The sequence below is a fragment of the Rhamphochromis longiceps genome, linkage group LG15 (genome assembly GCF_057381845.1).
Source record: "Rhamphochromis longiceps isolate RC_006_pf linkage group LG15, R_longiceps_female_GT1.1, whole genome shotgun sequence".
In the NCBI taxonomy this organism is placed as follows: Eukaryota; Metazoa; Chordata; class Actinopteri; order Cichliformes; family Cichlidae; genus Rhamphochromis; species Rhamphochromis longiceps.
Window position 1 is genome coordinate 36,479,673 of NC_140571.1, and position 127,483 is coordinate 36,607,155.

General features: G+C 42.7%; 9 protein-coding genes and 1 non-coding gene across 17 annotated transcripts in view; 3 read left to right on the forward strand and 7 right to left on the reverse strand.

The window, feature by feature from the left end:
* Positions 1 to 2,260: 2,260 nt before the first annotated feature.
* spx (spexin hormone) lies at positions 2,261 to 6,722 on the forward strand (the record flags this gene model as incomplete). Its single annotated transcript, XM_085381240.1, has 6 exons — positions 2,261 to 2,281; positions 4,751 to 4,834; positions 4,980 to 5,037; positions 5,164 to 5,226; positions 6,004 to 6,090; positions 6,658 to 6,722. Coding segments are annotated over 6 exons (378 nt in total), but the record flags the coding sequence as incomplete, so codon positions are not given.
* A 534-nt stretch (positions 6,723 to 7,256) lies between these two features.
* Positions 7,257 to 21,269, reverse strand: gys2 (glycogen synthase 2). 3 transcript variants are annotated; one of them, XR_014907658.1, is made up of 17 exons: positions 20,801 to 21,269; positions 18,066 to 18,247; positions 17,127 to 17,318; positions 16,805 to 16,990; positions 15,051 to 15,195; positions 14,583 to 14,700; positions 14,358 to 14,478; positions 14,168 to 14,274; positions 13,228 to 13,287; positions 13,049 to 13,127; positions 11,336 to 11,449; positions 10,955 to 11,081; positions 10,753 to 10,848; positions 10,489 to 10,652; positions 9,870 to 9,950; positions 8,765 to 8,862; positions 8,186 to 8,284 (listed from the first exon to the last, which is right to left on the reverse strand). XR_014907658.1 is itself a non-coding variant. In XM_085382819.1 (16 exons), the coding sequence occupies exons 1-16, from the start codon at positions 20,922 to 20,924 to the stop codon at positions 8,066 to 8,068; spliced, it is 2,115 nt and encodes a 704-aa protein (XP_085238945.1). In that variant the 5' UTR covers positions 20,925 to 21,269; the 3' UTR covers positions 7,257 to 8,065. The 3 variants fall into 3 exon arrangements, 1 of the variants encoding a protein (XP_085238945.1); XR_014907657.1 differs by having other exon boundaries at positions 8,225 to 8,284; positions 8,647 to 8,862; XM_085382819.1 differs by lacking the exon at positions 8,765 to 8,862 and having other exon boundaries at positions 7,257 to 8,284.
* Positions 21,270 to 27,366: 6,097 nt separating this feature from the next.
* kiss2 (kisspeptin 2) lies at positions 27,367 to 28,929 on the forward strand. Its single transcript, XM_085382166.1, has 2 exons — positions 27,367 to 27,487; positions 28,667 to 28,929. Exons 1-2 carry the CDS (start codon positions 27,376 to 27,378, stop codon positions 28,927 to 28,929), a joined length of 375 nt encoding a protein of 124 aa, XP_085238292.1. The 5' UTR covers positions 27,367 to 27,375.
* A 2,416-nt stretch (positions 28,930 to 31,345) lies between these two features.
* ldhba (lactate dehydrogenase Ba) lies at positions 31,346 to 41,420 on the reverse strand. The gene is made up of 8 exons (XM_085381503.1): positions 41,264 to 41,420; positions 37,230 to 37,366; positions 36,021 to 36,138; positions 35,751 to 35,924; positions 35,486 to 35,659; positions 35,280 to 35,397; positions 32,539 to 32,662; positions 31,346 to 32,216 (listed from the first exon to the last, which is right to left on the reverse strand). The coding sequence occupies exons 2-8, from the start codon at positions 37,356 to 37,358 to the stop codon at positions 32,049 to 32,051; spliced, it is 1,005 nt and encodes a 334-aa protein (XP_085237629.1). The 5' UTR covers positions 37,359 to 37,366; positions 41,264 to 41,420; the 3' UTR covers positions 31,346 to 32,048.
* An 18,669-nt stretch (positions 41,421 to 60,089) lies between these two features.
* Positions 60,090 to 65,510, reverse strand: slc25a3a (solute carrier family 25 member 3a). Of its 2 annotated transcripts, none has more exons than XM_085382106.1 (8): positions 65,361 to 65,510; positions 64,756 to 64,918; positions 63,881 to 64,005; positions 62,292 to 62,471; positions 61,852 to 62,033; positions 61,197 to 61,369; positions 60,918 to 61,028; positions 60,090 to 60,541 (listed from the first exon to the last, which is right to left on the reverse strand). In XM_085382106.1, the coding sequence occupies exons 2-8, from the start codon at positions 64,895 to 64,897 to the stop codon at positions 60,381 to 60,383; spliced, it is 1,074 nt and encodes a 357-aa protein (XP_085238232.1). In that variant the 5' UTR covers positions 64,898 to 64,918; positions 65,361 to 65,510; the 3' UTR covers positions 60,090 to 60,380. The 2 variants fall into 2 exon arrangements, with proteins under 2 accessions (XP_085238232.1, XP_085238231.1); XM_085382105.1 differs by lacking the exon at positions 63,881 to 64,005 and adding an exon at positions 62,910 to 63,034 and having other exon boundaries at positions 65,361 to 65,509.
* LOC146653070 (small nucleolar RNA SNORA53) lies at positions 61,583 to 61,782 on the reverse strand. Its single transcript, XR_014907788.1, has one exon. It is a non-coding gene; the product is annotated as a small nucleolar RNA SNORA53 (small nucleolar RNA).
* Positions 65,511 to 67,446: 1,936 nt separating the features above from the next.
* Positions 67,447 to 77,561, reverse strand: tmpoa (thymopoietin a). 2 transcript variants are annotated; one of them, XM_085381181.1, is made up of 6 exons: positions 77,153 to 77,561; positions 73,435 to 73,552; positions 72,985 to 73,110; positions 71,196 to 71,323; positions 68,751 to 68,851; positions 67,447 to 68,355 (listed from the first exon to the last, which is right to left on the reverse strand). In XM_085381181.1, exons 1-6 carry the CDS (start codon positions 77,390 to 77,392, stop codon positions 68,001 to 68,003), a joined length of 1,068 nt encoding a protein of 355 aa, XP_085237307.1. In that variant the 5' UTR covers positions 77,393 to 77,561; the 3' UTR covers positions 67,447 to 68,000. The 2 variants fall into 2 exon arrangements, with proteins under 2 accessions (XP_085237307.1, XP_085237308.1); XM_085381182.1 differs by lacking the exon at positions 72,985 to 73,110.
* A 566-nt stretch (positions 77,562 to 78,127) lies between these two features.
* strap (serine/threonine kinase receptor associated protein) lies at positions 78,128 to 86,826 on the reverse strand. 2 transcript variants are annotated; one of them, XM_085381183.1, is made up of 9 exons: positions 86,423 to 86,826; positions 85,257 to 85,392; positions 84,362 to 84,443; positions 81,614 to 81,686; positions 80,867 to 80,966; positions 80,643 to 80,780; positions 80,344 to 80,480; positions 79,294 to 79,485; positions 78,128 to 78,798 (listed from the first exon to the last, which is right to left on the reverse strand). In XM_085381183.1, exons 1-9 carry the CDS (start codon positions 86,532 to 86,534, stop codon positions 78,737 to 78,739), a joined length of 1,032 nt encoding a protein of 343 aa, XP_085237309.1. In that variant the 5' UTR covers positions 86,535 to 86,826; the 3' UTR covers positions 78,128 to 78,736. The 2 variants fall into 2 exon arrangements, with proteins under 2 accessions (XP_085237309.1, XP_085237310.1); XM_085381184.1 differs by having other exon boundaries at positions 79,294 to 79,443; positions 86,423 to 86,822.
* Positions 86,827 to 87,006: 180 nt separating this feature from the next.
* LOC146653073 (protein bicaudal D homolog 1-like) lies at positions 87,007 to 114,965 on the forward strand. Of its 2 annotated transcripts, none has more exons than XM_085381179.1 (11): positions 87,007 to 88,184; positions 95,612 to 95,824; positions 98,249 to 98,404; positions 100,890 to 101,194; positions 101,434 to 101,608; positions 103,259 to 103,753; positions 105,865 to 106,043; positions 106,314 to 106,692; positions 107,354 to 107,548; positions 109,124 to 109,275; positions 110,084 to 114,965. In XM_085381179.1, the coding sequence occupies exons 1-11, from the start codon at positions 87,966 to 87,968 to the stop codon at positions 111,087 to 111,089; spliced, it is 3,474 nt and encodes a 1,157-aa protein (XP_085237305.1). In that variant the 5' UTR covers positions 87,007 to 87,965; the 3' UTR covers positions 111,090 to 114,965. The 2 variants fall into 2 exon arrangements, with proteins under 2 accessions (XP_085237305.1, XP_085237306.1); XM_085381180.1 differs by having other exon boundaries at positions 98,252 to 98,404.
* Positions 114,966 to 122,386: 7,421 nt separating this feature from the next.
* Positions 122,387 to 127,483, reverse strand: part of large1 (LARGE xylosyl- and glucuronyltransferase 1) — a 72,013-nt gene continuing 66,916 nt past the window's right edge. For both annotated transcript variants that reach the window (XM_085381430.1, XM_085381429.1), the window contains exon 15: positions 122,387 to 125,507. In XM_085381430.1, the coding sequence (XP_085237556.1) occupies positions 125,310 to 125,507 (198 nt within the window). In that variant the 3' untranslated portion in view covers positions 122,387 to 125,309. The remainder of the gene's footprint in view (positions 125,508 to 127,483) is intronic.

Below are 127,483 nucleotides of genomic sequence, written 5' to 3' on the forward strand. Positions count from 1 at the left end.
TTCCATCTCTCTTGCCTATAATGTGCTATAACGTTCCACCTGGGGGCTTTTATTGTATTTGTTAAATCTTCTCCCTTTTCAGCACATTTTGAGCACCTTTAAGAACTTTTTTTTATCACTGATATGATGATGTTTCTCCAGTCTAGAAAAAAAAGTGCTATATTTAAAAAAAACCAACATTTTAACTTTGACACCGATGCAGCCCGAGCAGATCCCTGTGATCAGAGAACTAAAGCTTTTACCACAGTGACTCTGGAACTCTTTCCCACTGAGCCTGTGACCTGTGGACTCATCTGTGCTGTTTTTTTACAAAGCAGCTAAAAAACAAAAACTTTTGGGGGAAACCTTTTGTCCCTTTTTGTTTTTTACTGTTTTTGTTCTGAAGCTCTTTGTGATATTTATCTTGGAAAGAATTATATAAATAAAAATGTTCTTAACTAAATGAAAAAGCTGGTCTTGATTGTTCCATCCCTGCATGTGTAAAGTTTGGTTAAAAAGTCCTTGTTGTAATGCAGCTTTGCTAAACAAGGTTTGTCTATTCCCACTCTGCGTCAGTCAAGTTCTTGCATTTCTTGATTCAGATTGCAGTAAATAAATACTTAGAAGACTGGGGTTAGGCTAAATGGTGATTTTAAATTGCCCATAGGTTTGAATGTGAATTTGAATGGTGGTCTGTCTCTCTGTATTAGCCCTGCAGCAGACTGGCAACCTGTCTATGGGTGCACCCTGCCTCTCGCCCTGAGACAGCTTGGATAGACTAAAGATTTTATATATACAGTGGGGCAAAAAAGTATTTAGTCAGCCACCGATTGTGCAAGTTCCCCCACCTAAAATGATGACAGAGGTCAGTAATTTGCACCAGAGGTACACTGCAACTGTGAGAGACAGAATGTGAAAAAAAAATCCATGAATCCACATGGTAGGATTTGTAAAGAATTTATTCGTAAATCAGGGTGGAAAATAAGTATTTGGTCAATAACAAAAATACAACTCAATACTTTGTAACATAACCTTTGTTGGCAACAACAGAGGTCAAACGTTTACTATAGGTCTTTACCAGGTTTGCACACAGTAGCTGGTATTTTGGCCCATTCCTCCATGCAGATCTTCTCGAGAGCAGTGATGTTTTGGGGCTGTCGCCGAGCAACACGGACTTTCAACTCCCGCCACAGATTTTCTATGGGGTTGAGGTCTGGAGACTGGCTAGGCCACTCCAGGACTTTCAAATGCTTCTTACGGAGCCACTCCTTTGTTGCCTGGGCGGTGTGTTTTGGATCATTGTCATGTTGGAAGACCCAGCCTCGTTTCATCTTCAAAGTTCTCACTGATGGAAGGAGGTTTTGGCTCAAACTCTCACGATACATGGCCCCATTCATTCTGTCCTTAACACGGATCAGTCGTCCTGTCCCCTTGGCAGAAAAACAGCCCCATAGCATGATGTTTCCACCCCCATGCTTCACAGTAGGTATGGTGTTCTTGGGATGCAACTCAGTATTCTTCTTCCTCCAAACACGACGAGTTGAGTTTATACCAAAAAGTTCTACTTTGGTTTCATCTGACCACATGACATTCTCCCAATCCTCTGCTGTATCATCCATGTGCTCTCTGGCAAACTTCAGACGGGCCTGGACATGCACTGGCTTCAGCAGCGGAACACGTCTGGCACTGCGGGATTTGATTCCCTGCCGTTGTAGTGTGTTACTGATGGTGACCTTTGTTACTTTGGTCCCAGCTCTCTGCAGGTCATTCACCAGGTCCCCCCGTGTGGTTCTGGGATCTTTGCTCACCGTTCTCATGATCATTTTGACCCCACGGGATGAGATCTTGCGTGGAGCCCCAGATCGAGGGAGATTATCAGTGGTCTTGTATGTCTTCCATTTTCTGATGATTGCTCCCACAGTTGGTTTTTCACACCAAGCTGCTTGCCTATTGTAGATTCACTCTTCCCAGTCTGGTGCAGGTCTACAATACTTTTCCTGGTGTCCTTCGAATGCTCTTTGGTCTTGGCCATGGCGGCGTTTGGAGTCTGACTGTTTGAGGCTGTGGACAGGTGTCTTTTATACAGATGATGAGTTCAAACAGGTGCCATTCATACAGGTAACGAGTGGGGGACAGAAAAGCTTCTTACAGAAGATGTTACAGGTCTGTGAGAGCCAGAGATTTTCCTTGTTTGAGGTGACCAAATACTTATTTTCCACCCTAATTTACGAATAAATTCTTTACAAATCCTACCATGTGAATTCATGGATTTTTTTTTCACATTCTGTCTCTCACAGTTGAAGTGTACCTCTGGTGCAAATTACTGACCTCTGTCATCATTTTAAGTGGGGGAACTTGCACAATCGGTGGCTGACTAAATACTTTTTTGCCCCACTGTATCTCCTAAACACAAACACCAAATCATGCACACTGCTCATAAGTAGATGAAGATGAACACACGCACAAAAAAAACTACAAATAGGCAAATTAATTAAATGGCCTATTTTATTTTTAAAATGTCCACTAATTAATATTAAAATATGAGCAGTTTAGAAAAGAAAGAATTCAAAATGATGAGTACTAATGTCAAGATAAAAGCAACACTCCTGTACATCACAAGGTAAATGCAGTGTCAAATGAACACCAGTAAAACCAAAAACAACAAGGACAAACAAGGAACAAAAGAAAAGAATAGCCCTTTATTGTTGTTGTACATGTACAATGAAATTCTGGGTGTCCACACCAACTGTGCTGAAACAAAAAAGAAATAGTAGACAGCAGGAAGAAATATAAAACAGGAGAAATAAATACAATCAAGTGGGATATAAAGTATACAAAACAAGAGAATGTATCCAAAAATGAGAGAGAGAATAGGCCCACATTACAAAACAAGATGCAAAATGCTTGGAAGTGGTGCAAAGAGAAGACCGAATAGAGTGGCCTGTGTGTGATTGGCCTGAGTGATGGGGGCTACTCAAACCATGGCTCAGATTGGTGAGGTGGGTGGGGTAGTGTTGTTGACGATCTGAATGGACCAGAGGAAGAAGCTGTTTGTGAGTCTCACTGACTTGAGGAGCCGACCACACCACTGCTGTGTCATCTGCAAACTTCACTATGAGGTTATTGCTGAAATTGGCTTTGCAGTCATGTGTGAGCAGGGTTTAGAGAAATGAGCTGAGGACTCAGCCCTGAGGGGAGCCAGTGTTGTAGATAAAGGATGGATAAACATGTGATGGTGTTGATCCTAACAGATTGAGGTGTGTTAGTATTGAGTTTTTGCAGTATCATCCTTAACTCTGCTGATATCCCACTGAAAGATGAGTCATCCAGGGCCCATTTTCTGGGAAAATCATCACCTGCACCAACTCTCTGTGGCTTTGGAGTTTGCCCATTCTCTGACCCAGGCTAAGGAGACGCTCCAAGCCCTGTTCATCACCTCCACATTCCCAATTCCTCCACCTCGCAGCAGTAGCAGCAGGAAATCCTTTCCACATCACAGTAGCAGTGGACAAGCCTTCCCACGTTGCAGCAGCAGCAGCAGTGACCCAACTCCTTGAGTCCCTCCTCGTTCACATCACCGCCACAGCTAAATCTCACCTCCTGCAGTTCTCGGCCCAACCATTCTTATGGATTTAACCACCATCCTTCTGATCAGCAGATGACCTGCTGAGCTACAGCCACCCCATGAGTGTAACCGTATTAAAAAATGCACACAAATGCTTGGTGGCATCTTTGAGTAACCAGCTACAATGTGGGAAATAGGGCAGTTAGTGATATTCTTCTATTACTGACAGTGAACATCACTCATTCACTCCTGTAGGCTGTGGACTGTTCCTTTCATTAGTGGATATGTTGCCTTTTGATTCATTAAATGAACTCACATCTCTCCGTATACTGCTCCAGTAAGCAAGGTGCAAACATTAAAAATTACCACAGAGGAGAATATTGCTGTTGTTATGAACATCCAGGGTGCTCCACATTTCATATTAATGGCCTGCAGCTCCGACTAATTTTGAAAAACCACCCTGGGGAGCAGGAAGTGTTTAGAGAAGCTTGATTCAATTCACAGGTATTTTACAACAGACTTCAGCTGTCTGTGAAAGGAACTGGATCGATTAGTGGCACAATTCATTCACTCTCCTAACCGCCCCCTTTCCATCAAACTTGCATGACCTATTGCTGGCAGCATCTTGACAGAGCATAGAAGGTTCACAGAGGATATAAGTAGAGGCAGAGGAAACACCACCAGCAGCTACCCTGAACCTTCTACTCTCTCATCGTCTCTGCAGGCGCCAGGCTTACAGGACCTGTGATACCATGAAGGTAGGTGGAAGGCATGAAACGTTTGCAGTATTTTGGTGGAAGGAATTTATTTATTTATTTTTCTTTTAAAACAGGTTTCATTGGAAATTTTTTTTTAAATATCTGGGCTTTTTGCATCCTCAAAAAAGTGAAATGCATTCTTTCTTGAAAATGTCATTTAGGAAAATGTTATCTTAACTAAACATTTTAATATCTCACTTTCTAAAAGATGAATCAATCAGCAATATCAAAGTAATTTTGGAGATGTCCTCACTAAAAGTTCACTTTTTTCTTTGTATTCACAGATATATTGCATATACACATTTTTCACTGAGGCTTCACAGTTACTGAGTTAATTATTAAAAGATTTCTTCAAGTGAATATAAAGGCACATATCTGAGTGAGTCGGTCTGTGAGGAAGATGAAGGATGCTGATGACATGATTTGATCATTTCTTTTTTGCTGACAGGGTTTGAAGACTGTCACAATAGCGTATGTACTCACACTTTTATTACTGGCAACATTTATCTCCCAGTCACGGAGCACGCCAAAGGTACGGCTGGTTTGATTTAATTTTTTTCCCCTGTTGAACTGCTTTGTTACAAGATTACCAAAACAATTATTCATATTCTGACAGTATTCTAAAGTCATAAAAATATCTCCAGCTTTGAGCTTCAAATACTATTTCTTCTATAAAGGGCTCATTCCAGCGAAGAAACTGGACCCCGCAGGCTATGCTGTACCTCAAGGGCACCCGTATGTATCTAGCTACTGACATAATAGGAACAGGGTGACGATAAACATTTACTGTCACCATTTATCTATTTATTTAGTTAGTTATGTAAATAAACCATAAAGTTGTTTTTAAAAACATTTTTTCAGAGGGAAGAAGGTTCATCTCAGAGGACCGAAAAGAAGGAGATGTCTACGACACTCTTCACCTAGGTACAATAAAGTATCCTGTAAAATGTAATAACAAATCCATCCATCCATCCATTCGCTTCCGCTTGTCCTTTTCAGGGTCGCGGGGGGCGCTGGAGCCTATCCCAGCTGTCATAGGGCGAGAGGCAGGGTACACCCTGGACAGGTCGCCAGTCTGTCGCAGGGCTAACACACAGGGACAGACAACCATTCGCACTCACATTCATTCGCACATTCACACCTAGTGACAATTTGGATTATCCAATTAACCTATCCTCACAAGCTGCATGTCTTTGGACGGTGGGAGGAAGCCGGAGTACCCGGAGGGAACCCACGCAAACACGGGGAGAACATGCAAACTCCACACAGAAAGACCCCGGCCTGATGTTGGAATTGAACTCAGGACCTTCTTGCTGTGCGGCAACAGTGCTAACCACCGTGCCGCCCTTTGTATAATAAGTAATAACAAATGAATAATTTTTTTAAAAAAAAGTAAAGAACCTTTAGTCATCATTGGTGATAACCATAACTCTAATTTGAAAGCAAAATAGCCTCTTGAAAAAAATGAAAATGGTTTTGGATATGTGTGGGGGGGGGGGAACATTTTGATTGCACAGGGCTTATGGTAAACACTGATGGTGACTTAGACCTCACAGAGTTAACTTTCATTATTTAAAAGAATGACAAAAAAAAAACAAAAAAAAAAAACTTTCCATGTTTATACACAGTAAGTGGTTTTCATGGCGGACCTTGACCTGCAATCACCTTCAGGACTGTGTGTTGTGTTTTCTTGATTGTCAGAGACTCGTAGTCACAACACAGAGAAGCTGACTGTGGACCAGGCTGCTACTGTTCTGCTTAATTTCCTACAGCAAGCTAGAGAGGGAGGTGAGAGCAGAATCTGGACCTATGGGTTCTATATACACGTTTTTCAAATGTATGTTTTTCATGCTTTGAGCATCACAAGATGCCATGATGGCCACTTCAGCTGTTTTTGAGAGAAGGTAGATATTTCTAGAGCTGACTGGGTAACTCATATACTGTACACTGTCATAGTGCAACTCCGACCAAATATACAAAAAAAAATGATTAACTGTCCTTTAATATCTCTGTGAGAAAACAGATGATTTAGGTGTTAGAGTTCAAGTTGTGGGAACTATGGTACTATGGTAGTTGTCAGCATGGCTGTGTCATTGCAGTTTTATGAAGGTTTTTTGCAACACAAATTTGCCTTTATGCCCTAATAAAGAAAAGAGATTGAATTTTTTTTTTTAATTTGTTCCAGTTCGAATAAACTTCAGATTGTAGTGAAAAGGCAATAATAGAGAAAAAAAAAAAAAAAAAAAAAAAAAAAAAAAAGATCTCAAATCTTGTGGCATTTAGTTCAAAATGTGTGTTTTGTTCTTTTTGCTCAATTTCAATTCCATACTTTCTTTTACCGTTCCTCTCTTCTAGCTGATGAAAACGCAGATGAGGTGTATATCCAGGAGCTACCAGTGTGGAAGAGGGAATATTTCTAATGTTTGTATCATTGCCAGACAACCTCTGATTTGTTCTGTGTGGGGGAAAAGGAAGCTGTAAATATAAATTCTCTAAATATGAAATGTGATGTTTTAATAAAAAGAGTTTAATTGAAACTGTTTGGGGCAAATTTTCTACTTTTATGGGCAGTGTTATTTTTCAGGTATATAATCAATCCCTGTAAAACAAAATCAAGAAGCTCCAGATTTCAAAAATATGAATCAAGAATTTAAACAGAACTGAAATTAGGTTACTTGGAAATTCAAGGAAAGATAAGTGTAAACGTGATGATAAATAATAAAATAGAGTACATCAGAATTTTTGCAATATTAGACCACAAGATTACCTTGGAAAACTCAAAACATATACAAACCATTTCAGTCCAGAGTGAAGCAAAGCGTCTTTTGAATCAAATCACGTCATGTAGCTTGTTCCCTTATATTGCCATATTTAAACTACTGTGTAGAGGTGTGTGGTAACACCAAAGTGCACTGTAAAAATTGTGTACTTTAAAAAAAAAAAAAAAAAGGGCAATAAGTAGTCGTTAGATTTTGCCCATCACTTTCTTATGTGAAGTGGTAGTTGCATCATCCTAGTGATTCCAAATGTCACTTGTGCAACAAGTCCAATCACAAAAAGTCAGTGGATACTGAGACGCATAGTTTACAGATGTAACCAAATTTTTGCAAAGTCAAATGCTGCCGACCTTCCAACCTCAACTTTTCGGCCTTCAGATTAGCTCAGTGGTCCCTTTGTTCAGTGTAAAGTCCACGTCTGTGTTATACTTCCTGTTTTACTTTGACAGTCCCTCGTCTCATCTCATCGTTTTTGGTTTTGCTTTCTCTAATCTGAAAAATAGTCTTCTAAAATTAAAAGGCTACAGTGTCAAATTCATTGCTCATTCTAAATTGCTCCTAAAGCGCAACCCTCTATCGCTTCATGCAAACAAACAAACGAATGGAAAGCCTGTGACAGACACTTTGTTCTACTCAAGTTTATTTTAAATAACTGTAATGTTCAGTTAGCATTTTTCAGACTCTGCTTGACTAAAGTTATTTTGGCGAGCTAGCATTTGAAGACAGATGATAAACTTAGATTTAACCTTTCTACAAACTTTATAAAAAGTTTGTTATGCAGGGTGGACTTTATTGCCTGGCAGCAGAATAAGTGTAACAATTGTTAACAAAAGGTGATGATGTGGGGGGGGGGGGGGGGGGGGGGGGGGGTCGTCATTACTGTGGTGTAGACTGTGGGGCTAACCAGGCAGTGACCCCCCCCCCACCGCACACATTTGTCTGTCAAGTCCATCCAACTGTAAAGGCCATAGCTACTCTGGAGCATTTCAGTTTCTTGACTCTCCTTGTTGCTGCTTCTTCCCCTCTGGCACAGCATTGAGCACAAATGGAGATTTGATATTCATCCGGTCCCTCTCGGCCTCCTCATCTTCATCATAGGGTTCATCATCGTCATCCTCAACATCACTGTGGTGGGGCGTGGAATGGATAGAGGCAGAAGGAGAGGGTGGAACCGAGTAGGGCCGGGGATACCGGAAACCCTCCGTCTGTGGAGACAAATGAGCCCAGTCACTGTAAGTCAGTGATTCCTAAACAGATCTGTGAATTTTGCTACACTAATCTAAAGTTGAAGTAGATCGTTAATTATGATTAGTGTGTGAACTCTTACCAGGTGAGCAGAGGAGCCTAATAAAGTAAAAAGGAAGCTGGCAGGCTGGCCTAGAACCATGAAATGCTCATTTTTATCTGATAATCGCTTAGAAACATTGGATTTAAAAAGCACTCTTAAATACTTAGGAAATTCTTGTTACAGCAGTTGACTTCATCAAGAAAAGAAAACAAACAACAACAAAATGTATATAGTTGTAGTATTTCAGACTCCCAGTTTGCATCCAGTCACAGAACTAACCTTCCTAATCTGTTTATTCAGTCTGTTGGCATCACCAGCTCCACTCCGCTCTCCACAAGAAACTGACAGAAATTCTCCAGAAGTATCTCAGCTCCCTTAGGAAATAGAGGATGCTCACCCCCTTCTTGTATACAGCCTCTGTGTTGGTCTTCCAATTCAGCCTTTTAATGTAGAAGTATCTGGATGTCAACTCCTGCACCACAGCGGCATCTTGTCCTACGATAGACACGGGACGTGTAGCCACCATCTTCGTTTAGATATCCATCACCTTTCTGGTCTTTTCCCCACATTCAGAAGCAGAGGATTTCTCTGCTCCAAAAAAATGATCCACCAGTCCTGTGTACTCCTCTTGTTCCCAACATATCCAATCACTACAAAAATCAGTATTTCTGGCGATGTCATGAGCCAGATTTTTACGTCTGATTTTAAGTGGGATGTGTACAAGGACAACAAGAATGGACGCAGCAAGTTCCCCTTGGAGTTGCTGTATTGAACATTAGACAAACTATCTCACATACCGCAGTTTGTCAGTTAGACTGTGATACATGAGATCCTGAGATGTTTACTAACATTTCCTGTATGTCTCTCTTAATCTGACTGAATTGTGTTAAACTTGATAAATAAAACAAGATGACCCTCAGCAAGCATCTAGATGGAAGCAAGGCTTATGTAGAGACCAAATATGAGAGTCGACAATGCAATCAATCTACCTGCCACAATCTGAAGAGGGTCAAGTGATGTTTTCATGGACCATAACAAGTCTCTCAGACTTTCTCACATGTGATGTGAGGGCCGCTGATCATTAGGATCCGATGGCATCAACTTGTTTGGTACAAGAACCACACAGAATTTAGTAACGCCAGTACATTTCTCATGCTTTCAATTAGGTTGTAAATGTAACACAGGATCACAGCTAGCTAGCAAAGGTCCTAGCCTCATGAGAACTGAGGGGAAAGGAAGAATAAAAAAAAAAATGTAAAAAAATGAAGTTTTTCTGTTTAACATTTTTTTGTCATTTCCTGCCTCTTTGGGCAAAAAGAGGCCAGCCAAACACACGAGAAAGGCCAGGATGTCCTCTGAGCACAAAAGGGGATCAGACATAATCCCCACAAACAGTAAACTCTTTAAATCACTTCACAAAGCTCTACTTTCTCCTCAACACTTACTCTACATAAAGTTTTGTGCACAACTATGATCAAAATCCCTTGTAAAGGATTCCTTACCTTCAGAGGGGCCATGGGATCCATCTTGAACTTGTCTGGGAAAGCTCTACTAAGGGCCAGGTGACGTGCATGTATGTAGAACTGTCAAACAAGCCAGAAATACATTAAGAACTGAACAAACATTTCAATGAAAGATTTGCAATGTGGGCGTCTGAACTACCACCTCTAATTAATCTTGACCATAAGAATACATCCTTCAGTAACGACGAAAGTAGTTTTAAAGTTGGTGCATGCTTTGTTCTACATATGGACCAATTATGAAATCTTGTATGCTTGTTTTGCAATCATCTTGGAGGTCAGCACGTTATCCTGTTAAAGGAGAGGGTGAACTATATAGCAGATCAATACATGGCACATTGTACCACAGTTCACAGGAGCCACAGCATGGTAGCCCTATATTTGACTTGTGTAAGTGGAATAGCCTAGCACAACCAAAGTTGGCAGCTTGCTGTTCACTGTTGTATACCTGTATCTGGTAAACGGCAAAAGCAGTAATGAAATTGATTATTTATTGGCTGAACCAGAATATAGTTCAGTAGTAGACTCCCGTTTTCTCTGATTGTGTCCTGTTCTGACTTTAACCAAGTAACTATTCAGGGCTTCAGAATCAGAAACCGACCCGTCCCAGGTATCTCCAGTCCAGAAGGTCAGACAGCCTCTCAGTTCGGTTGCGCTGGATGATACGCTGCCGCCGAGACTGCTGGCAGAAACTGAACATGAACTGAGTTAGCTGGTTGCAGGACTCCTCAGCAGAACGGAAGCGTCGGTCCACTATATAGATACCTGACAGAGAGGAGGAGGGGGGAAAGAACATAATCCATAAGGATGAACACACATAATTCACAGTGTTTGTGCACCCATGAGTGTGAATGCACTCACACACCATATGCAGCAGGGTCCGACACGTGCTCCTCCATGAAGCAACCAAAACCTGACAAATTGGTGGTCACACTAGGAATGCCCATTACAGTACACTCACCTGGAGAACAGAAGACAGAAGCCCTAAACAATATGCACAGGGGAAGTATAAAGCATTTATGTAGAAACATGTATGCCTGGCTACAACATGAGGATGGTCAGTCTACCAGGTGTGTAGCCCCATGGTTCATAGTAGGAAGGGAACACTCCAAGGTTACAACCACGGACAAAATCCTCGTAGTCCATTGGCAGCAGAGGACTAGTCGAGGACAAGAACTCCGGGTGGAAAACAACCTGAGAGGGTGACACACAGATAAGAGTTGCCCATGTCCTTATTTGGCAGCATAGCACAAATTAAAACATAAAAGTTAAGCCAGTTTGTTTGTTTTTAATAACTACAAGTTAATAGATTAAAGACCAACTGTGTAGTCACAGTAGATCTCTCCACATTTTAGATATATATTTTAAAAATTTATATCTATCTCCATCAATAGAGAGATCGAGAGATCTTATCACACCTGACATGGCTGACATAATGTTTTGTTTACCTTGACACGGTCGTTCCTGGAGTTGAAGAGGCCAACACGTCTGATGTTGGACAGGATGGGATCTGCTGAGTCGTCCAGCATGTTGTGAGTGGTTACTGGAGGGAGGCTGTGCCTCTGCAAGCCAAGAGGTTAAAGTATGCGATTAGGATAGATAAACATAAAAGTGAGGAATTCAATTGACCCCTGAGTGATTTTAAAAAGTGCCTGGTGACCAGGCCCTTAGGCAATGGGGTCCAGTCAGATGCAGCCCAAAGAAGCTACACTGGCTTCCCTCCAGTAGGTCCACCACCTGCAGGTTAGGGTTAGAAGGCGCTATAGGCATTGGGTACATTGTGTGACAGGCGATGTTCAAAGGCAAAGGCTCTACAGGAGGGCGGTGGTCCAGTCTCCAGATACCAGGGCTGGCTATTAGGAAATAAAACATCACATCTCTGGTGGAATTGAAGCCTGAGCTTGTGAGAGGTTGAGAGATATCAACTAGATATAGTCAGGATCTGGAACCATCCTTGGCAGGAGCTGGACTCCGTTCTAGTCCAGAGCTGCCCTAAGATGTTAGGAGGAATCTGGTATCAGGCATCGAAACCAGAGGAGAAGATAAGGACCCATCATCTCATCATGTGGAATGTGAGATTTCTTCACAGTAACGTGGATGAATTGGTGGCCCTGGCATCAGTGGGCATCTTATCCGTCCAATTAACCACACTAACACCAAAAAGTAAGACAGTCCATGTTTATCTGCATCTAATCCAGGCTGACCAAGGAGAGCAGAAATAAGACAAGGGGGGGGCTGTGTTTCTGAATGATAAGTGTCCAGAGTTACACCATCTAACTATCAAAAAGACACTCTGCAGTAAGGACATTGAGCTGGTAAGCTAGTAGAATGAGGCCGTATTATCTACTGTGGGAGTGTACATATGTTATCGTGATAACATGTCTTCCTTCTCTCGCCCCAACCAGTTGCAGCAGATGGCCCCGCCCCTCCCTGAGCCTGGTTCTGCCGGAGGTTTCTTCCTGTTAAAAGGGAGTTTTTCCTTCCCACTGTCGCCAAAGTGCTCATAGGGGGTCATATGATTGTTGGGTTTTACTCTGCATGTATTATTGTAGGGTCTACCTTACAGCAACTGTTGTGATTTGGTGCTGTATGAACTTCAATTGAAGATTGAATAACTGCATGTGCCGCACTCTCTGCTAATACTGCGACAGCCTGCGATGTTATCCACACTGTTAACAGCAGACTACAAAAGGACCCACAAATTAAATGAACAGAGCAAGATGACAATTTAAAAAAATAAAATTGTATTATGTTATATGAAATTCAAAATAAAATATTCCAGCATAGCTTTAACATTTGAGTCAAAATGAAAGTTATATCTTTAATGTTGTTGAAATAAGTTATCCTGAAATTTGTATGTGCCTAAATGTAATAGTGGCGCAACCATAAACATGGCCCTTTATGTAGTAAAAAGGTCGTTTCTGTCTGGTTGAAAAGATCCCAATTTCCACATCATTTTACAGATATTAACATTTTCTTATCAAGAGTGTCACCTTAGGTGTAAAGATTTCAGCTGAACACAGTTTGTCTTGGGAAACAATACACTGGTACAATTTACTGATATTAATCTTTCTAAGTCATCATCAATAAGGACTAATGGTAGTCAGTTACTTGAAAGAGGGGAAGTAGAATTAAAGATTATTTCACGCACACACGCACACCTGTGTGGCGTAGATGGCTCTCTTCATAATGGTGAAGTCATCTCGGTCCAAAATGTTGTTGAGATCAGGGATCTGCCCTCTAATGAAAGAAGACATACATACATCATCATCATCGATCTGCAAATTTACACAACACTTTGATATCAACATCAAATACCTCAGCAAGTAGAAATACTTACTTTAACAGAGCATCATACAGCTTTTTACCAAATTTCTCCTTAACAGCATGAGCTGTATCCCTGTTAAAAGCAAAGGAAATCTATCACCACTGCAGTTGTTAGTTTGAAGCACCAACAGTAACAGAAAATCATTATTATTTAGAGTTTAAGAGTTAAAGCAGGGAAGGAGCAAAGTTCCTAAGTTGCATTTTTGCTGAACCATGCCCACCTTGGCAACCACTCATGAGGAAGTACACATTTTTTAAATCAATGTTGGATAATGACGAGTCTTTCAGTACAGCTTCCTAATGGAGGTAAACACTTTGTTCAGGCTGCAGTTAAATCAGGTTTGTGTTTCAAATCAGATCAATACCAGGCTGTCTCAAACTGTCTGCTATTTACAAGTGAAGATTGGATTTGTCTGATGTGTCGTGGCTGCCCAGAAAGGTCGATAAGCCCAAGCTTGAAGCAATAAATGTTGTGCAGGTGATCACCACAAACAGGTGGCGAACAGCTACACGAGAAGTTCAGGGAACTTGAGCATCAGTAGCGCCTAAAAATAAATTCTCCTAACAACACTCCTTTGTCTCATTCATTAGTGCACTTTCTTCCTTATTACCTGTTGGCATACAGCCTCTGCTTTTGCATGCAACAACAACATGGCAGAGACAACTTAGAAGGCCCTGCAATTCCCAGGCTCCATTTCAGATTTCATTCATGTGCCGTTCTTTATAGCCTTCTTCTAAATTGGGAGGCAGATGCACTACAACCTGTGGGATTTACAATTTTGCCAAAAACTGCAGCTCCCCAAGTGATCAGTGAGGGAGAAAAATCCCAACAGATTTCCAGATCCCCCCCCCGGGTATTGTTCATCACATTTAGAGTATATAATGAAAAAAAAAATGGATGTACTGTACAGAATTATTTAATTGCTACAAATAATCAGCAAAGCAGGACGTACCAAAGCTGTTTACGTACTGCCTGCCCCTTCAGTGACTCCACATTGAAGTTGTTAGTTTTCGCTGGCATGATGAAGAAAACTACGACCGTCACATCGTTTCGGTGGACCTGCAGAGACGGTGACGATAGGTTTCCATTAGATGTGTACAACACAACACTACCAAAAAGGCACAAAACAAACACGGCCTCACCCGCAGCAGATAGTTCAGTCTGGACAGTGATTCAAGGAAAATATCTGCTCCTTTGTTTGAGAACTCATAGCGCCCAGCAATGAAGAAGATGAGGGTTTTATCCAAGTTGAAGTCCAGGTGACTACCGAGATAATAAAGATTAATAAAATGAAATTTTCAATTCATTTTATGAAGTACAACAAACTTCGAGAGCTGCCAGGACTACTTTTTAATAAAGCAACAAACCCATAGAAGTGTCCCCTGATAAACTCCTGGATTTGGGCCTTGTTGGTGGAGTGCAGGTTTTGAAACTCATGCATGGCTGAGAACTTCTTCACATTCAGCCCATTTGGGGTGACCACATCTGTACCAACAAAGGAAAAGATGGTTTTATTCATTTTCCGTTGACAGCGGTATCAAAATTACTTTGTGTTTAGCTTCAACATTTTATTTCAAACTTGAAGGTATTTTTGCCATCAATCCCTGGAATACAGTTGTGTGACTGTGTGAACATCATACAGAAACTGATTACTTCAAGTTACTGTTGCTAGTTATCACTACAAATGAGTCAATCATGATATGTATTTATCTACAGGACTGTAGTGTGATTTGTAAAAACATTTCTTGCATGACTGTGTTGCATGGATCGTCAGAAAACCAATAGACAACGTAAAACTACGTTCTTGTGGAGATAGTATAGTGAAAAATTTCCACCTGGTTTCCTGTGCAGCATGTGGTTGGCCTCCACAGCAGTGATCTGAGAGACTGTCGTGAAGACGTGAGCACAGTGAACTGCTGCTCTCTCTAAGCAGTATCGGTGGTAGATCTGCCTCTCACCAGCCTCCTTGTCAATGTTAAACTGCCACACACAATTTTTAAAAACAGAAAAAACAAAAACATTCATTTTACTTTACAAAACCTGTTTAATTATCAAGCATTTTTTTTTTTTTAAACCTGCCCAGAGCAGCAGAATATTTTTCTGAATGCCTTTTTTTACCAAATATATTTGCTGTAACAAGAGGAGCCTACAGAGGGTCTACTTTTCTCATCTGAATGTTTTTGTTGCAATTATTTTAAAAAAGAAAATATTATTCATATTATCGCTTGTGGATATAATGCTGGAGTGGACAGAGGGTGAAGACTAGGCAAAAGACAGGAGAAGTGGAAGAATAGAAGGGACAAAAAAAAGAGGGAGAGATAGATGCAAACAGACGTGCTTCCTCTGTAACAAAGTACACCAACGATACAACACCTAAAAGACAAAACAGAGGGAGGTACACAAACAAATACAGAGTTATGCTGTGTGTGGATGCGAGCGTGCATACATGTTTAAATGAGCAAGAGAGGACACGAGTGTCCGAGTATGAGCGTTTGTCATGAAACATACTGGGAAAATGAGGATGAGACTGCACCAGTTTAGTTCACCGCATCCTCATTAATCCTACAAGGCAAGATCTCGACTACCCTCGTGGGACCACAAAAAGGTTTGGTTATAACAGCATGTATAATTATCAATTTCAGGCATAGTTGAGCATAAACAAGAGCATAATAAAATATTGCATTTCATTTATTCAATTAAATGAATTTAAAAAAAAATCTCTTTTAAAGTTCATTTACAGTTTGTAAGTCTGGAAATGATCCTGCTTTGTTTTACCACATTGGCTGCATTTTCTGACTCTCAGTTAACAAGATTCCATCGACAGAATAAGTGATGGTCCTAAGAATCATCTGTCAATTATCCATTCGGTCAAGGAGTAACCTTTAGCTCCACATTGACCTTTAGCTTGTGTGGCCAATTACAAACATTGCATTGACATCTCCAAATGTAGCTCAACATTACTAATGATGCTCTAAGTAGTCCTAAAAGAGCTAAACCTTTAAATATGAGCATAAATCTTATGGCTGGTCATTGTAGGCAGAGAGGCGCGAGTGTGAGTTGCACGCGTATTTTGTGATGGACGTGGGGTGCCAGGAGACAGACTCTTAAGAACTTTGCTTTTTGTTCTGTTTTCATAGGTACACTGCAATAGGCCTCAGCATGCTGTGGGCTTCTCTTCTTCGCTCACTTTTTGCATTTCATATTGTAGTGTAAAGGCCGTGCAATATGAAATATAAAAATGATTACTATTGTGATTTGATAATATAAATAACATGCCTACTGTAGTGCCCCTATGTTTACAAACACTGATGTTTTTCCCCTTCTATTAGGGTCAAAAGGATTTAAGTACTACCCAATTCAACTATCTGAAATTTATTTATAATGAATCTAATATGCACATTGTAGGCAACATATCAGCTGTAAAGATCAAGCTCTGATTCACAATAAAACATTGACAAATTTTCCTGCCTGTATTATTAACTAGAGTCATAAGAAGGGAATGGCTTGGTGTCCATGACAGTTATAGGCCAACTACAAACAGTGTTACTATGTGTCTGTTTGCTGTAAGGCAGTTCTCTTGTTCTCTCACCTTGTCCAGGTTGTTGTAAAAGTCAGTGTTCCCAGCACAAAGGTATCTTCCCAGCAGGGTGGCATGTGTTGTGAATACTGTCGCCATGGGAATTTTGCGTGAGCGAGAGAGAATAAGTCCAGGACCTGCCTGCCATTCATGGAAGTGACTGATGACATTAGGTTTGTCTCCAAGGTGGTCTGTCAACTAAAAACACAAAAGAAAGCTGCCATGTTTACTTATGCCAACCATCTCAGTGATGCATATTGAGATTTATTTATTTTTATAAATCCAAAACTCAGCATAGGAGCCAACAAGACAATTAGGTTCACTTATAATGCACCTCTTTGAAGAACCATGCAATAAGGGAGCCCAAAATGAGCGAGTCATTGGCTTCTCGGTCATGGAAGGGCAGACCAACGTTGCAGGTGTCCCAAAGGTCCCCTTTCCAGCGGTCCAGGTTCCAGGCTGCTGAGCCTATGTCAAACAGGATTACGTAGGGGCTGCCCTCAATCAGCCAGCGACCAAAATGAACCTGCATTAAAAACAAGTTCAGCTTTATTAGGGACACTTTCAGATTTAAGTGCCTCTGTGCTTCTATCCCAGGATATGCATTCAGTTTCATGGCAACAGTTTTAGCCTGAGGTTAGCCTAACCCTAACCCTACTTAGGGCGTAGGTGGTATGAAGATTCTGGTTATATCCACTTTGCTAAGAGAAATTTTGGATGCATGCATTTGAAGTATAAAGTGATCACTATATTGTGTTGTTTTTTTGCATGACAGCAATATACAGCCAAGTTGTGTTCTTACAAACACATTTTCTATCTGCTCTTAAAGTTAGACAATATAACTTAGGGATCATTTTAAACATCTCCAAGGAGCCTTGCAGCTTTAGTGTAGCTTTTTACTAAAGTCATGCTAATTGTTATTTCCTTAAATGTATTCTGACAGTCTGATCTGCAACTGTCTCATCAGCATATGTGCACCCTCTAGTGGTCAAACACGCATTTGGCATCTGAGCCTCCTGCGTAACTACCATTCAGTGACCATCCTCATCCAGCAATCACATCATTCCCATCATACACAGCGTACATCCAGGGCAGCCCAAACTGTATGACAGTGATATTCATCATTTCACAATGATGAATAACTAATTTCATGGGTGAGAACCCCCAGACCCACTAGTCCCCTTTATGGTTAAGCAAATTGTATGCCTGTCAACTCAGTAGGTTTTGGTGTGTCAACTGGTACACAGATAATCTTTCCTCTCCCATCCCTCACCTGGCAGCCGTTGTGGATGAGGGCATCCATGGCCTTCCTGATGGCAGGATTTGGTGGCTCACAGCTCTCCACCTGAGTCTTGAAGTTGTGCTCGAAGTATGGTCCCATCATGTAGTAGTTGTCTCCCCATTCATCCACAGTGATCTTAGCCTTGGTCTGGATGACTGTGTAGATTCCCCCAACTATAGTGACACACAGGGCAAGTGAAAAGACCTGAAGTCACTGCAAAAGGTTTCAAACTTTTGACTTGACTTGTCTTTTAAAAATTCTTGTAAAAAGTCCAATAGGAACCAGTCTGTATGTTCACAGACTCCTAACACATTACTACAGTAATCTGTGTGGGGGGGGGGGGGGGGGGGGGGGGGGGGGAAGACTGTCAGTGTTTGAAAGAAAAGGGTAAAAACTTTTAACTGTTGCAAGCCAATAGTGCTACAATTTGCCACTTTTCCTAACCAGTCTGGTTAAGAAATGGCGTTAAAGATCGCCGTTTAATTAGTCAGAAAAAAGGGGGTGGGGTGGGGGGCGCCTTCAACACCCCTTCTGAGTGGCGGAAAAAAGGGCAGTTTTCCCGGTCTTTGAACGCCGCTTTTTTCTGCCACCCACAAAAACTGCGTTCATTGCGCAGCTACGTGACGTAAAAAGCGATCTGTCGGAGTCAACGCCATTTTTACGTTAATTCTTAATCCAGTTATTTATTTTGAACTTTAACTATTTGATGCAGAACACCTGATTATTCTGTAAATAGTTTTAAATGGTTATATAAAAACGCCTGAGGCCTTGCTACATTTTTAGGAAAGTAGTTTCTATATAACTTTGTTTGCAAAACTTGTGCACAATTTCTTTTGCTTTTCAAGTTCTGAAAATGATTTGTCAAACATGTTTGTAGTTTTTGCAGTTAAAAAAAAAGAAAAAAGAAGTGTAACTTTTCCTAACCTCATATTATTTGTGTGTTGATTTTAGAGGTAATACAGTACGTCAAAATGAAAAGAAAAACCCCCCAAATCAAACAAGGAGTGCTGACAAGAATTATTTTAAACAAGGCAAGGTAAACAGTTTTAAAAATGTGAAATATACAAGGTAAAATCAAAAGTATTGAAAAAATGGCCAATTAAACCCCAGAGGGTTAAGTTTCTGAGTATCATTGGGGTGAATTTGCTGGAATGTCAACTGAAAGACTGAAAACTGTTTTGAGTGCTTTCTGACTTGCTAATGCCCTCTCTGCAGAATGACTGATTTCAAATTGCTCAAGAAGCAGCCTTATAACCGGTTACAGACTGATGGGCAACAAAAATTGCTTCCTCATAATTTTGATTTCCATCTTCATTGGCATTAGGTGAACAGACACCTGAATGATAATTAAACTACTGCTACTTCTATAGCTGTTCACATTTCCAGATCAGTTAATCAAATGCATTTAGTAGCAGCAACTGGCTGCTTTTCAGTCTCCTAATTCCTATGGAAGTATGAAAGATGTTCCTAGTTTTTCTATACAGTGTTTTTGCTTTTGGTTTACTTTTGTTAAATAACCTCTTATTATGTGCAGAGACATAATCCAGATTGTCATTTAAAAATACACAAAAATGGAAAGAAAGACACAAAACATACCTACATACATTATCATCAGCTGTTCAGTCATTTAGTCAAACACTAAATCACTGAAAATAGTCAGGGGCCATCAATTGCTTTAACAGATCTTTTATACAAACCCATTTTGACCAGGAGCTGATATTGCACTGGTGCCATTTGTAGCAGACACAAAATTTCTGGTTTGTAGGGGTCAAAGCACATGTGGTAATGTTTTTCAGTCTCACTAGGCAGCATAAAGACAAATACTGATATTATCATCAAAACATTCAGTGGAGAATGACGTCTGAGCTGCATCAGAGAGCAGGGATCATATAAACAGTAAAGCCAGAGAAAACAGCAGAGTGCCTGATAACCTCTGAACCTTAATGTTCAAATTAATATTTACATTTTTAGATTCATTAATTTGAAATTAAAGGTAATTAAACACAACATGAAATAATGTGCTATTGTCACATCTTTAAAAAAAAAAAAAAGTTGCAGTTTCCATATCCAACTTCAATCCAAACTGCCAGTAAGAGTGAATAAACAGGCAGCAGAAATCTTCACTATGCATAAAATGTTCTCAGTGATTCGAGGCAAAAGCCACAATTAGTACTGTAACACGACACCTGCTGTCCACATGCAAACCAATTCAATATTCAGTCATTTTATCTTTTTTGTGTTTAGGACACTACATGAGCATCAGCTTAATGTTTAACTCTTCAGAGGGAGCACACTCAGTGCAATATTTGCTCTTCAAGGGGCAAAGAGTGACTCTTTCATAAAATATTACTAATATTAACAGACAGAGGGGGTTTTTTTAAACAGGAAATTGTCACATGGCATGTATTAGAGATACAAATTAAAGTGATGTTTAAACTGAAATACTGATACTTTAAAGATACACATTTGTTACTGTTCATTATGGTTTCACAAGTTTTTTTTAATTCCTTTGATTCATAGATATTTATACATTCTGTATATTGTTTTTCTAGCCACAAGAGTAATTTAAAAAAAAACAAATATATACACACGCACACTGAAATATATTGACTCAAACACATTAATATGAGCTAACTGATTCAAATGAAATAAATACTACAATGATACATCCAGTGTTTTACTGTATAAAATGGAAATAGAAGTAATACAGTTCTGATGAAACTGACCTTTGTTGGTGACCTCCCAGGAGACTTCGAAGAGCAGCAGGTCCTCCACAGGCAGCTCGTCCTCCTCCCAGGCCGGCAGCACCCCGGTCAGGGATGTCATGGAAAGCGAACGGGACAGAGGCATCTTACAGTTTCTGGGGGTCCAACAAACGTCACTGTTGGGAAGAAGCTCCGCTTAATCTCAATGTAGGACCTTCGAACCTGTTGTGGCTAGAGGCCAGAAAGAGCTTTCCTCTCCGAAGGCAAAGATGAGACTTATTAAAAAAAGAAAAAAAAAAAAAAAAAAAAAAGTCACGAGGGCAAAGCACTTCCACCCCGCCTACCTTCCATAATCATGTCAGGGTGAAAGGTTTGGTTTTGGGGTTGTGTGTGATAAAAACAAACTGCAGCTGTGTGCTCAGTCTTACTATTTATTTATTTATTTATCTCTCTGAGGAGTGAAGGCCTAAAGTGATCAATCCGCTTTAGGCTGACTCCATGTTAGCTTAAAAGTGTTGTTTTTAGAGCAGATACTAAAAAACACCTTTACATTCCACTCAATACAACCAAATAAGGATTCTACAAACTACTGAACATCTACAGGGAAATTTCCTCGCTCACGCAAAAAACAGAATAAGGCCTGTTTTCGCCCCTTAGTAGTGTCAAACTCCAGAAAAGTCAGATATTATATCAGCGGAAGCTGTTCACTCCTGAGTCAACTATATTAGCTAGCATGCACATGTGCTCCGTGAGGAACCACCCTGCTGCTGCTTAACAAGGCAGAGTTGATTAGCAAAGGTGCAGCAGCTTGTACCAATCTGACACTTCTCTCCTTAAACCTTACCAAAAAAAACTCACCCCAACTACTTTTATCTAATTAAGACTATTTTTGTAATGGTTTGTACTAAGGAATGATTTTGTAATCTGAATTTCTAAAACCAATAAAAGCAAAAATCAAAATTTGCAAAATAATTTGTATCTAACTGAGACTCTTTGCAGGCCTCAATGAGCTCTTACACTGGCTGACTGATTTATGTAGCTTTTTTTCATCTTTGTGACCAGTCAAAGTGCTTTAGTCTACCAGCCACATCTAACCATACATCTATACGGACTTCCTGGTGAGAACATACCCCTAGGCAGCAGTTTTTGATATGGGCAACATGGGCGGTTCCCCAGGGCAGCATCATGGCATCTGCAAAAAAGAAAAAAAGAAAGTTGCTCGCCCTTCTGTTTGCAAGGTGCGCCTGCTGCTTACAGGAGGAGAGGGGCGGGCCGGCTGGAGCGGCATCTAACGACCAGCTTGCAAAATAAAACAAAATAAAAACAAACCAACAAACTAGGGCTTTCAATGTAAACGCCGTTGTCACGATTAATGCTATTAAAATTTTCAACGCAATTAATCCATTTGGAGCGCAGAATGACTCAAAATCCCTGAAATGTCTCTGTCAATGCATTTCGGGCACTTTGTCCAAAGTTTTGTCCATTCTGTGCTGCAGATGGTTTGATTGCGTTAAAATTTTTAATCTTGATGACGGCATTAACGCGTTAACGTTGGCAGCCCTACAACAAGGGGTCCTAGCACTAGGGTTTGATTAGAGCGTGGAATATTCTTCTTATGAGGGAAACTGATAATCACTGCACTGCAAAAAGCTATGTGCTTTACAGATAACTGGGAAACTTTCTGGGAAAAGTCTGGTGTTGTTAGGTGAGGCAGCATCCATCCCACTTTGAATGGAGTGCTTTCATTTCCACCCAATATGTAACTATCCAGAGTTGGGACCATGAAGCAGAGCTGCAGTCTTACACACCTCTGTGCAACTTCTTTCCTCTTCCATGTACAAAGATAGGCAGAGCCTTCGGCTTTTAGACGCCTCTGTATGGAAAAAAAATAAACTGTGACAAAGCACACAGTTGGGACTGGATCAGGTAACCCTGAATACTCTGTTAGTTAAGCTGTAATAGGCCTAGGCTGCTAGGGGCTTCCCATGATGCAGTTACTGTTTCCTTTTCACTCACCTCTGCATTTAATCATTAGTTATTATTCATCTCTGGCTCTCTTCTGGCTGTCCCTCCCCGAGCGTTGTTCTGCTGGAGGTTTCTTCCTGTTAAAATTGAGTTTTTCCTTCCCACTGTCGCCAAAGTGCTTGTTCATAGGGGTTCATCTGATTGTTTTTCTCAATATTATTATAGGTCTTTACCCTACAATATAGAGCACCTTGAGGCTATATAAGCAAAACTGAATTGAAAATTGAATTCTATTGCACACACTGTAGTTGATTGCATAGAACTGGTTCAGTGACAACTCATGACTTTATATTGACTAAGTAAATGTTGCGGAAACTTTTACCTGGTCTCATTTCAGTAAAAATATAAATCTGATGCATGGGGCACTACCGCCACCAACTGGTGTGGAGTGTATATACAATTTTTGATGTGATAATTAGGTATTAAACATGTTACTGTCATGGTCCGTGTGAGTGGCTGTGTGTTTTTCCGCAGAGCTGGAGTTCCCACCTCTGGGCGCAGCTTCCTCATTCCAATCATGATCTGCGCCTGTTGGCAATTTGGGGCTGCCTGCATATAAGACCAGCGCTCTCAACACACACTCAAACACATCCTGCTATAGCAACACCCTTTTAACACATGTTCTTCGTTCTTATTCAGATATTTATTAGTAAGTGAGTTATGTGTATGTATATATTGTATATATTGTGCTATTTCTTACTTCTTGTATTGTCTGTTTTTGTTACTGTTTGGACTGGAGCACTGTAACCAACATAATTTCCCCTAGGGATCAATTCAATAAGTCTTCGCCAGACCAACAAGTTATTCCTGTGCATCATCGTATTTGGTGTATGCTTCCCTGGTGTTTGTCTGTGGTTTTCAGGAATCGTCTGGTACATCTTTTCACTCTCAACATTACTCACCACTTCTGAACGCTTGTCTGCTCAGTAATCATGATCACAGCCCAAGCTCTGTTAGATATCCATTTACCCGCCTGCCTTCCTCCCTGCTCCTTCTCAAAGGATTCACGATAAACACTCCCTCTGGACACTCGGATTCTGGACACCTGGATCACTTCGACTGCCTTCCTCTCACGCCAGCCTCCACCTACAAAATCTGTAAGACACTTCCAGGTTACTTACTCTTCTTACCTGACCAATCGCTGCCATCTCTGTGTGTTCAAGCGCCACTGACCCTCACCTGAGCCACAATCCTCTCCCTGAGTTGTCTCTCTAGCTCCTGCTATGATGATTTACAGCCCCTTTGGTTTTCACAGCTCATAGTTCACGTTTCTACTTCATAGTTCACAGCTCATTTTCAGATGTTTTGTTCAAAATGATCTTGTTCAGATGTTATTTACTGTCAAGATTCAAGAAGATTATTGTCATATACACCACAAAACACAAGTGGTTATGCAGAGCAATGAAATTCTTACTTTGCAGGTTCCCTTCACACAACTAAATAACAACTAACTAAAATAAAGAATAAGTTTAAGTCTGAGCATACAAAATAATAAAGTAAAACAAGTGCTTATGTAGCTTATGTGTGGGTGTAGTCAGAATCTAAAGTGCCAGTAGTTGCAACACTGTCACAGTGGTAATATATACAGAATGTGCTATATTAAAATGTTTAGACTGTATGAAGTTGTGTTATGTTGGATATAGATGTAAAAAATTACAATTTAACAGGTCAAAGATAATCACAGTTCAAGCGTAAGTCAGTGATTCAGTAGCCTGATAGCCTGTGGATTGTCCTTGCTTTCACACACCTGTAGCAGGCAGATGACAGGAGTGTGAACAGTGTGTGCTGTGGGTGTGTGTGGTCCTTGATGATGTTACGTGCGCTTTTTCTGACCCGAGTGTTGCAAATGTCCCTCATACATTTTATTTTATTTATTGTTTATTTATTGTTATTATTATTATTATTATTATTATTATTATTATTATTATTATTATTATTATTATTATTATTATTTATTTATTTATTTATTTATTTATTTATTTATTTATTGGGGGGGTCCCCCTCTCTTTTCTGGTATTGTAAATAATGAAAAAAAAATTATTTATTTATTTATTTAAAAGAATGTAGGTGGGTGATGATAAAGACAGTACTTCTTGGAGTATGCATGGAATGGATTCACCTCAAACCCAGGCCCTACGACTTGAGAAAGGGGGGGTGACCTATCCTGCAGCCAGACACCAGGGGGCGATAGAGATGTTTTGGCTTCATTTTGGGGGAGCTGTTAGGTCGTCCCTATTTTCTACAGTCATCCATACAGTTATGTGTGGGTTTTTTTATGTTTAAATGACTCGGGTCCCTGTTAAGTGTTTAACAAAAAATAAAAGAAAGAAAGAAGGATGACATACAAGAGCTGGACAAAAAAATGAGTAAGATAAGATAAGATAAGATAAGATAGAACTTTATTAATCCCTCGGGTGGGTTCCTCTGGGAAATTCGACTTCCAAAAAGCACAGCAACGACCGAAGTTACAGTTACAGAATTGTTATATATATATATATACACACACACACACACACACACACACACACACACACACACACACACACACACACACACACACACACACACACACACACACATATAAATACAGAGACAAATATAAATAAAATATACAAAGGGGATAAATAGAATAAATAGGAATAAAAAATAAAAAATAAAAATACAAGTGAATTGCACATTTCAAGTATTGAGTCTATTGCACTGTTGACTATTTACAAAAAGTATTGCACAAGGTATTGTACAGTGAGGTGAAGAGGCACTACAGCTTAGTTGTTCCCCACTCCTTTGTCCTCCTGTTTCCCCTCCCTCTCCCCTCCAGAGAGGAGTTAAACAGTCTGATGGCGTGTGGGACAAAGGAGTTTTTAAGTCTGTTAGTTCTTGTCTTTGGGAGAAGCAACCTGTCACTGAACAGACTCTTCTGATTGTTTATGGCCGTGTGCAGAGGATGCCCAGCATTGTTCATAATGTCCATCAGTTTCTTTAATGTCCTTTTCTCTGCCACTGTCACCAGAGTGTCCAGCTTCATGCCGACCACAGAGCTAGCCTTCCTGATCAGTTTCTCCAGCCTGGATGAGTCCCTCTTTGCTGTGCTGCTCCCCCAGCACACCACAGCATAGAAAAGTACTCCAGCAACCACTGACTGGTAAAACATCCTCAGGAGCTTCCTGCAGATGTTAAAAGACCTCAGCCTCCTGAGGAAGTACAGTCGGCTTTGGGCTTTTTTATACAGGTGCTCTGTGTTGCATGACCAGTCCAGTTTATTGTCCACCCACAGCCCGAGGTACTTGTACTTGTTGACCACCTCCACCTCCTCCCCCTCTATCTGAACCGGCAGTGGACCTTCTCTGGACCTCCCGAAGTCCACAACCAGTTCCTTAGTCTTTGAGGTGTTGAGTTGCAGGTGGTTTGTGTGACTCCATGCGACAAAGTTCCTCACCAGACTTCTGTACTCCTCTTCCTGATCATCCCAGATACACCCCATGATGGCTGTGTCATCTGCAAACTTCTGAATATGACATAATTCAGAGTTGTAGCAGAAGTCAGAGGTGTACAGGGTGAAGAGAAGAGGGGACAGCACAGTTCCCTGTGGTGCTCCTGTGCTGCTGACCACAGTGTCAGACGTGATGTCCTTCAGCCTGACGTACTGTGGTCTGTCGGTGAGGTAGTCGGAGATCCAAGCCACCAGGCAGGGGTCCACCTCCATCCTGTTCAGTTTTTCCTGAAGCATACAGGGCCGGATGGTATTAAAGGCACTGGAAAAGTCAAGAAACAGTATCCTGACCATGCCTTTTCCCCCATCCAGGTGTGAGTGGGCTCTGTGTAGGAGGTACAGGATGGCATCCTCCACTCCGACACCCGCCTTGTATGCAAACTGTAGTGGGTCCTGGGCATGTTGTACCTGTGGTCGGAGGAAGTTGAGGAAGAGCCGCTCTAGAGTCTTCATAAGATGTGACGTCAGTGCCACCGGTCGGAAGTCATTCAGCTCATTGGGCCGGTTCTTTTTGGGGACCGGGACGATGCAGGATGCAGGAGTAGCAAAGTAGCAAATACACACTTTGAAACCCCTTCACGAAGCTGCTAGTGATCAAGATCACTTTAAAAAAATTACAAAAGACTCACTTGAAGCAAAATATAAAGAAATTATGGGTGTCTAAAGACTTTTGCACTGTACTAGTTGTACAGCATTCAACACGGAGAATGAAAAAACTAGAATATTTTTATAGCGACGACTCATTCCACATTCCCGCTCCAGCTTTTTGATTGACTGCAGATGGGATTAAAAACTGAACTGCAACATTACTCAACAGCTTCATCGCTTTTTTGATTTAAGTGTTTGGTTTTTTTATGCAGCATAGTGATTTGTACTGAATGATGTTCTCAGCATTTCGTAGAAGCGCTGATAAATGACTTAAGCAGCATCAATCAGCTCTACAATTTACAGGACAGAGATGCACGCACTGTGATTGGCTGGCAGCCAAGCGGCGCAGGCGGTCACCTGGTGGAGACATAAAACAGGTTTGAATGGAGGGAAGGCTCAGTAGACAAACAATTTTTGGATCTGGTGTTGAAAGATGAGACTACTGGCTTTGGCTGTGGTTTGCGCTCTCATTGCTATCCAGGATGGACGGAGTGTGGGAGCAGCTCTGCAAGGAGTCGACCCTGCACAGAGAACACATGCAACAGGTGGCTACTGAAGTCTAATATTTTTTATTTGTTATTTATTACAGCATTATGCTATTCATTTAGCACTATTAGTACAGACAGGAAACGTGTCGCCTCAAGAGTTGCAGCCAGTTAGGTTTTTATAGGCTTTGTGAATTTGGAATTTACACTAAAAATAAAGGGTTTGAAAAAATGTAGTTTCACGTCTCAGAATACAGGCTAGAGGGGTGCAAAAAATCATGAAATTCTCAGCCCTAAATTGAATCAAAATGTTTGAATCATTCAGAAGCTGAGCCTGCTATAGGTATACGGATTCTAATGTATATACTTTTTGTTCCTACTAATCTGCTGCACTTTTAGGTTGTCTTGCATTCAGTTTTCTGTCTACTTCATGCCAAAGCAGCTTGATGGGGTTTATGTCTGCAGTTTGTGCCTGTTTCCTTCTCGTAATACTTTGGCACACTATCTTGTTGTAATACAGTTCTTCTCAGTGTTGCAGGCCCCACTGCACCGATGACCAGAACAATGTGGAGTAAAACTAAATCAAATGAATCTGACTTTTGCAGACAAAATAGACTTAAAGGAAAATGTTGAGGCTTGTTCAAAATGCTGATATTAAAATTGTGAGATCTGAACTGTTTCCATCTTTTGAAGTGGGGCAGAAAAGTTTGAGTAACTGTAGCTGTAGGATGAAGCGCTGAGCCTCCTGTTCTCATCATTATGAAAGCAATATACAGTCTTACTATCATTAGGACTGTATTTTCCTTATGATTCATGGATTAGCAGAGGATTTGGACATAATCAGTAATAGACAGGGTATCCATATGAAATATTTGCATCAACCATGAAGGCTTTGTTGACTCCTGTGGCTGTTTTAAGTGAAAATTATGATGTCGTAATTGACTGTCTTAATTTTGATATGAAGCTAAAAAACAAACAAACAATAAACCCATAATTTGGTATAAAAATAATTGACACATAGATATTTCATGGTCATAAAATCCTCTTTTTAAAAACAAAAGTACATGTCAAACTAAAATAATCTAAAAAAGAAAAAAAAATACATGAGTTACCTCATCAAACACTGTGTGTGTGGTGATGACTGATTCAATAGATTGTGTAGCAGGTTGCAGCTGCACGTACTCTGCTGTGTTTGTGTATTTGCAGTTGTGGACTGATGTGTCTGGGGTTTGCCTTCAGGAGCAGTGTCCTCTGCATTCAGGAGAACAGCAGGCGACTTCCTGGCAGAGGATCCGAGCCTCTGCTTTTCCCTGAGAGAGAACGAGGACCAGAGGCAGCTCCTTTGCAATGATCGCAGAAGTAATTTCAACTACAACCCTCTCAGCCTTCGCTTTGGAAAACGCTACAACGGCTACATTTACAGAAGAGCTGTTAAAAGAGCCAGAACGAAAAAGGTTTCACCCTTCTCTCTGTTCTTGCGAGAACTGGAGGTGCCCACCTGAAACAGAGGACATGAACTGGGGAAGTATGTTATTTGTGGTGGAAAGTCAAACGGCGACAGCAGTGTTCTTAAAACTCTTTATTTAAAAAAGGTTTCCCTGATTAAAACTTTTGCACCTATCTTTAATGTAAAATTATTTTCAGATGCTACAATGGAGAGGAGAACTATGTAAATAAAATACTTTTAGAGAGCATGTCTTGTCCTGTGTCTCGTCTTAATAATCTGATGAGTTATACGAGGAGATCCTTAGTAGTAATGAAGTGATTTAATTGACTGCAGTCACAAGAGGGCACTGCAAACTAAATAACAGGGAAAATAGTCAAATGTGTTTAGTAGAATTGTAAAAAAATAAAATAAAAATGCTGAATCAATCCAGATCAAAGCGCTTCTTATTACCGGGACATATGTAGAAATAACCTTTGAAAACATCTATCTTTGACCCTTGAGATTCTCTATGACTCCGGTTTTAGGTATGTTCATTTAGCGTCTATTGGGAATCAGAATCAGAATATTTTATTTATAGCAGAGCAAATTAGGTGATCACAGTCACTCCAAGACGCTAAGAACAATAACAAACATGGAAAGGTACCAATATTAAATAATACCTTTAAAAAACAAAACAAAAAAAGCATTAAAAAAAAAAAAAAAAAAAAAGTTGACATTGAGGTAACCCTCTTGTCATTTGTTCCATGGTTATATACTTGTTTTTTCTTTATTGCATTTCAAGTCAATAATTGACAGTTTGAGTTCTAGTTTCAAGTTACTTTTTATTTTTAGTTCCTTTTTTAAAAACAAATTCATTCAGTTTGGTTCCATTTAGGTTCCAGAGGGAGTTTAATTGTTTCAGTTTAGTTTTTTTAATGTTTGAGCAGTTTTAGTTTAGTTTCTCTTGGCTTCAGTGGTAGTTTGTTTTTATTAATTATTTCCTCTTACCAATAACAATAATAAAATTTTGCAATGTTGTAATTGTCCACTATAGCACTACAGAACATGAGACCATTTTTTGGCAGAATACTGGTTATTGTTATTACAGCTTATTTCCTTTATTTGATTCACAAGAGTTATCCTTACACTATTTAACAATGTAAATAAAACACATTGTTAAAGGGATTCTCTACATGTGCTTAAAACCTACTTAATAACTATAAAAACACATCCCCATAAAGTCATTGGTTCAGGTATGTGGATGACACCTGGGCGAAAATCAAATCTCAGGATGTACCACAATTCACAGATGGTGTGGTTGTGTTCCAGGGTAGGATAACATGGCCCTCTTTTTCATTTCTTCCATGTACAAGTCAGCCACAGTGGGTGAAACTGGAGAACCCATGGCACACCCATGTGTAGTTCTTGTTCATTCAGTGGTGCTAGTTTCAGTTATTGTGCAAATGTACTGTGTATGTGTGGTAGTACAATTTTAGACACACTGAAACTTTTAGTCATACTAAATATTTCAGATTTAACTCAACAAATTTAGGCTACCTTTCCAAGTCTTTAAAGTAAAGTTTTATCAGTACAGATAAACAAGTCATTGGAATGCCTAAGATTTTATAGATCTACATGTTGATCAGCTCGATTTGAGATATTGCAGTATTATTTTTAGGTTATCATTCCAAATGATAAACTATTTTGAAGAAGGAACACATCAAATATCTTACTCTGCTGGAACTGCAGCTAATAAAACAGAACACACACCAAAAATAGATGTACAAGCAATCGCATTAACTAAACAGCAACACTGAGAGGACACCCAGTAATTACAAAAAATTATCTTGAATTAAGATGTTTCTTTTCCCCCCTCTGTTTGACAAATCATCAGATGAACCCGTTTCTGCAGCATTTGTCTCATACTTGTGACAGTATTGTCCTTTGCTGTATTTTCTTTGCAGATCGTCTGATAATATCTCTGCAGTGCAGAAAAATCACGACCTATGAAACCCCTCTTTTTAAGTCAGCGCACACAGTCTAAAGCAGAGAGCCATGGTTAACAGAGAAAGTGGTTATGATGTCCGTCATCTCCAAAAGGAGATTTAGGGATTTTTTTCCCCCCGAGCCAGCTAAGACAAAGAAAGCTGGCTGTGTTGAACTTTGTTCATAGTAAACTTTTTGTGTCTCCTTGGAGCTAAATGAACAGGTAATACAAAACTGCTCCCCTGCCAACTTTTTTGAAATGTGCTCCTGACACAAGATTTAGAATGAATATTTCAGAAAATGAAAATTATTTCACTTTTAACTTTGATATGTTGTCTTCATCACATTTTGCCAAGAAAGCCTTCAAATGACTTCTAAATTATTGCATTTTGTCTTTTACATCAAACACAATCAAAAGTTATTTGTACTTTTCCACCAGATGATAGAACAGATTCATTATTTTGCTACAGGCTGTAACATTAACATGAACAAACATCAAAGACACATTCAGGAGGTGTAGTTTTATTAAGTCACACACTGCTGTTTACAACACAAGGCCAGAAAAATCACACCTCGTATCCATAAATCAGTCCTAGCTGGATACCCACATGCTTCCACTGCTACTGCACCTCGCTTCGACAGCACAGAGAAAGAAAGATTTCCCATCTAGACCCAAGTATGTGATGATTTGTCTGCTTCAAAGAAGCAACTTCAGAGGAAGGCTGTCCTTTGGCTTTGTTGATTATTTTGCTCAGTGACTCCCTGCTCTAAATTAAAACAACACGTGAAAATGCAGTTGAAGCAGTCAGTGACACTTTGTGTGTTTTTCTTGGGGGTTTTGTGTGGACTTCTAAGTGCATATGTTGGCTGACACTCTGGATCCAAAGACAGTACAGGAACAAAGGGCATAGATGTGCTAACACAATCACCGCGACAGTAACTTAGGCCTAGCGCACGACGGAAAGCAAATGTGCCCTTTTTAAAAAAAAAGCATACCAGTGTTTTTTTAGACCTACAAATAATCTGGTGATTGGCATGGAGTGAGCAGAAACATGATGTAAAACTGAAAAGTTCCCTGACAGTCTTAAAAACACTGGTACTGTTCTTCAAAATAAGGCAACACAAAGCTAGAAGAATGGGCAAGATTATGAAAGGACTGCGTGTGCGAGGACAGGCCTCACTGCATCATGGGAGTGGTACGTGGTGTGTTCACAGGTCCTTGAGGTCTTTCTGGATCCCCCACAGTGTGTCAGCGCTCTTCTTCAGCTGGGCAACCTCGTCATCAGTGAGGGTCATGTTGACCACACTGTTCACACCGTTGCTGTTCAGAATGCAGGGCAGGGACAGGAAGACCTCCTCAGCGATACCGTACATGTCCTGGAAAAGACACAAACACAAAATGAAGAAACACACCAGATGCCCTTTCTAATTCAAAACCCCAAAGGGGATTCATAAATCATGACTAATGTTGAGAATTAACTACAGAATTAACTGGTGATTTACAGCAAATGTAGCTTTGGCTTAAAGAGCCAACATGCTGTTCTGTGTAACAGCCGCCACGTGAAAAATGGTTTTCATGGGGTGACGGTGGCTCAAGAGGCAGAGCAGGTCAGAAGGCTGGTGGTTTGATGCACGCTGCATGCCAAAGTAAGACAATATACCCCAATTGTACGAGACAGAGTCTGTGTGCGTGTCTGACCTTGACCATGGTGGAGACGGGATGGACACGGCTCAGATTCTTGACAATGCTCTCGGTGAGGTCAGCAACGCTCAGGCCGATGGCCCAGTTGGTGTATCCCTTCAGCCTGATCACCTCATAGGCACTGAGATACAAAACATCATTATTAGCATCTGTCTGCAATTAGATATTAAATGTGTTACAGGAAGCTCGATTAGTTTACCCAGGCACACTGACAGGAAGGCTTTTATTATGGGGAAAAAGTTACAGGATTGTAAATCATTCTGAGCAACATGTATAAAGCCTTCGATCTTCTTATAGCAAGTCGAACATATGTTTATTTTTTGAAGCGATATGATGCTGGATGCATATAAAAAAAAAAAAAAGTACTTTGAATGAATGACATTCTTTGCCTGTTGTAATAAATCACATTATAGTACACAGTAACAGTTGCTGCTTCTGATAAACAGTAGCAGCTTCATGTATAATTTGATAACATCTCTCTGGTCTTAAATGCACAATTATTAACAGAACCCACACCTTGAAGCGAGTCCTTGCACACTTACATTAGCTTCAGCTCTGAAACTAACTAAATACAACGACTGAGGTTAGAGGTTCTATTCCCACTGGAGCCACCTTCTGTATAACTGTAATTACTTGTGGCCTTGAATAACTGCAGACATTCCCAGAATGACACACATATTTAATTACAGAAGGATACTGGCTTCAAAAACAGAACATCTGTTAGTTTGATTTGTCAGATCACCATGCGCCTTCCTTTACCATTTTCTGTTTTAACTTCTAGCGGTCAGTTTAAGTGTCCCAGCAGCATTTTTCTGATTGTATGCTTGTGATGCAGATAATTACCGATTACTGAATGCTGAAGAGGATTTCATTTACTTATATACTGATGGCACACACATATTTGCATTAGGTAGTAAGATTATGTTTGAAAAAGTTTGACTTTAAAATAAAAGGTATTTGTAGCAGGGCGCATAAATACAATTAAGTGTGTCCCTGTATTTATCCCAATTTCCTTTTTTGTTAAATTAGACAAGTTTCTCTCTGGGTACATTTGGAACAAAAAAAAAAAAAAAAAAGACAAAAAAGAGAAAGTGGTACTGGCTGGTCTCAGGTACTGGCTACAGGTGGAGGGCATGAAAATTCCCCCTGCGTGGCTGAGCTTGGAGATTTCTTCTTGTGCCTTATCCTCTTTACCAGCCCTGATTTATGCCCAAAAGCAGCCTCTGAGTGGAGGTTTTTATAATAACTCTATTGTCAAAGTTACCTTGAAAATATGGTATCAATTTCGTCGTTATTTTAAGTTGCCCTTTTTTCCCCTTCAGTCACCCATTTTGAAAAATCCCTCTTTTCAGCCTTCGTTAGTTGATGGTGCTTTTTATTTGTGGGCCTCCTTGGGTATCAGGTCTTTTTCTGATCTGTATATTCAGAATACACTTGCCTCCTTTGAACAGCTCTCATTGAAATTTGGCCTTCCAAAAAGTCACTTTTTTCGCTACTTACAAATCCGGAGTTTTGTTAAAGAGAAATCTTCCCAGTTCCCATCTAGACCTCCTTGTCATGACTTTGATAACCTTCTATCGCCTCCCCCTTCATCACAGGGCCTGATCTCTTGTCTGTATGGGAGAATATGTTCCTTTGGCAACTCCTCAACCTCGGCTATTAAAATGGCATGGGAGCAGGATTTGGGGTGTGTGATTCAGGATGACTTTTGGGATAAAATTCTGTACCGGGTCCATGGCTCCTCATTATGTGCCAAACACGGGTTGATTCAATGTAAGATTTTGCACCGCGTACACTGGACTAAAGCCAAACTAGCTCAACTATACCCCAACCTTAGCCTTGATTGCGACCATTGTCATCAAACACCAGCCTCTCTAATACATGTGTTTTGGTCATGTCCATCCCTCAAACAATACTGGATTAATATTTTATCAAAGATCATCCAGCTAACTCTCCAACCTGTGCCCTTAACTGCTTTGTTTGGGGTTCTTCCTGATACAGTTGTCTTGCCGACGCCCCAAGCGGATCTGGTAGCATTTCTCACCTTATTGGCAAGACGCAGAATATTGTTATATTGGAAGTCCCCTTCTCCCCCATCCTGGGAAATCTGGATCAGAGATTCTTTGCATTTTAGCAAACTTGAAAAGATTAAATCCACCCTGCGTGGGTCTATGGCCAAATTTCTTAAGATCTGGCAACCCTTTTTTGACCATGTTCAGACTTTGCGGTCCCGCAACGCTCCCAATTAGCCAGCTCAGACTTTATTCTATTTTATTTTATCTTATGTTTAACTATACGGACTCTATTGTGCCTGCGCTTTATGATGGTATTTATTTACCTACTTTATACATATTTCTTTTCTCTTACCGATCTGACTTATCTCTACAACTAAGCTGACCACTCATTATGTTTTTGGTTTTTTTTGTTTTTTCTGTGTATGTGTGGGGGTTCTGAAACTCTCCACATCTCTCTTGTACACTCAGGAACTGCTATTTTGTACTCCAGGGTTTACTATTCGTATTATTAGATTGGATCCTTTCTTTTTTCTTTTTGTACACCCACTGGTACTCCTATAATTATGAGGTGGGAGTGTATGTTTCATATTGTTTTATGTTCTTCAAAAAGAAAACGGCATATTGTTTAATTTGTCTTTTGTAAAAATGGATGCAGAAAACTTAATACAAATATCTGAGAAAAAAAAAAGAAAAAAAAAAAGGGTATAGAGTTCAAAGTACAACCTGTCCACCACTGCCTTGTGTGTGGCCTTCCACTGCTCCTTATCGGCATCAGTGCCGATATCAGGGTTCAGCTTCTGCAGGTTGACTCCGGCCACATTTGCTCCGCTCCACACGGGCACTGAAGCAGGAATTCATGGAGATTTTACATGCAGATATGATTTTATAATGCTGTTATTAGACAGAAGCTAATTCGGGTGTGGACTCACCGCTGGTGTCTCCGTGCTCACCCAGCACCCAGCCGTTGAAAGAGCTGGCGTGGATGCCGAGTCGCTCAGCCATCAGGTAACGGAAGCGGGCTGAATCCAGATTGGTGCCGCTGCCAATGACACGGTGCTTCGGCAGACCGCTCAGCTTCCAGGTCACATATGTCAGCACATCAACTGCATTTAAACACAAACACACAATGCCAAAAACCAAATGAATATAAATAAATAGTATTCCTAAGGGTCTTTATGAAACTCTTGCACTTACCAGGGTTGGAGACCACAATGATTGTGCAGTTGGGGCTGTACTTGGTAATCTGAGGGACGATGGACTTGAAGACATTAACATTCCTCTGCACCAGGTTGAGGCGGCTCTCTCCCTCCTGCTGGCGAACACCAGCAGTCAACACGACTAGGCGAGAGTTGGCTGTCACTGCGTAGTCTGAAGGAGGAAGGAAAGAGTAACACATGATCTGCTCAGGCATGTATTCAGACATCTTTCTGTAGCATGGGGGTCAGTGCAGGTCCAGCTCCTGACCTTTGTCTGCCGTTATCTTGGAGGTTTTAAGGAAAAGGCTGCCGTGCTGGAGGTCCATCATCTCTCCTTTAAGACGGTCCTCCATCACATCGACCAGAGCCAGCTCATCACACAGGTCCTGACCACAGGAGAAAATTCACTACTGTATTTCCACACATTTCTCCACATCTCCGCCATATTCCAGGAGACTCTGGAGCTCCCCAAGACTCCAAAGATGGGGGGGAGAAAAAAAAAAAAAACCAAAAAAAAAAACTTGTCAATTTGTTAATTCTATTCCATTTATATAGTGCCAACTCACAACAGTTACCTCCAGGCTAGAGCATTGCAAGGTAAAGACACTACAATAATACAGAGAAACCTCAACAAACATTTGACCCCCTATGAGGAAGCACTTTGGCAACAGAGGAAAGGAAAAACTCCCTTTTAGCAGGAAGAAACCTCTGGCAGAACCAGGCTCAAAGAGGGGCGGCCGTCTGGCGTGACTGGTTGTGGTGAGGGGAGGAAGACAGAACAAAAGACATACTGTGGAACAGAGCCAGAGATTAATAATAACTAATGATTCAATGCAGAGAGGTGTATGAGGATGTGTCCTTATAGGAGATCTGTTCAGGTTTCCTGTGGGCTTTTTAACATGCAATATGAAGCAAATGTGACTGTGGATTGTTGCTATGAAAACATATATATAGTTTCGCACTAAACATGAAACTCTCAGATGGGACTGATCATAAATGAGACACAGATTTCTGCTTATTATAGAAATATGGCTGGTTCCAGAAGTTTTTTAATTAGACAGCAGTGAGTTTGTGGAAGTTTCTTCACCAGTTTGGTGAAAATAAAAATCATGACGTCTGAAAAAAAAAAAAATCAGTGAAAAACTGTCAAACGGCCAGAATTTCCATAAATCACAGAGGATGAGTTAAGACTGTCAGAGAAACTGACTCCAAACTTCAAAGACATGACAGTAGAGCATGGGTCTGCACAGACGAGACACACTGAACGGTACTTTGTGTTACCACATCTCAGGTTTAACCAATGAGAAACAATGTTTTGGTGGTGACAACTCATCTCTTTTTCTAGACACAGCAGCCTCCCAGGGAGTGCTCACTTCTTTAGATCAAATGGTGGAAACAGGAGGTCATTTTATAATTAAATTTCATCACAGCTTTATGTTTTCCTTCACACACTGGCTGAAGGCGGAGTTTGTCTTACCCGCAGCAGGATGCTGACAGCACAGGCCATGCCCACTTGGCCCACCCCGACCACCGTCACCTTGTTCCTGGGAGGCTCAGCAGCGCTGCCGGCCTGAGGGCTGATAAGCTTTTGGAGCACTGAGGACATGATTGCACCTGCAGGGAGACAGAGAGAAACAGGAAATTCAGTCAACTTGTCAAATGACAAAATAAAACAAAGGGAAAAAAAAAATTTAAACAGATTGTGTTGACTGCTGCTGCTGAAGATGGGCCAGCACGGTGGTAGAGTAGAGGGCACTGAAGGCTCCTGGCTCAAACCACATGAACTTTGGGTTAAATGCTCACTCTAAATTGGGCATGTGCAGGAAAAAATTTTTTTTTGATGCATACAGAATAAAAAAACTCCATGAATGTGACTTACGTATCCTAACGTTCTCCAAGTGGTAAGTGTGACTAGAAAAGCACAATATTAACTGCAAATATTACTGACCAAAACTATCTGTGAAAAGTTCTTCTAAACTGTTTTAAGCACCAGAAGAGAAAAAACAAAAAAAACAAGTGCTCCTATTCCAGTTAGCTCCAGTCTTAATTCCAAAACTCAGCCAAAAACTTCCAGAAAGACTACAAAAGCTCAGGTTTGTGGGTTTGCTCAAATGTTCACCTGAGCTAAAACTGTCCCATTTCCAGTTTACTTCCTCCCAGTCCTCTTTAAACATTCTGGGCCTATTACTGGGTGAGGGTTCTTATATTTTATCAGTCAAACTGTCCTTGTAGGAAAAACCCTGAAAAACTAGTTAAGCCACATAAACACATACTCTGGCACATTCATAACAACAACCAAAGGAACCAGCTACACAATGAACGGAGGGTGGTCCTTAGGCACAGAGGTGCTGGAGCCCCTTTTATGCATGTGCTAAACTCAGAGTTGACTGAACCACCTGTGATCAGCTGTTCGGGAACACCTCGGAGTTTTATTTTAAACTGTGATTGTTGACCATGCTTCCTGGTACAGGGCCCCAGGTGCTCCTTGTTCTCACACCGTTTTAAACCACAAACACCAGTGGAAACAGTTTGGAAGGTTCTGGCTTTCTCCTCAGACACTACACCAACTGGTGTAGGGTTTATTCTTTCAACACTGATACTGCTCTCTCCACTTCACCTACAGGTAAAATGTTTCCTTATGGACTGGTTCTTATATAGCGCTTTTCTACTCTTCTGAGCACTCAAAGCGCTTTACACAGGGGTGTGGCCGTATTCAGACTGCAGGCAGTAAGAAGGAGCCAGTCTCAGAATGACTGATTCACTGGAGGTTAAAACAAAATAATCTTGTCTTTTGTGTATTCTATTATTATAATAATTATAATGATTGTAATTTTTAAAACTGGGTAAGACCATTTCTATGCAAATATTAGCCATTTTCTACAAGTGAGAACAAAAATTCTATTGTATACACAAAAAGGAGATTTTTTGTTGTTATGTTTGTTTGGTACGAGTTGTAAACTTAAAAAAAAACCCATCTAAATCGGTATGAAACACTTACAAACCATAATAACATATGTAAATGTGATTTGGGGCTGAAATGTCTCAGTAACCTGCAGAGGGTCTACTGTGAAATGACCTACATTGGGTCCAATGGTTGGTTTTATAAACGCCATCAAAAAGTCAAACAAAGTGAGTTTTGGACACAAGCTGTTCATTTCATTAGTTAATCATTATTAAGTTAAAATGATTAAACACTACCACACTCAAGGTTGACTTTGGCTAATATGTTTGATCACAAATGATGTGACATCACCATTAAAAAAGAAAACAAAAAAAAACAAAAAAAAAACACCATAAACACAAAAGATGTAAGTATTTGGGTTTTGGAGTGTTGAGGTCAGAGACAGCTTTGAGGAAACAGCATGACTGTGATGGAGTTAAATCTGCTACATTGTAACTGCAAACTCTTCTGAAACCTTACACTGTAACCTATAAACTGCTCCTCCCCACAAATAGAACTATGTGCTACTGTTGACACAGACCACACGGGTATAAATTTTGGCAACAGTGTCAGCCGTTTGCCAAGGTTACTCCATAAAGCACATTACATTGACTGATGAACATCATCATGGGACAGATCATTAGTCCCCAAAGCAATGTGGCTCAGGCCTATACCACATTTTACCACTAAACAATAAAATCATTTTTATTACAAGTATTTTCTTTATATCAACTAACATTTTTATTTTTTTCCAAATTATGTGACATCAGTCCGTCATTGTAAAAAACAAAAGAATATTTGTTAAGCTGAATAATCAAATAAGATCATCTCCACGAGTCAACTACTGTTTTATTTCCGTTCTCTTTTCTTTCATTTTCACATTGGAGCACAAGTTTCTGCCTGAAAAGACAAAAAATATCAGGAGACTCGGAAATAAAAATGTAGTTGATGACAGAAATGGTTTCGGAGAAATTTTGCAGGTCTTTCCGTCCAACTGCTGTCAGACTCTACAACATGGTCTCTCCAGATGACCACACACGTACGTGCAGACACACACACACACACGTACACACACACGTACGTGCAGACACACACACACACGTACACACACACACACACGTACACACACACGTACACACACACACACGTACACACACACACACAAAATACACAATGATAACTTTCGCCATGTCTGCTTGATGTGCAATAGTACCGAGTGCAATTTCCCAATATAACAAAGTATGTTATTCTATTCTTTTCTAATTCTTACTGCTTTTAAATTGTACCTTCTGTGCCATGACCAAAAAAATCCCCACATGTGGAACTAATATAGGTTTATCTTATCTGTTATCTTCAGCTGAAAGCCATAAAAGTATTTCCTTTTTCCAAATACTACACTGCTTACTTTCTTAACAGCCAGTGAGGCTCAATAAGAACAGGAAATTATTCTTTCAAAATAACAGTTAAATGACAGTTAGTTGTATTTTGGGGCTGAGGCCTTAGTCCTGACCTGTGCAGCTGTAAATATGGTGGCTCACACATCAAGGTCAAAAAAGTCAAAGACAAAAATAAAATAAACCAGACCTTACCAAAATATTACGTCCAATCTGCAGAAACTGCCAAATCTGATGTATTAACAGTGTAACATTTCAGTGCAACAAAATGACTAATATAATAAAATGACTGTGTGAACTGTAGATACAGTTATACAGCACATGATTTGAACGAAAACTGCTAGGCGAGGATCCAAAAAGAGATCTCTGAAGTTCACAGGGCCTGTGTTTGGAAGCCACTGACCTTAGCTGCCAGTCAGTGGTAAGAACAAAGCCAGCGAGGTCACCTTGTGTCATATTTAGCCTACCAACAAGCTCCAACCTCTCGGCTATACCAAGGTCAAAGAAATTTGTGAACAGGCCGTGGGGGAGGGGTGCTTTGTCTCCATAAAGGATCACCTTCTGTGCACACTTACACAGGATGTAGCTGCTGAACAGCACGTCTTTTCCTACCCTCTTAAAAATTACCATTGCACAATCCAGCCGTCAGCCACGTACATCACGTCTTCAACACGCCCCGAGTTCGTTTTTCCAGTTTGTGCTATGCCTCAAGGGTCTTGCATTGTAATTTAGTTACGTAAGAGTCCAGGCCCGAGTCCTGCCGTCCGCTTTCACGCAGAGAAAACTATTTCAAAGTCACGCGCACAGCGGGAAAAACGATTACTTGTAGATAACGATAAGTCGACACGGATGTGGTGGAACGCACATAAAAGGGAAGGACGACGACATTCGCGTTGCATCACGGCTCTAGCTTCCTGAGTGGGCCTCTCCAATTGAAATAATTTTTTTATATCATTTTTAAAAAGCTAATATTAAACAGTGTTTAAAGCTGTGCAAAACAAGCGTGAAATCGCCCCAATTTTAACGATGCTGCAAAGATTGCGCAGACACTAGTGGAACTTCCTATTCACTGAAAATGGTTTCCTTTAGCTGCCGTTTTAACTCGGAGCATCCATTTCTGATGCGAACACGACGCCGCTTCAGAAAACAGCCACAACAACAAGAACATGGACTTACAGGTTTATAGAAAGCCTGATATTCGTTATCTGGTCCCGGAGGAGGAACAAGGTGATGTTCGGTGGCTGGTGAAGGATGAACAGAAATGTGGTGTGGAGCTGAAAGGGCTGCTGTGAGGAGGGGGAGGGTATAGAGGGAGGTGGATGTGAATAGGCTGGCTATGAGAAAGAGGTGGTGCGGGTCCGCCTGCTTGCCTGAATTCACACCTGTTTAATCAGACTCCTTTCTAGCATTAGTGGTGGTCAATGCGCTGTTTATAGGTGAAGATGAAGACTTTCGTTCAGTGATTCAGATCAGCTGCAGTTTTGCCATCTGTAGCAATAAAGACGTCCAGTCATAAACATCATTGTACTCACAAGCACTTTACTTTGGATCATTTAAATATATGAACGTCAAACGATATCTAAAGTGTAAGACTTTTAATTTCCACATCAGTGTGCTGTGAAATTATGTTCCCTTGGTTCCAAGTTTCGTTCTCCGCTTGCTGCCATTAAAGACTGGTAAACTACATGTGGACTACTTTTAATAAAAATGATTATGGAAACTGCTCATTGTCGGTAAATACAACAATGCATAAGGCAAATGCAATATTTAAACTGGCATCTTTGTTTTCCCACTATGGACCATACCAACCTAGACTCTCTTTGTATTGTTCCTTGGTGATTGTAACAAATAAACTATCAAGCACGAGTTCCCCCAATGCAGACTGTTAATTAATGCCTGACCGAAAGAGTAAACGACTCTGGAAAATCATTACACTACAGTTAGCAATGTATCTACAATTTCCACCTTCACTTCCTCATTTAACTCCTTCACTTCCTCATTCTGGCCATGTCATGACCCAGTTTATTCCTGCATACAGGCAGAAACTAAAAATCTCTGAAATTGTCGTGAGGAAATCCAAAAAGTGGTCCAGTGAGGTAAAATAATATCTTCAGGCTACTTGGTCTGTGCCAACTGGGATGTGTTCAGGACTGTTACCAGTAGTTTGGACGAGTGCACAAAGTTCAATTTAAATTTAAGTCATTTCCCTTTATATAATGCCAAATCATAACAACAGTTGCCTGAAGGAGCTTTAAGGTGTGAATAATACTAAGAAAACAGAGAAAACCCCAACAATCAAATGACTCTCTATGATAAAACAGGAAGACCAGGTGCAGGCTGTGCAAAGATGCCCCTGAGACAATCCAGCACATACCAGCAGGGTGCAAGATGCTAGCAGGCAGTGCATACATGTAACTCCATAACGAAGTGGCTGGCATAGTTTACATCTGTGCCGAATATGGCCTGGAAGTCCCAAGGTCAAAATAGGACACACCCCCGAGGGTGACTGAGAATGACTGAGCTAAGATCCTCTGGAACTTCCCGATACAAACAGATAAACTGGTGATGGCGAACCAACCGGACAGTGATAGCTGTAGCTATGCCAAATAATAGCAACATCAGGAACATGAAAAGCTGAAGAAATACAAAGGACTGAGAGAGGAACTCGAAAACAATAGGATGTTGCAGCCTTGCCCTCTTCATCCAGCAACACATTCATACCTTAAGGCACCCAGTCAGACACACTGAAAATCAGTATGTGAACAGAAAGGGAAGTAAGAAAGGGAATATTGGGGAAAGTGCAAGAAGACATGCAGAGTCAAAAGTCTGTCACAAAACACCCCACCCCCATCATAGTAGCTGCATTCTTGCCTTATCAGTATTCCTCATTCTCTTTATCTCTAACACTTCAACGGCTTCCAATATTTCTCCCAGCCATCATTATAAACAGTCATCAGTTTGTCTCCATGAGGAAGAAATACGCAAAAAAAACAATCCCAAAAAACAGTAATCAAATATTCAGGTCCTAGTTTGAAACAAACAAAATTAAATATATTGATGCATGCTCAATCACCTGGGTAAGAAAATCTCAGAAAGTTGATTCTGTTCATCTGGACATTGCATTTTCAGCAGTACGCTACATTTAGGTCAAAGTCAAATTCAGCTTTATTGTCAAAATTTGTATGTGCAGATCAAACAGGGGAATTTGAAATTGCATTGCTCCAAAGGCCCTCAGTGTTACACTTAAACAATATAAAAGATAAAAAGATAAAAATCATATGCGCAATACAGTACAATGAGGGCTGGAATGGCCATCGGGCATACCGGGCATTTGCCCGGTGGGCCGCTCGTGATTTTTCGTTTTTATCGGCCGACGGGGTTTTATTTCTTTTCTTCTTCCTTTTTTTAATGGTATAAATGAATGGTGGTGGATTGGCCAGTTGGTCATGATCGACTCTGGGCTGGACCAATTACAGAAGGAGGTCGAACTTTAAAGTTGAGGTGAAAAGGAACGCGATTTGTCCCGTACTACTTCAGCTAGAAAGTTGCTAATTCAGTCATGAAACTGATCAATGAAGTTTCATGACTGAAAGAGGAAACCAGCGGAGGTCGCGCTAAACAACAGCAGCACGTTTAAGCTTGATCAGCTGTTGTTAGAATTTATTTAATATTAATTTCTAGTATCAGCTGATGTTTGCTGGAGCCACAGCTGTAAAAACTGCTGGTCATGATGTCGGTTTGGATATCTGGTGAGAAGGAAACATGAAGATGAAACCAGGAGATGTCCTTACTGAATCATCAGAGCTGAACAGGTGACGGGGAAACAGGTTTACCTTTTAGGTGACATGAATGAGGTGAAGGGAAGTTATGAAGTGTTTCTGAGAGACAAATAACACCAGGATCCTTTTCTAAGTAGCTGACAGCTACGTGTGCAGGGGCGGGTCTAGCAAAGTTTTGCCAGGGGGGCAGGTAGGGCATTAACAGGGAAAGGGGGGCACAAAGAAATACTTTTCTTTCTTATTCTTATTTAAAATGTCTAGCTTTTAATAAATAATTATCTGAATCTTACAACCAAAGTTTTCATCTGATGTAAAATGTACAGAAATCCATTATAGTATTCAGTAAATATTAAGTCTAGTATATACCCTTGTAAGTTATAGTATTCTTTCCTTTGGGAAGGTACCATCTGTGCAGTCTGCAATTCTGTTGAAGAAAGATGTTGAATCTATTTAATTACTGGAGAAAAAGAATAGATTTCTGTGCATTTGTTTTATACGTGCATTAAATTAAAATCAGTTTTGTCAATTAAGCATCTTGAGGCAGAGGGTACGGGAGTGGTTCCCTTTTTTTTCTTTTTTTGCTGGGAGTTGGCAACCCTATTAGTTAGGTATATGTAATTATAAATTAAGTTGTTTTATATTTTTGCTAAGTACTGTTTAGAATACCAGAATAGGGAGGCTGGTGTAGGTTTAAGTTTATTATAAAGGTTTTATGGATTTTCCTGTAATACCATGGTGGGCCGGTCACTAGTCAAAATGCCCGGGCTGATTTTTTGTCCCAGTCCAGCCCTGAGACCAATACAATCTTATATACACAACAGTTTGCCATCCCGATGGCAGCAAACTGAAAAGACTGTTGGACGGACGAGTGGAGTCACCTGTAATGCAGAAGGCTTTTAAGGTGAGGCAGGTGCAGCAGATGTCCTGGAGGGAGGAAAAAGAAGTACCCACAATCCTCTCCACTGCTCTCACTACTCTTTGTAGCTTTTTCCAACAGGACCCAGTGCAGGAGCCGTACCACACAGTGATACAGCTGGCGAGGATACTCTCAACAATGCTTCACTAGAAGGTGCTCATAATGGGGGTCGAAGTTCTTGCTCTCCTCAGTTTGTGGAGGAAGTAGAGTCGCTGTAGGGCTTTACTGACCATGATGCTGTGTTTTTTTGACCAGGAGAGATCTTTATCTTCTATAAACAACTTTAAAGATCCAATTTCCCACAGGCCTCAGCAGACTTCTTGCTGAATTCCATTTCTACTAGGACCTTAAATGATATGCAGTCACAGTAAGTGGTGTAGAGCACTATTAATCTTCTCAAAAATAACAAATCACCAGGAACAGACAGTCTAGCTGCAGAATTTCATGAGGTTTTTGCTACTGAGCTAGCTCGTTTTTATGTGAAGGAACGTCTCAATGAAGAAAGTCTTCCACTCACTATGACTCAGTGACTGACCACACTGATTCCCAAACTCACGAAGACATTTACTTGATTATTCTGATTCTGATTCATGTTATTTTTTTAGATTTTTATAAAGCCTTTGACACTGTGGAACACCAGTCCATTGTACAGTCCTTACATAAATTTGGTTTTGAAAGTTACTGTTGTTAATCCATAGAGACTCTATACAGAAACGGCAATGGCTCAGTGAAACTAATTAGTGGAACCTGTCCTAAAGTTGATCTGTCAAGAGGCATTAGACAAGGATGCCCTGCATCTCTGTACCTCTTTTTACAAGATCTTTAGATCTCACATGTATCTCACTGCTGGACAGAAATCTGATAATCAGTCAAATGGCTGATGATACTGCTGTTTTTCTGATGAACCAAAAACACGTCTGCAGCTCTGGAAGCGTTCTCTAGAGCTTCTGGCGTAGATCTGAATATTAACAAGTGTGAACTTAAGGAATATTTCAGTACATCTATTTGTACTATACAAGTTAAAAATGAAGTGAGATACTTGGGAATAATAATTACTAAGGATCAACCAAGAGGAACATCCTTAAATGTGAAATCTGTCTTCCAGAAAACTCAAAGTAGACTAAACCAGTGGCCCCTAGAGATCTCTTCTTAAGAGGAAGAGTTTTGATCACCAAAGCAGAGCGAATTTTACGATTAATATATGCAGCTCTGTCTATCCATGAGGAGAAAAAAACTCTTAAATGTTGCTGAACTGCAGAGCTCCTTCAGTGACAGACTGCTGCATTCTCGATGCATGAAGGAGTGTTTCGCAGGTCTTTCCTCTTCTGCAGCTGTCAGACTCAGAACTGCTCCCAACAAACATAGATGTTTACATCAGCACTGTAACTTGCACTATTTTATCAACCGATTCACACTATAACCAGGTTTTGCCTCTTATCTGTATTTAATTTAATTTAATTCAATAATGATACAGTACTCTGCTTTTGGTAACTGCTGGGTCTGTGTTTCCACAAGCCTCGCTAATTCTAGAGACTTATTCATCATGAAGAAAACAAGACAGTCGATCGATCGATTACTCGCGCAAGGGAGGCCTCGTCTGTGTCCACCACGAAAATGACCCCAAATCTGGCTTCCTCCCGCTGCCTTTTATTGAGAGACAGTTCACACAAAACACATCACAGCAAAGCAACGCCCACATGGTCCTAAGACCAGGCATTGTATGTATATGTGTGAACTTCTGTAAGAATGTGTGCGTGTGTGTGTGTGTGTGTGTGTGTGTGTGTGTGTGTGTGACCTCCTGCTGACCACAGGAAGCTTAGATCAAAAAGCACAAGGATGTGTCTGTAATAAAACACTACAGCCCCCCACCCAGAACCTCGAGAATCTTGGGGGAAGGACAGTGGAATTCCTTTCATCAGAGGTGGCATAAAAATGACAACATTTAACAATTCACTCCAACAGAACCATTGTCCTTGGTGTAAATATGTAAAAACTGTATGTTTCTGTTCTGTGTCTTGTGTACTGTTTGTTTGTATATGTGTCTTTCTTGCTGCTGTTACACACAAATTTCCCCTTAGGGGCCAATTAAAGGATTATTCTACTCTATTCTAAATGACACTGACAAGATGATCTTTAGCTTTGTGTGGAGAAATAAGACTCAGTATTTAAGGAAACTTGTTCTCTTGAACACATATGATAAAGGCGGTCTAAACTTTCTGGATTTTAGCACTTTAAACAACACATTTATCATTAATTGGGTAAAAAATGTACAAAAATATCTCAACTCCACTTGGAATGTTATTCCTCTCCATGTGATAATTAAACTAGGACCCGGTCCACGCAGACCGCGAAGGCCGGGTCCTCGAAAGATGCGGCCTAGGTTTTGGGACACAGCTTAACAATTATATAATTTCATATGTCCGTTATTAATAGTCGAATCTTCAGTCCTGGAGCCCTGCTGATCCATGCTAGCAGGGGCGGGACTTTATTTTGATGGGCATATCATGCGGCCAATCACATGCAAAGACAGACTGGGAACATATCACTATGTAAAAGAAGATAGGGGACAGCCGGGAGCCGGTGTTGCGCCCAAAACTGTTTTCCAATGTTTCCGTATGTTTTTTTTTTATGTGTAATATCCTTACGTATGTTGGTAAATAGACTTCGGTGAACAGGGTTTACAAAGGGGTTACATATAAAATTTAAAAATGACCTGTTTTTCAAGTATCTTTATAGCTCTGTCTTATTGTACTTAGATTATAACCAATCCGGTCCTTTTTGTCCACTTAAAATATGTTTACAGAACTATTTTTTATATTTGTTGCAATTTCCGCTGTCAACTTGAACTAAAAAAAAAAAAGACATTTTTAATGTCAAGATAAATAAAGGATATATAAAAGCCACTGCCAAATACTGATTGTGGCTTCTACCTTTTTACAGGATTGTTGTTTGTGGCTTAAGATGATGAGGGATACATTTGACATATGTTTCACGTATTATAGACCAACAAGTTATTTATAGCAGTTTAAATAGGAGCAATCAGTTTTTGGCAAATACCGGAAATCGGTTTTTGGCAGCTGGCGATCATTTTTGGCACAACACCGGATTTAAATGCAAGCATCTCGGGAAAGAGTAAAGAAACGAAAGAAAACATAAAATGAGCAGCATCTGGCTAAATTTCAGTAATATTGTTATTGTAAACCGCAAAGCTGAGTGCAGACTTTATAAGACTAGGACCTGGATAAAGTCATACCCGTTTTTCTTTTCAGCTATTTTCCATTGTGCAGGATTCAAATTTGTCCAGGCCTTAAACCTCGTGTGTGTCTCCCTAGTAGTAGCAAATCCATAAAAATAGTTGGGGGGGTTCTGACAATACAGAGTTAAAAATTAGCTTCCTTGAAAAAGACTAAAGTGACAGTTTAGTATTGAATATTACTTAAAGTATATACAAAGTGTCTTTGAATGGCATAGATGCAGAAATGTCTGCATGTAGCACACAGCTATGGCTCAGTGTCTGAGTGTCTAAATGAGTCTCACAGGCCTGAATGTGCACTGCTAAAGATATTTCTTAAGAGTGATAGGTGGCCTATCATGTAAAATGAGTTTGACACCCCTGCTCTGGAGTAATCAGCTTTAAGTCTGGACCCCAGGTTGAGCAACTCGAGGGCAGTCAGAATGTTCCAACTCCTTTGTTGTCATGAGGTGCCTGTAGCTAAGGAGGTAGAGCAGATCATCTGCTAATTAGAAGGTTTTCTCTTCCTTCAGACAAGGTGAGTCAAGTTAATGCTACAGAGTTCAACTTTGGTTTAATCTTTGGACAGGGTGCGACAGAAATACCCAGTGCCCTCGTTCAACCATTCACGTTGGCAAAAATACTGTTAATGTAAAATAACACTAAATGATAAAGTTTGTAACAATCCATATACATTTGTTTTTTAGTCGTTTGCAGGTTATCTAATATGTTTTTTCATAGGACACATTACAGTGTTCAGTAAAAATATTTTAAAAACTGAAATCTTTTGGACTCTAAAGTGCACAAACACTTTTTTAAAACTCAAAACAGAAAGAGAGAAAGAAAGGAAAAAAGCAAGTTTACGGGGTCCTCGGTGCATGATCTGCCTGTCTGTGTGGACTTGGCGCAGTGCAATGGAAACATAGTTGAAAGTGGACCTGATAATGAAGGCTAAACCCTGACTGTCCCTGATGGAGCCCACTGCTATTTCCATCAACAGTGGGACGTGCTGGAGATGGAGTACTAAAATAGGCCACACATACTGTTCAAGCAGCATGTGCAATAACCCTGTTAGTTTATCAAATCAATGGATTCTTCGTATTCTACCTAAACGTGGAAATTACTGGAGCGATCCACCCAAAAAGAGGAGATGAGTAAACTGAGCGTCTGACAAACCTTTTTATCCCCCATAGTGTTGATGTTTTATTCAATCATTCACAGATGACAGTGTTGCCTCACAAACAGGGAACACATAAATAGACTCCATTTCCCATGACCCCCGGCAACCTTATCCTGCCAGGCGGCCCTGTTGTACCCACTGAGATGCAACCTTATCCCAATAGAAGACAACACTATTGCTGCCAGTGTAGAAGCTGCCCATTTTGTGGGCAACAAATGGATTGTAATGACACCATCAGTACAACAGCACACTGTGTGTGTGTGTGTGTGTGTGTGTGTGTGTGTGTGTGTGTGTGTGTGTGTGTGTGTAAGGGGGAGTTTCTGTGACCCAGGCCAGGCTCAGGCCCATTAGATGAGCATCAGGTAAATCTGCTAGGCGCTATCATTTCATTTGTGACACAGTAGTTCCTTTTAACTCAGTTTGAAATGCAGTGTCTGATTTTTATGTTCCACAGCTCTACTACATCATTTTAGCAAATGCACTATTAGGATCATGAGGCACAACGTGAGCGTATGATAGTGGATGCATGCAAATGTATCTGCAAAATTTAACAGGAAGCAGTGGCTCCCTGGTAATCCAGAAGCAAATTAAAAACCCTTTTCCTCACATAGAAGGTCTTGAATAATCAGGCCCCATCTTATATTCCTCAGACCTCACAGTACTATATCACCCGAGTACAGCACTATGCTGTCAGACAGCTTACTTTTGGTTCCTTGGATATTTAATAGTAGAATCAATCACTTTTATAGAGCAAAAAAATATAAAAATAAAATTCTAAATTGTCTTTCTCTCTCACACACACAAAACTGTGCCATTTGTACTAGAAAATAGGATCTATCAGTAATGAACAATATCTATTGCACAATTCCAGCTTTTGACTTCTACATTAACCATCAACCACAGTCTGAGATGAGGACAATGGAATAATTGATCATATGTTATGCTATAATCTCACACCAGCATGCAGAGAGGAGGTGCAACATTTAATGGACTGGTGTAGAGTCAACAACCTGTGTCTGAATGTGGACAAAACAAAAGATTTCAGGAGAGCACAGAGAGATCACTGTCCACTTAACATTGATGGAGCATCTGTGGAGGCTGTCAAGAGCACCAAATTCCTTGGTGTCCACCTGGCGGAGAACTTCTCTTCCCTCCATCATAGACACCTATCACACCCACTGCATCCGCAAAGCCACCAGCATTGTGGAGGACCCCACGCACCCCTCACATACACTCTTCACCCTGCTGCCTTCTGGCAAGAGGTACCAGAGCATTCGGGCCGTCACTGCCAGACTGCCGAACAGTTTCTTCCCCCAGGCCGTCAGACTCCTGAACACTGAGTAACTGCACTGACACACACACACACCTCCAAGTTACTTTTTGTACAATGCTCAGTTTCCACTGTTGTGTCTATATCGTTCTGCTCTGTCTGGTGTTGCACTCTTTGTTTTGTTTATTTGCAATTTTTGCACATTGAACTTTGTAAAGTCCTGTGTTGATTGTCTGTTATATGTCATATGTAGCTTCATGGTCTCGTTTCACTGTGTACTGTACCACTGCACATGGTTGGAATGACAATGAAGCCACTTGACTTGACTTGCTTAGGGAGGGGCAGCGACTGGGTGGCGTGAGGGGAGGAAGACTGGACAAAGACCTCCTCTGGACTCCAGATATTATAATAACTAATAATTAAATGCAGAGAGGTGTATAAATACCAACAACAAATAGTAAGCAGGTCTCATAGGCACAGCCTATGGGCCTACTTCTAGCCAACTAGAAGTAGAGGACCGCAGTCCCAACAGCTGAGTGATTAAGGTAAAATTAACGTGGTAAAAGTCAAGTCAAGTCAAGTCAAGTTTATTTATAGAGCACATTTAAAAACAACCAAGGCTGACCAAAGTGCTGTACAGTAAATACAGATAAAAATACAATAGAACACAATTTCGTAATAACACCTCGCTGATAAAAATAAAATAAAAATATATAAAACAAATAAATTAAACCTTTCTAAAAGCCAATGAAAAGAGGTGAGTTTTAAGAGCGGTTTTAAAAGTTTCTAGGCTTTTGGAGAGTCTGACGTGAGGAGGTAAACTGTTCCACAGTCTGGGTGCAGCCACAGCAAACGCCCTCTCTCCCTTTGTCTTTAATTTATACCTGGGAACATCTAAAAGCATCAGGTCGGCTGACCTCAAAGATCTCCTGGGGCGATAAGTACTAAGGAGTTCTGACAGGTAAGAAGGTGCAGTGCCATTTAAAACCTTAAAAGCCAGCAATAAGATTTTAAAATCAATCCTAAAGGCAACTGGGAGCCAGTGGAGAGAGCAGAGAACCGGAGTGATGTGGTCTCTTTTTTTTGAACCGGTCAACAGGCGAGCGGCAGCGTTCTGCACCAGTTGAAGGCGATGTAGACAGGAACGATCTAGGCCAGCATAGAGGGAATTGCAGTAGTCTAGCCGTGAAGTAATAAAAGCATGGACCACTCTTTCTAGATCGTTCCTGCAAAGGTAAGACTTGACTTTGGCTATAATCCGCAAATGATAAAAAGATCCCTTAACTACAGAGCTGATTTGTTTATCAAGTTTAAAAGCATTGTCAAAAATAACACCAAGACTCTTAATGGAAGAAGTGCAATCGGAGGTTAGGGGTCCCAAAAAGTCAAGAGAGAAGTTGGGATCTTTAGGAAGCCCAAACACAATGACTTCAGTTTTGCTTTCATTAAGGTGTAAGAAGTTAAGAGTCATCCAAGTCTTAATGTCAGACAAGCAGGAGAGTAGCGGCTGCAAAGAAACATTGCAGTTCAACCTCAGAGGGAGGTAGATCTGAATATCATCGGCAAAGATGTGGAAGGACACATTATGTTTACGGAGCACATCGCCCAGAGGGAGCAAGTACAGAATAAACAACAGGGGGCCTAGTATGGACCCCTGAGGTACGCCACAGGTTAAAGGAGCTCTGGGAGATGACAGTTCACCAAGGTGAACAGAAAAACTCCTATTATTCAAATAGGACTGGAAAAACTTTAAGACAGTGCCCTTTAAACCGACACAATGTTGAAGGCGGGATAGCAGTATGTTGTGATCAACAGTGTCGAAGGCTGCTGTCAGGTCCAGGGTTACTAAGACAGCAGCACAACCAGAGTCAACAGTTAAAAGCAAATCATTAAAAACTCTCAGAAGGGCGGTTTCTGTGCTATGCCGAGCTCTAAAACCAGACTGGAACTTCTCATAGAGATTGTTATTGTCAAGAAATAGCTGGAGCTGCGTGAGGGCGGCTCCTTCCAGTACTTTAGACAGAAAAGGGAGGTTGGAAATGGGCCTATTGTGGCGGACCACCAGGTGGCTCCACTCACACACAAGTTGAAGGGAAGTGTGGGGGTGGAGATTTTGGCGCTGACTATATGTGAAGTTCTGTCAGTTAATAAAGTTGTTGGAGTGAGACACAGAGACCTCTCCTGTCGTTATTACATACCTCCACATTGGTGACCCCTGTAGTGAACATGCTAAGGCTCGACGACGAAGCCAGCTCTGGCCTGGAAGCATCGGCGGCCGCCGGACCTTCACCTCCGCCGATGGCTGCGTTTGCTGTGGCGCTTAAATTGCCGGATTTTTGGCTTCACGATCCTCCTTCATGGTTCATGCACGTAGAAGCTCAGTTTGCTCTTCGTGGAGTTTCAGCCGACGACACTAAATACCACCATGTGGTGGCCTCACTTGACCCGCTGTCAACCCGCCGTGTGATGACTCTCCTCCGGGATCCCCCAGCCCAGGGCAAGTACGCCGCCCTCAAGGGGCTGCTGCTGCGGCGTTACTCCCTCTCTGATGCTGAGCGGGCCGAGAAACTCCTTTCCATCGCGGGCCTGGGCGACGGCACCGCCCTCGAGCTCATGAAGAGCATGCTGTCCTTGCTGGGCACGGAGGATTTCTCTTCACCCACCTCTTTCTTCGACAGCTGCCGGCTCCAGTGCGCGCTGGCCTTGCCAACTCCCCGCTATTGGCCACGAAGGATTACCGCTCCCTTGCGGAAGAGGCGGATCGCATCCTCCTGGCTACCAGGACTTTCGGCGTCCAGACGGTTATTCAGGACCCACCAGCGTTTTCCCCCTCCCCCTCACCGATGCTCCACGGGCCCTCCGACTCGTCCACTGTGGCCGGAATCGCTGCACGGCGGCACCGCGGAAAGGGGCTTTGTTTTTATCACCAGCGTTTTGGAGCGAAGGCACGGCGCTGCCTCCCGCCTTGCAGTTTCCAGACCCAGGGAAACGGGCATGTCAGCGCTCTGTAGCAGCCGCGACCGCTGGCAACAAGGAAAGGCTGCTTTAGAGGACTCACGCTCGGGGAGGCGTTTCCTGGTGGACTCCGGCTCACAGAAGAGCCTTCTTCCCCCGGCTGGCTCGGACAGGCTAGCTGAGGGTTGCGGGCCATTGCTAACAGCGGCTAATGGCTCTCCCATCAAAACCTTCGGTGAAAGGTTGGTGACTGTTTGCTTTCACGACCGTGACTTTCAGTGGAACTTTGTTGTTGCTGCTAGCTCTGTGCCTATAATAGGCGCTGATCTTCTTTGTGCTCACGGACTACTGGTTGATGTGGCTAACAGACGTTTAATTGATGCTGTGTCCTTTTCCTCATTACCCTGTTTGACTCGGGGTGCTCAGCCCGTGGTGCATGCTAACTCAGTAGATTCGGGTGACGTTTTTCAGTGTTTGCTTTCTGAGTTTCCCTCACTCTCTGTCCCCACCTTCTCGAGCACTGTGACGAAGCATGGGGTAGAGCATTACATAACTACAGTAGGGCCCCCGGTGTTCGCGCGCGCGCGCCGCCTCGACCCCGCCAAACTGGCTTTTGCTCGGGAAGAATTTGCCACCATGGAGCGTCTGGGCATCGTGCAGCGTTCGAACAGTGCCTGGGCTTCTCCGTTACACATGGTGCCTAAATCTGATGGTCGGTGGCGACCTTGTGGGGATTTCCGCCGTCTTAATAATGTCACGGAGAACGATCGTTATCCCATTCCCCACATCCAAGATTTTTCCGCCCATCTTGCGGGGACCTCGGTTTTTTCTAAGATCGATTTGGTACGGGGATATCACCAGGTTCCCGTGCGCGCGGAGGATGTCCCCAAAACCGCCGTAATTACACCTTTCGGCCTTTTCGAGTTTCTGCGCATGCCGTTTGGCCTGAAAGGTGCCGCCCAAACCTTCCAGCGGTTGATGGACTCGGTCTTGCGCGGGCTGCCCTTTGTTTTTGTATATCTTGATGATATACTGGTGGCCAGCAGCTCGAAGGAGCAGCACATGTTCCATCTGCGTCAGGTTTTTCAGCGTTTGGCGGAGCATGGACTGATTATTAATCCGTCTAAATGCCAGTTTGGGTTGCCCGTTCTCGATTTCCTTGGGCACCGTGTTTCCGCCGAGGGCGCGGTTCCGTTGCCTGACAAAGTCCGAGCTGTTTCGGAATTTCCGCGTCCCACGACTGTTAAGGCACTGCAGGAATTTTTGGGGATGGTGAATTTTTACAACCGTTTTCTCCCCAGAGCGGCACATCTGCTGAAGCCCCTTTATGGGGCGTTAAAGGGTAAAAAAGCTAATGACCCCGTTGACTGGTTTCCGGACAGCATCCAAGCGTTTTCTGATGCTAAGTCAGCGTTAGCTAATGCTGCCCTTCTGGCCCACCCATCCCCCTCAGCGCCGATTGCGTTGACCACTGATGCGTCGGACATAGCGGTGGGTGCGGTGCTGGAACAGCGAATCTCGGGTGTCTGGCAACCGCTCGCCTTTTTCAGCCGTACGCTACGTGACAGCGAACGCAATTACAGCGTTTTTGACAGGGAGCTACTGGCGCTCCACCTGGCGACTCGTCATTTCCGTTTTTTTCTCGAGGGTCGTCACTTTACCGCATACGTGGACCTTGACGTTTGCCATGTCCAAGGTTTCCGATCCATGGAGTGCACGCCAGCAGCGCCAGTTGGCAGCCATTTCTGAGTTTACCACGGACATTCGGCACGTGGCTGGTAAATCCAATCATGTGGCTGACTGTTTGTCCCGTGCGCTGGTTTCTCCCGTCTTTCTCGGCATAGACTACTCCGCCATGGCTGCCGATCAGAGCGGTGACCCTGACATCCTCGCGCTTAAATCCACCCAGACGGGCCTCATACTGGAGGACAGACCCGTGCAGGACGGTGGTCCCCTCCTCGTCTGTGACGTTTCCACCGGCCGCCCTCGCCCTGTGGTTCCCGCTTCCTGGCGTCGTCAAGTTTTTGACTCGGTACATGCTCTCTCTCATCCAGGGGTCCGGGCCTCTGTTAAACTGGTCAGCTCTAAATTTGTTTGGCCAGGCCTTCGCAAATCTGTTAAGGAATGGGCGTCGTCGTGCATTCCCTGCCAGCGCGCGAAGGTTCATAAACACACCAAGGCGCCCCTGGAGCCGTTCTTCATACCCGGCAAACGTTTCGATCATGTGCATGTCGATCTGGTGGGTCCCTTGCCGCAGTCACAAGGTTTTACGCACCTTTTGACTGTTGTTGACCGGACCACCAGGTGGCCGGAGGCGGTCCCCCTGGCGTCCACTACCGCAGCAGTGGTGGCCAAGGCGTTTTTGTCGACCTGGGTCTCGCGTTTCGGCCCACCCGCGGACATTACGTCAGACAGAGGCCCCCAGTTCATTTCCGAGCTTTGGTCGGCCATGGCTGATGGACTGGGGGCTAAAGTCCACCGCACAACCGCATACAACCCGCAGGCTAATGGGATGTGTGAACGGTTCCACCGGTCGCTGAAGGCTGCCTTTCGCGCCTCCTTAAAGGATGGCAATTGGGTTGACCGCCTCCCGTGGGTTTTGCTTGGGCTGCGCTCTGCGGTTAAGGAGGATCTCGGCGCTTCCCCAGCTGAGCTAGTGTTTGGTCAGCCCCTCCGCGTGCCTGGAGAATTCTTGCCTGAAAATCCTCCTCCCTGCTTCGATCCATCGGTGCTCTCTCTCACCCCGCTTTTGCACTCGCTTCGGGTTCCTGGTCCGGTGCACCATTGCGTGCCTGACACCTTTGTTCCAAAGACTCTAGAGACTGCTAAGTTTGTTTTTGTCAGGCACGATGCCCACAGGACACCGCTGCGGCCGCTGTATGACGGCCCGTTCAGGGTTATTGAACCGGGCCGGAAACATTTTGTTTTGGATTTTGGGGGTCGAAGGGAGACTGTGTGTGTTGACAGACTTAAACCAGCACATGTTCTTCCGGACAGTGATGTAGTGCCGGCCCAGGCCCCTCGCCGTGGCCGACCTCCTGCGCTGGGGTTGACAGTCTCTGGTTTTCCCCCCAGGACCACCAACGTTTGAGCCTCCTCCTGCCTTTCCTGCTCGCCTTCACCAGCCTCGTTCACAGGATGGACCTTCCTCTGCCTGTTCTCTCCCTCCCAGGTTCAGTCGTGCGGGTCGTTTGCTTAGACCCAGGGTCCTGGACTGAATGGAGACCTGACTGTGTGTTCAAGGGGGGGTATGTGTGGCGGACCACCAGGTGGCTCCACTCACACACAAGTTGAAGGGAAGTGTGGGGGTGGAGATTTTGGCGCTGACTATATGTGAAGTTCTGTCAGTTAATAAAGTTGTTGGAGTGAGACACTGAGATCTCTCCTGTCGTTGTTACATACCTCCACACTATAGTTAGAGAGTAGGGATGGATCTAGATTAGGCTTTTTAAGGAGAGGTTGAACAACAGCGTGCTTGAAGGGTGTTGGGAAACAACCAGAACTGAGGCAGGCATTGATCAGGACCAGAAGGAAAGGTCCGACTGAGTCCAGAACCTGCTTCAGAAGCCGAGAGGGGATAGCATCGGTGGAACAGTTGGTAGTCTTAACCTTGCAGACTATTTCATGCAGCTGAGAGAGAGAGATTGGTTCGAACTGATTAAAGGCAGAATGGCACAAAGACAAAACACAGGGATTGGAAGGTGAAGATGGAATGACAGACTGCAGGGAGGAAATCTTGTTTACAAAGAACTTTAGAAAGTCATTACAGAGGGTGGCAGAAGGTGTGAGGCTGGTGGATGTGTAAGGATTTACAATGGAATTTAAAACACGAAACAGAGTCTGAGGTTTATGGACACTACTGCTAACCAGGTTTGATATGTAGGAGAACTTGGCCTCTTTAACGGCTTTCTGATAGGTTGAAAGAGAGTCTCTGAGGATATTAAAAGAAATGTGCAGCTTGTCCTTTTTCCATTTTCTCTCAGCACACCTACAGGTGCGCCTGAGAGCACGAACAGAGTCTGTAATCCAGGGTTCAGCGTGAGCTTTGGGACGGAGTGTTTTTAGGGGAGCGATGAGGTCCAAAATAGAAGTACATGTTGAGTTGAAAAGAGCAGTTAAATCTTCTGCACACAAGGAATCAATCCAGTCCACCGTGGAGAGCTCAGAGTTGCTAAAAGTAGCAGAAAACTGAGATGGTACATGGGTATTGATGATCCGGTGACGGCGTGAAGGAGGTTTAACTGCAGCATCAGAACAATGTGCAGTGGCAGAAAATAGAACAGGAAAATGATCGGAGATACACGCACTCTCACAAATTTCAGAGATGTGGATACCCAAGCCGTGAGACATGACAAGGTCCAAAGTGTGACCCTTCTCATGTGTGGAGCCAGACACACACTGAGTAAGGTTGAAGGAATCCAACAGTGAAACAAAGTCTCTAACCAGGGGTTTAGATGGACAGCACACATGAATATTCAGGTCACCAACAATAAGAAAATGATCGAAATCTACTGAAAGCCCTGAAAGGAATTCCCCAAACTCACTGATAAAGTCCTTGTTAAATTTGGGAGGACGATATACCACTGCAATCAGTAACGGAGTGGATGAGTTTAGTTTAAAAAGCTGTAGTTCAAAGCTGGAAAAAGAGGAAAAAGAAATCTGATGGCAGTCATAAACAGATTTAAAAACACAGGCGAGGCCTCCGCCTTTGCCAGAGGACCTGGGAGTGTTTAAAAAACAACAGCCTGGAGGAAGAAGCTCAGAGAAAGCCACAGTCTCACCAGCGCGTAACCAGGTCTCCGTCAGGAACATAAAATCCAAGTCGTAAGAAGAGAAAAAATCCTTGAGCAGAAACGTCTTATTGGAGAGGGATCGAGTGTTGATCAAAGCCATAGATAAGGTGAGATCAGTAGCTGTCATCGAGGTTGATATGCGGGTGAGTGGGCGTAGGTTAGAGTTTGTAGCACCAAATCTGCGGATCCGTGGCTGTAGGAGAGCCGATGACTGAGGACCCGGAACGGAAACAGCGAGCGACGGACCCGGAGAGTCACGCAGGAAGGGAGCAAACACCAGGCGTGGGCCGGAGATGGCAGAGAGTCGCCTACCAGAGGAGAACGCCGCCGCCGGCATGGCGAGGAGTGAGCCAGATGACCGAGGGAGGCGCGGGCCAAGAAGCGGGCCTACCGGTAAAGCCGGAGCAACAGCAGGCGGAGTTTGAGAGACGGTTTTCACCCAGGGTCCTCTGGGCCTGAGTGAGCCCCTCACCGCAGCAGAGTAGCAGAAACCCATCTGAGCGAGGGGAGGATCAGCCAGGCAGGAGAGTGATAGAAATGCCTTTGTGCGGGCCAGGAGACCACTTCGCTTCCCTCGTCTTCTCCAACGTTTTTTCCGGTGTAGCTTGGGAGGGAGGAACCAGGTGCGACGTAGGTAAGGTGGAATACCATCGAACAGTGGAGGCACACCGCTTGTTTGTCCATCAAAGACAGAGGACAAAGGTGCTGACACTGCTGAGTCTCGAATAATGAAGAGAGTTTGCCGGTCATAAGTCCGGAGCGAGTTGATTTCCACAGTTAAGGCAAAGAACAGCAAACAAAAAACCAAAAAACAGGAGGAGTGACGGCGAGCCGAACATACTGGCGCCATCTTGTACTAAAATTGGCTTTTACTCGAGTAAAATGAATGCCTATGTGACCATCAACTATGGCTAATAGTGTGGCTTTTAAAAGAAAAGGCAGCTAAGATGCTAGTAATCATTTAACTTTACACTTAAATTGTCAATAGTTTCAAATTTAAGGTTGTGGGGTATGGTAATGAAATGGCCAGGTTTATATTTGCTAAATAAGGATCTTTCCTGATGCTCACTATAATTTTTTGAAGGAAAAAAAAAAAAAATCAGAAAAGGTCTGTTCTTCAGCATTAAAGTGACAATGGTCAATCTTTCTACTACTGCACAGCAACTGTTGATAATTGGGAAACTTCATTCTGAACACTGCTTATGTGTGGCCAATTGCATTGTGAGTTCTCTTCCTTTGGGCTCTGCCCTCCAGTCACTTGATTCATAGAGTGAGTGCATCAAACTGCAGCAGTGCTTGCGCAGCATATTGAATGGTTTGTGTGCATTGCTGCAGATTCTGCATGGGTAGGTTGTTGATTGCATGAGTGACAACAAATGTGGCCATCAAATGAAGTTATTTGCTCAGATGATATATTTTTCTCCCTTCGTACCCAAATATAATTCCATAGCATTTTCGGTAGGAGAAACATCCCTCTCAACTTCTTCAGCCTGAAGGTGGAGTAAGACCTCCCTCTGGTGGTACTCTAAAACACAGGCCCACCAAGAACACCTTGAACAGTGAACAAAGACTAGTCAGTCATCTCTAATTAAAATGTACCGATCTTCCAGTGAGTGTATTACACTACGCAAACAGTTGACAGAAATCTGGTTCTCCATGCTGATGACCTCAGGCAACTGAAACTAGCAGCATATGATGCATCACAACTACACCACCTTAAACCACTGCAAATTTCAGTGTAATACACAGAACCTTCCCAGTTATAGCAGTAGCGCTCCTTTAAAATTGATATTCCTGCACAGGGCAGATGCACTGTGATAGATGTTGTATAACCTTAAAAACAAACGCTTTAATTCAAAGCAGAAACAGACAACAGGTGTTTTCCAGGAAATATTTAATTAGAATTTCCAAATAATCTAAGGACAGGAACTGATAAAACCAGACTGATGTTTCTACAGAGAAAAATTATGTCAGACCCTTGATCAGCCAAGAGTGACGGCTCCATCTTCTCGCCCGTTTTGCTTTTAAATATACATGAGAAGTAGCACCCCTGGGCCCTGAAGAGCAGCAGGAGCTGAGGACATAAATACAGTGGCTGCTGTGTGCTGTAGGAATTTGGGGGTTTAAATGTGTTGCTTCTGGAGAATGCAGCTCAGTGACAAGATGGGTTACTCTGTAAGACCGAGCTTCTTCTTCAGGGACTCGGGCATCTCAGGTGGAGGGGGGCGTGGCAGGCGGAAGTACACCTTCACAGAATCGTAGATGAACCACTGCAGGGCTGTCAGAGTACCAATCATGATGATACGGGCAATAAGACCCTTCCACACACCTGAAAGAGACAGCAGTCCGTTATTCCTCACCTCACAAAACAGTGGTTCAGGTCAATCAAGTCCTACTTCAGTAGACACAAAAGCCACTTTGCTATCCACTGAACACAAAAATGTGCTAGACACAAAGTCATCATTCAACCCTACTTGAATGTAAACCAAGTACAGGAGGTGAGCAGTGTAAAAGTGAATTGTTCACAAAGTTGCACTCCTGAACCCCTGAGACACAACTGAGGCCTGATTGCAGGTATGCCATGACTCAAACTCCTCCCACAACATAGGAGCTGCTGAGAAGCTCTGCTCCTCCAGCAGTGGATGGTCTTAAACCTCGTTTCATACTACTGCTGATGAAACAACTGAAATAATGTTGATACAAACCTTTGGGTCCCAGCCTCTTGAGGACCTGCATAGCAGTGCTGCCCTTCTCTTTGTTCAGCACAGACACGACCGAGTCAGCAGGGTGGGACACGATGGCACAGAACACACCAGCTGCACACAAAGCAACGAGACATTAGAAACCTCAACCTTGATTTTCTAGCCTTATACAGCAAAAATGATTGGAGTTTACTTTGCATGCTACAACTAAAGGTCTAGTAGTTACTCAAAATACATGGCAGCATTTAATCAACATCAGCAGGGAAACATCCCCAAACTCACCAATGTAACCAGCCGTAAAGGTCACGACCAGCTGCTCAGGTTTGGTGCACTCACTGCGGGGCTTAGGGACAACATACTTGTAGAGCATCTCCACAGTTCGCTCAAAGCAGGCAAACTTCATCATGGTGTAGGGGATCTGCCTCATCCACAAGGGAGCCACTCCTTTATAGAAACTGGGATTACAGGCAAAAAACAAGGAATGAGCTCGGAGACACTTGGCACTAGAACTTCATATAGAGATAAATATCCCCTAATTTTAAAGTAAGTTTTAGGCTCAGGTACCTGTGTAGCTTACACATTTTGCTGGTTAAATGTAGTTTAAAAAATAAATTTAAAAAAAAATCACTCCAAACTGTCTTCCAGCTCTATGCAGAGACTATGTCGAATGTGTCCGTCCCCCAGGCTCGCTGCACTGGGAGATCCCTGCCCAGTGACAGGGTTGCCAGTGCAGCAGATGGGCTGGGGGACAGGTAGACTGTTCTCACACGCCAATGACTCAAGCACCTCCAACTGTACAGCCAGAAAGCTGCTGAGGAGCTCTGCTCAGAGAACAGTGCCCTCCAGAGGTGGATCTAAGGAGCGTGTTAGCATCACAAACTTGTTCTCCGTTTAATTATTCAATCAAGTGCTACCACACGTTATGGAACAAACTTACGCCCAGAGGCCCTCCTCTGCATACATCTTGGGGGCACACTCTCTGAGGGTGTTAGCATAGCCTGGCTGGGTCTGGATACGGACTTTGGCAGCCTCCATTGGAGCCAGAGCGATGTCAGCGAAGAACTCTGCGCTAGCTGAGGCAGCCAGGTACAGGGAGGTTCTCCACAGGTACGTATTCTCCTGTTGGTCACACAGTGGGAGAAAATAAGAGTAGTTCCAAGCAAGTCACACATAGCCTACACTGCATTTACACACATGAAGAAGGCAGTTCAGATTTCTCCAAAATAATGTGACAACTCAGAGCAGCTTCATGGTCAATAAACGCTCAAAGGACTCCTTTAAACTCATCCCATCTTTCTTCTGTAGACCAGAAGCATGACTCGTGCCCACCCTGCTTTGGCAGGCGTTCCCAGTCAAGTGTCAAAAAGTTCCACTCACCTCTCCTAGCAGGTCACTGTAGAGGATCTTGAACACTTCATAGAAACCAAACTTGCAGAGTCCCTGCATGGAGTAGCCAATGAAGGTAGGAGCCCAGCCCTTTGCCAGACCTCTGACACCATCTTCTCTCACCGTTACTGCAAATCCATTGCCAATGCTCTTGTATTTATCAGGATTCACCTAAGGAACAGAAACACTGGCGTGATCACCATATCAGCTCTGAACACAGGGGTTTTAGGGGTAGTGTTGTCTGCAGGTAACCAGCACCAGAAGGCTGACACTAAGAACATACTTGGACTGGAGACGTCTGTTTTCATGTCAGGTTACTGTTAATAACACTTATAATAATACTGTGTGAGGGCAAATAGAGTCATTTACTGTTAATTAAACTTGTCCATTTCTGCTTTGCTTGGTTTAACAAGCTCTTGTACACTCAGGATCCACATTCTCAAGAAGCAAACAGTTGTCTTTGTTTGTTCAAAGTCACTTCAACTCAATGACTGATATTTATTTTAATATACAATAATTCGTAGACTCCTTGCTAACATACTCATTAGTTGAAGGTTTGAGAGGCTGGCGTAGATGCTGGCTACTGGGAGGTTCAGCTTCCATACAAACCTGCAGACGGCACTTGACAAGGTCGAGGGGCACCACTGCTGTGTGTGTTAGGCCGCAACTCAGGATACCCCCAAAGCCACACAGAGCATAGTACTTTGAGGAGCCAAACTCGCAGCTGACTTCCTCTGTGGTAGAAGGGAGGGGACAAAGACATGCAGCATGCAAGGTCACATGCAACAGGACAAAAATCAACAAACACAGGGCCAAGTAATGGAAGGAGTCACCACTGAAACACCAAATAAGTGTGTTTTGCTCCAGGTCGCAACTGTTTCAATTCAGTGCCAACACCCTTCCATTATGGATGCCTCTGTCACCAACATGCCACCAATCATTAGGACAGTATGATCAAATCACTGTACAAATTCAGTATGAGCGGTCAGGGACCACAGTAATGTTTTGCAGTTAGGCAGTTCTCTCTCCTCGTTTACTGCTTTTCTTAACACACTTCAAACTTCCAACAGATCGGCAATATGTCAGTAAGTCTAAAAACAAATGCAAAACATTAGCAGGATCCCCAACTGATTAAAAACATGGTCTGATTAAACTGAAATAAAACAATATTCATTTCATTGGAATGATTACACACAGCAGAGAAACTGTCGTATCAAACGTACGGCTGTCTTTGCAGTCCTGTTAATGAACAGTCAGTGTGTTGCCTAAGCCAAACTCAGCTGTGTGTAATAAAACTGTCAAAAGAGAAACTGTTCTCCCTCAGGTCGGTCCTTCTGACCTTCAGACACTGGTCCTCTTCTGTGAGTGGCATTCATTTAACAATACCGTGAAAAATCATGCAGGTATGTTATGATCACTCCAACATGTCAGATTAATGGGAACTAATGGCAAAAACAAATTCACCACAACTATGCTGGTGACATTTCTCCCATGGAAAGATGCATTAATTTTTTTTAAAAGGACAAACAGAATTATGGTAAGTGGGCCAAAGACGATGGCAGCAAGCCGCAGCGACAGACCTGCATTCGGCATTTGACCAGATCGAGGGGAACGACAGCTGTGTGTGTGGTGCCACAGCTCAGAATCCCACCAAAGCCACACAGGATGAAATACTTCTGTGAGCCGAACTCACAACTGTCTCCCTCTGAAGAAACACAGGACAGACTTTAAGAACAGGGCAATATGAGCTCAGCATGACTGAGTCTGGAGCAGTGAGCTTATGGAAAGTTTGTCATCCACTTTTCCTCTTACCCAAAGAGCTTTTTACTGCCCGTATCATTTAACTAGGAAATTGGATATTTTGTCTTCCAAACTTAAACAAACACTAACAAACGTAAAAACTGCAGTTTCTGTTTCAAAAACAAACGATCCAAGCTTGATGTCAAATGGCTGGGCCTAGACTTGAGCAGGGAAGGAAGTTCAAATCTTGTGCTGAGACTTGGTTCTCTGAAAACCTGTTTGCAGACTGCAAGGCCCCAGATAAGAACACTGTTGTACTGTGTACCACAGCCATTGCGCCATCTGCCTTCAAAGGTGACCCCTGAGCAGCTCAGAGTCAGGGTCACATTCATTTTTGTTATAATTAGCGTTCAGAAAATCCTTAAAGTGTGTCAAACAGCGCATTGCTGTGCAAAGGCTGAGCGCTGCTGTGTCCTTCCGTGTCCTCCACGGGCGGCCTGTATGCAGGGCAGGCCCGACTGCTCCAACATCATCATCCAACAGTCCTCCGGACCACCTAACCCGTACATAAAACAAATCGAGTACACGTGCCTGCTCAAATAGTAAGTCCGACTACATATAATGTGCGAAAGTAGTTAGCCGCAACCGGGTACATCTGCTCAGCTAAGCTAACGCTAGCCTTGCAGCGACCTTTCGGAGTCTCGGCCGGCTTTACCGTCTACGGTGGCAGCTGCTGCCAATCGTCGGCTCCTCTGGCCCTTATGGCTCTGGAGGGGTTCTTCCACTTTCTGCAGGGTGAAGAGGGGGGCGCTGAACGGGTTGGCCCGGGCGATCTGCGTCAGTGTAGTGGGATACATGGTGGCGTCCTGCCGGCGGAGCTGCAGTGCAATGAGAGACAAGGTTAGCGTGAGCTAAGCTAACTGCTAACACAACCAACCCACTCGCGAGAGTGGGTCACGTGCTGCTCAGCTTAGTTTGACTGTCAGCAGGAAAATCTTGGCTTAATGACCTCAACGCACCTAAACTACAACAGTTATCTAACGTTAATAAAAGTCGCCGAAAGGTTACCAACCAGCTGTACATGAGCTCAAAATGCACGGCAGGCTAGCATTACACTGGCTTTAACGACACGGTAAAATGCTATGCTACATCAAGCTAACGCGACCTAAAGGAGGAGTGTCTGCGCTTCACATTAGAGACAGAAATAAAATAAACCCGCCTTTCAACATGAATCGCGGTTTGACAGTTACACGTCCATAACAAACTAATCGCCATTAATTCTTTCCTCTGTTCTCTCTGAAGAAGAAAAGCACGACTCACTTTCAGTGTCCTAAGATGGCGCCTCCGCTTCGCTGTAACCGGCTGCTCGAAGAGGCCGAATGACCTCGCGCTAAAATGATTTGTCCTTTCGTGACGTCACCAATAGTGGGAGGTGGGGCACAACAAGTAAGTCTTCAGTCGTCATCAAGGCGGTCCTTGTCGACAGGTAAGACTGGGTAGTTGAAACACACTGGACTGTCATATTATATTCAACATTCAGGTGTTTGTGTTCTATAGAGTGACTTCTAATTAGAACTGTGAGAGGAACACCTCTCATAGTTCTAATTAGTTCTCAAAGTTCCGGCTGGGTAAAGCTTTGCTCTGAAGGTGTGATGAAGCCCCTTTGGAAGTACTGACATCTGCTGGTCATTCGATGTACAGCAGCCCTGCTGTGATAATACATATGGGCTACAAACACAGTGGATATGTTCACGTAATTATGTATCAGTTGCACAATACTCATGAAGTCCTGTATAAAATATTTTTATATATATATAAAGAGAGAGAGAGAGATAAAACGATTTGTTTATTCTCCGAGGAGAGTCCAGCAAAGCCTAAGAGCTCAGAAAAATACAAGAAGTCCTTCAGGAGGAAGCTGGAGTTCAAGCTTCAGCAGAACACCACAGGGGATGTGTGGAGTGGAATGAAGAAAATCACTGGGTTTAAAGTGACAACCGGTGGGCAGCCTGGAGATAGGAAATGAGCTGAACAGTTTCTTCATTCACAGCCCATGTCCACATGGGTCACGGAAAGACTGGCCCTGGCTCACCTGGGCAGTTCCCAGATCAACCAAATCTGGAAGTGGATGATACATTAATCTACATGCTCCAGAGAGGTTACGCCAACCTAAATAGTAATGACTGCACGGCCAGGATCACTCACGCATTTCACAACACCAATTGCCTCAGGGCAGTTTATATTTCTGGGGGGCACCGAGTCTTTTCCAAGCCAGCCGAGAGTTATCTCCAGCATGTCCTGGGTGTGCCACTGAGCCTCCTCCTGGTACGACCTACTCATTTTATTCAGGTGTGTTGCAACAGGGACACATGGAAAAGTTTCAGGACACCGGCCCTCAAGGACTGGACTTCCAGACCCCTGCTCTGGAGGATGCTACAATGATCAGTTTGTCGATCTCCCGTTTCACTCTTCACTCAATCACAAACAAGACCCATAGATCTTTGAACTCCTCCACCTGGGGTAGTAACTCATCACTAACCTGAAGCAGGCTCTACACCCTTTTCTGGGTGTGAGCTTTTTCCTGGTCCTTCTTTCAGTCCTGCTTTATTTTGACGGTTAGTTTAGTTATGCAACTTTGAGTTCTCTCCCTGGTTTAAATTCAGTCTGTATTCATTTCCCCATTCTCTGTTCAGTTATCGTCATCTCTGGTTCAAATTCCTGAAAATATCCACTGTGTGACCAGCACAACAGATACCAAGGCCAGGGTTATTAGACAGTCTGTCATGACCAGAAACGGCTCTTAACATTACAGCGGTTAAAAAGAGTTTCCAGTTATGTATGTTAGGTACACTATAGATTTCCCACTGAAGCATAATTCAGCCATTAGACTGCATAGTTATAGTGGAAGGCACTGTAAGTGTTAAGGAGTAAGACTGGTTTTCTCCTGACCTTCCAGTAACTGCTGACAGTGCAATAATTGTCAGTAGTTACTGAATAACTGAAGCCTTTCATTGAACTGCCAAATAAACACATTGGTCCTCTCTTTCTGGCCGGACACGTGGCAGCACTTCTGCTATCATTTGTTTGTATTTAACAAAATAAAAGTGCAGACATAAGTGTACACATTAGTTTTTGACTCTCTCACTGAACTACACAGCCTCAGCATGTCTGTACTCTCTGCTCATATTGCCTTCATATTAAATCATTGTAACATTGCACACAAATCCTGCCTAACAAAAAAAGTCACTTCATTAGCATTCTAGTTCTTCATGTGAGTATACGGGCCAGAAGTAGGAGTGGCGTGGGCCGCAAGTGGCCCCCCGGGCCGCGAGTTCGACACCCCTGTTCTGCAGTATTGATCAGAATTTCATTAAACTTAAGAGAAAATGTAATACATTGTTTGAGAAAATGTATTTGGGTATAAAATTTTATTACAAGAGAAGATTAGGAAAATAGTGGGGCAGGCTTTAAAAAGCATTTGAACTATAACAAGAAGCCTCCGTGTCTCAATAACAAAGATGGTCCAAGGTACAAACCAGAATAGCAGCTTCAGACTCTTAAAGACTGTTAAGAACAGAGATACTAAGGCATATTTTGAAAAGTTACAATCACACACACATTCACACCATGCAAGTACGACTAAAAACAAAACGACGAGGCTCCTGTGTCTTTGAAAGCTCCTGTGTGTGTTGATTAGTGACTGGCTTCGTCATCACCTGAGGTCCTAGCTTAAGGATGAACCGCAGACAGGGCTGCTGGGTGCTTTCACAATGAGAGTCATTGAAATGTATTTCTCTTCTCTATAAAAGCTTATTCAGAAATGAGGGCAAAAAAGTAGAATAGTACAAAATCTGTGATCGCAGCAAAATGTAAAGAACACTTAACACACTTAAACATTAATGAAACATGAACGAGTTAAAGCAGACTAAGTCTTCTTCACCTCTCAGTCTCCAGCTGTGCTCTCTATGCTGTGCTACCAGCAGCCACCTCCATGTCTGAGGTCTGAAATGGGTTTATGGAGGTGGTCTCCATGGCCTGGTAAACGAGGAAGAGGAAAGTGGCCACGATGGCCAACAGGAAGAGCTTTATCCACAGAGACATGCTGCGCTGTGCTGCTTGGGTCTGCCCTGCAGGCGGGAGGCTGGAGGAGGTGGTTTTGGGTGGCAGGCTGGATACTCTGTTTACTGAGTAGCTCTGAGTGTAGGAGGAGATGCTGGTCTTGGTGGCTTTTGGAGAGAACAGGCTGTCATCACTCCACAGGTCACTGGATGTCACAGGGCGCCCTGCTGCTCCTCGGATGGGCCGGCGACAGGTGGCACTACAAGAGAAACATTTAAGATTTAATATTCACAGAGACCTCAGCTCGTCATGTAGAGCAGATAATGTACTGGACTTTCCACTGTTCTGAGTCTCGGTCAATCCAGTAACTGCTGTCAAAAAAAATCCTTGTTATGACAGCACTTACTGACCCTGGCCATGCCAAGTTAAAAGACACTGTAGAGACTTCTGCTCCACTTACAATGCCATGGACTAGTATTTGGCCCCTTCACACTTGTTAAAGTAGTAATTTTAATATCTTTTACTTTCGCTCTGGGGTTCATGTCCTGCTTTCTGTGGTGCCAACTTTAGAAGATCTCTGAATATTTATTTTACTGCTGACTAAAAACATCAAACTTCATTTCCGGTAAGAAAAGAACAGCCGACTGCACTTACGTGATTCCCGCTGGACCGCTCCGGTCATTAAGAAAGAGCTCCTTCAGAACGTCTTTCTCGTCTACTTTTAGGGTTTGATCACTGGCTGCGATTTTCTCCACCTACACAGACAAGAGAAATCAAGGTTAAGCTGGGAAATGAACACACTGTTGGACAGTGTAGATGCACAGCCCATCGTGTCCTCCTCTGCCACTCACTTCTCCCCCTCGATGCCTCCCTTGGACATCGATCGCCTCATTTTGTGCCAACGAAGGAAAAAGCAACACCCTATCTGATGCTGCTGTCGCATACGGAGCACCACCCGCATTGCCTTACCCGGGACCTTTCAGTAAAACAAACATCTGGCTGAGTACCACGGGACTCTGGTCCCAAGTCCAAAACAGGCCAGCGAGTGTGCTCGTCTTCCCAGATAAACTGAGCTTTGCTTTATTCGTCCTTTTGTGGTTAAATCAATTCTTAATCTCTCAACTGTCTTGAGTTATCCAGAAATGTGACGATCCACAACACTTTCCGTGTCTCCCACTTCAAGCCGGTTCATTTCAGAGGGCTTGAGAAAGAAGACAACGTCACCTCTTTAGGTCTGTGAAGAAGTTTAAGTTCTCATCAAAGAGGCTGCTGGAGAGTCTCAGGCCTACAGCTGAACAGACAACATTGTATCCACACGATGGGTATAAAGGAGCTGTTATTAATTGACCTTTATAAACCCCGTTCATGCCTTTGCAAAGGTTTTAACTTTCTTTTAAATAAATCTCAGAAAGTCAGTTTGGTTTAGATATTCAAATGATTTTTCACAACATCTGCCACCCTCAGCCTGCTGCTGGCCTTCATCTGACAGAAAGTAAAGGACCTCAGTCTTTCTCGTAAAGGGTTCTGTGTTCTTAATGAAGTCCCGTTAATTTGTCAGTGGAACCCTTTGAAATTCAGATTATCTGGTAGCAGCATAAACCAGATTGACTTGAAGTTTGTCTTGAATTTTTTAAATTAAGAAAAGGAGATGGTGGTTTTATTACTTCAGCAGGAGGAAGTAAATTAAGTGAACTGCATATTGAAGACCACGCTATATTCATTAACTTCCCTTAATCTGATTACGGAGCAATGAGAGAACCTCCACAATATTCACAACTGTACTTACTGAAATCATGGCAACACTGGTAGAAATGAAATGGAAAAACACCTCAGCAGGTGCATGTGCAGTGCCTGAGCAGCAGGGGGTTCTGTTGCTACAACCAGCAGCACAGTATCAGATCACAGCACTCACATTACATAACTTCACACTGCTGTTATTTCTTCAAATGAGTCTGGCCATGTTGCTCTTTAAGCAGCTTTGACTGTACAGACAGAGTGGGGAGAGGGCTAAAAGTGGACTGCTTCAGGTGGCTCCAGTAAACAAGGACACAAACAGACAGATATCACAGGCACTGTGGAGAAATTAATCCACATCATGTGGTTTGAGTGTGACTAGAAGCAAGCTGATCCACTGAAGCAGTCTCACACTGAGCTTGAGTGAGTGCACTTGAGCTTCGAGGATGAAGAAGATACCATGCCGTGTCAGAGGAAACTGTGATTAAAGGCAGCTGCAGGGGTCCCACTATATTACACTTACTACATCTGCATGATACGTCACAATGATCTGCTTCTTGCTGCCACATACAGCTTTGATCGCCAAAATCCAAAAAGTCCGGTCATTGGAACCATTCCACTTTCACTGATAGAGGAGCAGGGAGTCCTGTTCCTGAAGCAAAGACTTGTGGGTCACTTCCACACTTGTACTTTAGTTTTTCTGGTGCAGTATAAATTTCATTTCATATTCACGTACGTCTTTTCATACATGAATAAGAGCTCTATGAGAATTTAGCAGGTAAATTTTCAGCAGTTTCTCATATGTAGCACAGAGCAAGAGATACAGAGCCTGGTTCATTACAGGCCTTTTAAAGGACGCATGATGTGGTCCCTCCGAACTCCACACACAATACCCGTGGCCTTGCTCTCGGCTAGAAGCCTAATAGTCAAGAAGAACAGAACCATTAAAAACATGAGAACCTCTCTGAACGCACTTTCCGCTACAGTGCATTGACGGCATACAAAGTAAACATGGGTAAGAGCAGATTACCGTTGGATGCTATCAAGTAACGGACACCTAAGAGCCTCTTTGGGACTCCCCTCACCGCTTAGCCCGTTTCTAGGTGTGACACAAACAGAGTTGCAGCTTTAAAGAGTGACCAGCAGTGGAATTATGAACGGTCCGTGTCAAGCTGCTGCCGTCACAGATGAGTGGAAGCCATCACAGGGGGTCCCTGTGAGTAAGCGACACGCAGCTCTACTAACACAGCAGCCAGGCACTGACACAGAGCACCAGACATCCCTTTGTTCTGCTGCCAGTGACGGACATTGAGCGGAAAGAGTGACAGGTCTGTTCTCTGTAAGTGCGGTGAACACTCGTCTTACCGCAGCGTGCTGGCTGCTGTGGCTGCGAGTGGACATGACCGTCTTCTCTCTGCTCCTCACTGTTCTCTCAACCACAGGAGCTGGTTCTGGTTCCTCCACAGGCTCTGGACCACCAGCTGCAATCACCTCTGGCAAAACGGACAGTCACACAAAACACTATTTAAAACATTTAATACCTTATTTATTCATTCATTTCCAATTTTTATTAATTATTGACACATTTAATTCATTATTTAATGATGCATCTCTTTAATTCATTTTGGCACTCCTGACCCTGCTGCTGTGTTCATGAATTAATTTTATTGGTCAGCCTCACCCATCAAAGTCAGGGGGCGGGGTTAACAAGACAGGTCAATCCTAGATAATCTGATTGCTTTGAACTGGTGGTAGAGATGTCGCTAGCTCTGCTAACAGCTGACAGAGTGTACCGAGCGCTCAGCCCTGGCGTTCCAGGTTAACTGTTTTTTACATTAACTGGTTAGATTTTGTTACATTGTCAAAAACATGTCCATTATGCTAGCAGTGTCCAAGAATTCTTTACCCCCTCCCCCCTGCAATGGCTCTGCGCCCATTGTTAGGGCATATAGTTCAGGTAGTAACTATATGCTATAAATCACATAGAGCTGGATCAGGTGACCCTAGGTCTAGGCTGCTGGGGGATTCCCATGATGCACTGAGTGTTTCTTCTTCAGTCCCATTTTTCATTATGTGTTCATACACCTTTCTACGATGAATCATTAGTTATTAACCTCTGGCTCTCTTATACAGCGTCTCTTTGTCCTGTCTTCCTCCCCTAACCCCAACTGGACGCAGAAGATTGCTGCTCCTCGCTGAGCCTGGTTCTGCTGGAGAGTTCTTCCTGTTAAAAGGCGGTGTGGCCTTTTCATTCTCGCCAAAGCGCTTGCTCACAGTGGGTCATATGATTGCTCTCATTTTCTCTGTATTACTGAAGGCTCTTTACCTTGCAATGCTGCAGCCTTGAGGTAACTGTTGTTGTGGTTAAAACTGAAATAAAACTGAATTGAATTAACAAATTGACAACAAATTTTTTTCTTTATCTTTGGAGTCTTGGGAAGCTCCAGAGTCTGGAATTTGCAGGCAATTTGGAGCTCCTTTAATATGGCTATGTGGATATGTAGAAATACAGTAGTGAATTTTCTCCCGTGTGATGAGCTGGCTCTGGTTGATGTGATGGAGGACCGTCTTAAAGGAGAGATGATGGACCTCCAGCATTGCAACCTTTTCCTCAAAACCTCCAAGATAGTGGCAGACAAAGGTCAGGAGCTGGAGCTGCACTGACCCCATGCTACAGAAAGATGTCTGAATACATGCCTCAGCAGATCATGTGTTACACAACATAAAGCCCCCTTGAGGTAACTGTTGTTGTGATTTGGTGCTATATAAATAAAACTAAATTGCACCTGCTGTCTTGGAACGTCTGCCCCCCTCCTCCTTTCACGTAATGGTACGATCCCAGTCTGTATTTGATTGTGATATGATTGTGCCCCTCAAAATAAAGCCCCCACCTCTGCCTCCATGATTTTTCAGCAGGGCTGAAGATTCAGCCCCCACGTACTAACAGGCCATCAATAAATGACATATGAAATTATCTTGCAGGCCGGATACAACTGTATCAGGACATACGTTTGACATCTGTTCTACACACAACATCCCCTTCATCAACACACGATATCACATTTCTCATATAGGTGATGAGGGAACATTTCAAATCCAAGCACTCATTAAAGTGCAGCAGCGCTGAATGAGCTGCACCGTGGGTCCTTCCTACCGTCCTCCCTGTCACTGTAGAGGTCAGACTCTGAGCCTACGAGCATCAGCTGTGGTGGCGGAGGCTGTGGAGGCCCTTCATCCAGCAACTTTTGTAGCTTCTTCTCATACAGCTTCCGGGTGGAGGCTGGGAGGACAAGACAAGGGTGATGTTGTAGCAGTGAAACCAACCTGGTTAATCCAGTAATGGGAGAAGTATCTGTCCCCTTCCTAATTTTTTCAAGTTTCACTACAGCTCATAGAATAAATGCTGTTTGCAGACAGTCAAGCAAACTATAAGCAATCTCAGCAACCTTGCTGACGACCAAAGCAACAACGTTTTTGGTGCAACACCCTCTTTGCAACCAATTTTCCCCTGGGACTGTCTGCATCTGTCATTTTACAAATGCGCAGTGAGTGCAGTCTCTGTGCCCACTACGGTGTCTGCAATGGTGAGCAGGATTACACTCACCCACAATTGGCCCCACGTCTAGTCCACGCTCGAGCAGTTCATCCCTCAGGCTCTTGTCACTCAGCGCAGTCACATCAAGCTCAGTCGGTCGAACCTTGTCTGTTTTCCTGGTGGCTTTCTGTGGAAAACAGCAGGGCAGCACACAAAACAAATGATCAGAGCCAGAACGGAGCCAGCGATAGATTTTTTTTAGCCTGAAGGCAAATAATCACAAAGTAATGACTGACAAGAGTCACCTAACACAGTTTCATTTTCAAAGAACCAGCACACACACTGCTAAGTTCACCAAGCCATCAAAAATAAATTAAAAAAAAATAAATTAAAAAATACTTAGACGTTAAGCAACATTAAAAATGAATACTGAATTATATACTCAGTTGCAGTGCCAGCCTCACACAGACACACACACCTACAGCTGGAGTAGTTAGCGTGCATCATGTTAAACTTTAGGACTGTCAGAGGTCAGTAAAGCTGCTGATTCAACAACACTCAAATATTAAATTGTTACCATAAACATTAACACTAACCATTGACAATTCCGATGTTTCCATGTGTTTTTATGTATTCGTATTGGTTAACAGACTTCAGTGAACAGGATTTACAAAGGGGTTATACATACAATAAAGAAGTTACCCGTTTTGTAGGTACCTTTATGACTCTGTGTTACTGTACCAACATGATCCCTAATCCAACCAATCTGTTGTTGGTCACTTAAAATATCTTTGTACATCTATTGTTATATATGCTTCTTTCTCTCCCCGAAGCTGATTTTATGGTCAAAGGTAGCACCTCCTCTCTGCCTGCAGACAGCTCTGTGGTCAGATGGAGGCAGTGTACAGTCTGTGGGCCACTCTGCTTGTGTTGTTGGTAAGTGAAGTTCTAAACCTGACAGTGCTGAAGTGAAACTCTGTGTTAGAAACAAGGAAACATATCGCTGCAGTCACTGCCTGTGCTTTTAGTGCTGGATTTCTTTCTTTTTTTTGCAGTTCTCTCCCTCGTGCTGAACCCCACTATCGCTCCTTCTCTATTCTGGCCCAACATTTTGAGACAATTATGTCATCTGGTTCAGGTGATGTGTAGTCAGGATCTTGGAAGAGTGCACAGGAGTGCGTCTCAGATGGGTGAAAAGCCCTCTCCCCCCCTCTGTCACCCGGAATAGTGTAGCAGAAGGACTCTGCTCATAACATGGGAACTCATGTGAACGACAGAAGTCAAACTGCAGAAATTTTCCAGAGCAGAAAGGTGGTTACCACCTGTAACGTTCTGGATAACACTGCTGTCACTGCACATAAGCAAAGCCTTTTTCAAAAATCCAGGAGTAGTATGCAGGAAGATTCGTTATTTTATGAATACTTCATTCCTAAACCACCGTTGAGCAGATGTGAAAACTTACTCATGTACACAAACACGTTCTTTAATTTCCTGAAAGGAAGCTGCCAGGGGAAATATTTAGGGAGGAGAATGGGACCGTCTGAAGATGCTGGAGGCGCTTCATCATAGTCTGAAGTTTTACTTAGCGGCTGACAGGAAATTACTTGTGAGGCCAGCATAGTGGCATGATGCTGTGTCTCCTAATTAACAAAACTAAAGGCAGCTCTGCCTTGGAGCAAATCAAATAAACGTACAGTAAATATGTTGCTGAATGCAGCAGCGACATCATACTTCTGAAGACTCAACAGGACAGCTGTCGATAGCTTGTTGGTGGACAGGAACCCTCAGCTTTCTTCTTAGCTAGGCGCTACATGGCTCCAAAGGAGCGTACATGTGTGTGTTGAATGCACAGCTATAAAAATGTGACTCCTGGTTATTGAAGTAGAATTTACGGTCAAGCAGAGCGACCACATTTGCTGTCCACTGTACTCCACGAACTGCCGTCTGACTGCAGAGGGAGAGCAAAGCTCTAACATACAAAGAGCTGAAGTGAAACTCTGTATTAGAAACAATGACAATTGTGAAACAGCTGGATGTGAACCCAGCTGTTTCACAATCACAGCAGCAGCTCCAAAGACTGCAAGAGTGGAAGGAGGAGGAGGAGGAGGAGGAGGAGGAGGAGAAGTGCCTCTGCAGACCACACCCTGGCCTTTACAGCCATAACTGAACTAAAGAGCTCACAGCTCTGTGGAACAAACTCACTGTGGACTCTCAGACTCTTCATAGAGTCCTGGACAGACGCTCACACATTCCTCACACTTTACAACAATCCATCCAAATCTCATTCAGACCAACATCTAATCTGAAAACATGAAGCTTTGCAGACTCGAAGAGTCACAGCGAGTATCCTCTTTCATGTCAGTCACTGAAAAATGTCAGGAATTCATTTTTGGGCACCTCCCTTTGCAGCCTGTAATCCCTCAGGTATGTGAGCAGCAGCTTTCACAAGATAAACGGCATCAACACTCTAGTGCCAAGACACCAACTATGCTGAGTCGGAGTTCTTCCTAGCAAAAGCATTTCCTCAATGTTCACAATGATAATGTAAGCAGCTGCAGGAAAACATCTGTCTGCTCCACCACCTAAACCATGAAACCGCACTAAACACTCACTGCAAGAGCCACAGCACATGGTGGCTCAGTTATAATAATGGATTGGATTTATATAGCGCTTTTCAAGGCACCCAAAGCGCTTTACAATGCCACTATTCATTCACTCTCACACATCACCTCTGCAATCATTATACTCTTATTGAAACATCAGGCCTTTGGACAACATGGAAATGTGTACTTTTTATAAAAACTACATACTAGTATCATCTAGTACTGCCTGTAGTTTTAAAGTGGGCACACATCCCACTCACTTTAAAAGTGGAAACGTGTAAGATGCACTGTTTCTGTTACAACCTGAACTGATCATCAATCTGCGTCACAGCCAAATTCAGCTATTTCATGAGAAACCCGCTAAAAAACAGGCTGGAGTGCCAGCCTCCCCAAGGGACAAAGTGGGAGGGCTGCTTCAGGAAGGATACCCTGCAGACTTCAACACCGCCTCCTGGTCTATAATAAAATGCTAAATAGTAGTGTCACTCCTGTTTTCAGACACTTTGCTCTGTCAGACCTGAACAGACATCAGTTCGAACACCTGCCAGTTTGTCCCATTTCCTCCTCAGCATCAGAACAAATCTCTTCCTGACTGAGTGCATGTCTGCCAGCTCCTCTAACCTCAAACTCTTTATCCCACCTACAAAAACGAGTAACCGCTGTGCACATGAGCGCGCTGATGCAGAGCTGAAAACTATCAAAAGGCTCTCGTTCCAGTTCAATGTAGTCGGCAGAAACCTTCATTCACAGATCTGTGTCTGTGTCTCTGTCTACATCTTTTCTGTATGTGCGCTAAAACTTTCTTCTGCGTCACGATGGAGAGTCCCCAGCTGCTGCGGGATTAGTAAGGATGGGGCTGGAACTGAAGCAAAGAAGGAAACTCTGTGGGGAGGTGAGACCTGTGAGACTGGTTTGTGGGAAGTGATCTGGATTTGCTCTGCGATTCATTCACGAGACTGCCTTATACTTTCAATCGGAATGACGTTTCCAGTTATGTCTGTGAGGAGAGAGCGCACGTTTCAATGTGAGCCGTGTCCGATGGATGTGTTCTGAACATCCGAAACTATGCTGCGAACATTTACAGTAGTTAACAGACGACGAGTTCAGAACGTGGATTTTGGTGGCTGAGTAATCCTGGTGGGTGTGGAAGTGTGCAAATGAGACGGGAGTGGGAGAGCACTTACTCTACCGGAGGAGCGGCTGGTGTCAGGCAGCGCGGGCGGAGGCAGCTCCTCGTCGCTGGAGAACGAGTCCGCAGCTGCAGCCGCGGGGCGTGTGCTTTGGCCGGCCAGCTTCGTAAGATACAGCTGCACGTACACGTCCTTCGTGGGGTTGCCGCTCGGGAGCTCCACGTTGTTGGCCAGCAGCTCGCTCTTTAGCTTCTCCTTGGTGAGCACAGAGGGGTCGCCCAGGTACTCCGGCATGTCGGCGAGAAGACGACCGGGCAACGGGTCAGCAAGTAACAGCTAGCAGAAAACAGCGGAGCCGCTGATGGCGGATCGGGCAACCAGCGCCGCCCACTGGACCGAACTGGCAGAGTAGCGTGTGCTTCAAAGAAGCACGTGGATATGAGCTGCTGTCTATCCTCTCGCTCCCTCCTCCTCTCGGGAGAAGGAAGGAATTAAAGTGGGAAGAAATGAGGAATGCTGCACGGTCCTGGCCGGAAGTGGCAGTTGGTAAAGCCCACCTCCTTCCGCTACAAGCTGGGACTGATCAGAGCCAGAGGCTCAGTCACTGCGCAGAACTCATGCCCAGTGAAATCCAGCTCTTCATTCACAGACTGCTCACTGAGGAACTGGATACAGGAACACCATTAGATGTAATGTGATCATGTTAGACACGAAGATCCTTTTGGGTTCTGTCACTGAAAATTTGCTCAGATGTCACAGTTATGGATATTTGTGCTTTCTAGTTCACACCTGATGATCAGCTCTGTTGCAGAAGTCAGCCAGTGCTACATTATTTTATAGATTTAATTCTCTGAAACTGATGAACTATTGTTTACTCAATACAAAAAGTGTAGTTAGCAGAGAAACTCCCAGACCTTCCTCACCAGCAAACGTTATGGTTATGTTCTTTTCAGCATCTGGAGTGTGTATTTACAGTAAGCCTGCACATTTGGCAGGCGCGACGGTCAAGAAATAAAAGCTCAAAGTCCCTTTTTCTTTGTGCATTACTTTCAAATAAAAGTGTAATGCTCAGTTTATTTCATCACTGTGCACAAATGAAGACAAACCAAACAAGAAATAATCTCCTCTCCTTTGTCACAAAACAATATTAGCTTTGATTTGGACACTTTAGAACAACTTTAGATACTCAAGCAGAACACTGTAAAATACTCAAAGCAATGCTTCTTTAAGAAATGAAAGCCTCAGAACTTGAGCACTAACTCATTTATTCCTGTAACCATGAACAGAAAACAAGCCTTGGTCCAGCTCATCAAACACCTCAACACTGAAACCAAAACCGATGATGATGATGACGTCGTGCAGTTTGGGGTTGGCGGCTCTACATTAATAGAAGTTAGAGGACAGACAGAAGTGGGCTGATCAGAGAGAAAGCAGGCAGCAACGAGCTCACACTCACAGCTCTACTGCTTCACTCTGCAGCCCATGCTGTCCATGGACTGTCGGTGTGCAGGTGAGTGGACTGATGCTGTGACAGACAGGCCAGTCTTAGTGTCCACATCAGTTCTGATGGATGAAAATGCTCTGGACTTGGCTCCTTTCGTGGATCTCGTTGAGGCTCCAGAAGGCGACGCCCTCTCCTCAGGCTTTGATCTCAGGGGTGGAGGTGTACAGCTGCTCAGGGTTCTCACTCCCCAGGTCCTCTGAGAAGGAAGTGAAGAACAATGTGATACATGACAGTGTAATATCATCGTATGTGTGTGTACACACACACACACACACACACACACACATATATGTAATCATACTATGTTCTGTAAATATACACATACACAAACATTTTACATGCTGCCACAGTTTAAACTCGAGTATTTTCCATGTGGTCATGACATGGTTTGAAAAATGTGCTACGCTGTGGTATAACATCATATGGATAGTTCACAGAGCTCTGAGGTCAGAACAGATGACTGGTCAGCAGCAGCACCGCCTCACAACCTTTGTCTCTTGTGCATATACAGTGCACAACACCACACAACTGAAACAGTGTTGCCAAAGACTGCTTTGTATTGCTCTAATCTTTATAAAAACTTTTTCATTCATTCGTTCAGCATTGTTGTCATTACAGTAACAGTGCAACAGTGTAACTGAATCCAGATGAAAGCATGAACACGTGTCATCAGTTCAGAGTTCAGACTTACCAGGAAGGACACACTTCCACAGGCCGTAGGTTTTTCCCACCGCTGTCTGCCACAGTCGGAGAGTGCCGTCCTCCGAGCCGCTCGCATACAGCTCCCCGTCAGGACTGAAGCGAACACAATGCACCGGACCAAAGTGCCCCTTGTAGGATTCTGCAGACACATGAGCAGCAGCACCATCAGTTTCCGATTGGTCTATGAAAACATAAAGGAGTAACTGACCAAAGAATCAGGGTTTAACCTTTTTTTTACATTTACAGATAAGTAAGTAAGTAGATCCTGTCATGAACTGAGCTGAGCTGGTCAAACAGCGAGTTTAAAAAAAAACCAAAAAAAAAAAAAAAAAAAAAAAACACAACCCCCTCTCTCTCTAGTGACAGCAGAACAGAAACGTTGGGATATGTGAAACTGAAATGAAAACAGAACCTCGTGAACCCAGATGTTTTTAAATTAGTCTCCTGCTCTAGCACGCTGGCAACACATGTTTTTCATTACGCTCATTTTGAATTTGATCTCAGCAACACATTGGCAGCAAAAGACTGGGGGAAGAAAAAAAACAAACAAAAAAAAGAATCAGCTCGTGGAATGTCCTGGTCAGGAACACGAGTGGGAATGAAAAGATCATTTCTGTTAGAGAGCCAGAGGTTCACATTCAGTAAAAACTGTATCGTGTACAGACTACGACAATCTGGTGACGTCTCTGCGTGCAAGGGACAAGGCCAGACATAAGTATTGGATAGCTGAGACATTCAGGGCTCAGCGGAAAAGTGAGAAAAGTCAGCAGCTGCTCCCCTCAGCAGTTAAAAGAAGCGAGGATGGTGCACAGGGGGAAACACAGCCCTGTCCTCTCTTCCACAGTTGTGTGGCTGCCATCAAATTCAAAATGAACGGTTTGCTCAGTGCGATTATTCAATATGTTTCCTAGGTTCTGTTGTGAATAAAATACGAGTTTATGACTTGCATTTATTCTGTATTGACAGGTTCTGTTTCTAATTTCATTAAAGGAGTCAGACTGCTCCTCTTCATGATACAATGGAGCACTCTGCTGCTCACCCAGCTCTTCCTTAGTGCTGTAGTCAAACTTGTAGAGCTTGAAGTCATCACCACCGGCAACAAAGAAGTCCTTTTCTGGATGCAAGGAGGCTGAGTTGATAGGAGCTGGGGCCTCCACAGTCTTGATCAATTCCAAGCTTGATAATATTAATAAAAATAGAAACAAATTTAAATTATAAATGATGAATGCTTAATCAATAACAAAGTCAGTAATAAATCAGCATTAATAGAGGTGGTGGATGCCCTCTGTTTTATACACGTCACTCATTGACAATGAACGGGTGTGGCTGCAGGCTGACCTCAGAGCGTTGTAGAAAGCGATGGTCTTTCCATACGTGATCACAAGAATCTGTCCATCAGCTACGTACTCCATGCTGCTCACGGACGTGTCAAAGGTCAGTGTTTTCACCTCCTCCATGGAGCTCCTGTCCCACAGCCTACACACATGAACAGAGTGGTTGCTATGTCTACTGTCAGAAGTGAGAGGTAAGACGGGTGAGGGCGTGTGTCACAGTGCACTGACCGGATGGTTTTGTCGTCAGCAGCAGAGAGGATCTGCTGATCGTTGTTGCACCATAGAGCCTTTTTTATGGCCGACGTGTGGCCCGAAATTTCCTGTGGAGCTGACAGGGACACAGAAGCAACAGCCAGACACATTATACCACACCCAGAATCACTTCCTCCTGGTTTAGTGCCTCAGTAAACATCACATTGCAGGCTACCTCTACACCTGCTATAGCTCAACCTTTGACCTTCAGGGCATAAAATTTCATAACTGCATTTTCTTCTTTGGGGCATATCTAGGTTTTGACGTGTCCAGGATCTTTCTGTGAGGTTACAGTGAGCTGTGAACTGCTCCAAGCTGTGCTGACAGTAACCATCTGCTCACTGTAAACAAGTGATCGATAAAGGCAACTTCCTCCACCAGCACAGACGGCACCTTCTTCATGAGTTACCATAGTAACACCTGCTGCTGTGGAAGTTTTCACAATAAACTGTTACATTGTATATAATTATTTACACTTGATGAATTTGTCAGCTTCATCTCAAAAGAGTGATCATGCAGATCATTTTGTGATTTTACCAAGTCTTACTGTGTGTTCCAGCACAAACCAATGCTGCCGGCTGCTGTATAACCACCCACACAGCTCTGCAGTACATGCAGCAAGTGGCTAGTAATGGTCTAGCGACAGTACATATGGATATGTGGGAGCATGTACTGGTCATATGGTCCACACATACACGTGTGTGCATGAGCATGTCCACTTACCTGCTTCAGGGCTGCTCAGGTCATAGATACGCAGCAGTTTGTCGTTACCTCCAGTTAGCAGGCAGTTGCTGTCCTGTCAAAAAGAAGCACGTATTCATGGGAGGCTCTTCACTCCCACCCAACAAGCACAGAGAGTAAAGCTGGATTTATAATCCTGCACATGTGTCATTTTGCAAACAGTTTTCAGTTGTAAGAGGAGTGAGGGCGTGGGGGCTTGTCACTAGGGATGGGTATCGTTTAGGTTTTATCCGATACCGGTGCCAAATCGGTACTTTTGAAACGGTGCCGGTACTCAAACGGTGCTCAAACCGGTGCTTAAAGAATGGAGAACACAAAATTGGTCCAAAAACCTCTCATGTTCAACTGTTTTTTGTAAAAATATAACAATGTTAGCCTTTTCTGCAGCTATGGGGCATATATGGTATCACTCTTGGCTGGAAGCAGTGCTTAAACAATGGAAAAAACACAAACTTTGTCCAAAACCTCTCATGTTGAACTGTTTTCCACTTTTTCTTTGGTCATTTTAGCCTTTTTAGCCAGGGTGAAGGGAGTATCTGCCATCAAACAAGAAGACAGCCGGATGTAGCTATGATGATGTTTGCTAGTTCACCTTACATGCATTAATGTAATAACGTGGTTAGCCTACTCACGCAGAGAAGAACGGCTGCTGCTGCCATCATCATCCGTCATCATTTCTGCTACACTGGCAGGGCTAGGGGCCAGGACTCTCCTCTTCGTGTTTTTGGGGGATGTTGCATATCAGGCAACCCACCCGCAGTAGATGTGCTCGGTGTGAGGTCTCGCAGCAAGCTATCAAATACGGCGCATTTCTGGGCTTTTAAAAAAAAAAACGCTATGCGTCGCCAGGTGTTTCATCGGATTTGAGGTGTTACCTCCTTTGACAGTATCACAGTATCAGCTTAAAGCACTTGTTGCAGGCTGCTGATTTTGCATATTTTGCTATGAAGTACAGCCAGACTTTTAACCGCTTCGCCTTGGACATTTTTAATCTGTAGCTCTGCTTTAACAGAACGTACGTACGTACCTGGCCCCGCCTACTATCCTCGGAAACGTAAAATGATTGGCTAGAATCTAAAGTGTATCACAGCTCAGGAAAAAAAAAGCACCGAAATAAAGCACCGAAATGTACGCTGCTTTTCGGTCTGGTTACTACCGTTTATGTCAGAACCAGTGCCATCATGGCACCGGACACCGGTACCCATCCCTACTTGTCACCCATGTGAGACATGCTACCGAATGTTGATTGGTTGATAAGTGAGCCGGAATAGAGCAGGAAGCTATAGCAGAGTTCAATGAGGACGAGGCAAAACGCAAAAAACAAGCTCAAAAAACAAAGCATGAAAAGCACAGACAGTGACACATTTCATTGTTCCACAGAGCTGTGAGCACTATAGTGCAGTTATGGCTGTAAAGGCCAGGGCATGGTCTGCAGAGGCACTTTTCTCCTCCTCCTCTCGCAGTCTTTGGAGCTGCTGCTGTGATTGTGAAACTGCTGAGATCCCACCGAGACTCAGACACAGGAGCTTGCCACTTCATGTGCCCTCCATATCTCTCACTTTGTCAACCAGTATCCAAACGTCATCATTGAATCCCTCTCATTTTCTGTGGGTTCTCTACCTTGTTTGTGTGTGTGTGTGTATTTGTATAATATTTATTTTTTCACTTTGAAAGTGAAGTTTTTGTGGGTAAACACTTGCTCTGAGTTCTTTAAGTGTGGTGCTTTATTCAAAATTCATGGTGCCCCAAATGTGTCCATCTGAGTACACTATTCCAGAGTTCACCAGGAGTGGGAGAACTTCTAAGTGATTCTTAAGGTGTTTTCACAGCTGTGCGCTTAGTTCATTTAAATCAACGTGATTCAACCCCGATCAGAACCAACTACCCAAACCTCTACATTACAAGCTTGAGCTAAAAAAAGGTTATGTAGCCATCTCCTGATGATTGCTCAATCATCCAGGTAAGAAAATCCCACAAACGTTTTCAGTGGGAGAAACGTTTTTTCAGACTGATGAACAGAATGCTTTGTATTCTGGGATGGAACAAGGTACTACAGATGTGCAAAGGTCTGTACGGGCTAGAAGCTACCTGTGAAATGAATGTAAATTCTCCAAGTTTTCCAATAATACACAACACAGCACTTTCTTCCATCCCAGACACATCTAGCCAATGAGCAGACTGAACATTCTCACGCGGTTTGTAGTGTTGCATTTTGGCTCGAAAAGCTACAAGTTTGCAAACTCATCAAACAATTCAGACCAGAGGAAACCAACTATAGGTGAGAAAACACCTCACGCACTACAATAGGTTATCCAGATAATCTGTTTGCTTTTGAAGGCAATACTGTAACATGCATCCGGTGAATCTTTGCAAACAGCATATTTAACTAATATTTATTACGAGGCACCGCGTGCCTGACATTGTAACTGGAGCTGAACACTGCTAAAGCTTTGGCCCTAGAATCACTACGGGCATGCAGGCTCAAATGTTTACTTAAACATTTGAGCTTAAATCTTAAATCTTTTACTAAATGGTGATTTGAACTTGAGCAGGCCAGGGCCTGTTAACTTCTGGTTAGTGATCAACATTGACAAAGAACTTGTTTCACAGCACTGACTGGACTAAAATGTTACCTTATCAACTATATTCTGTTCTTGGTGAAAGGTGTGCATCAATTTAAACCCACAAGTAGAGAAACACATACAGAAACACATGATGAAGTGCACTGACCTGAGTAAAGCTGACAGTTTTCACAATGTGTTTGTGTGCCAGAGACAGGACCTCATCTCCACTCACTGCATCCCACACCTTTCTGCAAAAGTCCACAAGGGAGCTGTTAACAGTGACCTCACACTGGGGGTGTGTGTGTGTGTGTGTGTGTGTGTGTGTGTGTGTCAGTGTAATATGTGTGAATGCAGAGGCTGCTTTATACAAGAGACAAAGTCAGAAGACACATATATGCAGAAAACTCATTCAAAGCTCAGTGTGCAAAACTGTTTCCTCTGTGACATACATGTGATAGAACAAGTCAGAGCCTCGTCTTACAAATCAGTGAGAATGACGGGTACATCAATATATTGGCTTATAACAGACTCTTGGAAAATAAGAACATTTAGCGGGACTAAAGATTTAGCTGTTGTGTCACTGAATTGTCCTTGCTTTGCTGGAACAAAGGGATAGATAAGAATGAAATAATAGGCGCAGCAAGATATTCTATTGTCCACAGAGTTCAGCTCATGATCACACTAATAAAAATGGCTTTACTTTATTCAGTGTAAAGCTTTTTCTTAGAAGGATGCTGGGAAAGCAAGGGTCACCATGGTGACCATGTCTATCACAAAGGCATGTGGGCTACGTCACTGCTATAGCCAAGCTAGAAAGGTCCCTGAAGCCTGTACTAGCACTCACATCTAAGTGATCGATTTTCAATACCATAGCATGAAGCAAAACAGCCGTTTAAGGTTATCCTGAAATGAAATGAGACCAGATCACACATGAACTGAGGTTTCAGAGTACATACAACAATACAACACTGCCAATGGATGCATGACAGATTATCCACAGAGAGGAGCACTGAGGATAACTGCCTCTTTCAGGCTAGTTTAGTCTGAGTGTGTGAACTCACGCTGTGAAGTCGGCAGCAGCAGTCGCTGCTTTGGTGGCGTCTGTGTTTAGAGTGGCTCCCCAGACAGCGCCCTTGTGACCCAGAAACGTTCCTATCCAGTCCCCTGTGTCTCCCTGGCGCAACATGGGCTTGCCATCTGATGGAGAGAAGCAGAGAGGATGTGAGCATCACAGTGTAACGGCAGGGGGCAGTAAGGATAATCCACAGGTGTCTGCTAGGTCCTGCTGACCGTGCGACAAGCAGGGGTCACTGACTTCTAGGGTGACATTTGGTTGTTGCTAGGTAAAATTGGTTGTAAAGAGTTGGTACTGCATTGAAAACCTCCTTGCGGTTGCTCTTTTTGCTAGCAGACTGCCACGTCACAGTTTGTATGGAACATGCAGACTTGTCTGCAAGCACTTGCCAATTAGTTGCTAAGTGGTAGTGAAAGTTAAGAGTGCAGTGCAAACAAAAAGCAAAAGCTGCATCTTTTGCAATGTGTTGGTTTAACCCCGGAACAGTTAGGCACAACCTTGACACTGAAGGCACACTTTCACTGTTCAGAAAATGTTTGCCTTCAGTTGTAACAGCTTCACTACTGCTCACTTCAATACTGATTAGTTGGTGAGTCAGCATCCTCCATGCAAGCTATTAATGACTCTTCCTAAAAGAAAGAAAAGGAAAAAAATGAACTTAACCTAGTAAATCTAGGAATAGGAACACTGTTTGCTCTCAAACACCATCTTTCTCAGGGCTGTTTAGTTGCAGATCTGTAGCAACTCAGTGACATGAACACCATCTGACAGCCCAGAGACGATCATTATCTGATCATGGACTTTAGGACATGATCAGATAATGATAAACAGGATGTAATCTTTTCTATACTTTTTCAACAAAGTTGTACAATTCGAGATCAAACTTTAGGAGGAAGGTAAACCATCAGTAGTTAAGCTAGCCGCATGTGCCTCTCTCTCTCTCAGGCTCACACACATATGCGCCCCCGAGCGCACACAGACACACTTAATGACACCAGAAAACAATACAAAGACACAAAGTCAATCAATGGAAGAACATCATGTTTTATAAAGGGCTCATTTTAAAGCCCAACCCGCAACAGACCACGTCCAGAAGTAACACCAGATTCTCACAGGCTACTTTATGTTCATAGTCCTGCCAACACCTCTCACCCTTGCAGGCGCTGATGAGGAAGTATCCATAAGGAGTAATTCCACTGAAGGCCAGGTCCACCACAGGCCGGGTGTGACCGGAGCAGGTGAGGGGAGTCTGTCTCATCGCCATGGTCCTCCGGCCGGCCGGGAGACGGTTTGCACTGATAGAGGAGACGGTTGGATGCTAGCGGCTAGCTAGCAAGCTAGGAAAACTAGCGGAGTAGAAGGAAAACAAGATAACAAGCTAGCTTTGTAGGTTATGTTCCGTTGGATAGCAGTTAGCTGCTGCTCACACTGTGAATCAGAAAGAATAAACTGTAGGTCTGTCGTACAGCTCTACCTTCCAGCGAAGGAACGGCTACCGTGCTAATAGCTACAACATTGCAACTAACTAGCAACGTGCGACACGGCCAAACAACCATAGAGACGACGATGTTGCCGGTGTGTTACGCCAGTTCCGCTAATCATGACGATAACACTTCCGATGCCTTTCATAGTAAAAGTGTCATCGCTTCTAACGGACATTGATACTTTTTAAATTTTGATTGAACAAATATTGAATAAAGGCTTCTTCAGCAGTGCTGAGAGAAATGTTGATATCGATCTGTTATCAAGTAAAAACGGACAGTAATGTCCATACCAATACCTTTCACCCATAAAGGAGGCTTATGTGGGGGAGAGCAGTGTGTCATTATTTATTAGATGTATAATTATTTAATGGCGCTTCTATAGTTGAAATGTTCTATAAATATCTATCGTTATTATCAATACCTGGGTTGATCTACCCACCACTATTCTTCATGAGCTACCTGTCAGCTCGTTTTCGTTTTCAGACTTTAACTCAGACTTTTCATCGTGTAAAAGACACAGTTAAACGTTGTGACATGGAAGGCATCAAAGCTACTTTGTAAACAGGACTTATACTAATATTTCAAACAGAGATTGATTGTTTATTTGTATTACTTATGTATGTAATATTATCACAGCACGTAGTGTCAGTGTTACTTGGATGAGCGCACTTCAAGAGCCCGTGAAAGCTCTAAGGCTGTAAAAGACGTGCAGCTGTATGCGAATGCTTTCTAGTTTTTAGTGTTGAGGTACCGGCAGATCTCACACCAGGAATGAAACTATTAAAACTCTTTGTTTCGTTCGCCCCCATAAAACAGAAAGAATGTATTTATACTCTTACCTCCAGAGGGCGCTGAGTGCATGGATGTATTACTGTAAACGCTCAGTGTGCAGCAGGATGACAGGGAGAGAGGAAGGTGCCTTGCTTCACGGCTGCAGGCAGAGATGGCGTCCTGCTGCCGGTGAATAAGCAGAAAAACCAATCAGAGGGAGGAGAGAGAGGACGCATCTTTCCGAGCATCGCACGGCTGAGGATACTCCCGCTGCGATGGCAGCAGCGCTGTGAAAGCCGTGGATGCTCGCTGGTGCTGTTTGAGTTGCAGGACGTTGGGACTCCCCCAGAGGAGGCGGTGGGGCTTGTTTTCTCCCTCTGGCAGGGCTCTCTGTTCGTCCGCCGCAGGGAAGAGAGGGCAGAGGGAGGGACAGAGGAACGATGGCTGCCGGAGGAGCAGGATGCGGGGATACGGTAGAGGAATATCGGGCCGAGGTGGAGCGCCTGACCCGGGAGCTGGCGGAGGCCAACCGCGAGAAGATACGGGCGGCGGAGTGCGGACTGGCGGTTCTGGAGGAGAACCAGAGCCTGAAGCAGCAGTACGCCGACCTGGAGGCCGAGCAGGAGGCGCTAAGGGTGGAGCTGGAGCAGCTGCAGGAGGTGGGGTCAGCAGGGGTATGACTCCTTACTCGAAATCCATGCACTGATCTGATTAGCGTGAGGCGTTTCTGACAGCACCTTCTCACCTGCACCCGCTGGAGGATGTTATGAGCTCACAGGGTGGTTCATTAAAAAGCCTGTCTGTGCACACTTCACCTGTAGTCACACCTGCTGGACATGCCAGCTCTTTAGCCAATATGGCTTAGCTTGTCAAAGATTAAAGACAGTACTGTAATACAGGCTAGTTGCTTTATGCTCTTTATTTAATCTGTTTTTAAATCAAGTCATTATATTTCACACACTACAAACTTTCTGGGCAAAATACTAAATTCCCCTCATACACCCACCATTTCTTTATATCATGCTTCCAAGGAGTCTGGTTTTCTTGTCATTTTTAACTGGTTTCAGTAGTTCTTAGCTTTCTCATGGGCTTTTTTGGACAATGTCAGCTTTTTCCACTCATCTTCACTCCAGTCCTTGTACCTGACGATTTTCAGAGGAATGGTTTTTGTTTTTAAATCCATTTAACACTGACTTATGAATCATTCGAACATGAAAAGACACCCTATGACTACACATAACAGGCAACTTTTCAAAGAACCAGTTTAAATTGTATCTTTAGGAATTTGTATTGCAGGCTGCTGGAAACAAAACACATTATTATTACATAGGCTGGTACTTTTATGGTGCTGTTGTTGAGCACTCACAGGACTTCCTGCTGCAAGTCTCATTTACTCAATCCCATACATACGCATTCAGTGCTTTAATCTATGCCCAAGCATTTTTTTTAACATTCACTCACACTCAAATTCCAATAGATGCATCAGGAGCAGCTCAGGGTTCAGTACATTGTCCAAGGTTAATTGTGGGCACAAGTAGGACTGGAGGAGTCAGGAGTCAATCCACTGACCTGCTCCACCACCTGAGCCACACCTGCCCATTTCTTTGTTTGCATCTATGGAAAATGTCTTTAAGAAATAGGAAAAAATACAATACAACAACGCTGAAACCTCATAAACCTGTTTGCGTTTGTGTCCATATAATGAACATGAGATTAGTATTCACTCTCCTTCAATCTCAGGGTAAATCAGAGAGGTCTACATATTAAAGTGTCCTTGGGCAGGATACCAAATCCCCAAATTTCCAGTCCGTCACTGTCTGAGTGGCAAAGTTGAAGCATTTATGGCAAAGAATAAAGGGCTATATCAATGTGTGAATGTGGCTTTTTGTAGAAAAGCACTTGGAGTGGTCAGTAAGACTAGAAGAGCTTTATATAAATCTCAGTCAACATACCAGATATAGTAGCAGTGTCCAGGCTGGGCGAAGTTTCTCCATTTAGAGTTAAAAAACGGTGCAGGCTACACTTCTGGTTGTCCCCTTCTTTTTAAGTTTCAGCTTTGCAACCATACTCCCCATGGACTTTGGTTTCCTTCATGCTAGTTGGCAGGTGGTGCAGTGGTTAGCACTGTTGCCTCCTGGCAAGAACAACCCCAATTTGACTTTGTGGAATCTTTGCGGAGTGTGGTGTGGTGGAATTTCCATGTGTTTGTCCAAAGACACGTAATTAACCGGGTTAGGTTAACTGGTGATTAGGTGTTCACTCATAATCGACTGGTTTCTGTCTCTCTGTGCTAACCCTGCATCAAGCTAGTGGCCTGTCCAGGGTGTACACCGCCTCTCGTGTTATTGGGACATTTCACCACGTGTAGGTTGTTTGTCTTTCAAGACTTTTAAGTACTCAGCTTTACTACTCAATATATTTTATAGAATTATGTAATTCTGCATGGGGTTTTTATCCACACTGGAGCTTAATGGTGATAATGATTCACCTCCAGTGAGTCTCATAGTCAGTCTCAGGGATAATTTTGGGATTGTGTAATTTTTCTGACTTACATTTATTGGAGAGCTACTGTATGCTAACACCAATCTGCCAGTTTGTGAGAATGTGTATGTGTCCATGCGACTCCATTAATTTAGAGAATATTTAGGTTTCTATAAGGAATTTCTTAAATTCAAGTGACCAGGCTACATCTCTACTGCATCTGTTTCTCTTCTGTCTTCTTTTTAAAAATACATTCAGGACAGAGATGACCTACAGGAGCAGGACTGAATCCATGATTCATTTTTGTGTTTTTTACAGTTTGTCTTGATGCATGCTCAATCATCTAGCATGCATCAAGAAATTCTAACCCACTTTGGCAAGGACAGCCTAAATGTGTATGTCAGTATGAGCAAACAGCACGTAAGATGGTGATTACAGGAACCACATGAGATTCAGCCTCAGATGCAGACAGAACAGAATCAACTTTTTGGGATATTGTACAGTTGTTTTCATTGCTATGAACAGCAACAATTAAGACTAAGTTAGCGTGTACTAATAGCAGCACAAGTTAGCATTGTGTTTGTTGTCTTCAGGTTGCAAAAAATAATTCTCATGAAATTGTAACTTTTTGGAGCTAATGTTTAGAGCAGGGCGATATGACCAAAAATATTTATCATACATTTGAAAATTTGCGATAACGATATAACTGACGACATAATTGACACTAGACAAAATACTTTACAATTCCTCAACTTTATTAGTGGAAAAAAAAAAACCCCATCAATGTATTTTCACTTAAACAAGCAGCTTTTTTTAAGTGCATTAAAGTTATAGAAAAATGTAACAGTGCAAATGCAAATTCCTTGGTGACAGTTTAAACAAAACGCATTTCCAGTGGAAATTGGCCGACATATCCTCAGCATAACCATGTATAATATCCACAAAACTTAAAAAGAGGTTATACACACACAATACGGTAATATTATGTTGAAGCACAGTACGTATCACTCCGCGAGGCTCCGCCTACGATAGCCGTAATGCTCCGACAATCCATCAAGCAGTGTGGGTTCATAGCTTAGCAAAGTCATACTGAAACATTTGACAGATTTTCGAGCGCCGTGTACATAAAATCATTTCCAGGTCAGTAAACACAACCAGAATTCATACATAAGGCACACGGGATTATAAGGGGCACTGTCGATTTTCAGAAAAATCAAAGGATTGATTTTAAGTGTGCTGTATTTTCCAAAAAACACGGTAATAACGACGGCCCGCTAGCATGCGCTACCAAAAATAGTGCTTTGTTGTGTATCTGACGGATGAAAGCCAAACCAGTCCCACACCACTGAAGTTGCAGCATTTTTACAAACCAATTCTGGTTCATCCGTTTCATTCAACGATCCACTTTCGCTCTTCTCATTCTGCATCGCCGCCATGTGCGTATGTAAACAAAGGCACTGCGCATGCGCGTTTTACCCATATTCTATGGCGATATTTCATTTTCCTATCGTTGCCCAACATTATACCGGTATTACCGTGAACGGTATGATATAGCCCAGCCCTACTAATGTTGTTTCCTATGACCATGCTTGAATAAATCCACTCCTAAGTGTTAATTCAGGCAATCCCTCACACATTTTAAAGTTTGTGTTAAGTGGCCCAAGAACACAGGAAACCATCCTGGACCAGGACATCACTGAGATTCTGGACAGTCGGATGTGCAACCTGGCAGTGTCAGATGCAGTGAAATATGACGTCCCTTAGGTGTTCTTGCAGATTTAGGTCAGGCAAGCATGGGGGGCAGACATTGTCATAAATTCATTCATCCTCCAGGACTGCCTGCATGCTCTCATCCAGGGCTGCAACTATTCATCGAGTAAATAGTATATATATAAATATAAAATTTAGCATTTAAGTTTTTTTATTGTTTTTTTTTTCTTAACAGATGTCTTATGCTGGTAAACTTTAAAACATTGCAACTTCTAAAATGGAACCCAATTAGCAGTTCATTCTGAATTTTTTTCTCTTTTGAATATTTGCTATTACCCATCAAAGGTTGATTCTGTTCATCTGTACGTAGTGTTTTCATTGGGGGAAACGTTTCGTCACTCATCCAAGTGACTTCTTCAGGAGACTTCTGGAGACTGAAGAAGTCACTTGGATGAGTGACGAAACGTTTCTCCCACTGAAAACACTATGTCCAGATGAACAGAATCAACTTTTGGAGATTTACTTACCTGGATGATTGAGCATGCATCAAGACATTCATTATTGCTCATCAATAAAACAAAAGTATTTCTTATCTGATTATTCGATTCATTGATGGAATAATTGATAGATTATTTGGTTACTAAAATAATTGATAGCTGCAGCCCTAGTCTCCTCACATGAGGGTATGCATTGTCATGTCCGTGGAGGAAACCAGGATCCACGTCACTAGCGTAGTCTGACAGTTAGACCTAATAAGATGACCTAAACCAGCTTATTTTAGCGTAACTAAGGGATGAGTCAGGGTCACTAACTATAGTGACCCTGACTAAAAAGCAGAGAGTGTGGAACCAGCTCCCAAATCCAAACTGGGAGCTGGTTCCACAGAAGAGGGGCCAGAAAGCTGAAGGCTGTGCCTCCCATTTCACTGTTAAATGTTCAAGGAACCACAAGTCAGCCAGCAGTCTTAGACTAGGGTAATATGGTACTATGAGATCTGTGAGGAGACTTGAGATTTAACAGGGAGTCAATGAAGAGAAGCCAATTTGGGGGAAATATGCTCTCTCTTTCTAGTCTATATCAGTATTTTGGATCAACTGAAGGTTTTTCAACAAGTTGTAGGGCAGCCCATTAATAATGAATTACAGTAGTCCAGCCTAGAAGTAATAAATGCATGAACCAGTTTTCAACGAATGATGAAAGCGGATATTTCTAATTTTAAAGATATTGCTCAAATGCAAGAAAGCAGCACGCCCATGTTGGGATGACTTCTTTGTGTGTGTGGCTGCTGAGTTCCTATCCATCTACCTGCACCCGTGAAATTAAATTAGTTGCCTGAATTGTATTTTTTGTCACACTTGACTTTTGATAGAAATGTAATTCCATACTCTTCCTATCGTTTTCCTACGGTGTGCCATAAGGTTCCATTTCGGGGGTTTTACTGTTTCTGTTAAATCTGCTCCCTATGCAGGACATTTTAATCATTGGTATTTGGATGTCATCACTATCATTTTTTTATACTCACATAATACAAACAGGATATCTGTAAGAATATGTACAATGTACAATACTTGCAAAAGTCTTCTTATTTATTCTTCAGCACAACCTGAACACTGTCAGGCAGCTTTCTGTGATTTCTGTAAATAATACTTCAGGAATAGGTGTCCAGGGTTCATTCAGATCTCTTTGATGTTTCTGTCTTTTTCCTTCATTCTCTGTCAAAATGATGCCACGCTGCTTTAACAATGTTGAGGTCTGGGTTCTGGGCAGGGCATTTCATGACTGATGGTGTTCTTCTATGTCCCTTTTCTTCTATGAATGTTTTTTATTGCACTGGCAATGTTGTTGATAAGGTGCTGGTTAACAGGTTTGCACAGTAGTGTTAAGGTTTTAGGCAAAAAAAGTACTCTGATGCTAAGAGGTCAGAAACAAACACCGCATGTCTTTTAATAGTCAGCCTGAGTGAATGGGATATGTGACAAGTGAAGCAGAGGGGAAAATGCAGTGAGTTCATTAGTGTAGCTGATGAGGCTAAAAACATAAGGGGACCTAGTGCAGTTATCCTCTGTGATGTCATGCAGCCAATGGCACCCCTCCCTTTATAGTCATCAGACACTGCCATCCTTACTCACCTAATGTTGTGGGATGGATCCTTTCACTCTGCAGGTGCTTTGGAAGAAAAGTCTTTATGCTGGCAAAAATCAGTTAGTAGAAAGTAATTCTCATCCAGGAGGAGCTTTGCTTGAAAATTGCTGAGATATGATATATATAGATATATATAGATATATAGATCGAGACGCTGCAGTGACTTGTTTTTGGCCTCTATTTCTGATCTCTGTCAGTTGTGGAAGGAACAACCAAAACTGAGTTGCTCTTAAAAACAGCCTGGAGGTCTAAATGATGCATGCCTGGACAGGGTTTCAAAGCATCCGCACAAAAATGGAGAGGATGTGATGAATTATTCATTAAGTACGGGCCTATGATGAGTCCAACCCGGTGACAGCTTACTGTAACACATAATGATGTTATCTTGTTAAGCAACCTCAAGAGATTTGGTCACAGCAAATGCTTAAAAACGACTTATTTTTGCATTCTGAAGTCAAAGTAATTATGATGGAGGCAAAGAAGGTGAGGTAGAGTCATGTGAAGAAGAAAGTAAGCCCTCGTTCACTTTAAGGTTTTATTTAACAGGACTTAATAAGACTTCTGGGCCCAACACTGCGTTTAATAAGGCTTTTGTGTTTTTAACATGTTTTAATGCTTCGTATCCTGTTCTATTTAATCTCAAAAAGCAATACGTGTCATTTAGACCCCATTCCCACAAGACTGCTCATCAAAGTCCTACCATTAATTAATGCTTCAATCTTAAATATCATCAATCTAGAGCTGTAGCTATCAGTTATTTTAGTAATAGCATCACACTCATTTTAACAATTCTTAACAGAGATGGATTGATCTAGGGCTGCAAAGATTTGAATAATTTGAATAGCTTTATTATAAAAAAAATCACTTTTGCAACAAATTGGAATGTGAAGAAAAGTGAACTTCATAGCTGCTCCATCCACTGCCATTTGTTTCATACAGTAAATGTACAGAAGTAAGGCTGCATTAAAACATACAGAGGAACTGTCAACTTAGTCTGATACAATGTTTAAATTAGGTCACTTGCTGAAGGCTCACGGCAGTAGTTAAACCATTGCCAGAACTCAGTTCAGCGTCAGATACTGTTGACCATAATATTTTATTAAAGCGATTAGAGCATGCCGTAGGTATTACAGGTACTGTGCTGCAGTGGTTTTTATCATATTGATCTAACAGACTCCAATTTGTTCATGTAAATACAGAATCCTCTTTATACACTAAGGTTAATTATGGAGTTCCACAGGGTTCAGTGCTAGGACCAGTTCTGTTTATGTTACATACGTTTCCTTTAGAAGACATAGCATATACTGATGATACCTAACTTTATCTGCCCATGAAGCCAGATATCAAATACCAATTAGTCAAACTGAAGTAATGTCCTAGAGACAAAAAAGAGCTGTGTGACCTTTTATTTTCTGCTTCTAAATTTAGATAAAACAGAGGTTCTTGTACTAGGCCCTAAAAATCTTAGAAATATGGCCACTAATCAGATACTTACTCTGGATGGTAAATAATAAATAGATAGTTAAATGGACCGGGTCTCATGTAGCCCTTTTCTATTCTATCTGGCATGCATTACCTTGGTCTCTACTAATTGCGTTAAAGTACATGAAACAATATAAAAATAAAGGATAAAAAAAATCTTGTTAATCACTCATGTATCATTTATACAAGGTGAAAGGGACTTTCATTTTTGTACCTTTCTCCCCAGGTAAAGTCAAGAGAAATAATCCTTTCCCCTCCTGTCCTGTTCCAGGCATTCGGCCAGGCATACTCCACCCAGCGTAAGGTCGCAGAGGACGGGGAGAACAATGAGGAGACACTGCTGCAGGAGTCTGCCACCAAGGAGGCCTACTTTAGGGGTCGTCTCCTGGAGCTCCAGTTGGAACTGAATCACAGTCGAGTGGCTGCCTCCAGTGCACAGGCTGACAGCGAGCACCTGAGCAGCCTGCTGCAGGAGCTCAGGGAGGTACGGTACAATCATAAGGCTCTCATATTTAATAGAGATACTTACTCTGGACGTTTAGACTTATGGATAACTTGATAGAGTGTTTTTAAAGTGTCATCAAAATCATGATCATGGCATGTTTAATAAGACTTGAAATTCGATCACATTCTCATCAAGAAAGTGACTACCGAGTTCATGGACAAGGGGCTGGAAGGGCTGTTTTGTCAGAGACTTCAGTACAACCAGACTTTAAAAACCCTTTACATACAGTCATGACCAAAAGTTTTGAGAATGACTCAAACATTGGTTTTCAGAAACTTTCCTACTTCAGTTTTTATGATGGCAATTTGCTATGATTTCATTACTCCAGAATGTTATGAAGAGCGATCCGACGAACTGCAAAGTCTTTCTTTGCCATGAAAATGAACTTGATCCCAAAAAAAGCCTCCACTGCATTTCATCGCTGCCATAAAAGGATCTGCTGAGATCCTTTCAATAATCTTCTCGTTAACACAGGTGAAAATGTTGACGAGCACAAGGCTGAAGATCATTATGTCATGCTGACTGAATTAGAAAAGCAGACCGGAATTGTTAAAATGAGTGTGAGGCTTGAAATCATTGTTCTTCCTGTTAACCATGGTTACCTACAAGAAAACACGTCATTGTGCTGCATAAAAAGGGCTTCACAGGCAAGGATGTTGTTGCTACTAAGATTGCAGGTAAATCAACCATTTATTGGCTCTTTAAGAACTGTTAAAGACTAGTAGTTAAACATATGTCATTTTATGACCAGTAGTCAATGTAGTAAATTAGCTTAACAGCTGCAGGCCATATATTATCCTTTAGTTCTAATGGTGTGCTATGTACGTAGTTTAGTCTCTATTATACTCTTGAATAAAAGAAACATAATCATTTGTAGTTCATTAGACAAAATGTGCATTACTCTGTATCCTTGATCAGCTGTGAATGTCTGACACTGTTTTCTTGAGAATGTTTTACTGCTGAATCATGTGAAGAAGGCCATAAGAGGGAGACTAGGTGTCTGGGCAGAAGAGATAAAACACATTCTTTACCCCCCCTTTCAGTTTCACACAGAAAGACAGGAGGCAAGGTCAGGAGCCAGGCTCACTAAGAATTAGAAAAACATGTGAAGATGCAGCTTTTATGACAGAAAGGGGGGCTGGGATTAGCTATAAAAGTCTGTGAAAGTTGCCACCATTTTGAGACATGCTGTCGAACCTCTGCAGGCATCTCTCCCGTCCGGACGTTGTAATGCTCTTATTGTGATTTGTACCGAAATAAATGATTGTTGATTGAGCATATATACACCGAGTAGTGTCCTTCCTTCAGCCCAAAGATTCAAAGAACTGCGTGTTTTCAACAGAACTTCAAGGAAAGAGGTTCAGTTGTTGTGAAGAAGGCTTTAGGACGCTCAAGAAAGTCCAGCAACGACCAGGACTGTCTCCTAAAGATGATTCAGCTGTGAGCTCAGGAATTGCAGCAGGCAGGTGTGAGTGTAACTGCACGCACAGGGAGGCGAAGATTTTTGGAAGATGCCCTGGGTTCAAGAAGGGCAGCAAAGAAGCCACTCTCCCCAAAAAAACCATCAGGGACAGACTGATATTCTGCAAAAGGTACACGGAGTAGGCTGCTGAGGACTGGGGTGAAGACATTTTCTCTGATGAAGCACTTTTCCAATTGTTTGGGGCATCTGAAAAGGTAGGCGCTGCCATCAGTCCTGTCTCGTGCCAACAGTAAAGCATCCTGAGACCTTTCATGTGGGGTGCTGCTTCTCATCCAAGGGATTGGGCTCTCTTAGTATTTTGCCAAAGAACACAGCCATGAATAAAGAATGGGACCAAAACATCCTCCAACAGCAACTTCTTCCAACCATCCAACAGTTTGGTGAAGAACAACACCTTTTCCAGCATGACGGAGCACTGTGCCATAAGGCCAAAGTGATAACTTAAGTGGATTGGGGAACCACGCACTGAAATCTTGGGTCCAGGGCCAGGAAACTCCCCAGACCTTAATCCAATTGAGAACTTGCGATCGATCAATCCTCAAGAGGCAGGTGGACAAACCAAAACCCACTAATTGTGACAAACTCAGTGTTGAATATGAAAGAATGGGTTGCCATCAGTCAGGATTTCGCCCAGAAGCTGATTGACAGCATGCCAGGGCCAATTGCAGAGGTCTTGAAAAAGAAGGGACAACATTGCAAATACTCAAAACTTTTAACCACGACTGTATATGAGCTTCATTCTCCATTTTTTTTTTTTATGTCAGTTTTTCATGGTTTTGTGTGGAGATATACTGTAATCCATCCTTCACCTTCCCTCTTTTAAAAATTTCATCCTGCAAACTCTAAATACTGGTTACATTACCTTCCTTTGTGAGAACTGTGTCATAAGCAGCTCCAGCTCTCATTTTGTGCTGTCTTAGCAGAGCAATGAGATGTTGGAGCTACAGCGGACCCGAATGCGAGAAGAGATCAGAGAATACAAATTCAGAGAGTCACGGCTTCTCCAGGACTACACCGAGCTGGAGGAGGAGAACATCTCTCTGCAGAAACTGGTGTCAACCCTTAAACAGAGTCAGGTACAGACAGTGCTCAAGTAACGTCGTGAAACTGTTTCAAAGTGTATGTATGATGCTGAAGGTCATTAGACTTTAGCGCTGTCTTTGACTTATTAGCTACAGTTACCAGACAGTTATGTATATTCCCTGCTGGCTCAGATGTCAATCAAAGGTGTACTTATCTACTAAGAGGTCCAAAAGTTAAAGAAGCACAATTCATCTAGCACAAAGAAAAGATTACCCTTCTATGTCCCTAGCTGCTGCTGACAGCCCTCTGTCTTTCTGTATACTTCTTTTCTGAGTGAACTCTGAGAATCCATCCATTAGTTAGTGTTCTTACCCACTTAACCAGCAACAATTGCAGGGGAGTCAGAAGCCTGTCCCAGCTTTATACCAGGTATGCCCACGCAGATGACAATATGTGGTCAGGCTAGAGCAAACAGGTGGTCCTGGGTCCAAAACTTCCAGGGCCTTTCTGCATCTGTAGATTTTCTCCTTGTCATCTAGTATTTTATCACAATCCAAACATATGGATATAAAAGAAATGAAGCACACAAAGTGATTTAGAATATGGGCGAAGATGAGATTTCTTCATAATCTCCGATTCATTTCACTTTCCTGTGGAACTTCCAGTTTGACAGGTAAGACATTAAGATTAGTCAGACGCTGAGCATGTGCAGCATTTCAGTATTCATCCACTGTCAGGCCAATGTCTGTGGATTCACTACATTGTATTATGGAGAATCTTCAATCAGTCAGTCACTACGGTTGGTTTTTCTACCTGTTCAGTGTTAAATGACTAGGAGTGGTTCTCCTCATATTTACATCACCGATTTTTTTTCTGTGGCAGTCTCTGATTTCAGGTCATCCTCTACCTCCCTTACTTACGGTGTCCCTCAAGGTTCGGTTTTGGGGCCTTTATTGTTTTTAATATATCTTCTTCCCCTCCAACATATATTGAGCCCCTTCGAGGACATTTCCCATCACTGTTATGCTGATGAAATTCAATTCAATGATTTTCTTTTTCATTGAAACGGAGCAAATCTAGAAGATACCATCCTGTGCTCAATCAGTCGCTGACTGGTCCGGCGTCCCTCAGCTGGTTCAATAGACTTCCCGCGGAAGTAACCACAGGTTCCAACAGCAAACCATCTGTGTGGGTTACCATGCTTGAATTTGCTTGACAGGAGGTTGGTTCCCTTCTTCCAAGGCCAGGGCCTGTAACAAGAGGTGTTTTTGTGTTTGCTGTGCTGGTGCAAAGGTGAAGGATTGGAATCAGAGATAGAGACCCTTTCTGGCAGCAGTCATAATGAGAAATGTCAGCTCTGCCCAACAAAAGTGATAATCTAGAGATATTGGTGAAAACTCAGAAAGTATACTGTGGTGTAAATGAGACGCGGCGGGTCCAGGGATCATAGTTTTGAGCCATTTTATTTAAATCACATCACACCACAACTCCCACCAACCCCCGAGTCCCTGTGTTTTAACTCGGCGGGCTTGATTAAGGATGCCGTGCAGGTGCGTCCACCCTCGCTGCACGGAACCGCAGACCACGCCCGACCACATATACCGTCAGTGCTCACTCATGTTTTTCTGAAACATGGTTGAATCAGTACATCTGAGACCAATGTGGATCTGCCTGGTTTCACGCACATATGGGGAGATAGCTACTGGCAAAACAAAAGGTGGGGGTTTGGCTTTATTTGTGAACTGTCAAGGAGAAGATGTTCAGAATACTTTATTGATCCCTAGGGGATTTATGTTGGTTATAGTGCTCCAGTCCAAACAGTAAGAATAACAGACAATACAGGAAGTAAGAAATAGCACAATATATACATATAAGTCACTTACTGATTAATATCTAAATAAGAAAGAAGAGCATGTGCAAAAAGGGTGTAGCTATTGCAGTATACAGTGTGTTAGGTGGATGAGTTGTACAGGGAGATGGCCACAGGCAGGAATGACTTCCTGTGTCGTTCAGTGGTGCTTTTTGGTAATCTCAGTCTCTCACTGAACGTGCTCCTGTGGCTAGCCAGCATGTCATGGAGTGGGTGGGAGGAATTATCCAACATTGGCTTTATCTTGGACAACATTCGCCTCTCCGACACCACCTTAAGAGAGTCCAGCTCCATCCCCACAACATTGCTGGCCTTGCAGATCAGTTTATTGAGTCTGTTAGCATCAGCAGCCCTCAATCTACTGTGGCATGTGACCACAGTAACAAAACCTGCTTAGCCTGGTGAGTGATACCAGCAGCAGGAGGAATGTGTTTTTTACAAAGTTGGACCTACTTGTCACTCTGGGCATCAACATGCCTATCTAAGCTGAAGTATTTAGGTTTGCAATTGCACAAAATATATGCATAAAGTTTAGAATAAATATATATTGTGTTTACAAACATTTCAAAGCAATTTTGATTTTAATATATATTAATCACCTAAACAATGTAGCAGCAACTCAAAATAAAGGTTCATACATTTGAATGTGAATGTCCACTCTTGTTCAGGTGGAGTATGAAGGCCTGAAACATGAGATCAAAGTTCTGGAGGAGGAGACAGAGCTGCTGACCAGCCAGTTACAGGATGCACTGCGTTTGAAGGACATCTCAGACGCCCAGCTGGAGGAGGCGCTGGAGTCTCTGAAGAGTGAGCGCGAGCAGAAGAATCACCTGCGAAGAGAACTTGTTCACCACCTCAGCATGTGTGATGTGGCCTACACTGGGAGTGCAAATCTAATATTCTCCTCAGCACCGCCCAGTGGCACTGCTACCCCAACTACTCTGCTCTCCCCAAACACAGAGGAGCCAACAAGGTGGATATCACACCTACAAACACAGGCACACAGACCTGTCTCCTCGACCCAGTGCATTCAGACTGTAATCTGCAGAAATGGGAGAGTAAGGGGGGGGTGCAGCAGTTACTAATTGGTCACTGGCCACAGCTGCTTGTGTTCAAAGGTCGTTGCTTACATGAAGTTGCTTTAAAACTTTTCTTCTTACTGTTATTGACACTATAGCTTGTGACAAGACACTTTCTGCTCTAATCTGCCAGATGTAACGGTCACCTTCAGAGTGGCTCAGGACCAGTGACGGCTGTGGGCTCAGCGCTCAGGGCTAATGGAGAGTGCAGAAGGCAGTGTCTGAAAACTGAGGGGGCCGCCACATCAGACCTACTTACTGAGATGAACCTGACAGAGATTCAGAAGCTCAAGCAGCAGCTGATAGCGGTACGTTCCAATGATATCATCCTGACATGTAGACTAAGGAAGACAGTCAGTTTAATAAATGTAATAGTTTATGTCAAAGTAAATTAATTTACTTCTACAACCGCACCCAGTCTGCTTCACATTACCAGCAGTGAGTCAGACTGCTTCGTCACCAGTTCTGTTCAAGGCATTTAGGAACAGGCTTTTTAGGAGCAGCCAAGCCGTGGACTGTTTGGTGGTCTCAGGATCTCGTCTCTGCTATTTGGAGATGATGGTTCTGTTGGGTTCATCTGCCCCCAGCTTGCACTGGAGTGCTGTGCAGCTGAGTATGAAGCAAGTGTGAAGAGAATCAGCACCTCCCAGTTTGAGCCCGTGGTTCAAGACCGGGAAAGCACAAAAATGCACGAATTTAAGGATGTTCGTGAGTGAAGGGTGAATGAAGCAGGAGATAGAAAGAATGAGATCATAGATATAAGCAGAAATTTGCTTCCTCTGAAGTAGGGTGTGGAGCTTAGAGTAGAGCTGCTACTTCCCCTCATAGAGAGAACCAGGATGCCTCCTGAGCATCTCGTGGGTGAGGCGTTCTAGGCTAGAAAAGTGGCAGACCCAGAGCATGCTGGAGAGATTTACTGACCCTGGGGGGATTAAACTGAGCACAAAAAGTTTTGTTTAATATGACTAAAAACTGTGAGGATGATAAATAAGCTTTTGAGGAAAAATGTAGCATGTACTTTGAATAAAAGTACAAAAAACCAACAACAAAAAAATCAGCTTTTCTTTGGATGACATAACTAATAATGCTTTAAGAAGAAATATATCTGGCTATTATTCCTGTTTTGCTGTTATGACTAGAGATGCACTGATGTCTTCACTCACTTACATGCCAACAGTGTAGCATGTGGCTCGCTGCTGTGCACAAAATGTGCATGAAACACACCGGTTCATAATTGGTCTTCTGGGATAACTGTTCCTGGCTGAAAACTGGAAATCAGTGCATCTGTGTGATTCTCAAAGTAAATTGTTCTTGTGTTCCCCAGGAAGCCCAGTTAGTAAGAATGTATGTGAAATATATCAGTGAGATAAGGGCTAGGCTAACAGCTAACGTCCACCTACGCTTTAGCCACCAACAGCCAGTGGCTTCCAGGTTGCAGCTTGCTGCTTCTGGGTTTGTTTGCACAGTTGCTGATGAACTTTAGTTTGAATTAGTGCTGGACAATCTCATTCTGGTGGCAGACAAGGAAACATTTCTAGGTGTCGCTTAGATGATGATGGTGTCAAACATGGACACAAGTATACACGGCCTTGGCGGCAAGTACCGGCTCAGAACAGTTTCTTCCTGAACGGGTTCTAATTCACATCTTCACATCAGTAGCAGCGTAATCTTTGGTTTTCCCCTTTTAATACGTTTAGATATTAAAACGATTTTTTCCAGAAGATGGTCAGATTGTGATATCTGTGCTACTGTCACTGAATTACTTCCCATTTAAATGTTGTGTTTTTATTTTCATTTAAACAGCCTCTCAGTTTTTTCAGAAATGGGATTGTGGTTGCACCTCTTATCTTTTTACTTTCTTACAACGATTATGTTGACATCACTGTAACCTCAGAAACTGCAGTTTATTAAGTCACGCGGGATACGGCTTTCCTTAATCATGCACTTGGCTTCTTCAGGTTGAACATGAGAAAGCAGCACTGATGACGAGCCTGCAGGAGTCCCAGACTCAGCTGCAGCACACCCAGGGGGCCCTAACTGAGCAGCACGAGAAGACCCTCCGCCTGAGCCAGAAAGTCTCTGCTCTCCGCTGTCTTCATCGAAGGGTCAGCCAGGAGGCTTGTAGCAGTCCCACCTCTCAACTCAACTGTGAAAGTCTGCTGGTGCTGGATAGAGACGATGAGGCTGAGGAGGAAGGAGAAACTGCAGAGGAGAAGAGTAAAAGTCTGGTATTTTCATACCAAACTCCCAGTCTGGAGATCTTGCAGTGCAAGTACCGTGTGGCTGTGACAGAGGTGGTGGAGCTCAAGGCAGAGTTAAAAGTGCTCCATGAGAAGCTTGCTCAGTGTGTGGAGGGAGCTGTGGAGGAGAAGCCAAGGCAAAGGAGTCAGCTCCAGAAGCTGGAGAGGCAGGTTGCCTCTCTGGAAAAGAACTGCCGGGAGGGACGGGATAAGGTAACAAAGTCATACTGCCTGTTGTCATAGAGTCTGTTTCCTCTCCTCTCCTGTGAGTCTGTGAGAGTGAATGTTTCACATTCTCTATCTTTACACTGTGAACTTAATGTGAAGGTAAGATTAGTTTTGCCAGTTTCATGAATTTGTGTGTTGAGTGAATGAAACCTAGTGGATTGTGTTTGGAGGCCCTCTGCAGAGAGAACTGGCCTCCCTGTCTATCAGACTCGGGGTTGGTGGCTGCGGGAGGACAGGTGGATGTGAAAGTATCACTTATTGCTTTCCAATGAATGTGGCTGCTGTTGTCTTTCTCTGAGAGGAGTGTTCAGTTCAAACAGTGTTCAGCTGTCTCTTCACAGATTTATATAGGTTTTTACAGTGGTTATACCAGCTAAGGCAGGATGGTGATGTCAGCTACAGAGTGCTGGTGACACCAGCTCCTGCAGTCATGCAACAAACGGGCTGCAAACCTGAAAACTGATTTGGCAAAGTTGTAAGAATAGTGCATGAGAATAAGGAAGTCGGCTCACAGATAGGTGGAGGAAAATGAAGGTAGTGGACAGATGGGGAATGAAAGCTGAAGCCGATATGCAGTATGTTTGAATGAAAGCAAAGAGATGGTTCTCTATTCCAGTTCTCAGATACTGAGTAACAGGGTGACACATTTATTATCTCTGTTCTGAAGGGAACAGCATTTGGTTACGAACAGCTAAGTAAACAACAAAGAGTTCATGGAAAGGATGAGGACACTGAGTAAAGTAAGGGGAGAAAAGCACTTACAATAATGTGGGTGAAGCACAGATATCAATGGTAAAGAGTAGGCTCAGTGGTAATGGTAGGAGCAGACTGGAATATACCAACTATCCTTCAGCTCATAGCAATGAGAAGGGTTTGTTTAACTCAGGGGTAGAAAACTCCAGGCCTCGAGGGCCGGTGTCCTGCAGGTTTTAGATCTCACCCTGTGTCAACACACCTGAATCAAATGATTAGTACATTAGCAGGCCTCTGGAGAACTTCAAGACAAGACTTGACAAGGACATAAAAGCCAAGCGGGAAAAGATAAGGGAGGGAGAGGGGAAAAAGATGCGTCCACCTCCACCAAGAGCCAAGAAAGAGAAAGAATTTCACTGAGAAACAGCTAGTGTTGAACTTCTGGGACATCAATCAATATTCTGCTTTTTGTTTTTTGGGGGACTACAATTTCAGTTTTGTTTTTTTGTTGTTTTTTTATTTTATTTATTTATTTAGGACAGTGCATGTTAATGAACATAAATGTAAAAAAAAAAAAAATACATGAATGTAAACATGCCAGATTATAGCCAAAGGCTAATTTCCATCTGTTGTCCTTAAACATAAAAAAATAGACATAATAATTCATAAAAATTCATCATTCATTCATAATAAAAACTCCATCACCAAACTTACACACACACACCATTCTGTTCCCAAATAAAACATTAAAACTATACAACTCATACATGATCACACACTTGATTTGTCCATAACCAGTTTTTAACCTTTGCCTTAAACAAATTGAGTGTAGAGCATTCTCTAATGGGTTGAGGAAGACTGTTCCACAGATGGCCTCCCTTAACAGAGAGGACGTTCTGCCCAAATGCTGTCCGTCTGTGGGGTATAAACAAGTCTCCTCGGATTGTAGCTCGAGTGGTCCTGTCTGAGCTTTCTTTATGCCTAATGAACTGCTTTAGTGGTGGTGGAGCAAGGGAGTGTAAGACTTTATATATTAAACTCACTCTTTTAAGTTTCACTAAGTTATTGAAGTTCAGTAATTTATGTTTTTTTTTTAACACATGACAGTGGTGGTGGGAAGTCGGTTTTTTGTCAAGTAGTTTTAAACTTCTTTTATAAATGTTTTCAATAGTTTTAGTGTTGTTGGACAAGCAAGTGACCAGGACGTCAAACAATAGTCCATATGAGAGATGATCATTGAGTAAAAATAAGTTTTTGCAACATTCATATTTAAATTATTACGTATATGATTAAAATTTCGATTATTAAATTTAAGTACCTGGGACACTTTATTTATGTGTCCCAGGTACTTAACAATTGTGCATATGTTAATTTTTTCTCATTTCCTTCTCCTCTCTTTTCAGATTTGTAGCCTGGAGTTTGAATTGCAGGCTGTTCAGTCAGCAGCCAATGAGAGCCAAGGGGCACTGAACGCAGCTCAGGATGAGCTGGTAACCCTGAGTGAGGAGCTCGCCCAGCTCTACCACCATGTCTGCCTGTGCAACGATGAGACGCCCAACCGTGTCATGCTGGATTACTACAGGTGTGACTGTTTTACTGCTCTTAGAGTATCCATGGAAATTCAAATAATAAATAAAACCACTCACATCATAGGTGTGTTTGTCTGTTCTATAAAAACTTCTTTAAAAAATAATATCATCTACGAGAGGCCTGGGAGCTTAAGGGTGAGGGTTTGGTGAGCATTGAGCTGTTTGCTTGCTTTCTTTTACTTGATGTCTTAGTTGAGAAAGAACAGGTTTAAAGCACCTATGACACTAAAGGTTCTGTTCCATTATCTGTTCTATTCTTCCAGACAAGGCAGGGGCCTCAGGGGCCTTAGTTCTAGTCTCAAAGCCATGTGTACAGACAACAGCAAAGTTCTTCTCACACCACGCCTAGCCAGACGGCTTGCTGCTGTTGCTTCAACAACCTCAACTCCAGGAGAGTCGCGGACGCCCTCGGAGTCTCCATCCAAAGAGCCCTTACATGGAGGGAGCCGAAGAGTGGAGAAAGAGGTCCTTCAGGTGCCATCTGAGCAGAGCCTGCCACCTAGCACACCTCCAACCCGCTCACCTAGCATCAGTGCCTCTTCATCATCATCGTCATCTTCATCGCCAGCCATGGAGCCTGCTGGTGAGCTGCGCAGGGAGCCCATGAACATCTACAACCTCAGCGCCATCATTAGAGACCAGGTACATCTGCCTGTACCTCCTGATGTGCTGCTATATTGCCAAAGGTCTTTTCTCATCCCTACAAGCATTCAGGTGTTCCAAATACTTCCATGAACATGGGTGTATAAAATCAATCACCTGGGCATGCAGACTGCTTCTACAAACATTTTTTTAAAGAAAAGGTCCTCACTATTAAATATCCCACAGGCAGCTGTTAGTGGTACATAACAAAGTGGAGGCAATCGGGATCAACAGAAAGTCAGTCAGAAAGTGGTACGCCATATAAAATCACAGAGTGGGCTCCGCGGATGCTGAGGTGCATAGTGGCTGTGGTTTCCAACTTTCTGCCGAGTCAATCGCTGCAGACCTCCAAACTTGTAAAGATTAGCTCAAGAACAGTGTGTAGAGAGCTTCAGGGGATGGGTTTCCATGGCCGAGTAGCTACATCCAAGCCTTACATCACCAAACACAATTCAAATGCTATAAAGCACGCCACCACTGGACTCTAGAGTAGTGGTGACATGGTCCAATTCATGTTCGTGTGAAGGCAGATGAGCAAATACTTTAGGCAATATAGTGTTAATCGTTGTTCCTCCTCTCTACCACCTTCTTTTCTTCCGGCATAAGATGTGACACCTCCAGTGGTTTCCTTTTTTCTTATCTGCTCCTGTCTCCTCCCCAGGTGAAACACCTACAGCGGGCAGTGGACAGGTCACTGCAGCTGTCCAAACAGAGGACTGCAGCCCGGGAACTGGTTCCTCTCTTGGATAAGGATAAGGAAAGCTGCATGGAGGAGATCCTGAAGCTCAAATCTTTACTCAGCACCAAGAGAGAGCAGATAGCCACTCTTCGACTGGTGCTCAAGGCTAACAAACAGGTGAGTATGGAAACGTGATGGTTAAGTTATTATAGGCAACAATATTTCAATAATTTTCCATTGCTGACATTTCCCTACGTGTATTTAACAAAAAAGTAAAACCCCTCAGAGAGTTTTAAGCACCAACCCAACAAGTAGTGACATAAGCATGTAAATAAATGGTAAACGGACTGATTCTTATATAGTGCTTTTCTACTCTCTCATAGACAGTGAAAAAGAAAAGAACTGTTGGTTTGAATGGACGGAGCAGTTTGGTTTTTATGCTTAAGTGCTTTCTTTCTAACAGTCACAGATGCCAACTTCCCTTCTTCCTAAAAACTGGTTCTTGGACTTCCTCACATGTTGGCCATGTACATCTCACATTTGCTTTCTTCCTCTCCGTTATGCATATGAAACATATAAATGATATTTGCAAACAACTGATTACTGCTGTCCACTGCTAAATATTCTAGACAAATAGTCAAGGAAAGTCATTCTGAATCGGTATACATAATATACACTAAAACCCCTGTTATACGAGTACCTACTTGGATCAAGGTCATATTACCTGATACCAGGTACCTGCTCAGCTGGGGTTCCAAGCGATTTGAGCAGGTACTAAAATGTGACTTCATGTCAATTGGCTGTCAGATAAGTGTCCATAAGAGGGTCCTGGAAACCCTATTGATCCTCTACCTAATCACACGAGCCAAGGTGTGAAAACAGGTGTGAATCACAATCAGCTAAGGTTTTGGATGAACCCATTGTGAAACCTAGCCCCACCCTATCATGTGATTTACTGAGGTCAAATGACCCAGGATGTGAGTGGGCGTTAAGGCGTCTGGGAAGGATCTCAAAACTGGATCATAGGTGGCAGACAGTTGGTGTCATAAGCCACCTCCTCTGTTCAAAGATGGTCGCTCACAGTGGACATAGATGGCTTCTTTTACTCCTCTTTCAAACCATCTGTCCTCTCTGTCCAAATTGTAAGCATTGGCATCCTCAAAGAGTGACCTTTGACCTTTAGATGCAGATGGACAGCCAAGTGTTGTCCTATGGAGGTGGCTCTTCTATGTTGTGCCATGTGTTTATGAAGTGGCTGTTTGGTTTCTCCAATGTAGAGGTCTGAGCATTCCTCACTACACTGTACAGCATACACTACATTGTTAAACTTGTCTTTGGGATGAACCAGTTTTTGTCTGACTGTGTGGCTGGTCTGAAGTACACTTGGATGTCGTGCTTTGAGAAGACTCTCCGGAGTTTCTCTGACAAACCTGCTACATAAGGGTTGACAGTATTGTTCCATTTGCCCTTCTGATTCTCCCTAGACAGAGGAACCTCTTAGGGACACTCCCAATAGGGCTTGAAAATCTGGAACTCTCCACAAATTGCTTTTAGAACTGAAGAAGCTTCTCGGATGAGAGGTGAAACGTCTTCAAGAAACTTAAAGTCCAGATGCTTTTCTTTCCAAGCTTTTTAGACTACGATGAACCTTCACAGACACTTCACAGTAATTCAAAACCAGTTTATCCAAGTAGGTACTAATGGAAAAGGGGCTTAATATACAGTCACTAATATGTCTGTGTGTTTAACTAGACAGCAGAAGTGGCTCTGGCCAACCTGAAGAGTAAGTATGAGGCGGAGAAGTCCATGGTGACCGACACCATGACAAAGCTGAGGAACGAATTAAAGGCCCTGAAGGAAGACGCCGCCACGTTCTCCTCTCTGCGAGCCATGTTTGCTACCAGGTCAGAGAACAAAACAGAACATACTGAAGCACAAACATTTCCAGAAACTCTTTGAGAATCCATGTGTTGGGTTAGTGCAGGGGTGTCGAACTCCAGGCCTCGAGGGCCAGTGTCCTGCAGGCTTTAGATGTGTTCTTGATCCAACACAGCTTATTTAAATGGCTAAACGACCTCCTCGACATGTCTTGTAGTTCTCCACAGGCCTGGTAATGAACTAATCATTTGATTCAGGTGTGTTGACCCAGGGTGAGATCTAAAACCTGCAGGACACCGGCCCTCGAGTCCTGGAGTTCGATACCTGTGGGTTAGTGTGTCAGGGAAAGCCTCTAAAGAATTTAACCAGGATGTAATAAGAAGTCCAGTCATTTCTCTTTCCAAGCTCCTTAGGATTACCATGATCTGGATGACCGAGCACCCACACAGACAACCAGGAATGTACTTCATTAATGTACTAATGTACATCACAGCCCAGCTCTATTTCTAAAGACAAACGGTCCAAAAACTCAGCTTTGTGTTTCCTCTCAGTCAACAGACTTTGTCATCTTAAAGAATAGGTTGATATTTCATGCATTTACATTTTCCTCATTTTACTTGTTTCAGTCTTTACAAATGCTCCACACAGCACCCAGCTGCTTTTATCTGGAGCTTATTAACTAGCATCACGTATCTTTTTCACCATACTCAAACTTAGACATTCCACCAGGTAATGTGTAGCTATCCAATTAGAGTGCAAACATCATCTGTCTTTCTTTCCACATTTTACATTTTAGTTCATTTTTTACACTACTCAAATGTCTGCTTTGTGCAGGTGTGATGAGTATGTGACCCAGCTGGATGAGATGCAGAGGCAGCTGGCTGCAGCCGAGGATGAGAAGAAGACTCTGAACTCTCTCCTGCGGATGGCCATCCAGCAGAAACTGGCCCTCACCCAGCGTTTGGAGGACTTGGCCTTTGATCAGGAGCAGTCCCATCGCACCCGGGGGAGCAGGTTGACCCGTGGAAAAACCAGCACCCCCAAAGTAAGTCCCTCGACTTTGACTACAGCCTCCAATCCTGCTCAAGGGTCCAGTCCAGCTTTGGCCCCTGGCAGCCTCCCTTCTATCAGCCCCACACCAGCTCTTCGTAATGATCCCTCTGACCACCTTAGCCCAGCCACTGCGGCTCTGGCCTCAGCTACCACCTCCCTCACCTCGCACGCATCCTCTCACAGTCCGTCATTACCATCGGTTGCCTCGCTGAGTGGCCCTCCAATGCCAGGGAGCCCCCCTTCTCTGGAGACCCCCTCGCCTCCTTCAGCACAGACCCCACCCTCAACCCCTCTGAGGGTTTCTCACTCCCAGTGGACGGTTGGGGTGCGGACGTTTGTGGTCGACTCCCCCAGTTTCAGCGCCAACATCTCCCCTGCTCCCGCTCGCCCCTCAGGCCTATCCAGGCACTGCACTCCACACACTCACACCCCTCCTCTCTCCCCCACTACCAGGCCCACCCAGCCAGGATCTGCTCCCTCCTCTCCCTATCGGTCCCCTGGTCTGGGTCTCAGACGGTCCACGTGGAGCCCCTCACCTCGAACTCGTCCCCTGCCCAGCATGACACGCTCATCCGTCCTTTACACTCCCTCCTCATCCTCCCCTTACTCCTTCCCTTACTCCCCATCTTCTTCCCACAGCTATTCATCTGCCTATTACAGCTCCCCTTCTGCTTTTACCCCCTCTAGCTCCTACCTCACCTCTGGCACCTCCACTTCCTACAGCCATTCCTCACACTACACGCCCCTCTACCCCAGATTCTACAGCTCCTACAGGCCCCGGGAATGACGCTGTACTGCAAGTCTGTCAAAGGCTACTGCACTGAGCTCCCCGTTTCTAACAAACTGCAGCCCCCATAACGCTTCTCTTTTATCACCTAAGAGGGGGCTCACAGAAAGGAGGACAGACTGGTTTCCCGTTTCCTGTGCCTAAGCCGTGGCCAGTGGGTTCTGAATGTTCAGTGACTTTGCTCAGGGATTATATGGAGCACAAACGTCCCCGCCTTCTTTTATTCTGAGACTGCTGACTGGTTCACAGGAGGACATTAACGAAGACTTTCCAAAGTTTTTAGCATTTAGATGAATCAGGTTGACTACACATTGACTGGACACTTACATGTTTAGATGGGGCTCATGACACATGAAACACTGTACTCTGTATTCAGTTTAATACTCACATTGATTGGTAGTCTGTCTCATATCCTCTAAACCGACACATTTTTGACACAGAGGAAGCAGTGTTTTTGCTGTGGGTCCTCTGTCCTAGACCACGGTGAAAATCCTCATGGCACAGATAATGATGCATAGCTTGGGCACTCAGTTACTCTCGTGGAGCCCACAGGTTGTGTGGACAATTGTCTACAGCTGCTCGTTTTCATTTCCTTCCCTCGCTGCAGGACAGTGTACATTCTTGGGACACTCCTCCCGTTGTGGTCTTCTTTGTCCAGGGTGTTGCCATGATAAAGCTCATCCCTCAGTATTTTTTGTTCATCTCTAGCAACACCCAGTGTTCTTTTTTATATATAGCCATACACTCAGCTATGCATGTTCACTGTCCCTCCGCTTGCCTTTGAAAGGTCTGTGTAATTGCAGTTGAAGGCTGTTTGGAAGGTTTGGGATGGAGAAAATCTTTTAAGATGAACAGGAAGCTGGGATGAGGGACCTTAAACTGTATGATCACCGTATGATCAGTTGATACTATAGTATACCAACCGTACCATCTCATCTCATGTGTTCTTGTAGCCAACACACAGTTTTCTGGTTAAGTTTTTTTCCCCAAAGATTAGAGTTTTCGTTAAAAGGAAGAAAAAGTTTAATAATTTTATTAGTTGAAGACGCCACACATTTCTGATTTTTCTTTTCTGCGCAGTACTCAAGGCTGCGTCAGGCTCTCCAACCCATCAAATTTCAGATTTGCCTGAAACGATTCAAAGGGAAAGATACACTTCTGTGTGTTTCTTTTTGTCCATTTTTGGTCATTTTAGTAAAAGTCATCACATTTTGTGGCAAAAGAACGAAATGAAGGATGTTTTTCCTGCTGTGAAATGTCAAAACTGCTCAAATTTGACCTGAACAGTATGTGAGGGTTAAACAATATGAATTATGTGCCTTGTATACGAGAAATGTACAGAATACAGCAGCCCCCACCTTCAACACTGTGCTCTCTACAGGCCTCTAAATCTGATAGCAGAGACTGGACATCCAAATATTTTAGATTTTTCAAGGATCCATCATTCCAAGACCAATTTATAGTCTTTACCAGATATTTACCCTAAAAATGAATAACCTAGCTTAAGTTAATCAGTGTTCATTCCTTTAAGGATTTTTTTTGAGGAAATCCTTTTCTCTGCATATTCTTTTTAAGAAGCGCTGACCCATGAACATAATCACAGAACACACTGCATGTATGGCATGGATATATAGGGAAGAGCACATTAGCTATTAACACATTAGTTAGTAGATCACTGTGTTGTTTTCTTGGAAAGCTACCATATCCTCCAGAACCATCATTGAATTCTTTCATGTATTTATTTTCCCTAAAATCACTTTTTCTGTAATATGCTGTCATAGACACTGAGCGGGAGTGATTAAGCATTACTCTGACTCACTCCTGTCATGGTAGACTTGGTTGTAATGGCATGCCAACAGTGTAGCATCTGTAAAAGAATGAATGATTTCAGCATAGCTGAGGGCTCACCTCACCAAAGTTAGTGAACCTGACATATGTTATTCAGCCTGGCACGAGTCATCCTGGAGCTGGATGACCTGTAGCATCATGGTGTGGTTTGAACTGGGAGAAGAGACTGGCTAAACCGAGTGAGTGAGTGAACTTAAAGGAAGAGTGAAAAGAAATACGCTTGTTAATCAAGGTTGATATCTGTTTTGAAACTGGCCTCTTGTGTAACCACTTCTTGATTGACAGATGATGTGAAGCTTCTTGTGATGTGAGTCTACTGACAGTTATTTTGAAAGATGCTTGACGGGCCTTAAAAATTCTGTTACACCTGATATCTCAGCAGGGTACTTACAGTTTAGCCTGCTCTGGCAGCTTGCCTTCACCTGGACACAAACAGATAATGTGCTTCCTTTTACATGTTACTCCTCCTGTACCTCAGGCTAAAATGCTGTTCTTTACGTATTTGTCTTTGGCTTGGATTACTTTTAGTCATAATACTTTTTTTGGTCTGGATACTGTTCGTGAAAAAAATCTGGAGCCAAAATGATCAACTTTGTGTGGCCTGTCACTTGCTTTTTAGATTTAATTGATACTAAAAACAGTCAGAAACATAAATAAATAAATAAACGATTTGTTTGTTGCAGTGCCATTCATTGACAAAGCGCAGAGCCAAATAAACCAAGGAGCACCCCTGGGGTGTCAGGCCTTCAGCACACGCACCAGCAGTCGCCTTCTTTGGAGTGAGGATGTCTGAGTCCTCGTGTCTTTGTTACTTAACCATAACGTACAACAAAAGGTGTCGTGCACTAGCATACACACTGAGTATTCACACGCTCGTTAGACTGACTCACAGTCACAGCTTGGCCTTCTACAGACACCTGCCCTCAGCATTGTTAGTCTCTTCTGCCCATTGACTGTATGACAGCCTCCCTGTAAGGCCAGTTTACTGTGCTGGGTTTAGCATACAGGGCTTACAAAATAGAGACACAGCTTTCTGAGGTCAGTTCTTCAGGCACAGAGGTCACTCACTAAGGCACACAATAACAGTAATGTTTCCACACTGGTTACATGTAGCAGATTAAGAGAACGTCAAATCTTATCCACTGCGGTCCTTTCATTTCAAACACATTCACATTGTCCTGATCTAGAACAGTCATACTGCATTTCCTTCTCCACAAGCGTTCAGTTAGTTCATTACAGAAGTCATTTAATACATAAATATGTTTAGCTACTGTAAGCTGGGAAAAAGCAGACAAAAAATGTGATTTCTTACTCGTGTTTGTAGGGCTGTGTGCCAAATCATGCTCCAGGAGACAACTGTGTAGAAGATCACAGCAGAACAATGCTTGTACTGTTTTGTAGTCATGATGAATACTACAATTTGATTTCAGTGCAGAAGTGAACTAAGTGAAGGCTACAGGAAACAGGGAAAGCCAACAGTATTGTCAGCAACACTGCAGGTTTATCACTCAGAGACATATTTACCGCGTCATACAGTATATCACTTTAGTTACATCGGTGAAGCCAAAGAGGACACATGTTGTCCGAGTTAAAGTTAAAAACACCTTCCCACTTTAACCCGACTGTGGTACATGTCCTCTCTTTTTATGCAACATCCTCCGGTGATTATTAAACACGCAGGACTGCCTTTCAAGTGATTATTTTCAAATGGGTTTGATGTTTGAAGGCTCGCAGTGACAAAGTAACTCGACCCAAATCCGTTAAAGCAAACATAACGTTTTCTGTTTAGAAAATGTAAGAAGTAGAAAGTACAGATATTTGTTTAAAAACGTAGGGAGTAAAAGTAAAAAGTAGTCGAAAATGAAACTACTCGAGTAAAGAACAGATACCTGAAAATTGTACTTAAATACAGTAACAAAATATTTGTACTTTGTTACTTCCCACCCAGAAAGACAAGTTACAGTGATGGGCAGCATGGCTGTCTGCGGTCACAAAATCGGTCCTGGCATTTTCAATCCAGATGATTGCTCAAAGATAGATATAGATAGATAGATAGATATAGATAGATAGATATATATATATATATATATATATATATATACACACACACACACAGTTTTGAAACAGTTATTCTTGTTAATCACGTTGTTACAGTTGTTGTTTTGTTAGTTCTTAGCTGCACTGCACACATGTAGCAAAAAGCTACACTTTGACCATTAGCCACTGCTAATAGCTAAAGTAGCCGTTCACTTTACTTGAATCCTTTACTTGCTCCCTTTCTGATTACTTTCTTCATCTATTTTCTCTCCTTGTTAATTTCACCTCTCGCTTTCTCATCCTCACAGTGGCCTTTCAATTATGCCAGACTACCAGTCCAGTCCTATTCATACCAGTTTTTTGTTTATATTTTTTTTACAGTTGTTTCTCAAAAATCTTCCAATTTTGAAGTAAGTTCTGAGCTTTCTTTTCCCCCAAAACGGATCCTTGTCAGGAGTTGATATTTTATAAATGTTCAGGAACTTCACAATAAGTAGTCCAATTTTCTGTTCAGTTTTTTACAGAGGAAATTTAAGACATTCATACTTGTGAATTATTAGAACCCTGATTTAGTCAATTAGTCTTTCTGGATGTTGTGGAAATCCAACTTAGATTATTTGCTGGAGGGATTTTTACCCCTCTTGAAAGAAATCCGATGAATAATTAGTGGAACTGGTTGGTTGTTGTCATGTTTCCCTAAAAGGTCCAGGGGATGTGGAAAAGCAACAAAATGTGGTTTAAAAAAAGAAGATGTGAAGGCAACATGGTTAGATTAAATATTCTTATTAATCTGTTCTAACTAATCAAGCTTAAAGAGACAAGTCGCCATCGCCTTTAGAAGAATGGAAACACAACAAGGCTCTGTAGTCGGTGACTAAATATAAAAGTAAGTCAAAAAGTGCTACCAGAACAGGATTAAACAGCTACCACACACGGGTCCCTGGCTGCAAACCAACAAGACTCTCTGGCACTAGAGCGCCCTTTCTCCAGCCTTAAAATCTCCGCCTTAATTGCTTAGTAAAGTTGGCTGGGGAAAGGACAACACCTAAGGCAGGAGAAATCAAAATCCCTACAGACCCTATTAGGGTCATAACAGGTGGTATAAATGGAGGTCTCTCTGAAACCTGTGGGAGTCCCTCTTACCATGAAGTGTCTTCAAAGTGCTCAATTTGTAAGATGGCTACATTAACCATTGGTGGATTTGTGGCCTGAGATGAATAATTAGTTGTATCTGGACATTTGGCTTCTCCAGACAGTGTATAACAGAGAGCCACATAGTTTAGATGTCCAGACAAGAAAGATTCAAGGAAAGCTTGAACATTAAAAAAAATGAGTCTAGATAAATATTTAAAGGGATAACATTTACCTTAAATGCTCACATGCTGGTCATATGAAATACCTAGAGCCTTTTAACACCACAGGAGTTTATGAAAAGGGCAGCAATTATATATATATATATATGCACATATTTATTTTATTCAATGCAACTGTAACTTTTTTTCCCTCTTATGAACACACAGCAAAGTAGTTTTGGTGTTCTGATCAACTGGTAGCTATAAACACGAAGTATAAAAATAATCGTCCAATAGGGAGGAAACAGTTTTTTTTTACTTCAGTTATTAGCACACCCTGAAGCACTTTTATCAAACTTTAATGTCAGTTTACTTGTTCACCGTGGCTCATAATCACAGCATTTCATGTAGCATAGCCACATAAATTTAACAGATTATGTAACGGTAACGATTTTGGTGTGGGATCATGTGGCACCTGTCAATTTATATGATCATGTGGAGAGAAATGATTTGGCGTTGTTGATGGCCATACTGGATCCCCGGGGTTAAGTGGTTTCTGTTTTTGCCCCTCTTGTCCTTTATGGAACATGCTGTTGAGGTCACCTCCTTGGCTTACTATCAATATACTTAGCAATGTACCATCACGAGCAGGAACAGAAAAATTCACACCAGGGTTTGTGGAAATGTAAAGTTTTAAGATGAGTTTCACTTTAGCTTTCATGGAACTAAGTGGCTGCTATGTTTCTACTGTTCTTAAATGCATCCATAGACCCACCAAGAATGATTCAATTTAATTAAGGGAATAAAGTCCACTTATTATGTATTCAGTTCTAGACTAATTTTGTATCTTTTGTAGTTTCCATCACTTTGTATGAGTTTTACTTTGGTCAGAGGCAGGGGCACTGCACTGCTTGCATTTAAAAACAAATAATTTTGTTGAATTTATAACCAACATTTTAATCTGCTTTTCCAGTATCATGTTGCTGAATGTACTACACAACACTGGGATTCATGCTTTCTTTTCATGCTGTGATCATACTGGGTGTTCTGTGCAAACAGCTATTGATCTGTCGTTTTGGCACCCAGACTATTAAATGTCATACAGCTGAATGTGTTCAATGCCTGTTTGCTTTCTAACCACTTGATAAGCAGGTGTACATACTGAGTATTTCAAAGCTTTAAATGTACAGCTTTATGTAAATGTATATTGCAAATACAATTGAATACCATGTGTCATTCTTTGCTACTGATCACTGCTCAAGTCACTTACACTTGACAAATTTCCATGATTTTCATTTGTATTTAGATGTTTGTAGTTCTGCCTCTCTACAATCTGCAAATATACAGCCTTAATCTTACTTTATATGAAATATTAAATTCAAATTTGACCTTTTTCTTCATGGATGTGTTGGTAAGTGTTAAATCTCCTGTTGATAAGCCTTTATTATTCAAGTGGTTAAATGTGAAATAATACCATTCAAAGTTGGTTTGCGTCCATCTAACAGTGTCAGTTTCTTGCAGATTGTCAGTAGCCTTCTGCCACAGTGCCGTTCCGTATTCACTCCCCACAGCTGAGGGTTTGTCCTTCTTAGCACTGATCACAGGTAACAGCAATGGCACAACATATCAGCAGGTGTGTGATATCTGTTGGCAAGCATTCTCCCTGCATCGCTTTAAACTCTGATCCAACATTAGATTATTATGTTGTTGTCACCTGTAAGTTTCAGTCAGATTCTTTCACATGCTCGCAGAACAAATTAAGAAATTATTAGTGCTGTCAGCGTTAATCTCGTTAAAACTACGTTAACGCCATAACAGCATTAACGCGGCAAATCTCCGTTAGCGAGTTACCGCGTATCGCCCCGTGTGTGGGGCTGCGCGGCATCAACGCGTTAGCCTGAGTGGGTTTCTCTGAGTACTCTGGCTTTATCCCACAATATGTGACACAGATAAAGTACTTAAAACACTGTATGGTTTAATGTGGCTCATACTTTAAGGTTCTTTAAGCTTCAAGTTTCTCTACACTCCAAAATTTGGAGGTGTGACCGTGGCAGTGTAAGAAGAACCAATATCATAACACTGAAAAAAAAAAAATCTAACGTTACCAAATGAGGAGTGAATGAAGCCCCATGTTCAACATGCAATCTTTGTGTACTTGTATTGATGTCATAAATAGAACGGTGAATCATAAATGGATTGGTGCCGATATATTTCTACTCTTACTGGTCTTAATCTGTTTTGCATAACGTCTGAACAATGATTTCTAACTCGAACTTTCATATCGTCAGCAGTGGCAGTTCCTCGACCCTCTTCCGTTGCTCAGAAGACGTTTGTGAGTCTTCATCACCTGTTGAAAAGAGCCCATAATACCAGTCTGTGATACTGTCATCCCAGAAGAACTGCAAAACCGTTTCTGCATAGACTCGACCTGAGAACTGTTCCACAATATCTTTGGTTATGTTTACTTTGAAAAATCAAAAATATTACTGAGACAGTTTCTACTGCTAGGAGAGCAACATGAACCACAGTCCCTCTTTATCTGTGTATCAACCCATTCAGTGCTGGTCAGATCCTCCATTTGTGTCATTCACTGTGGTTATTATGTCTCAGTTGGCTTGTTGCCCGGTTTTATTATGTGATCGCAAGATAATATTCAAAGGAAGAGGTTAGCAAAAAACAAAGAGGGATAACTACAGATGAAGAAAGTAAACAGGGGTTTTAGGAAGCAAGGTGTTTGAGTTTAATCTGAGTAACAACAATACCTAGAACTACAATAATACAAAGTCAGGTGAAGTTTAAAGGTTTTATTTGTTTTGCAAATGATTTAGATCATTTAATTTCAAACCTTTTAGATAAAATGTATTTCAGAACCTGCTAAATAAATAAAACAAACGTCACACACCAATTTAATAATTATAGAAGAAGAGCATTATGGAGAGGTTCCAATTGAACGTTGGATAAAGGGTAGTATTATTTATCTTAAAATAAAATAAAAAACAAGCTCACTGTCTGCCTCAATGTTAAGATGATAATAAATGACGATAAAAGCAGAAAAGTTCAAGTTTATCATTTTGTCCACATCTGACTGCAGCCTCTCTCTCACCTCCGTCTGCAGCCCTTTCCATCCTTGTGATCCCAGTGTTTTTCCCCAAAACATTCCCATAACAGAATGGTTAAACCCTCATTTGCACTTCATAAAGTATGCACAAGGCTTTAGCTTTTTATACAACAAAACTTGTTGCCTGTTTTAAACTTCTGTATAAGGAAATATAAACATTTACTACTACTTTTTTCCCATTTCTTCTCCGGTCAGGTTTTTCCACAATATTTTTTTAAAGTCCAGAAAGCTGAAGACATCACTGGCTTTGAGGCCAAGGGAAAAAGATCTGTATGACTTCAAAATGACTAGCAGTTATATATGATAAATAAATAAATATAGATCTCAAATACTTTTGACCATTTCTTTTCATTCTTGGATTTCTTACCACCATTAACAGATCTCACCCCTGTCTCTCTTTCTGTCTAGTTGGAACAGATTGTGGACAAAGACACATAAGACTAGTCAGTAAACTATGTTATTCACCTGAGTTCTGCTATAATACAGGCTTTTAAAATACCACCCCAAACAAAACGCTAACAACCAAAAACAACAAATTTTCCCAGTAATACATCTTTTAAACAGATAATGTGATTATGTGACTATTATTGCTTTAAGGAATTTCACGCATATGTGCACATACATAACAAAGGCTATCAGTTTTGACCAATCATGGTGGCCACCCAGACCAAAAATGCCAGGTCTGATTCTTTGTCCCAGTCGAGCTCTGATTTGGATTGTGGAATTTGGTGTAAGAATGAAAGAATGGATCAATGTAGGTCAAAAAGTGCACCAGCACTGAAGATACAAATACCTCAGAGACACAGCTAAACACTCCTCTGGGTCAACACAATCAATGTCCTTGAGTGGCCCAGACTTGAACCTGATTAAACATCTCTAGAGAGATCTGAAAAATGCTGTACACCAACACTCCCCATTCAACCTGACTGAGCTCGAGAGGTTCTGTAAAGAAGAACTGAGAAGCTGCCAAAGGTGGTTCAACAAAGGCTATGAATACTTACGTACATGGTATAGTTTTGTTTTTTATTTAAACAGTAATCAAAATCAAACATACAGCTTTCATTGGCCATGCTGGATTAATGACTCCCAAGTCAGGGAGCCAATTATGCAGGTGGGTGGAAGGATAGTTTTCTAGTCAGGGGATCAGTCAGACGTTGAAAACTATCTTGACATTTTGATAACCAGATCTATAGGTGATAGTAATTAATGAAACTTTATGGCCTCACAGTCTACCAAACTGTATTGATGACATATCTTAGCAGGTATTACTTGTTAGGGAGAAGATATTGACTGCCAGTATCCTTAGATTTATTGGCTGGCACAGCCTTTTGGCCACACCGGACAAGTAGAAACAAAATGACCTTTTGTGCCACAGTAAAGACGCTCACCCACTGCAAGGCATCCTCTGTGGGTTAGTCGAGAGAGGCGAGTATGGCCGAGCAACATGGCTTGCTTGCCTGACTGTTATTGCTAGCTCCCTCCGTTACTCCACCCTGATGGAACCTTTACTGTGTCTGACTTTAAAGGACCTCTTTCCACAATGAAACCAAAGAAGTCTTGGAAAAGATGAGAGTATCATCAAGATCAAGAGTATCAAGATTGACAAAGTTGTTAATGAAATCTCTGGACATCGTTTGAGGGTCTGAAATTTCTGCAGGAGCATTTGTTAAACCAAAAGACATTACCAAGTACTCAAAGTGACCCAGATGTGTATTAATTGCTGTCTTCCACTCATCCCCAATCCTTTATTCTCACCAAATGTAAGCATTACTGAGATTCAACTTGGTAAAAACAGTCGCACTCCTGGAGCAACTCAAAAATAGAGGTAAGCAAGGGTAGAGGGCATTTATTCTTTGTCGTTATCTTAAACCACGGAAGTTGATACAGGGCCAAAGGAACTTGTCTTTCTTCTCTACAAAGAAAAAACCTGTGCATAGGAGATAATGAAGGACAGATCATTCCTTGTACTAATGAGTCAGTAATGCACAATCCATGGCTTCATGTTCTGTCTGTTGAACAATCATCTGCACCATAAGGAAGAGAGAGAGCTAGATCCTTACTGAACATTTTGGCTAGGTCGTTAGGTCGAGCTTGGCAAAGGTGTCAGTTTCAACTGAGGGAATGGCTGACTTAAGGTTCTGTTGGTGGCAGCAACATTTCAACCAGAAATTTTATTTTTGCTTTTAGTATGTGAAGGTTACATTCACTAAGCCACGAGTGTCTTATAACCAAAGTGAGGTGGGGCCTCACCCTACTGCCAGAGTAAAAATAAAAGTACAATATAGAACACCAACATCAGAAAGACAACAAAATCTGAATAAAATGAACATTTCTGTACTGGGTTAAAAGCCAAACCGAAAAGTTGTGTCTCAGAATCTCCTCTCTGCTTTTCGTAGATGATGTGATTCTGTTGGCTTTATCAGGATGGTGGCCTCCAGCTCGCACTGGAGTGGTTCACAGGCCAGTGTGAAGTGACCATCTGGGAGGGGCTCAGAGTAGAGCTGCTACTCCTCCACATTGAAAGGCATCTGACAATAATGCCTCCTGGGTGAGGTGTTCTGGGTAGTGCAGTGCAGACCCAGGACACACTGGAGAGATTTTATTTATAAGCTGGAGAAGCTGGCTAGGGAGTGGGAGGTCTGGGCTTCTTTGTGTAGGCTGCTGCCCCCGCGACCCGGGTAAACTGAAGAAAATGGAAGGATGGATCAAAGCATTTTGCTTCGGACAAATCACATGATGATTATTGGGTTAGTGACCTTCAGGACCATCTCCAAGGTCACAAACCAAGTCTGGGTTAAATGGGAGTCTCCATCAGTTGTTAGAACTGAAGAGGCTCCTTGATAAGAGCTGAAATGTCTTCACAAACCAAAAAGACGTCCCTCAGACTACTGAAAACAGAATGGGCTATTTCCCCTATACTGTAGTGCCAGCTGTGTTCTTATTTATTGTGTTCATGAGGTCAAACTGGCGATCACAGAAGTAGGAATGATGAAACGGCACGCTTTGACTCTTTGCTTTTATTCAGGTAGCAGCATCAATCAGCACTGTCCTACTTACACACTGCAGCCCCACTCAGCCCTGCAAGGCTAACAGACGAAGACCGAATATCATACAACAGTCACTTAGATAGCTTCTTCACATTCATACACACTAACCTGCACCAAGACCTTGTGCAGCTTCCTGTACAGGGTGAGAGATCACTGGGATGTGTGTGAGAGAGAGGCCTCTAGTTTCACATCAGTATCAAGTTTGTGTGAGTCCAGGGACTTTTTTGGAGACTAGGACCGAGTGACAAGTTGCTGCCTAATGACGCGTTCACTCTGATCCTGGCTGGGACCTGACAGAGGCCGCGGTGCCTCCAGCTGCTCAAAGTGGAAGAGTGAATCCATAACTGCAGCTGACTGCACCTTCAGTTAACAATTTTTACACGCCTAACCTGCAGGAAGAAGGACTGATGTGGATTAAAATGCATGTGTTAGTTTTATTACATTTTGGTTGCTTAGGTAACAGGTTGCTTTACCACCACACTCATGACTGAAGTACAGCAGGCAGCAGGAAACACAAGGGCAGCAGCTGTGCTCAGATAATCAGATTGTCTTTTCCTAGCTGAGCGAAGCTGCACAGAAGAATGTGAGCCATAATTATATCAGGGTGAATTAAGGAAACATGGTTCAACGCTGCCTTTATTTCCTATAACAGGAAAGCAGTGATGGTGTCCTATAAGTGGACTGACAAGCAACACAGATCATCATCTACATCCTAGTCAAAGATACATATATTTTGAACAATTTGTTATGCCCATAAATGAACTCTTCTTGAAATGACCTTTGCATGAAGCTCATTCCCGTGTGAAACGCTTTGTAAAGCAGACTTAATAAAAATGAATAAAAAAGGTAAATGGACTGATTCTTATATAGCACTTTTCTACTCTCCTGGAGCACTTTATACAACACGCCACATTCACAGAAGCACTTTCCTTTCAGTGCTTCCTAGCTAACACTCACACACTGATGGATGCTTGAGAGACCCTGCAACTTGGAGCCAGGGATCGAACCATTAACCTTGCGATCAGTAGATCCTCAGCTACAGCCACCCCGGGATGATACCTGGGGTGGCTACCTTATTAGGTATTGCCAAGATTAAATAATTTGACTACAGCAATGTGTGAAGTGCACAGGAGGAGCGATCGGACCTTTACACAGCCGTTTCACACTGTGACTCCTGGGGCAAATCACATGATGATTAGTGGATCAGCAACTTTCAGGACCATTTTAAAGGTGACAAAACAAATCTGGGTTAAATACCGGGATTCTGCTTCACTACTTCTTTCCTCACCTGACCTCATGATGTTTTCCACTGAAGTCAAAACGTTCAGTTTCACTTTCACTGTATTGATTACAAAATTATTCCTGCAGTGATTTGTGTTCTTAATGTCTTTAGACCCGTATCTAACTTTAGTTTTTCTTTATAATATCATACAGGACATTAATGCCCAGTAGTGTCTTGTTATCAGGACTCTATGGCTGCCAGTCTGTCCACAGCCTCTCCAGGTAACATGAAATTAGTGGCACAACATTCACACCAGACCAATAATAAGTTGACGATACACCAACTGATGGTGTGACACCTCACAAACAAAGAGAGCGCACACTGGCACTGTGTTATTGGCTCATTTGGCTGCTATAGTATCATTGTAGGGTCTTTACCTTACATTAAAGCACCTTCAGGGACCTATTATTGTGATTTCGCGCTATATAAAAAAAACCTGAATTGAACTGCTGTCAAACTAGAGGCCAGAGGGAGAAAGAACGAGCGTGAGGAAGAAAGTGTTTGGGACTCACCTTACTGGAACTGGTAGATTTTTACAGATTTCCCATCCACCCATCAACCATTTAACCCACTCATAGATAATGCTGACTGTTGGGCCTTGTTGCTGCACTCTGTTATGGGAGGCAGTTAACTAAGCGACAATGCTTCCATCTGCTGTCACATTCTGTAGTCGTACCAAAACCGAAGACACACTACAGGGCTGATGTGGAGATCCCCTGAAAATTAACCAAGCGGATGGTCTCCAGACATTATTACACTTTTAGCTTATTTGTCATACGAGTAGGAAGATTTATTCTGATCTGTATCAGCCATGAAACAAATTCAGCAGCAGCAGATGGTCAGATGGCTGCTACCCTCAGTATCTGAGTGTGTCTCACTCGTCACAACAAGGTTTTTTAACTCTCTGTCAACATGTTGACCTCTTTGTCCTGCTGCCTGCAGATCGGTTGCATTGGAGCCGGGGCTGTGCTGTCAGTCATACTGCAGCTTCCTGTTACTTCATAGTTTTGGAAAGCTTAGTCCACAGTGCTCTACACCCTGCTAAGCACTGTCCTGGCAGAAAACACACACACACACACACACACACACACACACACACACACACACACACACACACACACACACACACACACACACACACACACACACACACACACACACACACACACACGTATCTACCTTCACATACACATACAAACACACACCCACACGCACATAATGTTACACATAGCCATAACACTGTCATTGGTCTTAGAAATATGGCAAGGCAATATTTTTGTTTGCTGTCTATCATATTCCATAACTGAAGCTTGAGGCCCACACACCTGGGGCCCAGCCCCAGCAGTCCCTTGTGCGATCATTCATAGCTTTAACATCCTGGGAGAAGGAAACACTTCACACATTTTCTCCTTTATCCACAACTGATGACAAAGTTGGAACAAAAGAGCCCCTGCAGTGTCACACTCAGTGTCCAATGTTCTGAGGGACTTAAGTCTCAAAGTATCCCCAGGACCCGTTCACACTATGCTCCCCTCGTGCAGCCTGTGGAGCATGTCAGTAGTTCAGAGTTGGGGCTATGAGGGTCCGCAGTGGTGGCTAGCTGTTGTTTTCAGCCGTCATGTACTTAAGGGCGGCAAAACCGTACCGCCGCGACATGTTCTGTTGGAACTCCTCCTTCAGGGTCTTCAGGCAGACCCGGTACTGCTTATTGGAGCGGAACTTGGTGATGTCAAAGCTGGGTGCATGAGGCATATGGATCATGAAAGCATTGGGCAGAACCACAAATTCATACTCCTGTGGAGAGAAAAGAACAAACTTTCAGTCTGAATTCCTCAGGAATCACCGTTCATACCTGAGCCCATCTGATCTGGTAACATGTAACTGCATGAGCCACATGCCTCTTGGTCGTGCATAAGAAGCTAAAATTCTCAGTCGAACTGAACCGAAGTGCGCAGTTAACATAATTACTATTCTCATATTTTCAACAATGAGCAACACCTGTCACAGGACACACACAGACATTAGATATAGTGACAATAAAAATTTTATAAACACAAAATAGTTTCTATGACTTTTAGAAGTTGCATTTTTATGCTCCAAAAAAGGATGTTTGCATAAAGACTATTGTTAAGCACTTCAGTCAAACCTGACCTATGACCTCTTAAAATTAAAACCCAGTCATAATGAGTCGCATGCTGATTTCTTCTTCAGCTAAAAGAGAACAGGACCTGTCACTGTAAAGCCATACAACCTGTCCAATCATTTGACCGACTGAGCTTTTGAGCTTTCTTTATCCTCAAATCCTCAAAATACAAAAATAAATGTGGTTAAATTACACAGTGGAAATCAAAATTATCTTAAGTTAAGTTATCCTAATGGAATGGAATATAGTGGAAAAGGATTTCATCATTTGAAAATATTCTGTATCACATTATAAAACAAACTTAAATGAGAAATTTAAACGTTTTCCATCCATCGACTGCAGCTTGTCTGGGTTACAGAGGCAGTTGTCTTGGCAAAGATGCCCAGACCGCTCTCTCCCCAACTACTGAAAAATGTCCTTGTTTAACTACCTCCTTGACATCATGCCCAGGGATAGACCAGTCATCCCTTTCCCCCAGAATTTGCCTCCTCAAAGGAAAGGATGTCAGTGGGCTCAAAGAAACCCTCCTAATAAGTCAGTTAATAAATTGATACATTTTTGTACTACTCTGAATGCTTGAAGTGCTTTTTTCAATTTCTTAGAATCTAACATTGTTTCACACTCTCACACTCTGATGGGGAACAACATGGGCTTCAGTATCTTGCTTTGATATGCAGACTTGAGGAAGTTGAGGGAGTGAACCCCCAACCTTCCACACGGTAGACAACCAGCTCCACCTCTCAGTCCATAGCCACACCACATTCACCACCTAACGATATCCTTATATGAAGTCAGCAGCTCTCTATCCTCACCACATACAGGTGAGCTGGAAGATGCTTCTCTATTCTGAGTCACTTGACAGTTTGTCAGTTTGCCTTGACGTCAGTTAAAAGTCTTGTTCCATAGCATCACCAAACCCAGGTTTTTGCTTCAGCTACTGCCAGAGTCACTCTCTTTGTGACTCTGGCAACGTAGGGCCTACCGTTACCTGTCAGCTGACTGGTCAGCGTATCCTCAGAATAATAGCTTGAGTATGAGACCTATCTAGCGTCTTCCCCTACAACCTGACTTAACTTGCCACCAGTTGGTGATGAGTTGTGCTGATCAGCTATGCTTTTAACTTTACTTGAGGTCCAAAACACCACTCTGAAGGTGGTGGTGGTTTGAACGATTCTTTTAACTGCTGAGGAGAGCAACTGCTGACATTTCTCAGAGGAATGTTGTCCTGGTCTTATCTGATAGAGGATTCTAGCTGCTCAACAGTCCTGAGGCTCCAGATGTTCTAAGCTGGTGAATGGTGTGGACTCTTCTGCTATGAAGCCGTGCTGCTGGAATAGATGCAATATGCAGTTTAGCATCGTCCTGCTAAACTATGATAAAGACACCTGCTGTCTTTATGTTGCTCTAAAACCTGTATATACCTTTCAGCACTGATGGAGCCTTTCCAGATGTGTCAGCTGCCAGTTCCATAGGCTCTGATGCCCCCAGTAGTATCAAAGATACAGGCATTTGAACTGAGCACCGATAAGCAGTCAGGTCATCCCTGTCCTCTTTAGTCCAGAGGACGCAGCGTTTTCCAAAAAACATTTTGGTTCCGATTTCTCTGACCTAAGATCCGTTTTCCACT

Excerpts from the sequence above, each read along its gene's own strand:
- LOC146653073 (XM_085381179.1), top strand. The coding sequence starts at position 87,966 with ATGGCTGCCGGAGGAGCAGGATGCGGGGATACGGTAGAGGAATATCGG. Across the intron at positions 95,825-98,248 it reads TGCTGCAGGAGCTCAGGGAG|CAGAGCAATGAGATGTTGGA; the intron begins GTACGGTACAAT and ends GTGCTGTCTTAG. Across the intron at positions 107,549-109,123 it reads TGCTCAAGGCTAACAAACAG|ACAGCAGAAGTGGCTCTGGC; the intron begins GTGAGTATGGAA and ends GTGTTTAACTAG.
- slc25a3a (XM_085382106.1), bottom strand. The coding sequence starts at position 64,897 with ATGTATCCCACTACACTGACGCAGATCGCCCGGGCCAACCCGTTCAGC. Across the intron at positions 62,472-63,880 it reads TGGTCAAATGCCGAATGCAG|GTGAATCCTGATAAATACAA; the intron begins GTCTGTCGCTGC and ends TCTGTTCCTTAG. Across the intron at positions 61,370-61,851 it reads GCAGAGGAGGGCCTCTGGGC|TTTCTATAAAGGAGTGGCTC; the intron begins GTAAGTTTGTTC and ends CTGTAATCCCAG.
- strap (XM_085381183.1), bottom strand. The coding sequence starts at position 86,534 with ATGGCGATGAGACAGACTCCCCTCACCTGCTCCGGTCACACCCGGCCT. Across the intron at positions 80,781-80,866 it reads GCTGACGACAAAACCATCCG|GCTGTGGGACAGGAGCTCCA; the intron begins GTCAGTGCACTG and ends TCATGTGTGTAG. Across the intron at positions 79,486-80,343 it reads CAGCACTAAGGAAGAGCTGG|ACCAATCGGAAACTGATGGT; the intron begins GTGAGCAGCAGA and ends ATGTTTTCATAG.
- tmpoa (XM_085381181.1), bottom strand. The coding sequence starts at position 77,392 with ATGCCGGAGTACCTGGGCGACCCCTCTGTGCTCACCAAGGAGAAGCTA. Across the intron at positions 73,553-77,152 it reads CCAGCCGCTCCTCCGGTAGA|AAAGCCACCAGGAAAACAGA; the intron begins GTAAGTGCTCTC and ends TGTTTTCCACAG. Across the intron at positions 71,324-72,984 it reads CTACAGTGACAGGGAGGACG|AGGTGATTGCAGCTGGTGGT; the intron begins GTAGGAAGGACC and ends CCGTTTTGCCAG.
- gys2 (XM_085382819.1), bottom strand. The coding sequence starts at position 20,924 with ATGCCTCTGTCCCGTTCGCTTTCCATGACATCCCTGACCGGGGTGCTG. Across the intron at positions 18,248-20,800 it reads CTGGGAGGTCACCAACAAAG|TTGGGGGAATCTACACAGTC; the intron begins GTCAGTTTCATC and ends GTGTCACTATAG. Across the intron at positions 14,275-14,357 it reads GACTGAACTATCTGCTGCGG|GTCCACCGAAACGATGTGAC; the intron begins GTGAGGCCGTGT and ends CCGTCTCTGCAG.
- kiss2 (XM_085382166.1), top strand. The coding sequence starts at position 27,376 with ATGAGACTACTGGCTTTGGCTGTGGTTTGCGCTCTCATTGCTATCCAG. Across the intron at positions 27,488-28,666 it reads ACAGAGAACACATGCAACAG|GAGCAGTGTCCTCTGCATTC; the intron begins GTGGCTACTGAA and ends GTTTGCCTTCAG.
- ldhba (XM_085381503.1), bottom strand. The coding sequence starts at position 37,358 with ATGTCCTCAGTGCTCCAAAAGCTTATCAGCCCTCAGGCCGGCAGCGCT. Across the intron at positions 36,139-37,229 it reads CTGTCAGCATCCTGCTGCGG|GACCTGTGTGATGAGCTGGC; the intron begins GTAAGACAAACT and ends TCCTGTGGTCAG. Across the intron at positions 32,217-32,538 it reads CCGTCTCCACCATGGTCAAG|GACATGTACGGTATCGCTGA; the intron begins GTCAGACACGCA and ends TGTCTTTTCCAG.